We start from the raw sequence: 121,896 nt of genomic DNA on the forward strand, positions 1-121,896 counted from the left end.
ATCAGCGTTGAAGGGCGGGAGGTGGGTCAGTGAGCAGCAGCTGCTCTTGCAGAGGACTCAGGTTTGATTCCCAGTGCCCACACGGTGGCTCACAACCACCTCTACACCCAGTTCCAGAGAAACTGGCGCCCCCGTCTGACCCCCGAGGGTAGTGCACTCATGTGTGTGCACACATAATTAAAACCAGTATTTCCTAAACCAGGACTACCCAGGTGCATTATGTGTTGTCACACACGTCAGACACAGTTCTGTAGCTGAAGTTTGTCCCTGCAAGGCTTCTGTACCTCATACTTGTATCAGACTCCAAGGAGGCTTCGGAAACCTTTTTTTTAAGCTGTGTTAGTGCACACCTGTGATTTCGGCACTGAGAGACAGTGGCCAAAAAATGGCTGTGTCTTTAGGGCTAGCCTGGGCTAGAATCAAGTCTATTTCTAGTCATCAAGAGAACAAACAATAAAACAAGTAAACAGATACATGCTGTCCTAGAGTTAGGAAAGGGTCAGCAATATGGCTCGGGGGTAAGGATGCTTGCTGACAAGCCTAAAGGCTACGTTCAATACCCCAGGCCCACATCGGGAAGAAGAGGACTGGATTGTGCAGGTCATCCTCTGACAGATTTGGGCCCTGAGGCGGCTTTCCCTCGCTCTTCTTCTCGAAGTCCACTCCCACACTTGCACAGGCGTTTCTTTCCTAAGCGTGTCCTAAGCTAAGGAGGGCCTCAAACTCACAATCCCATCAACACGAAGATATTTATCTCATTTCATTTGCCAGTGTGGTGGTGCATACCTTCAATCCCAGCACTCAGAGACAGGGGTGGGAGAGTACCTGGATAGCAAGGGTTCCATTGAGGGACATTGCCTCAAAAAAATAAAAAATAATAAAAAAAAAGAAAGAGAGAAAAGAAAAGAAAGAAAGAAAGAAGGAAAGAAAGAAAGAAAGAAAGAAAGAAAGAAAGAAAGAAAGAAAGGGTAACCATTTCACTTCATTGGTCTCATGTAGCCTAGGCTAGCCTTGGACTCCTGATCCTCTGGACTCCACCTCCAGAGTACAGGGGTCCCTGACACTTGTGGACACGAATTCACTCTTTGCTAATCCTGGTATCCCCAGGCTGAGGCCAAGCCAAAGTGTCCCATCCCAGAGAGGACCTGCCTCTGCCTGAAATGGCCACCCAGACCTTCACAGCCACCATTCACAGAGGGGACAGGGCAATGGCCCCACTGTGATGACACTTAGAGTCTTACACTTGAGTGACAGAGCTTCTGGGGGAGAAACAACCTTCTCCCTGAATCACTCACTGACGAGAGAGACAGAGGCCATGGAGAAGCTCTGAACAATGATTAGGTCTCAGCCTCGGACTGCAGGGGAGACCTTGACAGTCACACACACACATGCACATATACATACATACACAGATATATGCACAGGCAACCACACACATGTAAACAATCACACGAATTCATGCACACATGTGCAGATGTGTATGCACACATACATGCTCACATGCAAATGCACACACATACATATACATGCATGCACACATGTGGATATGTGTGTGCCTTACACACGCACACGTACAAGCACACATGAATGGGCACGCGCACACACACACACACACACACACACACACACACACACACACACACACACAGTGCTCGGTCCTCTCCCTGAGGACTTCTCTTATTGAGCACTAAACACAGAAGCACCATTCAGCACTTTCTCTCCACAGTAATTACTGCAGAGCCGCCCTGGCTGCAAACAGTGCAAAAAGGAACCGATTCAACTCTGTGAACCTCGGGACACCTGAGCTGGGGAGACCAGGCTACCAAGAGCTGCTTCACCAGAACCAGGCATGGTGGTCACCCCAGCATCCAGGAAGCTGAGGCAGGGGGATTTCTGTGCGTTCTAGGCAAGCCTGGGCTGCCAAGTGAGACAATGTAACCAAAACTGAGGAGGAGAGAGTCTCAAGGCAGGAATCGTGGACTACTTCTAGCTGACTCCGGTCCACCACAGGGGACCAGGACCCTGGCTGAGGCCAAGTCTTCCCTGACACTTGGTCTGTAAGCAGGGTTTGTTGCGGGTAAACATGGCATCCGGTCAGCAGTAGGCCACCTGAGCACTTCTGTGTATCGGTGACACAGGCTGTACAGCAGGGTCCTCTGAATAGAGGCCTCCTGGGGACTTCCTGAAACTCCCATGATTCATAAGTGCTAGGAACTGAGCCAGGCAGCTGGCCAAGTCTTGCAGGGAACCCCACTGCCTCTGAGTCACCCACATTCAGAAAGTCACCCAGTGATCTCACAGGCCACCTAAGCTCAGCCTATGGAATGGGTTCTGTGGTCCGTGCCCTGTCTTTAGTGAGGCCGGTGGCTGCTCGCATCCCCCCAGGAAATGCTGAGGAGCAGGTCAGGCGCTGAAGCTGCTGCCCAGCAGCTAAGAGTGTAAAATGGCAGCGGCTTTCTCTTCCTGATGGGGACACTGGCCGAGTGAGTTCTAAGCTTGCAAGGAACAAGGGCTTCTCGCAGACCGCTGAGCAAACATCCCCAAACAATGTGCATAGGTGCCACGTTTAAAAGTCAGTAGGGCTGGGCTGCCGGTGGCCCACGCCACACAGGCGGGTGGATCTCTGAGTTCAAGGCCAGCCTGGTCTACCTGACTGCAGAGATGGCCGAGCAGTTAGAACAATGGCTGCTCTTGCAGCTGATCTGGTTCAGTTCCCAGCAGCCCCCTGTGACTCTCCTTCTAAGGGATCTGATGTCCACCTCGGGCATCAGACACACACGTGGCACACAGACCTATAAGCAGGCAAAACGCTAGTACACATAAAAAATAAATAAAGCTTCAAATTGAAATAATTAAATTGAAAACTTAAAACCGAGCCTAGGTGACAGGAAGGCTCAGCAGGCAAGGGAGCTGGCGGTCACACCTGGCGACACGAGTTCCATCCTCCAGACCTCCAGGAGGTCTCCACACGCCAGGAGGTCCAAGCTGGCCTCTGCCCACACAGCCTCAGTGGTACACTCCCACACAAGTACACATGAGTAAGTAAACACGGAACCAAAGAAAATAAAAATGTGAAAGCCAGGCATGGCGCCATACACCCTTAATCCTGGCCCTTCTGAAGTGGAGGCAGGAGGATTGGGAGTTCTAAGCCATACTCAGCTACAAATTAAGTTTGAAGCTAGCCTGGGCTCCATGAGACCCCATCTCAAAATACAAAGCAATTTTAGAAAGGAAGAGAGGGAGGGAGGGAGGGAGGGAGGGAGGGGAGGAGGGAGGCAGGGGAGGAGGGAGGCAGGGGAGGAGGGAGGCAGGGGAGGAGGGAGGCAGGGGAGGAGGGAGGCAGGGAGGGGGCCAGGGTTGGACTCGCAGGCACCAGAGGCTGAACTAGGAAGAGGTAACAGAAGGTAACCCGAGGTCCAGAAGTCGTGCAGCCAAGAGCCACCCCACTGTGGGATGCACCTAGATGGTTTCCATCCAGAAAAACCCTGTGTGCACAGGGCCAGGAGTGGGTATCCATGGCCAAGCAGGGAAGGTCCAGAGCAGTGCGCTGGAGCGGCCGCCCACCCGAGGTGACTCTGGGCCTCAGGTTCTCAGTGAGGCCCTGACAGACACACAGCAGCATGTGGCTGCCCTGGCCAAAGCTACCTGGGGCTCTCAGAGGGGGCGAAGATGGCATCCCAGAAGCCAGGAGGCCTGGCAGAGGGACAAACCCTAGGCAGCCTCATCTCTCTCTGAATGACGAGGGTTTGAGAGGCCAGAAGCCTGCGCCAGCCTCTCCTCATGTGGGCCCTTGAATGGCATTTTTGTAGGGTTCTTGGGGGTGGGGGGACAACCATGGCCTCTGAATCTGGCTGCACCCAAGTCCCCAGAGTCTGGGATCATCACATCTCATGGTCCTAGGCTGACGACTCTGGGGTGGAAGCCACCCTGGTCCCTCAGGGTCCCTCTTTCACCAGAGCGAGGCAGGAGAGTGAAACTTTGACGAGGGACGAGGGGGCCAAAGCCAAGGCCTTGGAGGCCTTCGCCTACAGAGATAGGGGATTTGGTACTCCCTGAGGCTGCGAGGGAGCAGCCCTGCCCCAACTGAAAATGTAGCCAAGAAGGGTCTGGTTCACGTGGGAGGGATTTTATTTATTTATTTATTTTTTTTTTTTTTTTTTTTTTTTTGTTGTTGTTGTTGTTTTTTGTTTTTTACAGACTGTAGTTCTAGCCTAAAGCAGCCTGGGATTTGTGATTCTCCTGCCTCAGTCTCTGGACTTCTGTGAGCACAGGTGTATGCTACCACACTTGGTTTGATTTTGTTGTTGTTGACACAGGGCATCTCTGTGAGGCCCTTGATTGCCTTCTGAACTTGATCTGTAGGCCGGGCTAGCCTCAAACCCAGGAATCCACCTGCCTCTGCCTCTGGAGTGCTGGGATTAAAGGTGTGCATCATGCTGTCACAAGGCTGAGGGACCCCGGTCTTAAAAATCAAAGTCAAGGGGTGGAAGCCAGGAGTCAAGAGCTATTTGACATTTGAAGTGCTCTGCCTGCCGTACACCTACCTGAGTGCCAGACGAGGGCATCGGATCCCATTTCAGATGGTCATGAGCCACCTTGTGTACTGCTGGGAATTGAACTCAGGACCTCTGGAAGAGCAGGCAGCACTCTAACCACTGAGCCATCCCTCCAGCCCCCCCCCCGCCCCCCAATGGCTGCTCTGGCAAAGAACTTTCTTTTAGTTTTTGCGCATCCAAGTTGGGCAACTCACAACTGCCATAGAGGCCCGCTCCGCTCTGCTGTGGCCTCCACAGGCACGACCCTCCCTCCCCACCCCCAAAATAGACGCTCGACTTAAGATAAAACTTTTCATAACAAAACAAGCCGGGGAGCAACTGTGGAATACACTTGAGGTCGGCTCACACTGACCCTGAGCTGCACACACACATGCTTATAGGACACATGTGTACACATGGAATAAATGGGTTTGACAGAGCTGAGGGCTGCCAGCGCCCCACGCCTGTGCCAGACCATCGCTTTGTGTCTCTGGTCGTTTGAAGACAGTTCTTCTCTGACGAGAACGGTGCCAGATAGAAGGTTCTGGAAGATTCTCCAAGGGGTAATGTCAGGCTACAAAAGCATTCCCTAGAATGGGTTTTAGTCTCATTGCTTCTCAAGGGACCGGAGGCGGCAGCAAGTGAGTGAGTGGGCAGGGAGGTAGTTGACGAAGAGAGATGAAGAGGGGGCCTTGAGCCAGAGCGTCCCTGGCACACGTTCACAAAGCCACAGAAAGGCTAAGGCGTCAGCTGCTTGAGGGAGATGTGAGAACAGCGCAGACACACTGACCCACAGATCAGGAGCTGGGAAATCTGCTCTGCAACAGCCCAAGAGTGGCCACAGAGAGCTTCCAGAAGGTTCCCCAGATGTCCAGACCAGAGCTAACCAGAGCTAAGTGGTCAGACTGGTGTCTGAGCAGTGACGCATTCCCCTGTGTCCCAGCATCCTCTGGGAAGCAGAAGAGGCTCAGGGACTGAGGCACGGGTGCCATGAGTTTGGGAGCAGCAGGACTGTCTAAAACCTTAGGGCTCAGCGCCATGCTAGCCTAGCACGCAGGAAGCCCTTGGTTCCGTTCCCAGCCCCACACAGACCACGTGGTGGCACAGGCCTGTCTTCCCAGCACTCGGGAGGCAGAGAGGCAGAGGCTAAATGAATGGCCCATCCTCAGCCAGCCACGGGAAGCCAGCCTGGGCTCATGTCTGAGACCTTTTTCTCAAAAAAGAATTAAACAAAAGACTCAGCTCAAGTCCTTTCAGCTAGGGCCAGCAAGGCGACACAGTATCCATTGACAGGGCCACCCAAGTCATCTCAGCCTGAGCTTCTAAGCCAGGATATCAGCGCCTTTTCTTCACCTAACTGTACTGGTGACCAGGGCTCAGGAATGAATCTGGGCTTCCTGGAATGCGTGAAGCTGGAGGGCCGTGGACAGCGGTGAATACAGCACAGTGACTTCTGTTTCCAGCCTCTCGGGCATTCCAGGAGAGTCTCTGTTTCTGGCCAGCTTGTTCCCCATGCTTACCATAGTCACCGCTGGCAGCATCAGCTCTGCACAGAGCAGAGCAAACGCCAGGCAAGGAGGCCGAGATGAGATGTTAGGCCATCGCTTAGCCATTAAGACACTAGACACTGCTAGGCGTGAGGACTCTGCATCCTCATGCTGCAGTCTGGGGTCATGGCGGCTGTGCATGTCTGGCCCAATTCATGCTCCCAGCCCCTCACTGGGGGATTCTAGGCAGGTTCTTTGTACACACTTCCTGCCCTGTCGTAAATTTTTACTTTGAGATAAATTCCCATGCTAGCCCAGGTGGGCCTTGAACTCCCAGTTTCTCTCACCTCAGCTCCTTGAGTGGCTGGGATGACAGGCCAGGCCTCCAGCCCTCCTATCCCGCCCTGTCCTTTCTCCTCAGCTCCCCACCGCCCCCGCCCCACTGCCCCATCCTGGCCCCAATCATGAAGTAAATCACTCAGCGAGCGCCGAAGAAACTCAATAAGCTTGCTCCTTTTCTATCTCTCTTTTTGTCTCCGGCGTTTTTTGTTAGCAAGGGGAAGAGATGTTTGGAAGAAAACCAGGGATGCGACCTCTGGAGCTCTGTCAGGACTATAATGTGCCTGGCAGAAAGAGAAGCCAATGATGGCGTGGGAGACACGGGCAGCTGAGAAACACAGTGGGGGAGGGTGTGTCAAAGCTCAGCTCAGAAATGGAAGATGCCCACAGCTCAGGAAAGGTGCTCACGGGGGCCTAAACACAGAGGACTCAATGACTGTCACCCCTGTAGCTGCTCTATCAGTCTCCCTGATACACACAGCAGCCCCACCTGGCCTCAGAACCTCGGTGATGGGACACCGAAGTCCCCTGCTCTGGCTCCTGAGAGAAACGGGTAGGGCAGGTGTAGATGGAACCTGGCAGCCCAGAGCCATTTTCCCCACATTGGAAAATCCACACAGTCCCCTCCCCAGCCAGCATGCTATGGCTGGAGACACAAGCGTGTCCTCCGTGGGACAGGTAGCCCTATATCCTGCTCAGCTCAGCGGGGACACCATGGGAGACCAGGATGTGGCAATCCCTGGACACTGCCTCTCACCAACCTTAACACAATCACCCTTCACCATTGTAGGTACCAGGACACTCAGCCACTAATGACACACACAACTGTGTCCTGCTGTCCCTGGCTGCAGATGCAGTCCTCATGGACACATGAGAAACACCACACGTCAACACAAACACCCAGATCTCACATGGTCGTGGGTGCAGCCACAGACGCGCAGGAACATGCACACAGTCACCCAGCCCCTGGTAGACACTCAGCCAGTCTGGGCCACATGACAGGAAGGAGGGTGGGCTCCAGCCTGGGGGGGTTGTGTGGCACCTGGAGGGTAGCAAGGGGGTGGCCAGCACTTGTCAAACACCCAGCCTGGGGACAGAGTTGCTGGCCCGAGTCCTCTCAGCCACCCTTCCTTGGAGTCTGGCAAGGCTAGGCCAGCCATGAAGCATGGATCTGTCCAGATGCGGTCCAGGAGCCCCAGCGTAGGGGATGGAGGGGAACGGAGAGGCGGTCCAACCATTTGTCAGGAGTCACCCATGAGTGCCACTAGTGAGTTCTGATCAGATCCAGTGTAAACCTCTGACCCCAAACAGCCACTGTCCATGTACAGTCCCCTGTCACACATCAAAAAAACCCACAAGAGCCCCCTCTGAGAGCACATAGGACCCCCTTAATGTCACACCCTGTGACCGTAACCTCCTCAAACTCCCACCCCCACCCCGCCGCTGCCCTCCTCACACACTGGTCCCCTTCTCTCTTGAGACAAGAACTCACTCTGTCACCCCGGCTGGCCTGAAACTCAGAGATCCTCCTGCCTCTGCCTCCAGAGCGCTGGGATGAAAGGTGTGCGCTGGGGTTGGGGATTTAGCTCAGTGGTAGAGCACTTGCCCTAGCAAGCACAAGGCCCTGGGTTCGGTCCCCAGCTCTGAAAAAAAAGAAAAAAAAAAAAAAGAAAAAAGAAAGGTGTGCTGCTACATCCGGTGCCCCACTGGCCAGAAGGTCTCGGTGTTCCTGCACCCACTGGGAAGCCTCTGAGCCTCTATTGTGGGGAAAGAGACTGGAGAGCTGAGGTGGGGTGGGGAAGGTGTGGGTGGGTGGGCGGTGTCCCCGATCCTCTACTGAGCTGTATCTGTACACCCCAATTGAGACTCGAGCCCTTTACTTAGCCCTGGCCGTTCTGACTCTGCCCTGGGTGGCAGTTCACAGGCTTGTCTGTCCACTAAGGGGAGTCTTCCCAGGGTACCCCAGCCTTCCAGTCTGATCCCCACGACGGTGCACCCTCACACCCCAGAGCTTTTCGAACTGCATATTCCATCTTCCTAAGGGAAATCTGAGCCCTGAGGGGATCCCCGGCTCACCGAGTTCCAGCCTTCCAGCGGAGCAGAGCTTCACAGAGATTCAAGAACCGCCGGCCGGGCCGGGAGCCAGAGCTGAGCTGGGCCTGGAGCGAGGGGCGGGGCTTCCCACAGGTGGGAGTAACCTGGACAGGGTACCACCCTCTCAGGTGGCCACACCACAAAACCCTTGTCTTGAGGTCAGGGACCTGCTCCATTGACTGGAGCCAGGGTTGGGGTTGGGAGTGGGCCGTGTCCACACCCCTAGGAAGAGAATCTGGGATCAAGTCAGGGTCTGCCCACCACGCAGATCCTGATCAGCTGGGTGGGCTTCCTGGGCTTCCTGTGAGGGCGGTTCTGCTGGCAGCTGAGGCTCCTGGGCAAAGGAGGTGGGACAGAGGACAAAGCTGGAGGACTCCAGTGTCCTCCTTAGGTAACAGGATTGAGCTGAGTGTGTGTGATTTAGCACCTCCCCTAGCTGTATCGCTCTCCCTCCCTCCATCTGTGTCTCTGTCTCTCTCTGCCTTTCTTCTAGGTCTTTGTAGCCAAGGGTGACCTTGAACTCCTGATCTTCCAAGAGCTGTCATTGGTGACGGGCATTGGACACGTGCAGTACTGAGGACAGACCCAGAGTTCATGCATGCCATGTGAGACCTCTGCCAACAGAACACACTAAATTGTTTTTGTTTGTTTGAGGCAGGACCTCATTGTGTAGTCCTGGCTGTCCTGGAGCTCTGTATGTGGACCAGGCTGGCCTGGAAATCACGAGATTCTCCCTGCCTCTGCCTCCTGAATGCTAAAGGCATGTTCCAGGATAGCCCTTTGGGTTTCTTGTTTTGTTTTGTTTTTAGATTTAAAAAAAGTGTGTGTGTGTGTGTGGGGGGGGTTATGTGTCTGTCAGTGCCCACAGTGGGCCAGAGGTATCTAATTCCCCTGAAGTCTGGGCTACATGCAGTTGTGAGCTACCAACATGGGTGCTGGGAACTGAACTTAGGTCCTCTGCAAGAGCAGCAAAATGCTTCAACCCTGAACTGTGTCTATCTCCAGCCTGTTTGCCCTTGGATTCCCTTCCAGGCTGGAATTACAGGAGCGTGCCATGTCCACTCAGCTTTGGCACAGGGTCTGGGATGTGAACTCTGCTCTTTGGACCAATGGAGTGCATGCACTTTTGCCTGGAACATTCCCCCATCCAGGGCCGTGGTTGGCAGAAGCATGTTTCTGCCTTATTTGTGGAGAATGGCTGGAGCAGGGGCATTCCTGAAGCCTCACCTGGGTAGGTGTCCTCTGGCCTCCTCTCCACTTGACCCTCAGTCAAGCCCCAAACACTGCACCCATGTCCCCTGCTGCCTGCAGAGGTCCAGCTGACAGGCGAGGTGCTCTGTGCACCGGACAAGGCTCCCCAATGACTCTATGGCATGGTAGCTGAGACGTGACAGGTGGAACCTTCCAGAGCCCTGGATTTAAGCTGGGCTCCCCCCACCATCTCCAATGCTGTGGCTCCATTCACAGGAACACCGTGTGCCACCTCGATCTTCACTGTAGAAGCCAATGCTTCCTAGAGCCCACTAGACCCTGCCAATAGGCGTTCCCATGTCCTGCAGACACCCAGCCCTCTCCAGCAGGGATCTACCCAGCCTTTAAAGACTCTCCTCCTCCAAGTGGCTTGCCCCAACAGCAGCCCCTCAAGTCAGAACTGGGGACCTCCCGTGTGGGTGTCAAATCTCCCCGTGTGTAGATCAAGTCTCCAGAGCAGACTTGGGTCTCATTCCATTTAACCAGACTGAGCCACCTGGGACAGAGGTGGTTGTGGGATTTACCGAGGGATCATCTGCAGCCCTGGAGGAGTGTCTGAGGTGCAGGTACTCATGGGGGGGCTCAGTAGGGATGGATGAATGCTTGAGTGGGTGGATGGATGGGTGAATGGATGGATAGGTGGGTGGGTGGATGGATGGGTAGATGAGTGAGTCCACAGTGAAACAGGACCCTAGAGCCACAGGTCCGGCAGGGAGGGGACATTGTGAAGTTGGTCATGTGGAAACACTCTTCTGTCAATAAATTAACAGACACAGTGCAGGGCTGGAGAGATGGCTCAGCGGTTAAGAGCACTGACTGCTCTTCCAGAGGTCCTGAGTTCAATTCCCAGCAACCACATGGTGGCTCACAGCCATCTGTAAAGAGATCCGATGCCCTCTTCTGGTGTGTCTGAAGACAGCTACAGTGTACTTATATATAATAAATGAATAAATCTTTAAAAAAAAAAAAAACCAGACACAGTGCAGTCGAGGCACGTGATGGAATATTACTCAGCTGTCCACCATACCCAGGTATGAATAAAAATCTTTCAGGCAAAACAAAGAAACAAGCAAAAAAAACCAGGCCAAGTTTCAGTCTGAGGCTTGGGACATGTGGGGTTTGAGAGGGTTGAGCTGGGCCTCACTGTTAGGTGTTCTCTCCCAGGCACAAAGCCCTGGGCTCCCTGCTCTGTACTGAATGGGCTGCGGTAGACAAAACTCATTCCAGCACCAGACAGTGGAAAACAGGGGGCCTGGGAGTTTACCGTCATCTCCAGCTACAAGTTCCTGTGATTCCAAGGTCAGCCTGGGCTACAGAAATCTGCCTCAAAAAACAGAGACAGAGACAGGTGGTGGCCCCGCCTTCATCCCAGCACTTGGGAGGCAAAAGCAGGGGGATCTCAGTGAGGTGAGAGCTAGCCTGGTCTACATGTGGTCTAGGATGGCCAGGGCTGCACAGAGAGACTGTGTCAGAGCTCCACCTGCCCCCGCCTCCGGAGTGCGGGGATTATAGGGGTGCTGCTACCAGTCTGGCTTTTGGTTTTGATAACAGGGCCTTAAGGACACAGCCCTGCCTGGCCTGGACCCTGCCACACAGAGCTCGCTGGCCAGGAGCTCCGAGATGTGCCTGCCTCTAAGTGTGCATCGCCCTGGTATGGCTGCATGAGGTCGGCTCAGCAGTGGCTTGGGGCCCACACAGCTCAGAGATCCCTTTTTGCAAGGGAAAGCAGCGTATCATGGGACCAGTAGGAGGCTGGCAAGGACCTGCCCACCTCAGGCCTCAGAATATCCCAAGGGCACTGGGAAACTGACAGTTATGCTTTCGGGTGTCCAGGCCAGACCAGCCCTCCCCACCCCCGCCACCCTCACAGGACAGGAGGCCACTGTGAGTATGAAAAGGTATTTAATCCCCTGACAACCTAAAGCCAGGGCCCTCGGGCACCCCGCAGAGCACCTCCACCACTCAGAGGAGCAGGACTGCTTGGACACCCAGTACAAAATGGCTCAGTCCAGTGGCAGAAGCAGGTGGCTGGGCCTGCACTCCTCTGCCCCTCAGTTCTGGTTAGACTGGGTGCCTAGGGAGTCCTCCCCTACCACCCCCAGAGCTCTAGGGGGACCACCCAGCTGTCACTGCCTGTCAGCCTGTAACAGACACCCTTTTCCATGCAAGTGTGGGTGGCCATGGCTCCCCATCCGTCACAGCCTGTGGGGACCTTGGCTTCGGCCTCAGTGACATGCAGCATATGTGGAGGGCTCCTGCAGGCAGGTCTGTCGTGGAGTCCAGAGCCTGGTTGGTGAGGTAGAGGACAGACACCAGTCCAGAAGCCACTGCTGGGGCAGAGGGCAGTGGCCCCTGCATGGAAGACTCACACACCTGGGCTGATCGATTTGCTGGGGACGTGGCCATCTACACCTGGCCAACTCCTACTCTGCTGCAGAACCTGGAGCTGGAGCTGTTTGCTCCAGCTGTTTGGAGCAGTGACCAGCAACCTCAACTCCATCTTGGCGTGGACTCTCCTCAAGGGTCAGGTCTGGTCCCCTTGCATAAGCCCAGGCCCTTGGGCAGGGTGCCCCTATCTAGGCCCCTCAAGGCTGCTCCCAGCACAGGAGCCTGCTCCATGGGGTTGTTGCTCTGGCCCCAGAGAGCCCCATCCTATGGAGGGAGGAGCGGTCATGGGTCACCCGCAGGGCGAGCATCAGCAAAGCACCAACGGCAGCCATGGCCTTGCATGGAGTGGGCAGCAGGCGAAGCTCACGGCCCGGTGCGAAGCAGAGCTGGTCGCTGGGGTGCAGCTGGAGGGAGTACGGACTTGAGGCCTCAGAGGGCTGAGCACCATGTTGGAGGGACATAGCGCAGGTCTGTCACTCTGGTGGGTGGCAGCTGTCCCTGTCCCCTGCAGGTCCCAGGTGGCCGGCATCTGTGTGGCATGGAAGGCTGCGAGGGCCCAGCTCTCGCATCTCCTCTTCCTAGGCCGAGGTCCCTGGCGTCACCACAGGTATAGGCTGGACTTGGTCCCCATTTGAGGGGCTGAGGGGACCGGCCACAGGGCTGGCAGGATCCTTGGCAGGGTCTGTGGCTCCTGCCTCCTCAGGCAGGGCTGCCTCCTCAGTGGCCAGGGGGCTCTTGGCCAGCTCTTCACCCCGAGGCTGCTCCGAGAGAGTGGCATCCACATCCTTTGGAGGCACAGGTCCCTGGGGTGCAGCCCACGGGGACTGAGGTGCATCCTTCTGGAGAAAGGAGGGGGCTGTGAGACCGGGACCAGTAGGGAGCAGGCCCTACGGGGCAGATTCCACACAGGGGCAGGATACTTAGAGCAAGGGGCATGCAGCCTCCACCCAGAGCCAGAAACATCGAGCCCCTGCCATCCAGTGCCATCCAGTGCCATCCAGGGCCATCCAGCTCCATCCAGTCCCAGTACCATTCAGCACCCAGGGCAGCAAGTCCTGGGCAGATGTATGGGACCCACTGCTCTCCCCCTCTCATGCCTGCCCTCGTCTCCTCCAGAGCAATCCCATTCACTCCTATGGTGAAATTCACCCTGTGGGGAGCAGTAACCCTCAAGTCTAAGAGGTCTGTGAGCACAGGCTAGCCCTGAGCAACCCCTGCCTACCCAGCAGCCGCCTCTGTGACACCAAGGAAGTCCCAGAGCACAGAACCCCCAAGAAGACGCACCTAAGAAACAAGGCCCATCTCAGCGAGCCATGTGGCACCCATTGCCTGAGGTGGGCATCTTCCCCATCTCCTTACACCCCTCCACCGTACCCTCCAGCCTCTCTGGCTGGTATAGGGCCTGGGGGGAGGGAGGGCTTGGCAATGTGGCAGGAGTATTCACAGCCTTGGGTCACAACCAGAGTCTTCCACAGGGGACCAGAGAGCCCAACGCATGACCGACCTTCCAGAAATGAGGGACCCAGTGGGAGCACAGGAGGTTGGACTCAACTTGACCTGGCGGCCTTAGGGGGCTATCGCCGCAGTCATAGCAAACTGGTATTCACCGCAAAACCGCTGCCCGTCCAGAAGGCGCCCAGCTCCCGGCGCCACAGAGCCACGGTGCAGCTGGTCAGCAGTGTGCAGGGGACCAGGTAGAGGAGTGCAGGCTGGCCATGTCGCATGAGGACGAGAGCCACGAAGGTCACCAGGAGGCCCAGGCCATAGGCTGCAGGGGAGAGAGAGCATCAGAGGAGCTGCACCTGGGGGAGTGACGCCTAGTCAGGGGCTATGGTGAACGAGAGGGAGCAAGGGTTGGGGAGAGCACCAGCCACAAGCCGGGCATCCCAGAACTGTGGAAGCTGAGGCCGAAGGACGGGAAGGTTCATGCATAGGGCTGTGCAGGTTAGCAAGCACTGCAGGTGGCCCTGGAACCCTGAACGGGAAGCACACCAGGCACCCTGGGCCACCAGATGACACTTAAAACCAGCCTGGGACAAGGGCAACTTGGGACTTAGGGATCAGAAGGTGACAGACTTGGGGTAGAGAAGAGCAGGACAGCAGTGTGCCCACCTACCAATGGTGCAGGCCACAAAGTAAATCCTGGAGGACTGCACCTGGATATCAAACCTGTGGCAGTAGGCCACCAGCAGCCCTGTGGGACGATGCAGAGTCACCATGACTACAGCATGGCCATGGTAATCAGTGAGACACCATGTCCCGTAATCAGTGTCCCATGGGGTGAGTCAGGACCTGGAGGGTCCTGCCACGCAGATGGTGACAGTGAGCATGTACATCACCTACACAGTGTGTGGCACCTGGCAGGTGTGGCCAGACAACCATGCACCACCTGGGTGGGAGGCCATCTTGCCCCAGACCCTTCCTGCACCCCCTGCATGGCTGTCGTGCCCCGAAGCCCACCTCTCACCCGCCCCCCACGCAGCCCACACCTGGCACCAAGATGTCTCCAAAGCCCAGAAGGGAGAAGGGCCGGTCACACAGGGAGAGAGGCGAGGTGTTCAGCCTGGGCACCTTCAGCACCATGGGCAGCTGTGGGGAGAGCAGGGCTCAGCCTGGACGCGCACATCCACCAGCTGCTGGGGCCACAGCCCAGGCCCATGTGGTGGGGCGGCATACCTTCTCATGGGTGGATGAGTTCGAGGGCCCAGTGGCCACCTCCACCATGATGCTGTTGCCGCTCTGCACAAGACAGGTTGTCAGCCAGGGCAGGGGAGGGGCGGGCAGCTGGGAGGGTAGAGGGGACCTACCTTGGTCAGGTAGGGGGTGATGAAGACGAAGAAGATGTCGTAGACGAAGAGCACCAGCAGCAGCAGTGTGCAGGCCTGTGGGAGCCAGCACTGCCCTCGAGACCTGTGCACCCAGGCCCTCAGCCCCCCACCAGGAATTGACCTGCCCTGCCATGGCGGCCCTCACCTTGAAGGTGGGCAGGCGGATGGTCCTCAGCATGTACAGGCAGAAGGCAATGCCCAAGGTGTCCTGCAGGACCCATGCCCACCTGGGAGGAGGAGAAAGCACCATCAGTGATTTGGAGCTTTATCCCTGCCTCGTCCTACACCAAGCCACCACCACGGACCTGCCACCAAGCTACAAGGTCCGCCCGCCCTGCCCACACAAGGCCTCAGACCCCAGAAACAGGAGCACCACCGAGGAAGCCGACTGCAGGACAGCTTCAAGCAGATGTGGAGCAGCTCCGTGTGGGGTATATTCCAGTGTGATGGTTCCTGTCATACCTCAACTTCCCCAGAACACACCACTGTGGAATTCAGGAGTTGGGACTGCCCAGGGCCTGGGCCAGGGCCTTGCAGCCCAGCATGAAGAGCAGGAGCAGGCTTCTGTGGGAGCGTGACTCTCCTGTCTGACTACCATTGCAGGCAGCCATAGGACATGTGGGGACAGCAGAGACAAGGGAAGTCTGGGTGGGAGCTTGGCTCTGTCCCATCCCTTCTCCCAGCATGTCCGTTAGCATGGAAGCCAGGAGTGCCCAGGCCGTGCCAGCCAGTGTCAGTGACAACCAGGAGCCAGGTGGGGACAGGCAGGCTGTCCTCAGGGCCACGGCGCCAGCCCTCTGCCTTCAAGGGGGCTGTGTAGGCATAAGAACCCCGTGGGAATTCACTGCAGGAGAAAATGGACTTTCCTATCTCCATGGGGGCGGATGGCAAGTGGCACCCGGGCATCAGGTGCTGCCTGAGCCCACGCCAAGACTTGAGTGACAAACAGTGGCTCTGGGCCAGCATGTCCCCTTGCCCTGCCCAGGATCTGGGCAAAGGATGGATAGAGCCTTATCTAGATTCCTATCGGGGTACAGGCTCCTGGCCAGGCCTAAATGAAATGGGACACGGGCAGGCGGCAGTCGTGGGTGGTGTGCAGTCCTACGGCTGGGAAGTCTAGGCCTTGCTGGGCATGGGGGCACCCAAGGACAGCAATGAAAGCCGACAGGGTGGCTGTCAGCAGGGTCTGGGATGTGGCAGCACTTACTGGTCCTCATTACGGAAGACACCCCACACCACGGAGACAGTGACACAGAAGAGGGCCAGCAGCAGCATGCGGGCCTGTGGACGCTTGTGGAAGTACGGCAGGTTGTTGTCGGGGACCCTGGAGGGGACCACCTGTCAATGTCTCTCTTCCCACACCACGTCCAGCTCACCTCCCTGTCGCCCTGAGCCTAGCCTCCTGGCTTGTGCCTGCTGCCCCCTCTCATCCCCGAGTAGGAGCCCTGACTATGGGCTATGTCTCCTCCCAACTGGCCAGGTGCCTTTGGTTCTGGAATAGCAGCCCCAAAGGCCACAACCCTGTGGCTGCTGGCCTCACAGTGACTGGGGCTCCCTTCACCTAGCTGCAGGTGGCTCTGAGAAGCAGTGCCGTCAAGGAGCAGGTAGAGCCTTGGAGGCCTATGATGTTGCCACTCCCCTCCCAGCCTACCATCCTTGGCCTCATTCCTTGGGACCCCCACATCATGCCCTGTGGCTCAGTTAGACAGGAAGGGGTACAGTGCATAGGTGACGCGAGCCCCAAAGCCTACAACCCACAACCAGCACTTAGTAAGCACCTCCTGGCTCTCTGAAATGCCAGGCGGGCAGGAGACGGCAGGAGACGGCAAGAAGAGGAGGAGGAGGAGGAGGAGGAGGAGGAGGAGGAGGAGGAGGAGGAGGAGGAGAGGAGGAGGAGGAGGAGGAGGAGGAAGAGGAGAAGAGGAGGAAGAAGAGGAGGAGGAAGAGGAGGAGGAGGAAGAGACCCTAACCCTGGGAGGAGACCCCAGCCTAGGGAGGAGGAGACCCCAGTCTTGGGGGGGAGGAAGAGGAGGAGGAGGAGTGGGAGGAGGAGGAAGAGGAGGGGTCTGGTGAGGCCTGGGGCTCACCTGCACGTGCAGAAGGGCAGCTTGCGCACACAGGGTGCCAGGCAGCTGTAGAGGCCTGTAGAGGAGGCCAGGCAGAAGATCCCAATGATCACGTAGACTGTGGGGCCAGGCAGCGGGGCCCAGGAACAGTGGGGGCAGGAAACATAAGAAATCAAGAAGGGAGCTATGGCCCCTTGGCTCTTGGGCAGGGCTCTGCGGGTGGCAGGGGCTCTGCAGGGTGGCGGGTGGCATACCCAAGCGGTCATAGAAGTAGTAGAGGAGCACAAGCATGAAGCAGCACATGACGACAAACACGCAGATCATGACCGGCGTCACGTCCACCGCCTCATCCTCCTGCTTCTCAGGGACGTCGTCTCGCTTATGCTTCATGTACCTTCTTGGAAAACATTGGGGTCACCCAGGGCTGTGGCTTGCGGCTCGGCCCCTCCCATGGTGCCCGGAGTCAAGCTGTACTCACTTCTTCACATCATGACTGCCAGCCCAGTAGCCACCAAGGGCGACGGTGCCCACGGCCATGATGAAGATGATGACCATGTTGTAGTCCATCACCGGCTCGCTCGGAGCATACAGGGCTACCATTACCTGGTGGCCAAAGCGCTGACCCGAGAGAAGAGTGGGCTCAGACAGTGGGCACTGATGTGCCCCAGCCTCACCCAGGACCCAACCTTGAGTCAACTGGAAGTACCAAGACCAACTGGACCTGCACCCAGGACCCAGACTGTGAGCCCCACCTACCCACCCTGTCATGTCCTGGGGCCTACCCTGAAGATGTCTTGAAGGTCCCTGTGGCTTAGCAGGGCCACAGGGATGCTTATCTCCTCATACTGTGTCTTGTTGCCTCTTGGAGGGACCTGCAGTGGACAGGAGGTGTAGTGTCACCCCAGCCCTCTGGCTGGACAACTCCAGGCCTTGTCCAGGCATCAGTAAGGCTTGGGGCTCAGGCTGGAAGCCCTGAGCCTCCTCAGCACTGGCCCTGCACAAGGGCTGCTCTGCAAGTCTCCAGCCCCAGTGACACCAACCCCAGCTCAGGGGGCCATGGCCCCACAGACCTGTGCCTCCACTGCTCACTTCAGTCTTTCTCAGCATGCGGAGACAGGGCTCCCTGAGCTTCCCCACACCCCAGAGGTACCGAAGAGCCGAGCACCCTACCAGTCTCTCCTTGCTGACTATCAGCAGCCCATGTGCCCCACTGCCCTGGGCCAGCCGCACTTTCTCATAGAAGGTACAGTTGCCCCGAGCCACCAGTGCGATTTGGTTGGTGAAGTCTTCTACAGGAACATCAAGGTAGGAACAGAGCTGGGTCGTGCTCAAGTCTCGAAGCTTCAGGAGAGACTGCGGAGGGGGATGGGGTCAGGGCCACCAAGACCCACAGAAAAGCCAGGGGGCAGCCCATGCTGACCATCCGTCCCAGTGTCCACACCGAGACAGCCAGCTGCAGTGGGGACCTAAGGACTGCTCGGAGGATCCTATGAGCAGATGCGAATGTCCACACAACATGCCATGCTACCAAGAGGTGCCCCCAGGACTCAGAAAGCCCTCCCCAACCGCACTGCACGTCTTTAAATGCCTAGCAAGTGTCTGGGGCTCAGTAAAGGTAACAGTGGTGTGAGCAGCACTTAAGGCTAAAAAGGCATGCTCTCCTACTATGAGCTTGCTGTCCCACTGTGAGACCTTGGGCGTGGGGGCTAGGGCCACTCAACACACAGCCCACACGCGCTCACACAGAGCACACAGAAGCTGGTGCATACATCATTAAATGTCGGTGGGAAGGGGGGAGAGGCCCACTCAAAGGACAGGCACCTCCCTGGGAACAGCACGGGGGGGTGGGGGGGGCAGACACGGAGACTCAGAGGAGTGCGATGAATAGTCAGCAACACGCTGAGTGCTGGGACCACATCAGAGGATGTGTAAGTGCAATGCCAGGCCCTAGGCACCATCCTGCCCTAGGCTGTCACTCCTGAGGTGCCCCTAACCTGGTCTCTCTGTCACAGACCAGTAGTGGTGACAAGCCTTGTCTGACCGGGGTCCCCAGCAGACCTCAGCTGCTAATCCTGAGCATGAGAACCCAGGCCCAGAGGGACGGCGGCCACCCACAGACCCCCAGGGAGTGTGCCTAGTATGACACTCACCACTTTGTTGAGGTCATGAGGCAAGTGGGCCCACTGTGGGTTGTAAAGGATGCAGTAGTCCCTGCCCCGCGTCCCACCGCTTCGGGGCACAACTCGCAGTATACCGAACTCACAGGCCGCCTGGAACAACAAGACAGCAGTAAGGACTCTAGGTGCCAGAGGCACCATCGATGCCTGGCCTTGGTAAGGAGGACAGACAAAGCCATGGGCGCCCTCCTGAACAAGGCACAGTGGCACAGACCAGCCATCCCTGCACTCTGGAGATTGAGGCAGGAATTGCTATGAATTTGAGACCAGCCTGGGCTGCAGAGACCTTGTCCTTTTGGGACACGAGGCTGCCATACCCACGGGCAGCAGCAAACCACAGCCTGGTTATGAGGAGAGCCACAGGGCCGTGGCTAGTTCCTAGACCGCTGTGTGGGACTTCCCAGGAAGCGTCCATCTGTCCAGCCAGCCGGCAGCAGCCCTTTCCTGACCGGGCCCTGTTAGCTTCCTGGGCTCCTAAGACTCATATGTGTAAGGACTACCTTGGCCTCTCCAGTGGCTTGCTGTGGCCTTCAGCTGGGGACTCCCCCAAAACCACACATGGAGCTAAGGAAGGACATAGGCAATCCCCAAGAGCAGCACATGGGGTGGGGGTTAGAACAGGCTAGAGTGGTTGTGTGGCTTCTACAGAAATATCCAGACACAGCCGAGGCCCAGCTGTGCCCTGGAGCTTAGTGCCAGAGCAGAGTAGGACATTAGCCTTCTTGGAGGCTCTGATCTGGCACGAGCTGGGAGAGAGGGAGGCAGATCCGGAGGTGCAGGCTAGCTGTACCAGCTGAGAGAGAGTGAGCTAGACCAGTGCTAATGAGTGCTTTCTGGGCTCCAAGACTTCAAGCTCTGAGAGGAACCAGACAGCAGGGAAGCAGTGGCTAGGAAAAGGCCACCGACAACCCCAGATCCACCCTCAATGAAGAGTAAGGAGCAGGCATGGTGGCTTTAATGCCAGCACTCAGGCAGAGGCTTGTCTACATAGGGAGTTCCACCACAAGGCTGAGCTTGGATTTGGGCAGTGTTCTCTCTGATATTCTTGGTAGCCACTTAAGGCCAGCAGATCCTTACTGCCCAGCCCCAACAAGAGGGTTTTCAGTACAGGACCTCAAGGTGGCCCAGCAGAAAGGTCACCTGAGGAATTCCACAGGGTGGGAAGAGAGGCCCCACATTGTCCTCCGACCTCCTTATGCACTGTAGCATACGCATGCAAATACACAGTCTCAGACACAGAACGACTCTTTACAATCGTGCTTCCATGGCTGACCCTTGAGTCTTACATAGTCCCACAGGTTTGTAAAAAACGCTGTAGAGTGTCACAGCACAGCAGGGCCCTGATGCTGATGACCCCACAAACTGGCTGCAGCAGACACAGATCAGGCTGGGACTGAGCAGGCAGCCTGCTCCCTGCAAGCTGGCAAAGTTGTGCAGGCTACTGAGGACAACAGCCTGCTAGGGTAAGGGACCACATGCTGTGGGGACCACACTACCACACGCTGTGGGGGATGTGCCTGCCGGGCACGGCTGGCATGACTGTTGTGACTGTAACCAACTGTTTGCTTCATGTAGCCCAGGCTGGCATCTGACTCTCTGTAGCTGAGGATGCCCCTGAGCTGATCTTGCCACATCCACCTCTTGAGTACTGGGATGACAGACTTGTGCTCACCTCTGTGATAGCAGGGGTGGGATCTAATACAGACCCTCAGCCATGCTAGGTAAACCTTGCACCAACACGTGAAAGCCCTGCCCACACTGTACGCTGCAGTTCTGACGAATGTCTGGGATGCCTGTCAAGAGGCCTTCTACACAGCTGTGTTTTCTACATCACGGCTACTGCCAGCCTGGCCAGTCACAAAGAAAATGAGCCAAGCTCCCAAGGCTCAGGGCATGGCCCAGAGGAGGGAAAACAGGAGAGGCTGGAGGAATCTAAGGCTCAGGACTCCAGAAAGGCTGTTGCTGCCGTTACAGAAGCAGCCTGCCCACCCTGTCAGGAGCCTTAGAGATGCACGCCCAGGAGAGCCACCCATGCTCCTGTAAGGACATCCCATGAGCTCACTGCTCTTCTGAGCTCCACCTGGGTGGAGTCATTTCTGTTATGTGGGTGACCTATCTGGGGCAAACAGATTTTGTTTATGTCTCCCCAGAAGTCACTCGAAACCAGGGCTCTCAAAGCTCACTCCTCCTGGCTGCAAATTCCTTAGGGAGAGACTGAGTGTCACCTGAGGACCTGCTGTACAAACAGGCAGGGGGCACAGGATCACTGGCCTGAGATGGACACCAACCTGCTAGTCGGTACCAGGGTTCCCACCAGAACGCCTGGGTTCCCACACAGACCTGACCTGCCAGCTTCCCCGGGTAGGGATCCCAGTTCAGCCTGAACCACTGCGGGAAGCCCTGATCTCAAGGCGGCGGCAGGAGGAAGGTCCAGGCAACTCAGTGGAGACCCTGACCACACACAGTGCAAGCAGCTGGGAACTTTATTTTCAAGATTCCTCTGCAGGGACCCAGCGCTGGCTCTACACCTCTCCAAAGAGAGCTGAGCACCTGGCACCAGTCACCCCCATAACATTATCCCTGTCTGCCTCTCTAGGCAGCTGGGGGTGCCCCAGGAAGACCCTGGGCTGAAGCCATCACCAGGTCAGGGGAGGGAAGGGGCAGAGGACAACTGAGACCACAGGGCTCAGAGCAGTTGGTCTAAGAGCTATCCTTCCACTCTGGGAGGAATCAGAACCCATCCGCAAACACCCTTAGTGTGGCCCTAGACATCCACCAGCCATGTGCCCTCCCAGAAAAGTTCCTTCCATGAAAGATTTGGGGGCCATAGAGGGGTCAGAGTCCACATCCCAAACTTGCCTGCCTTCTGTATTTATAAAGTTTTATTGGCACATGAATAAGCTCATTCCCGTGGCCATGGCTCCTCCCTCCCACTCAGCAGCTGTGACAAGGCCTGCAGAGCAGAGAGCATTCCTTGTCAGAACACAGCAGCACTGCTGTGGCCTCAGGACAGCTCTCTGTGAAAAGTGGCTTTTGTGTAAAACGGAAATGGGTAGAACTGCCTCTCCTCACTGTGGTCACTGAACGCACAAAGGCGCATTCATGGTCACCCACCCCACCATGCACATGGCAGTCTTTCTACTCTGTCACCAAGGGGACAGCACAATGACACTTTTAACAGGTCACGGTCTTCCAAGAACCAGTTCTAAGGCACTGTGTCCTAGTCACACCTGGAAGACCTAGAGATCAGAAGTCCCAACAGAAGCAGGATGACAGCTGCCTGGGAAGGAAGGTGGGGGGCCCTCAGGAACAGAGACCTGCATAGTGCCACTTGGACCCACGCACACTCCTTTCCTGGTTTACAGGGAGAGAGAGAGAGAGAGAGAGAGAGAGAGAGAGAGAGAGAGAGAGAGAGAGAGAGAAGAACAACTTGGGTTCAAGTCTTTAAGCCAGGATCACAAAAAATCTACAGGGTCCAGAACTGCCACCAAGCAGACTCTCAATCAGTTAGTTTCCCTCCTGGGCTCCGGGACCAAGAACAGCCCCCTGCCTGTTCCCCACCAGATATGGGAAAAGTAGGTACAGCTACACCCATGCAGAATACAGTCCAGGCAACACCCATCACCTGCCCAGTAAAGTCCCCAAGCACACAGCCTCTCTGTCCAGCCAGGCCCACCCTTTACTCCCAGTGCCTCTGTAGCCCTAAGTAAGGACTGGAGTCTCATCAATTTGTGGAAACAGCATCCCCAAAGAGAAAACACCATCTCTCACACCTTGGGTCAGCGCTGATGCCCACAGCGCCTTTCCTCTCCCACCCTCTGCAAACTCCTTTTTATCCTTCAGAACCTGCCATTGTCCCTATCTGATCAGGGAAAAAAAAAAAAAAAAAAAAAAAAGGAGACCCACAAAAAGGGCATGGACTGGCCCCAGGCAGGTCCAGTCAGGAGAGACTGTGTGGCCAGGGGAATTCCTCCAGCAAAAGGAAAAAAAAAAAAAAAAAAAGACCAGGAGAAACCAGAATAGCCTCAGTGGACATCACCAGCACAAAGAGGGCAGTTTCCAGAGACAGGTCGGTGGCCTGCTACCATGGGTGCAGCAAGTCTTGACACACTTCCAAAAGCTCATGTCCAGCCAAGGGCAGGATGTGGGGGTAAAATCAGCCAAAGGGAGATGTTGGCCACATGGTGGAGAGCCCAGGAACCACATGTGAGGAATGCCTTAATGCTTAGCCAATCAAGGAGGCACATGCCAGCCAGCTGTGCCAGCAGTGGGGAGGCTGAGCCTGAGCTGCAAGCCCACCACCAGCCTGAGCTATACAGGGAGACCCTGTCACAAAAGTCTGTAATCTCAAAAAGGAAAAGAAAAAGCATTGACAGAGTCCCTGAGACAGCATACACAGTAACAAACACCACAGGGCGCACAGGCCACCCTTCACACCGTCCCGGAAGCCCAAAGCTGCAGCACTCCACTGGGACTGGAGGCTGCTGCCACAAAAACAAAACAGAAAAGGAACCTAATAACTAAGCCAGGAGTTGCGGCGATGCAGCCCGTGAGATACCGAGGCAGGTGTTTTGGGCTGAGTTCCAGGCTAGCCAAGCCCCACAGGGTGTTCATGGCCAGCCAGGGCAAGTCTGAGACCAGCCTGGACTGCAGAGTGAGCTGGAGGCCCGCCTGAGCTGCGGAGCAAGTTGGAGACCAGCCTAGACTGCAGAATGAATGTGAAGCCAGCATGGGTTACATAGTGAGTTCAAGTCTAGCCTGGACTACACAGTGAGTTCGAGACCAGCATGCCACCTGTCCCAGAAAGCAAAGCACACCAAAGCCAGCCTTCTGCCAGGGCGCATCCCATGCACTCCTGAGGCGTCCTCAGCAGAAGCTCACCCCCACCGTTTTGCATCGACCCTGAGATGGGGACCCCCTTCCGCCCAAGGTCACAGAGCAGAAGCCGAGGAGCAGGGCTGCAAACACCTCGGGGGCCGCGCTGGACGCCCCAGGGATGGAACCCGGAGACTCGCTCCATTCTGCAGAAAGGGAAACTGAGGCTGGCAGGGGCGGCGGCGGCGGCGGTTGGGGCCCTGGGGCGCAGGGCGGGCTAAACCCGGCCGGAAGTCTGCGGTGGAGAGAGCAAGTGAACCGCAAGGTCACGGCCACACTCAGGAGTGGCCGGGCCGAGCCGAGCCGACCCGCCGTGGCGCTCACCTGGGCCGCGAGTAGCAGCAGGGATGCGGCCAGCCGCGCCGCCGCCATGTCCGCCGGTCCCACCGCAGTTCTAGGCGGAAGGTTTCCTGGCAACGCCTTCAGGACCCCACGACGCGCATGCGCCGAGTCTGCGTGTGCGCGAAGGCCCCCCGCGTTAGGAAGGGGCGGGGCGGCGCCTGCGCAGAACGACGCGCGGCGACAAGATGGCGGTGAGCACTGCTAGATCGCGGGAAGAGCAGGGCTACGGGCACGAGGAACAGTGGAACCGAGAACAGAAAGACTAAAAGAAAAGTGACGGACCCCCGAAGATAGGGATACAGGGTGCTGAGGATGGGAGCCACGTGGGACTGCAGACGGGGGACATGTGGAAACAGACCAGGTGACATGGGATGCAGACGACAGGCATGAAGACGCAGACATTGGACGTAGGAATGCTGACAGGCCCATGGAATGCAGAGAGGACAAGAGGATGTAGACACAGGACATGAGGGTTGCAGACCCGGCAACATTGGGGTGCACCCAGGAGACAGTGTAGATGGGGGGTATAGGGATGCAGATGACACGTGCATGCAGACTCAGGGGCATAGGATTCAATTAGGGAGACACTGGAGATGAGGATGCACACAGAGTTATGGGCGGTTGAGGTGGAAAGGAGTTCCGGGGTTCCAGGCCCAGGCAACAGGGATGTGGGAAGGCTGAAACTCTCTCCTCAGCGTCCCACCTTCCAGCAGGACAAAGAGAAAAAGAAGAAAGAAAGCATCTTGGACCTGTCCAAGTACATTGATAAGACCATTCGAGTCAAGTTCCAGGGTGGCCGGGAAGGTGAGTGGGTACCACAGGGCTCCCTAACACAGAGCTTGGCCAAGGTCAGAGCAAGCAAGGGAAGCACAGCCTAAGCTTGGGCTATCGTGTACCATTGAAAGGTATACCCCAATTGTGGGTGGGGGAACAGAGTCCCAGGAAAGGGAGCCAAGTGGGGTTAGTATGGATGGATCCTGAAGGAAGCAGCCAGGATCTATGGGGAGGTGGAAGGAGGCAACAGGAAGAAGTGCCCTTAAGCCCCTGGACATAACAGGAACCCGGAAGGTTTCCCAATAAAAGGAGGATTGAAAGTTCCAGACCAGTTTGACTTATATAGCAAGACCCGAACTCCAAAAACCAACCAGGGGTAGGGCTGTATCTCTGTGGGTAGATTTCTGGTTTAGCATACGTGGAGCCTGGGTTCTATTCCCGGCACCATGTAAACCTAGCATGGTTGTTTTAAGCCAAGTGTTCCGACACTAGACACTAGGGAGGTAAAGACAAGAGGATCAGGCTGCCTAGTGAGTCTGAGGAAACGAGACCCTCAAAAAAAAAAAAACAAAAAAAAAAAAAACAGAGAAAGAAAGAGGCTGTTTTGTATTGCATGGAAGCTATGTAGAATTCAGTTGGGGTGACCATAAAGTTTTATTGACACTCATACTGGAAAGAGGAGGGTTGGAGTCACAAGGACTAAGCTACCACACTTCCCCATGAGTTCTGTGGTGGCAACTGTTCCTGGAGCCCCCATACCAGGCTCTGTGTGTTGGGGGGTAGACTGACATCCTTCTCCATCTCTCCCCTGTGTTCCTCAAGCCAGCGGCATCCTGAAAGGGTTTGACCCACTGCTCAACCTGGTGCTGGATGGGACCATTGAATACATGCGAGGTGAGCTGGCAGAGGTTGTTGGAGAGATGACACTGGGCCTGTGGGGTCAGACTATGCCAGGTGGTGACTTAGGGTGCAGGCCACTGGCTAGTTGCTGCAGTGTCTGATCGCCACGGGGATGACAACCTTACCAAGAGGGCCCCAGGCTTGAGACTTCCAGCTTATTCTCCTCAGTCCTCAGGGGACAGCAGGAGTGGTGGCCACTGTCCTCTGCCAGCAATGTCTGCCTGCATCAGGGACTCCAGAGCTCATGGGATCTCGGCTCTGTGTAATGCCACCCAGTAATGCCCTAAGCAAATCCCCCACCAACAGGTTACCCCTCTGCAGCCCAGAAGACAATTATGTCTAATTGCTTACCATCTCCACCTGCTGTCCTCTCTCTTCAGTGCCTCTGCGCCCGACAGATACCCCTTAGTGTTCATGGGGTCAGCATGGGCCCTTTAGGGTTCTCGAAGCATCCTGGAAATGGCTTCAGCTACCCTCACGGTGGTGTGGTGTAAGCTCTGCTGGTCCGGGTGTTCAGAGCATCCCGGAAAGAACTGTGAATGAGAACTGCTAGGGCCCCTCTGAGGTACTGGCTGTGGCATGCTCATGGAAGGATACACCCTTAATTCCTCCTGCTTGTCACCCCCCCAGACCCTGATGACCAGTACAAGCTGACGGAGGACACGCGGCAGCTGGGGCTCGTAGTGTGCCGTGGCACCTCGGTGGTGCTCATCTGCCCGCAGGATGGCATGGAGGCCATCCCTAACCCCTTTGTGCAGCAGCAGGACACTTAGCAGCGGTGGAGGGTGGCCCAGCCCCAGGGGCCTTCCTTCTGTGGGGTGAACTTCTGTTTGATGTCTTGGTCTTTTTTTCTTGTTTTGTTTTGTTTTTTAATAAAATTGCCCATGTGAGCATCCCTGTCCCTCCCCCACTCCTTCTGCTTGGTCACTTTGGTCTTTGGAGAAGCCGGGACCGGGTGGAGACATTGCTCTGGGGATAGTGAGGTCTAGAGCAGAGCACAGTACAGCAGGGGACTAGCACAGGGATGGGAGAAACCTGGGCACCTGAGGTCCCACGGCCCAGCTAGCTTCACCTGATACGCTGTGGCAAGAAGACCACACCTCCTAGAAGCGGCCATGACCTGGTCTTTCTCCATATGGTGCCCTCTCAGGACTGACTTGCAGGGAGTCTGGGCCCTGATGTTCCTCAGGCTGGGGTGACTCCCTAAAGCTTCTGCCACAAAAAAAGCAGCCAAGGCTGGGACAGGGCTCTGTGTTCCTGTGACACAACTGGGAACTAGGAAATTACTTGTCTCTCATGATCCGGCCTGGCCTGCAGCCTCTGGCTCATGGAGCACAGATACAGAAGCTTTCGGCTGGTTGGACTCCATGGCCACAGCCCTCAGGACAGTCAGCCCACTCTAAGTTTAGGGAGCCCAGCAGGGAGCATGACTCCCTGAGGTTGTGACTGAAGGCTCTCTGCTCCTCAGAAGACTTGCAGCCAGCCCAGCCCAGCGCTCCCAGAAGCCACTGAGGAAATTAAGTCAGTTCAGCCAACCCTCCCCTCAGCTTCCCCTAAGTTAGCAAGGCTTGTCCACAGCCCTCCAGAAAACAGCTACCTTCCCTGCAGGTAACAGACTGTGAGAGGTAAAGTCTGTGCTCCCCCCTTCCGCATGCCGTGTCACTTTGGGGAAGTGTCCCACCCTTGCTGAGTACAGTCTTGGAGTGTGGACACCCCAGTCCTGCCACAGAGTGGTAATGGCACAGGTCCTGGAGGCTCAGAAACTTGCATGAAATCACTTCACCCAGGAGTGACCAACCCAGTTCCTAACAGCTAACAGCAGCCTGCCCATCATGGGGGGATGGTCTGCACAAAATAGGGTGTCCCCTGCTGTGTTCCAAGCTACTCTTCCTGTAGAGCTCATGCTGTGAGCAGGCCCTGCATATACCACATCCTGACAGGATTGGAGCCCTGCCAGCTACCTGGAGACACGGGAAAGTGCAGACCCTTTCTCCTTGGGGCCAGCAAATATCTGTTGCCCGCCACTTGGGAGGCCGAAGCAGAAAGGTGGCAGGTTCCAGGACAGCCTGGGCTACAGAGGAAGACCTCACTCGGCCATACAAAAAGCAGGCCAGTGAGTGGGCTCTGCAGGTAAAGGTGTGTTTGCCCTCAGGCCTGATGACCTCCTTTCAGTCCCCAGAACCTACAGAGGCAAAAACACCAGCAAGTTCTCTGAACGCATGCACGGTGCTTGCACCTACAGAAACAAACACAGAAACACAATGAAAACCGCAGTGGACAGCCTAGGTGAGGGCCCAGACACTCACACCACAACGGAGGCCTCTCTACACTGTGGATGTTGTCACACAGTGTCACACTACAGAAACTTACTGACACAGCCCTGGATAATATTGCAGAGTGAAGAACACGACATGTATAGAAGAATCCCGTTTGTGGTGAGCAGTTTTGCTTTTCTTTTTTTTTTTTTTTTTTAATTTATTCATTTATTATATATAAGTACACTGTAGCTGTCTTCAGACACACCAGAAGAGGGCTTCGGATCTCTTTACAGATGGTTGTGAGCCACCATGTGGTTGCTGGGAATTGAACTTAGGACCTCTGGAAGAGTAGTCAGGTGCTCTTAACTGCTGAGCCATCTCTCCAGCCCCGCAGTTTTGCTTTTCAACAGGGTTTTCCTGTGTAGCCCTGGCTGTCCTGGAATTATGTCTGTAGACCAGGCTGGCCTTGAATTTGTAGAGACCTGCCTGCCTCTCTGCCTTCTGTGTGCTGGGATTAAAGACCCATTAAAGACTAGCCCCTAATTTTTTTTTTTTTCCGGAGCTGGGGACCGAACCCAGGGCCTTGCGCTCGCTAGGCAAGCGCTCTACCGCTGAGGTAAATCCCCAACCCCTAGCCCCTAATTTTTAAGCTTGAGGTTTCACGGGTGTGTGACTGAGTTTTGTAGGCAATGATGTCCTGCCAAAAGGCCAAAAGTTTAATGTGTCCGGGGAGCCCCATGTCACCTTGGGATGGGAGAAAGTGGTCTAAGACTGTGGAGAGCTGGATCCAGCTGAGTGTTTCAATAGTTTTACAAGGAAACATTTAATATTTTCCCTTAACATTATATGAAAGTTTTAATATTTTACTAGGAGTCAGAAGGGAGAAAGGCAGATAAAGGGAGGACTGTGGAGACTTAGTTGAGAGGCAGAGGAGGCGGAGCTGCGGGAAGGAACCAGGGCAGCTGCTCACCAACACAGGATAGGGCCTCCAACAAGCTCACCTTGAGACTGACCACCCCGAGACCACCCCGAGCTCCTGCCCGGATCTCACCCTTCCAGTTCCCCAGCGGCCAGTGCAGGCCTCAGGGCTGCATCAGGGGGCTTTTGTCATAAGCCCACGTGCTTGTTCCCAGGCCCTTGACTTGCAGATCTTTGCAGAGAGGCCCTACTTTGGGAGACCCTGCCCCAAGGCCCTCCCTACAGACTGGGACCAACAGCCAGGCCGTCGCAGATGGCAGGACAGCCCTGAGCCACCACCGTCACAGCAGCTTTATACTTCCGGAAGTGGGCCAGAACCTATGGGTCCTGACAGCAGCTCTACCTCTCCTCACCCCCAACCTCCCCCTGACACCCCCTTGTCTGGCTCACCTAGCCTTCCTCCAAACCTTTGTATGGTCCCTGTTCCGAATTTTGATGGTGCGGCTGAGGCCCGGAGATGGTAAGAAACTCCCACCTAATACAGGCTGCTCTCACAGTGCCTCCCTCTCCTCTGTGGCATTTTTTTTTTTTAATTCATGTATTTATTTATAGATAAGAACACTGTAGCTGTCTTCAGACACACCAGAAGAGGGCATCAGATCTCATCACAGATGGTTGTGAGCCACCATGTGGTTGCTGGGATTTGAACTCAGGACCTCTGGAAGAACAGAACAGTCAATGTTCTTAGCCACTGAGCCATCTCTCCAGTCCCCTCTGTGGCATTTTGATGCCTTCTCTAACTCCACAGGACTTGGGGATAGAGATTAGGTGACATTGGATGCTGATGGGGGACATGGGGATGCAGGTGCCACAAGGGGGATCCAAATCTAGAGGGCCCTCTCTGTAGCTTGAAGACAGTGCTTGCCAGCGTGCATCAGGCTGGACTGGAAGGCAGGAGGATTACAAGTTTAATTACAAGGGAATGAGGAATCCGGGGAGGGGGAGAGGAAGCAAACGGACAGAGCCAAGCCAGGACAGTGGAAAAGGGACATCTCTCTCTCACACCACAGGGACATCCCAGACAGGCAAAGGGAGCCCCGGCACAGCTCCAGAAGGACCCAGATGGCTCTTCATAGAACAGGGCTTGCTGCCACCTACACTCTAGCCCACCTGCACCGGAGACTTGTCAGTCACTCCCAATACTCGGGAGGCAGAGGCAGACAGATCTCATGAGTTCGAGGATAGCCTGGTTTACTCCACGTAGCCTCCCCACAGCGCTGCGGAGTGGGGGTGGAGATGAGGTAGCTGGTAAGTTCCAGACAGCCAGAGCTACACAGAGAGACCCTGTCAGTTTATGTGTGGCCCAGCTTTTGAATTCCGGAGATCCAAAGTCAGGTTCCTATGCCTGAGAGCAAGCGTCTTTCTCCACCAGCCGTGCTGTGTCTCTGGAGTCAGTTTCCATGTTTTCCTCCTTATAGATGTGTGTGTGTGTGTGTGTGTGTGTGTGTGTGTGTGTGTGTGTTATCTGCACGCCTGTCTGTGCACAGGTGCCATTTCCGAGCAGGCCTGATGGAGGCGCCGGTTCCCTGGAGCTGGAGTCACAGTTGTAAGCGGCCCTGTGTGTGCCTGGAATTGAACTCAGGTGCTCTAACCACTGAGGAGTCCCCACTTCATAACCCTTCCCTTCTTCCCTTTCTTTGGCATTTTGAGACAGAGCCTATATAGTCCTGGCTGGCCTGGGACAAGAGGCCATTTTTATATGTTCCCTCTGGGAGTGGGTGCAGGTCTTGAGGAGCCCAAAGGATCCTCCCATATCATCAGGCAAACCCGGCTGTAATCCTGCCTACAACTCCCTGAGTCTCTACCAGGTTCCCTGCAGGTAAAATGTTGGCACCTTTTCCAATAACATCACCCCTGCAACTGTCTAAACATTTATTGTTGACCACAGACAGCCTGCTCAAAGCCATGGGGGTTGCTAACCTTATTCATAGTTTACAGATGGAGCTATTAGGGCCCAGAGAGGTTTGTCACTGACCTGAAGATGCACAGCAATGAACCTGCCTACCTGGGGCTAGACTGAAGACACGTGGAACCTGTCGTTTCACACCTTGATATCTGACCACTACCCTCTAGGTACATAGGGAAGGCCACTGGTCAGGAACTGGGGCAGCACAGCTGTCCTCTGCTGCTGGAAGGTTCCGCAGGACTACAGCAATCAGGATCTCAAAGGGGAGAGACGTAGGGCCTTCCATTTCAAAACCCACTTCTGGGTTGGGGATTTAGCTCAGTGGTAGAGCGCTTACCTAGCAAGCGCAAGGCCCTGGGTTCGGTCCCCAGCTCCTGGAAAAAAAAAAAAAAAAAAGAATCAAAACCCACTTCTGCCTATCAGGGCAGCTACTGAAGTTCCACATAAGGACCCCCACGCTGTCCCCGACCATAATGAGCGTGTCTTCCCCCAGGCAGTCATTGCCTCCCCCCCCCAGCCACACCCATGCTTCCCCCATCAGCCGAGCCACCCTTTTCACCTAGGTGGTCCATCTCCATAGCAACGTCACCTCCGCAGGTGGTCGTAACCTTGGCAACCAGGTGCTAACCGCTCCACTGCCTGCCAGGCTGTGACCCTCCTGCAGCTCTCCCACGCAGCCTCCCCACAGCGCTGCGGAGTGGGGGTGGGGATGGGGGAACCTGCCAGGAACGCTGAGCTCAGAGAGGGCAAGAGACATCCCATGGTCACACAGCAGCTGGGCCTGTGGGCTTCACACCCACCACCCTCATCCGAGCCTTACACACACGTTTAGAGTCTATTAAGTGCCAGCTGTATTCATGGCTTGAGCATATCTCTGTCCTCAGCTGGCTCCCACGGGTGACACACTAGCTGAAGAGAGAAGGCGGGGGATGCCTTGGTCTTCAGAAACTCACCCTCTCCTGCTCAGACCACCCCTATCCAGTTTGCCATCACTTATGTGGCAAGTTCAAACCGGAGTCTATTGGATGCCAAGCCTGTGCAGGGAGGCCGTGCTTAGGAGAGAGGGGGAAGGGCTGACATAAATAGGATGAATGAGTAAATTATAGGATATCTTAGGAAATTGCAGGGAGGCTGGGAACGGGGGACAGAAGGCGGCCGGGTGGGGATGTGAGTCAGGAGGAAGCAGGGGCGGGCAGGGCAGACGCTAGGGAAGGCATTCTGCTCTACAGTCTGAACAGCATGTGCAAAGGTCCTGCGGTGGGAGCCAAGCCCCTCGGCTGTGGTCCCGCCTGCTGTTGCTCTCTCATCTGCCAGAGTCATGAGAGGAAGTGGACAGAGTCCCCTCGGACCCTGGCACCCCCCCCAGCCATTAAAGCTGTAGTCTGCCGCGCTAGGCATGGGAGCTCCTTGCTCCTTGCGGGTGGACTCAGCCTAGATGGGCAGGACCTGGAATGGGGCCCAAGCAGGCAGCCAGAGTCCCTGAGGCTCCCTGGGTCCACCTCTGGCTTTGGTTGTCTCCTCAACCATGGAAAGTCGGATTTACCACGTACCGTGGTGTGCAGCAGGAATCCAGTGCTCACAACCTCAGAGACTCAGAGAAGGGAGGCAGTCTGCCTGGGGTCACACAGCACAGCAGTGCACAGACAGGGCCGGCCTGGTGTGGAGTTGGGGGTCTACCTCCAAGGATATTGGTGGAGGGCACTGGCTCCCTGGCCTCTTGGCTTGGGGAGGGGGACCTGGTCTGTGGCCTCACAGGATGCAGTTTCTGGGCCTCAGGCCAATGTGACAGTCTGGGAAGGGAGCCTGCTTGAGTCACAGGTGGCAGAGCTGCCTGCCACTAAACCTTACTGGAGGACAGAGAGGGCACACGAGGGGGGTGTGCAAACATGCCGGGGCTCCCTGCAGCTAGACCTACAGGTCACCCCCTCTCCAGGGACAAAGGCCTCCAGCACACTCAGTTTGCTACAGCGAAGAGGAGGACAAAGCAAGATGCAGCCAGCTCCTCAGAATGGCTGCTTACTGAGACTCTGCCCTGGGGGACTGTCACCTCCTCCCTCTCATATCTCCCAACCTGGACCCCAAGGTCTGAGCCTCTGACTTGGGAGACGCTGGTTTGGTTGCTCCACACTCAACCCCTGTTTCCTTTCTGCTAGGCTGGAGCATTGGGTTCCCAGCCTCAGAAGAGGGGTGGGGTGGGGCTGACCTCAGTGCAGTGTGACCTCTCTCCAGGCAGGGCCAGGCGCGGCACACACACCCCCCCTTTGTAAAGTTACTTTATTTTGAGTCATGGCTTCTCAATGTATCCCTGGCTGTCCTGGAACTCGCTCTGTAGACCAGGCTGGCCTCAAACTCAGAGATCCCCCTGCCTCTGCCTTCTGAGTGCGGAGACTTGAGCTAAGATTTATCTTATTTTTAACTCTGTACAGGAGCCCACAAACCCGAAGGTGACCTCAGGTCCCCTGGAACGGGAGTCATGGATGGTTGTGAACTGCCATATGGGTGCTGGGGCCTGAACGGCAGTCCTCAGTAAAAGCAGCGGCTGCTCCCCCTCTTATCTCGGGGTTCTCACCATATTCTCCTATGTAATGTATGCACCCTTCTACCTACTACCCACACTAGTAGGCTGTATGTGCCAGCGCAGTCCCAGGCACAGGGAAAGGCACATGGAGGGGGGGCGGCTGGCGGCAGCCATAACCCGGATGGCAGGGGGAGTAGGGCCGGCAGCAGAGCAGTGGGAGCCAAAGCAGGGTTTGGAACTCACTGAGGAGCAAGGCCACAGGGGATGAGACTTGGCAGGGCAGGAAGGTGTGCGGTACAGTGCAGATGGTGGAGGCCTGTCCTGGGAGGGAGGGGACAGAGGAGAGTTGGCAATTTCCAGAAGGTTCCAACGGGACAACCTGTCGTATCTGGGGAGCCCCCAAGCATTTCTCGGTACTCAGTGTCTGCGGAGGCCCCGAGGACAGGGATGTGCTAGGCACGCGGGGTACCGGGGTGCTGCGTCCCCGTCTGCCCCGGACCTGCTCCAACACGTGTTGTCGCGCGCGCCCCTTGCAGCTCGCGCGCACCCTGGCCATGCGCACGGGGATGCGCGGCGGGGACGCGTACGGCAGAGCCCGGGAGGTGGCGGTGGCGGCGGCTGGTGGCGGCTGGTGGCGGCTCCGAGCGGCCCCCCGCGCCGTCCAAGGAGGAGCCGCCCAGGTGAGTGACAGCGCTGCAGTCCAGGGACCCCTCCAGGCCCCCCACGCGCGCTCTTCTCCAGCTTTTCTGCACCCCCGGGGAAACTTCGGGGTCCACCCCGCCTCCAGAGATGCAGAACCTAGGGGATCGAGGGGCGCATGTGGGGCAGCACCTTGGGGGACGCGGAATGGTGATGCGCACTGCGGCAGGGGGACACCCGGGATGGAGCCGCGACTGGGCGACCTGAGATTCCCCCGCCAGCCAGTGCAGGGAGATGCGCGCGAGGTGAATTGAGGGGGGTCTACACACGGGACCCACACATTTTGGGGGTCTCGATCCAGTGGGGAGGGAATGGGGTGTTGGGCGGAGACCCCCACTGGGCAGGCCTGTGTCCCAGTAGCAGCCGCGGTGGTGAGGGCGTCTGTCTAACCCTTCTCACAGGCCAGGCCTGGTGTCCCCTGGGTACTGGGCCTGACCAGGGAGGCCACTGGGCCCCATTCAACAAGTTGAGAGGCTCAGAGCTTGGGTTCCAGTTGAACACGGTGTGTGTTCTCACCTCACCTAACGATCAAGAGCTCCCAATGCCAGAGTCCCCAAGACACAGGTGTCCCTCCTCCCAGTGGGGAGTGCTCAGAACTTGGGGGTCTGATGCATTTGGGAAGCTGTACCGGTGCCGGGAGGCTTCTTAAGTGTGTGTGGAGGGGAACCCAGAGCCCAGGTAGAGGGCTTTGAGACCCTGTGCTCCAGGTGGTTTGGTGGGTGGGTGGGGCATCTGGTACCTGTTTTTGGTGACCAGGAGGGGCTATTAGGGCTTGGAATTTGGGGACTTTTAGCAAGCACAAAACTGTCAGGCTGATGGTAACCCTGGAGGTCTCCCTGGAGGAGGCACCAGGCTACAAAGCTTGTAAGAAGAGTGTTAAGAGGTGAATGACGGTGAGACAGAAGGGCTCAGGCTGGAAACAACAGCCCTGGGGACCCTAAGGGTTAAAAAAAAAAAGCTCAGCCCTGGTCCCTTCCCCTCTGAACTGCAGGGGAGGCTTAGAATGGTGTCAGTTCACCCCCGTGGAGATCCCTTCCACACAGACACCCAGAGGAGGTGGGGCAGGAGGAAGAAGACACCCACCTAGGACAGGGGTGAGAGGCCCAGTAGGGGTCCCCTCAGCTTCCTAATTGCTCTTCTGTCCCTGGTTCCTTCCTATAATTGACACCCCATCTCGGCAACCACCTCCCTCCAGGATCAGGGTATCAAGTCCTGATCCACCCAGGCCTTGATACTGCTCCGGGGCAGCTAGGATGTTGAAGACTCCCTTTGTCAGCTCCTACCCTAGCAGCACAGCACGCATGCGCGTCCGGCCTCAGTGTTTCCATCTGTAGAGTGGGGGTGGCCGCTGCCATCCACCCCCAGTTGCAGCCAGACACGTGATTGTGCCTGAAGGGTGAGAGCATACAAGGTCCCAAAGCCAAGGTTTTTGTGCTTCTCCCCCGGGCACTCCTGACTCACTCTCAGCTCACCAGGTAGAAAGCCTTTTAGAACTCTTTCCCAGTTACTGCGTGGGCAGCCCGGGTGAGCGCGCGGGTGAGCCGCCCACCGCCTCCCGTGTCAATCTTGAGCTTCAGAACAATGAGGAGTTAGGATTTTGTAAAAAACAGAGCTGGCATGAGACTCGATTTCCAATGCTCACAGGTGGGTGAGCTGGGGTCCCCAACACACAGACACCCAGATGAGGTGCGGTGGGAGGAAGAAGACACCCAGGACCCCAGGACAGGGTGGGAGGCTCAGTGGGGGTCCCCTCAGCTTCCTAATTGCTCTTTTGTCCCTGGTTCCTTCCTACAATTGACACCCTGTCCTGGCAACCACCTCCCCCAGGACCATAGTGTCCATCCCCCATCCCCCAGTCTCCTCCCCAGCCCATGAGTGCCGCCTTTCCCCTTCTCCGGGCTAGTGAATGAGTGGGCACGTCTATTGGGGGTTAAGTATTTGCCAGTCTAGAACCTTCCTCTCCTTCACTGCTGTGGTGGGCGGTGGGGAGCCCACTACACCCCTCGGGCACAGGCTATTAAGGAAATTGGGTCAGGAGCCTCCCCACCCCCCAAAAACAGTGTCCAGGGCCCCACGGCAGATGGGAGGCTAATTAGGCCTTAATGAATTGTTATGGATTAAAGGCCCAGGAGGGCCGAGATCTAGGACGGGAGAATGGACCAGCCCTGGAGGTGGAGGCTGGGAGAGTGTCCCCAAAATTATACCTCAGAGAGGGGGTACTGTGTGGGGGTATGCCAGGTCCATCCTCTCCCCACTTTATCCCTACACTTCTTATCCCAGGGCTGAAGGACCCGTTGCCACTGAAGCCTGTCACCCCCCAGCCTACGGGTTCATCTTTCTCAGGTTAGGGCCTCAGTGTCTTGTGGCCCAGAGGGACCCAGGATTCCACAGCTGTACTCTGTCTCCCCTGGAGCCAAATGCTTCTTTGTCTGTAGCCAGAGAGAGAGGGTTAGAAGGCTTGGAGGAGAGGCCTCTGTTTTCCAGACTGTTCCATGGGTGTAGGCCTTGGGGACCTCTAGCAGACCCCCATAGTGTGGCTTCGGCAGGTGTCAGACTTCTGAGCAGGGAGCAAACCATTCTCCTGCCAACAAGCAGCAGGCCCTAGCCACCAGAGGCCACACTGCACGCCTCTCTCCTCCAAACCACGGTGGCCCTGGGTGTGAGCGAGTTCCCCTGGCTGCTGGAAGAAGCCACCACCTGCCACACACACTAACATACTCCCTCCTGAGACCCAGGCTGTCCCAGAAACATCCCCACAGCGTCATGGCGTGGAGGCCCCACGTGCCTTGGCTCACGGCCCCACTCCTTGGATCCAGGGTCACAAAATCTTGAGTCTTTCTACCTCACCTTTCTGCCTGCTTCCTTCCCACAACCCCAAGGTGACACTGGGCCCCAGAGGACCCAGGACAGTCATCAGCTTGGGTTCATTGGCAGTGTCCTGTCTACCCAGGAGGTCACCAGTCCCCACCATAAAGACTGAGAACAGCAGCAGGCATACAGCAGGTGTCTACTGAATGCCTCTTGAATGATGAATGAGAGTGAGTGAGTTGGAGACCTACTCCTAACCAAGGCAGCACCTGGTAGAAGCATCTAGAAGCAGGCCAGTCAGAGGACAACGCCCCAGCCCTGGGCTCCTGTTGGCCTTCTGCAAATTGGAAGCTGAGGCTGGAAAGAGATGAATGCCTTTCTGCCCACAGAGACAGGATCCTAACCCTGGGCGTCTGGACTGTGTGTGTGCACATGTGAACACGTCTGTGGGGGTCAGAGGACAACTGGTGGGAATCAGATCTCCTCTAACACCATGTGGATCCGGGGACGGAACTCAGGCAGGCAAGGGGCAAGCACTTCATAAAGCGCATTGACTAGCTGTTCCCTCTCAGTTGTCCCAGGCTGAGTGGGAATTACCTTTGCCCCAGCGTGCAGCTGGGTGGTCCCTCGGTGCCGCCCTGTAGCCCTGAACTCACTCTCCTCTGGAAGGTTTTCCAAACATTCAGTTCATTTATTTGCCGGTATTTATGTTTGCTCACTGTCAGCCAACTACAGGGACACAGCAGGCCCCTGGGTGGGACTCCATGATAGGAAGTGTCCGGAATGGGAGAATCAGATGTGGATTTGTGCATAGCTGGGGGCTGGAGAGGGGGCAGCGAGCGAGGTGATGGGGGTCTGAGTTAGAGGCGTTTGTTATATGAGAATGTACTTAGAGGCCCTGGGGATAGGCTTGAAATCGTGGGACCCCATCCTAGGGTGACATGAGCCAAGGGTTGGAGGACAGTGACTGGGCAGGCTGGACCCTGCAATGAGGCCCTGCCAAGGCCGCTGCGGTGGCTTCTCATGCATATTAATGAGTCATGTCCTTGAAGCCTTAGGCTTGGATCTTCCTTCCACAGAGTGCATACTGGGCTTGGCCAGACCCCTGAAGCCCACCGAGAGCGATCTCGGTGGCTGAATGAGCAAGCCCAGGCAGCCCAGCCTCAAGGGTTCCACCGTGGGGTGGAGTGAGAAAGAAGCCAGAAGGTTCTAGATTCTCTACATAAGGCAACTATTTCTGTGGTCAGGTACACAGCCTCAGACGGCCCTTTGAATCAGAAGAGTCCCTTTTAGACTTTTTTTTTTTTTTTTTTTTTTTTGCAGTGTCAGGAATGGAAATCTTGGTCTCTGGCAGGCTAGACCAGTGTTCCACCCCCTGACCACCCCCCCAGCCCCTCATGGGGGATTCCAAGGGGGCTCCACCCCTGACCACACCCCCAGACCCTCACTGGGCGATTCCAAGGGGGCTCCACCCCCACCACGCCCCCGGACCCTTACTGGGGGATTCCAAGGGGGCTCCACTCCTAAGCCACACTTCAGTTTTTTCCTGTTTTTCTTTTATTTTTAATTTTAATTTTTTAAAACTCATTTGGGTTTGGGAAGTATGGGGTTTTTTTTTTGCTTTTTTTTTTTTTTTTACTTTTCTTTTTTTTTTTGGAGCTGGGGACCGAACCCAGGGCCTTGCGCTTGCTAGGCAAGTGCTCTACCACTGAGCTAAATCCCCAACCCCTTGTTTTGCTTTTTTTATGTGTTTGTTTGAAACAGGTTTTTCTCTGTGTAGCCCTGGCTGTCCTAGAACTCACTCTGTAGACCAGTCTCACAGAGAAGGTGTGAGCCATCATGGCTGGCTAATTATCCCATATATATATATATATATATATATATATATATATATATATATATATATATATAATATTAGTATACAGTATATATATAATATATATATATTAGTATACAGTATGCTGCCTGCATGTCTGACTGTGCACCGCGTGTGTGCAGTGTCCCAGGAAACCAGAAGAAGGCGTCAGATCCTGGAAATAGTTTCAGGAGCTGTGAGCTGCCACGTGGGTACAGGAACCAAACCCAGTAGAGTTGGCAAAGCTCTGATCACACAGCTGCCTCTCCAGACTCTTTCCTGTTTTTTTTATTTTGAGAGAGGGCCTCAGTAAATTAGAGGTTGTCCTGAAATTCATAATCCTCCTGCCTGAGCTTCTGGGACAATGGAGTTACAGGTGCTGCCGCTCCCAACACGTTTGGGATGTCCCTTAATATTTGTTTGACAGAGTTGCCAGCACCTGGTGGGGTGTCGGTGGGAGTAGAGAAAAGCACCCCCTTTTCTTGGCTTCCCGTCCCTGGAGGTGGATTGAGAGGAGCCCAGGGCAACTCATGTGACACAAGGCCAACAAGAGATGACTAGCCAGTTCTATTGCCTGTCCTTTGTCAGCCCTTGGGAGGCTGAGGCAAGAGGATTGCTGAAGTTTGAGACTTGCCTGAGCTTAGTGTGGCAAAGTCTACAGCAAGAACAAAAAAGCCACACAGTAGGTCCAGTCCTCAGCAGAGATGAGGGATGGCATTGTTAGTAATCCTCCCCTAGGCCACAGGGCAAGAGAGGGGACAGAGAAACCAGCCTATTTCCCTGTGCCACCCCAATTCCCTGTGCCCTGGACACCCTCTCCCTGCCTGCCTTCTTCAGCATGAGGGCCTTCTAGTACCCCTACTGTTTCTCTCACTGAGGGGAAGCACATGGGGAGGGTGATTCCATGCTCCTGCTCTCACGTGCCACGCTCAGCAAATACCTCAAAAGGGCCGTGTAAGGTCCTGTGGGCACACAGCAAGAAGGGTCAGGGTCCAAGCTGAGAGCTGGCAGTTGTTTTAGACAGCTGTCCACCCCTCCCCACCTCACCACACCCCTGCAGCTTCTCTACCACCCTGCAGTGGAGATGACAGGGCCAGGCCTGCCAGGAGAGGTTAGAGTTGAAAAAACTAGGTCACCCTTTCAGTGGCCCCTGCTGAGCTGGCTCAAGAGATCTGCTGCCCTGCCTGGTGGAGTAATTAGAGAGAGAGCACTTGCCGGTGGCGCCCTGGAGGGATCTGATGGCTGAGGTTTGACAAGCCGGGGCCAGAGAGGGTGCAGGGACCATCAGCATCAGGGATCGCACAGGGACTGGTGCTTCAGTGGCAGCGACCTAGAGACACTTGACCTGTCAGTACTAGGCGCTCTCTGCCACAGCCTAGCGACTCCGGAGGCAGAAACAAAGATCAGGTGTTTAAGACCACCAATATAGACAGTTCCAGGCCAATCTGGGCCTGAAGTCCCACTTCAAAAACCACACATGCAGCAGAGTCTGTGACTCAGATTCAAGAACTGTGTAGCTCGTAGGAGGCTGGGAAGAAAAGGTGTGATGGTGATGGCTCAGTCCTGAGGTGCTGTTGCACAAGCCAGAAGACCTGAGTTCAAATCCCGACACGAGAAGTTGGCACGAGGGCACACTTCTGCATCTGAACGCTGAAGAAGTGGTAGGACCCCTGGGGCTCGTGACCGAACAGCCTCGCCCATCAGATTTCGGGTCCCACTGAGAGACCTTGTCTCAAAAGACAAGGTTGAGGATGACTGCAGAGGACTCCACCTCTGGGCTCCACACAGGTGAACACAGCACAGAAAGAGAAAGGGAAGACAGGATTCAAGGTAGGAACTCCACCCCTTATTGGGAATTCTAGGCAGAAGCTCCACCCTCGACCACACCCCTAACCGCCTCACTGGGGGAATCCTAGACAGGGATTCAGCCTTGACCACGCCCCCAGCCCCTCACTGGGGGATTCTAGGCGGTGCTCCACCCCTGACCACGCCCCCAGCCCCTCACTGGGGGATTCCTGGCATGGGCTCTCCTTCACACCTGTGCCTTCTGTCTCCTTACAAGCCCCGCATACTCAGTCACCAGGGCTGCCAGTCTACTCAGTGCCCGTAGTCTTGCCTGGGGGCTTCAGCTGCTAACATGCCATAAATAGCTGCCTGGCAGATGGGAATCCGTGTTGCAAAAGAGGCCAGGCAGCTCAGTCCAGCTGTCCCTGCCACCGTCAGGTCGCCTGAGAGAAACCCCGGTCCAGCCTAGTCAGACCGGCACTGCAAGATGTCTCAGCATCTTAGCCCCCTGCCCACTCTGGTCCCCAGTCCCCATCAGTCACTCCATTAGCCTTCAATCCAGTCTTAGGGCATTTCCTGGCTGTTCCTCCATCCTCGCTAGCGTTTCTCCCTCACAGCCACTGAGGGTCATCACGACTCACCAATTGGGTCTCTGCAGAAAGGGAGTTATTCCCTGTCACAGTCCCAGACTCCAGACAGCCAAACTTAACAGTGTTTACTAGAACTGCCCCTCCGAGGCGCAGGGCAAGAATCTTCCTGTTTCTTCCAAGTTCTCAGGTGCAGGAGTCTCTGAGCAGTTTGTTTTCTCACCCAGCTCTACCTCCATCTTCAAGGGTAGCCTCAGCTACTTATCACACTGGTTTCAAGCCAGCCTGAGCTACAAAAGAATTTGTTTTAAACCTCCTCCACCTGTTCTAGGTGTTTCATGGAGTCCCATTAAGTGGTCTTTGGGACATGGTCTCTCACTGAGCAGTGTCCTCATGGGTCCTGTAGGTGTGTGTCGGAACCTCGCTCCTTTTCATGGCTGAGTAATATTCCAACGTGGGTGGCCCACGCTGTTTCTGCCATCTGTCCATGGATCCTTGGTTTCTATCATACTGTCATAGTGGGCATCTGTGTTGAGATTTGCTGGGTGTGCTGTCCTGGGTCGGCATCCCTGTGTCTAGCTGGGTGCCATGGATATTGATGTAGTCTACCTGTCTTCCCATTCCAGCTGTCCTGGACTATGCTGGCGTGGCCCTAGGCCCAGACCTTACACCATGACCTGCTGGCTGCACATGCTGGGCCTGCACTTGCTGCTGCTGCCCACAGCGCCCCTGGCCACAGGCTGCCCTGCACGCTGCGAGTGCTCCGCGTCCACTCGTACTGTGGCCTGCGGGCGCCGCCGGCTGACCGCCGTCCCCGAAGGCATCCCGGCGGAGACGCGGATGCTGGAGCTGAGCCGCAACCGCATCCGCTGCCTGAACCCCGGGGACCTGGCCTCGCTGCCCACCCTGGAGGAGTTGGACCTCAACCATAACGTGATCGCCCACGTGGAACCTGGGGCCTTCGCCAACCTGCCCCGCCTGCGCGTCCTGCGTCTCCGTGGCAACCAGCTGAAGCTCATCCCGCCAGGCGTGTTCACACATCTGGACAGCCTCACGCTGCTGGACCTGAGCGAGAACAAACTGGTCATCCTGCTGGATTTCAGCTTCCAGGACCTGCGCAGCCTGCAGCGGCTGGAGGTGGGCGATAACGACCTGGTGTTCATCTCCCGCAGGGCCTTCGCGGGGCTGCTGGGGCTGGCTGAGCTCACGCTGGAGCGCTGCAATCTCACGTCGCTGTCCCCGGAGTCGCTGGGTCACCTGCGGGGCTTGGGCGCTCTGCGCCTGCGCCACCTGGCCATCGCCGCCCTGGAGGATCAGAATTTCCAGAAGCTTCCGGGACTCTCACATCTGGAGATTGACAACTGGCCGCTGCTGGAGGAGGTAGCCCCGGGCAGCCTGCGTGGGCTGAACCTCACCTCGCTGTCCATCACGCACACCAACATCACGGCTGTGCCGGCCGCCGCGCTGCGACAGCAGGCCCACCTCACGTGCCTCAACCTGTCGCACAACCCCATCAGCATGGTGCCACGCGGCTCCTTCAGAGACTTGGTGCGCCTGCGCGAGCTTCACCTAGCAGGAGCCCTGCTGGCGGTCATCGAGCCGCAGGCCTTCGTGGGGCTGCGACAGATCCGCCTGCTCAACCTCTCGGACAACCTGCTGTCCACGCTGGAGGAGAACACGTTCCACTCCGTGAACACGCTCGAGACGCTGCGCGTGGACGGCAACCCTCTGGCCTGCGACTGTCGCCTGCTGTGGATCGTGCAGAGGCGGAAGACCCTGAACTTTGACGGCAGGCTCCCCGCCTGCGCCACCCCCGCCGAGGTGCGCGGCGACGCCTTGCACAACCTCCCTGACTCAGTGCTCTTCGAGTACTTCGTGTGTCGCAAGCCCAAGATCCGGGAGAGACGGCTGCAGCATGTGACCGCCACCGAGGGTGACGACGTGCGCTTTCTGTGCCGCGCTGAGGGCGAGCCTGCGCCCACGGTGGCTTGGGTGACGCCCCAGCACCACTCGGTTACAGCTGCCAGCCGGGGCCGGGCACGCGTGCTGCCTGGGGGCACCCTGGCCATCACAGACACGCGGCCTCAGGACAGTGGCACCTACACGTGTGTGGCCAGCAACGCCGGGGGTAACGACACTTATTTCGCCACCTTGACCATCCATCCGGCTGCCAACCGGACCCAGAGCGATGGGCACAACGAGACGCAGGTGGGCGTTCGGTTCCCTCTGGACCTCACCACCATTCTTGTGTCCACCGCCATGGGGTGCATCACCTTCCTGGGCGTGGTCCTCTTCTGCTTTCTGCTGCTCTTTGTGTGGAGCCGCGGCCGTGGACAGCACAAGAATAACTTCTCCGTGGAATATTCCTTCCGCAAGGTGGACGGTCCAGCGGCTGCGGCTGGCCAGGGTGGCGCACGCAAGTTCAACATGAAGATGATCTGAGCCGGTCCCATGGTGAGCTGTGAGAACGGGACCGCTCGAACCTCTGTCCAGTCCCAGATAATTTCCACCTATGCATATTTTCCCAGGGGGTAGCCGTGGAGGCAGCTGCAAGTCAGCTCACAAGCAGAACTTCCTTATTTTTGTAGACATATGTGGGATTGTTTTTGAGCAAATCACACCTTTTGCAGTTCCTGAAGTGTTTTCTAAGGTTTCAATCTGTCTTTCCCACCCTCTGCTGTGGCTGCTGTGCTGGGACCCAAAGTGACTGGGGACACGCAGGGTCCAAGATTTCTTATGCAGATGCAGGCTGTGGCCCTAAAGTCCTGCATCCTCCCTCTGCCCCTACTCAGCAGTCACGTCCCCAGATGCCTACAGTGAGAGCCCTGGGGACACAGGGCACACAGTGCTTGCAGTGGGTTTCTCCTCAGCTCATTGTGACACAACCTGTGTCTCACACATACTTCTGAGTCACACAGGGCCCAAGACTGCAGTAGGGACCCTGGAATGCACTGGTCCAGCTCCTGTCCACTGCTACTCGGGTACCCAGGGCTACCCCAGACCCTGCTGAGAAGCTCAGTCACCTCGGGAGCCCTCTCCCCACTTTCCATCCCACCAGGAACTTCAGGCCCAGGGGGCCACCTGCCAGGAGAAGCCATGTTCCCCAGAGGTCCCTCCACCCTGCTTGCCATGCCGGACATCTGCTTGCAGGAGTGCCAGCTGCCCTGGGTCCTAGGAGTGCCTCTCAGGCCATCCACACCCACCTTGCTGCTCTGCAGAAGTCCCCTGCTGAGGGAGTGGGAGGGGGTGAGCAGGCAGGGGCAGTTCATGGGAAATGCTCAGATGTTAGACAGGGCCAGGTCATGACCCACTAGCCTATCCCAACTAAGTTTATCCCCAGCGTAACCTCTGCCTGGTCACAGGACGCTGTTGAAAGAGGGGACAGAGGGCACTTTGTAGGACTTGGTCAGAAACCAGGCAAGTACAGTTGCCCGTTGGACATGTGGTAAGACAGACAGACACTCATCCCACCTGCCCCGCTTAATGCCTGTGGCCATCAGGACCGTCTGTCTGTCTTTACAGAGCAGGTCTGAGCTTGTAGCCTTTGCCTGTATACCGAGAGGCCCTCATGACTGTGTCCAGACACAAAGGCATAATGCAATCAAAGACCCAGATCAAGCTCTGCAAGTCGGAACTGGGCTGGGAACGTGGGGACCCTTTGGTTCTGACCTCCCCAACCTCTCCATCGCATACAAACTGATCAACAGGACACGTAATGGAATGGACTGGCATTTCCAGACTCTTATCCCTGAGCCTGACAAAATTGACCTCTTTGGTCGTAGAGTGTCTATCCTCTTAGCCCCCATTGCCATGGCAACCCCAGGGCCCTCAAAACAACCAACGAAATCCAAGTGCCTTTAGAGTTATTAAAAGACAGGAGGGGTGCACTCCCGGCAGGGTTAGAGTTCACAGTGTCAGTACATTACATTGGAGTTCCCCAGTCCCAACAACCTCCATCCTCACGTGCTGTGTTTGACTGAAATCCAATTAAACAAGTTGATTTAATACAAAAGTCAGACTTTTAGATATAATTATTCCCATAGGAGGGATTGCGGTGGGTGTTGGGGTGGCTGGGTCCCTCCTTTGAGGTTGGGAAGCTGTGTGACTCTGATTGCAAGGGTGACCTGGGAGAGAAGCTGCTGGAGGCAGGGCCTTTCATGGTGATAGACACCTCAACCCAGCCCTGGAGCAGGGGCAGGCCAGCCTCAGCTATGTAACAAATTAGAAGGTGAGATGTTTATAGACTTGGGACTGAGGCTGGGGCTCACCTTGCTTTCAGGAAGCCGATTCTATCCCCAGCACCTCAGACACTTGGCGTCACCAGCAGGTGTGTGAGTGATTTTTCCCTGTCAGGGTAGGACAGGGCTGGAAAAGTTAAGAGGGCAGTCCATGCACTCTGTAGTAGACCAGCACCAGGGACTTCCTAGGTGTCCTATCAACAAGAACCCAGGGAAATGAAGTCCCCAGACTGTGCTGCCCTAGCCTCCCTAAATCAAAGTCACTGGATCAGCGCCTGCCTTCTAATAATTTATTATTCGAGCCGTTATTCTTTAATAGAATTTCATGTAACCCAGGCTGGTCTCAAACTCACTATCTTCAGCTTCGGATTCTTCAGCTTCCCCATGCAGGGTGCCGGATGAGAAGTGTAAGTCTCATCGCCCCTGCCCCTGCCCTAGGCCTGCTCACTTCAGGGTCTTAGCTCCTCCAGGGTGCTGGAGGTGAGGGGCAGCCCTGAGAAGGTCCCAGCTCCACTCTGGACCTACCTTGTCTGACTGAGCCTGACACCTCCTCTTTCAAGGGGGCCTGGGTGGAGGGGGCCAGGCTGCTGCTAAGGCACCTGCCTAGCTTTGGGGGCTGAGAGCTCTGGGACTAGAACCTGTGTATACAGTGGTTCATCTACCTCTAAGTGTGTCCTCCTGCTGCCCTCGGGACTGGACGTTCTGCCCCAATTCCAGCCTGTGATGAGTGCTTCCCAGTGTCCTGAGATGCCCGGCGTCCTGTTTCACAGGTGAGAAAGTGAGTCAGAGAAGGCAAGCAGTCCCCGTGATCACATACCACCTCCAAGGTTCTGCGGAGATCTCGAGGCCAGGAGTCACCTCCATCTCGGAGGGTCCTGGGAGCAAATAACTTCAGTCTCCTCAAAAGGTGACACCTGTGTCCATGCACTGTGTACATGTGCCCCCCAAATCCCCAGGAGAGCAAGAGCAACTCTAGTCACCCACAGCCAGCTACTGAAATAACAGTTCCTTCCTGGCCAGCCAGTTCATCCCACCCTCCAGAGGCAGCACGCACTCAGGAGTCTGGCTGGAGCAGCTCCCTGGGCCCAGGAAGAAGCCTGGTACTCAGTGTTCTAGTGCCCTGTATAGGGGCACTTTATGGTCCAAACAAGACAATGTGATCCAAGCCAGTTAGCCTAGCTGTTTGGGAGACTGAGGCAGTCCCACCCAGAATCCCCCAGCATGGGGGGTGGGGGCGTGGTCAGAGGTGGAGTTCCCACTTAGGATCCCCAGTGAGGGACTGGGGGCGTGGTCAGGGGTGGAGCCCTGCCTAGAATCCTTCAATGAGGGGCTGGGGGTGTGGTCAGTAGTTGCCTAGCATATGAAACCCTGAGTTTATCTGGAGCACCACAAGACCTAGGAGCTGAAAAAAAAAAAAAAAAGACCTAGGAGCTGGAGAAAGCTCAAAGGTTAAGTGCATGCTTGAGCTTCTTTGCCAGCTGGAGAGATGGATCAGTGGTTAAGCACGTATAGCAGCAGGCTTTGCAGTATCCGACTCTGGCCCAACACAAGTTGGCTGGCTTACTATGGTCTGTTAACACCAGCTCCAGTTGATCGAATGCCCGTGGTCTTCTCAGGCAAGTCCACACACGCTGCACACACGTACTCGCATACAGAATTAAAGACAATAAAAGTAGCCAGGCGAGGTGGTGTTTGCATGAAACCCCAGTACTGGAGGGAGGGTCAGAGGCAAGTGGATCTTTGTGGCCATGCTGACCTATACAGCCAGTTCCACAATGAGACCGCCTCAAGACGAAAGTGAAGGACGGAAGGAAGAAACAAAGTGAGCGGGTCTTCTTGGTTCTGCTGAGGAGGCTGCAGTCAGGCTGGTCACTTGGCAGCCTCTTGGCTCCTGCTAGGAACCTCTCCACGAGTGAACTGTCTACCCGGGGCATGACTGCTATTCCTTTTTGGGAGTGCAGTCCCCTAAAACGTGAGTTTGGGAAGTGACCGTCTCCTACCTGGGGTTCCTGAATGAGAACAGGGTTGTACCATGGCGTGCTCGTTCCTGAGGCTGTCCTCAAGTCTTTTTGCTTTTCATAGTCTGTGCAAACCAGGGTAGCTTGGAACCCCAGATCCTCCTGTCCCAGCCTCTAACTGGGATGACAGGCATGTTGCTATTTCTGAGGGAGGCCATGGTCAGAGAGAGCTGCCCACTGAGGAACAGCTATCCCATAAGGGGTCAACTATCAGGTCCTTGATTGGTAACGTCCCAACCCACGTGCGATACAACACCCACAATCTCTACGATTGCTGGATCTCACACAACTGAGTTCCTGACACCCTGCTAGCTCAAGAAACTGCTTTTGGTGTTACAGTGGGACCACGTGGCCCCTAAGACCCCTGTGAGAGCACCTCACTGTCACTGGCTAAGATCTATCAGGATCCCTAGACCACCACACATTACTTAACTTAAACATGAGTTGAGGGTCACCCCAGCACTCAGGAGCAGGAAGATCATGAATTCTAGGTCATCCTTGGCTACAAGGAAACTTTTTTCTTTTTTTTTTTCTGGAGCTGAGGACCGAACCCAGGGCCTTGTGCTTGCAAGGCAAGCGCTCTACCATTGAGCTAAATCCCCAACCCCAGCTACAAGGAAACTTAAGGCTAGCCAGGGCTATCTGAAAACAAAGGAACAAACAAAAAAGAAAACAAAACAAAAAACAGAACAGAGGGGTTGTGTCACTGGCCAATGGCCCAGGTCTCCATGAAGGCAGCCATTTCTGTGATTGGTCAGCAGGCTGTGTGACCCCACAGCACCCCAATGAGCACGGGAGAGGAATTCTCAGAACTATATGGCCATTGCCAAGGTCTAACCTCACCCTTCCCACCACCCCAACACTCTCTACCTGGCTACTTCCACATGCTTCTTGTGACAAAGCTCTCCTGGTCTATCCACTGGTCCCCAAGGTTGTGGGCTCCATGAGACACTGGAGGCCTCCACACAGGATCTCATAGCCTAAAATGACACTAGTTTCAGCTTAGGCCCCTTACTGGACAGAGCTTATTCTGTGTACTAGTTTCCCAACCATAACACAGCCACAGCCTTAGTCTTGTTCAGACACCCACTGTTCCTGAGCGCCCTCAGGGGTACAAGACTCCCCCAAGCCTGCCAGGTTACTGGCCCACGCCTTGGTTCATCCATGCTGGCTCTAATCTACTGCAAACACTAATGCTGCACCTTAACTTCTGCCCTGTCTACAATTCAGCTCCACCCTGCCCCGCTCCAGTGTAGCCGAGCACACACAGCTCCTGCCCAGCCTCTCCCCAACCAACCCAAAGGTGCTGCTGCTCCACCTCAGCCATGTTTAGCCAGTCACCTGAGGAACAGTCATAGACCCCACAACTTCCCATGTCCAAGAGGTCCCAACCCTATCATCCACTGAAGCAGAGGCTCAGTAGTGACTGGAAGCCCCAGAACCCTCCCTGGTGGGGACCGTGGGCCACAGCTAACAGGAGCCTGAGCTAGCCCCAGCAGCAGACACAGACACAGGGGATGAACGAGATCACTTTATTTATTAGGTTTGAGCCAGGGGAGGTGACACCATTTTTCCAGACTTCAAAGGAGGCTGCTCTAAAACAGGTCACCTGACCATCTTAAACAGCAATAAAAAAGTAAAATAGAAACCTTTATTTAGAATTAAAGCCACCACTTGAGTGTGACAAACACAGCATTCAGCTCGAAGAAGCACCCCGCTAATGGAGTGAGCGTTTATTCTGCACAATCATGACATGTGGACAAACCCGGGAGAGGGTGCAGGGACACTGGGCAGGGCTGGCACCTAGTCCTCCTCACCCGGGTCCTCTCTCTCCAGCGTGTAGACCATGAAGCAAGCGTCGGGTCTCTTGGGGACGAGGGGATGCCCGGGTCTCACAATCTCAAAGCCAAGAAAGCTGAAGGTTCGGAGTAGGGCGGCTGTGGGGGACATAGGGTCAGAGCTCAGGGTGCCAGAGCTTCCCTCCCCAGGACCCTACAGCAATACCCACCTCTGTCCTCACGGTTCTTGGGGAAGCAGATGAAAACGTGGTCGGCCCGGAGCTGCTCCTCTGCGAACTCTAGTAGAGCTGCAAAACTGAAGGAGGAGTCATTCATTAGCATCACCTGTGCTCAGGCCCCAGATCCCAACAGCCCCAAGGGGAAGTGGCCTACCTGTCCTTGCTGCCTTCGGGCAGAGGCCCAGCTGGGAGCTCGATGTAGAGGCCACCACCATTCCACACCGCCCTCCAGGTGACCTGCTTGGCCTCCGTGAGCGTGGACTGGATGCTCAGGACCCTGGTCTTGTCGTTAGACGTCGGCTCCTCTGTCACATTCAGCCGCTCGTCCTGGGGGAGCAGGGCTGTCAGGATGGCCAGCTCACTGTATCAGTGACAGGCACCCCCGGGCTCTCCACAGGTACTCACGGAGTACAGGATGCTAGCTGAAAGACTGTGATCCCGCTGACTGTTCCCTCGCCCACCTGGGATCTTCAGGGGTGGGTGAGGGACATCAGGAGCACCACCGAGGCCCCGGACCCAGGTTACTACAGCAATGAAGGGCAACCCTAGAACTGCAGGAGACAATGCTCAGGGGGCAGCAGGAAGTGCCTGGGCTTCCCAGGGCTTTCTACTAAAGAGCCATTGGGGACAACGGACCCAGGTCACTGTCCCTCACCCCTTTTGTAGCAAGGCACCACACCAACAGGGCCTCAAGCTGTGTCATCTCAGCACTGTGGTCCATGATAGGGAGCGGGGCCACCCCACTCTCCATGCTGCCAACCCCTCCTCCTCTCACACTAGTTCACTTGCTCCTTCCCACCCTCCAGTCAGCAGCTACCAGTGGCCCCCAAAACTCTACCTCACTCATCTCTACTCATGCTCTGGAGTCAGACAACCCCAAGTCCCCTCCTGTTCCTACTGCCACTCTATAGGACTTTGCATAGCCCAAGATACCATCGTGAGCCCCCCCCAAACCTGACCACTTTCAAGACCCATTCCAGTTCTGACCCAAGTCCCTCCAAAGTATTAGAGCCCTCAACATGCAGTCATCAAATCCAACTTAAACCCTAAATTTAACCCCAGCCTCTTAACCTGTGACTTCCTCCTAAACCAAACCAAGCTTCTCAACACCCCAAATCTGATCCGATACTCTCCCACCATGAAATGTCCTCAAAATGGACCCAAATATATAATAGGGTCCCTCCCCAACAGCACCCAAATCCGACTATTCTGCAAAGAACTCCAAAATCCGAGACGAGCCCTTCCTCTACAGAACATATGGTTTATTACCCGAGACCCCCTCCATGTGATCCCAGACACTTCGCCATCTGACATTAGAACTGGCTCACAGATCCGAGACGCAGACCCCAAATTGGAGTCTCCAATCTCTTTCCAGATTTCTCCCCAACCTTAGGCTCAAATCGGAACCCCCAAATCCTAATCGAACCCCAAATCGGAGCCTACGATTTCGCGAAATGTTTCCCATCCTCAACCAAATCAACCCTTATTCCTCAACCAGCGATTCCCTAATTCCACTCCAATCCCAAATCCGAGTCCGAGACCCGCGCCACAGGCCCCGCCCCGCCCCGCCCCCGGCGCGATTGTGGCCGCCACAAAGGGGAGGATCTCGCGCTACCGAGACTTATCTGGCGCCCCGAGGCCGACCCCGCTCCAGGCCTGCGCATGTTGCGCTTCCCTCTAGGGCCTACGCGGACGCTGTTTCTGAAAGCTTCGCGGCGGCGGGGGAAGGGCTCTCACCTCTCGCTGCTGCAGCCGCCGCGGCTGTGCTGACTAAGAAGCGGCATGGTGCGGCTGGCGTGAAGCGTGGCGCTGCGTTTGTCCCCTTCCTTCTCTCTGGCGAAGCAGTGGCTGTTGAGGATCCGCTGCAGGGAGGATTTCACCATCCGGCCGCTGGGGTCCGAAACCAGCAAAAACCTCCGCTGCACTTCCCGCGCCGCCGCCGCTGCTCGCCGTTCGCAAAATGGCGCCGGCGCCGACGCCCACTTTTATATGCGTCGTCACTGCAGGCCACGCCCCCACACGCAGGCGTAAACGCAGGAGCGTGAGGCGACGGAGGAATGGGGTGGGGCCACAGTGGCAGCCCAGAAAAACCAAATGCGTCCACCTACTACGGCTTCTGATTGGAGAAAGTAAAAAAACAGACGGAAGGTTTACGTTGATGATTAGTTGGCGATAGGAGAGTCCCGCCCCCACGTGTTTGCGTCACTCTGTGGGCGGAAAGACTGGAAAAGCGGATGCGTCCCGCCTCTACAAAATTCTGATTGGTCAGTGCAGAAAAACGGACGGATTTTTGTCCCTTTGAGGATTGGTTGGAGTTCTGACGAGCCCGCCCTCGAGGTTTTATGACGTTGGGGGCGGGACTTTTGTGAAGTAGCCGTACAGGACGTAAAGCCTGGTTTACCCCCCTCCCCCAGTCCCCAAGGCTAGGACTCTGCGCCGCGGATTGTACCTGTGGCCCTTCAGTTTTGTCGTCTGTCACCTTCTCCATCTTACACTATTATGGTACCACCCACGGGACGCCCCGCCCCAGGAAGCCTGATTGTCAGGACATAACTGTCAAGGGTATTTGAGGCTGAACTAGGCCGCGTTAGCTTGGTGCCCATCCCCCACGCGGCAAAATTATTCTAATCACCTTGTAATAATGGGTAATTACGTTCTAGATTGGGACTCTGTTTTGAAAATAACTTACGATTTAAAAGAAAAATCTTTCACAAGTTAAGATCATCCAAGCTAGAGAAATTTGTGTCAAACTGGGATTTAAACAATTTTTCTCATAGACCCAATTTGAAGGTGTTTCTCCATCTCTTTTTATTTATTTTTTTTCTTTTTTTCGGAGCTGGGGACCGAAACCAGGACTTTGCGGTTGCTAGGCAAGCGCTCTACCACTGAGCTAAATCCCCAACCCCTCCATCTCTTTTTCTTATTCATAGAATTTCGTCTTAAAGAGTTTCTTATTCTCTCTTCTTTTTGGTTTTTTGAGACAGAGTTTCTCTGTGTAGCCCTGGCTATCCTGGAACTTACTCTATAAACTAGGCTACCCTCGAACTCAGAGATGCTCGCCTGCCTCTGCCTCCCAAAGGTGTGCACCACACCCTGCCCTTAATCTCCTTTTTGTGAGCAAACTACGGTGTGATACAAAGATCAGAATTCAGTAAAAGTCTATGGTTGTGGTGAAAGCCACTCAAACTGAGGCAGGAGGATTGCTGGGAGTTCCAAGTAATCATGGACTGCCAAAAAATCCCCAGTCTTGATAAACAGATGGCCCTGTGGTGGTGGCACAAGCCTTTAATCCCAGCACTCAGAAGGCAGGGCAGACAGGTGCTCTCAAGAATTTCAAGCAAGCCTGGTCTGTGACAGGATCAGTCTAGGGCAGCCAGGGCTCTGTTATACAGAGAAACCCTGTCTCAAAAAACAAACCAACAACCAACAACCAAAACAAAACTGGCTGCTTTTCTAAATGACCTGTATTCTATTCCCATCTACATGATGATTCATAACCACCAGGAACTCCAGATCTGGGGGGTCGGAAGCCCCTTCCGACTTCTGTGGGACCTGTTGTTTTGTCTTTGAGACAAGATTTCTCTGTGTAGCTCTGGCTGTCCTGGAACTCACTCTGTAGACCAGGTTGGCCTGAAACTCACAGAGATCTGCCTTCCTCTGTCTTCCAAGGGCTGGGATTAAAGGGATGAGCCACCACCACCCAGGTTAATACTGTGTCTTTTGAGACTAAACTTGGTCAAATATTGCCTATTTGAACAGCAGTTTGACTTAAGCACCATCCTTCACTTCCAGGTTAAAATCAGAAACAGTTTCACCTTTGGAATAGAATTTGAGTGTGAGAAGCAGAGTGAGAGCTCTCGCTGTCCAGTGGGGACAGATCCTGAGTGGGGACTAAACCTCTGCTCTTGAGGGCTCACGACCTCCTGTGACTCCAACTCCAGGGATCCAACCCACTCTCTGGCTCTGTAGGCACCAGGCAGGTTCATGATTGGCCTGAGCTGGCTAGAAGCCAATCTAGGTGTGTCAGAGTAGACCCTGTCTCGGGACAGACAGTGGGAAACAAGGTTAGGTCTTTCCACTTTGTGGCTGCTGGGATGGCTGAGTGGGTCGAGGCGCTTTCAGGCAAAGGTGAAAAGCTCACCCTGATTGCCGAGACCCACAGAGTGGGAGGAGAGAACTGACCCCTGACTGCTGCCCTCTGACCTCCACACCTGCGCACACAAACAACAAAGACATAAAACGGAATACACCGAGAAACCCAAATGAGAATCCTAGCAGTTAGTTTAAGGTTTCTGGGTTGGCGTTGGGGGCAGGAGCCTCTGCTAAAATTGGCAACAGAAAGTTGAGAAAAGAGGAAGCATTTACGGGAAATAGGGTTGCTTTTTCCCCCGGGGTTTGTTTTTTGTAATCACAGAGCCCCTGTTTGCAAGCACTCAAGCGCTCCTGCATCAGGGAGCACTCAAGACCACCCCCAAGCTGTTGCTTTGCTCTTCTGTGGGGCTGGGCATGGAGCCCAGGGTCTTGAGGACTTAAGGAGTTTCATCCCTGAACGACTCCCCCAGCCCCTCACTGGGTGGAAGCCCCACCCCTGACCACGCCCCCAACACCCACTGGAGATTCTAGGTGGAAGCTCCACCCTGACCACGCCCCCAACACCCACTTGGAGATTCTAGGTGGAGGCTCCACTGTCGTCTTAGATTTTTTTTTTTTTTTTTTTTTTTTTTTTTCGGAGCTGGGGACCGAACCCAGGGCCTTGCGCTTCCCTAGGCAAGCGCTCTACCACTGAGCTAAATCCCCAACCCCGTCTTAGATTTTTTTAAAGATTATTTTATTTATATGAATACACTGTAGCTATGTCAGACACAGCAGAAGAAGGCATCGGATCCCATTACAGATGGTTGTGAGCCATCATGTGGTTGCTGGGAATTGAACTCAGGACCTCTGGAAGAGCAGTCAGTGCTCTCAACTGCTGAGCCATCTCTCCAGCCCCGTCAGGGAAGTGGACCTGTTTAGAAATATTTCTTTGGAGCAAATCCCATCCGCGTTGTCAGGATATATATCGGCACTCTAGTTCAGCAGTGTCAGGGTAGCAACAGGAATCAGTGGCGGCGGCGGCAGCAGGACCCAGCAGAAAGAGTCAGGCCTCTACAAATTGGGATGAGTACGGGAGCCACCAGGACCAGCAAGGACACCAGGAGAAGTTCTCTGCTGTGCTTCTCTCAACAAAGATCAGCGCAGATGAAGACGAGAGACCAGCAGAGTGCCGCAAAGCTAGCCGTGCAAGCCTGCTGTCACCGGTGAGTCCTGGCTACACTCCCTCCTTCCATCTGTGTCTTCCCAAGGGTGTTGTCTGAGAAGTCCACACGGGTCTGTAGCAGCTGACGTCACTCTGCCAATTGGCCTGAGTCTGCAGAAGTGGTAAGAAACCTCTAGAACGCCATCGGAAGTTTTTGGTGCGTTTCCTGTTGTGAAGTCTTCACAGACGATAACCACCAAGGTTATCGTACCAATACCATCCAGCGCCGTCTACCATCTGCTGGGCCTTTTTTAATATCCTGTGGCCTTTTACGTGTTTGCTTTAGCTAAACATCTCCTTACCTGTGCCTGCATCCGATAAACGATCTTTTACATGTCCGCCCCAGCAAATACTGACACAGCTGACTTTTTAGTAAAAGGTGAAAGATGTATATGATCTGAAGAGAAACCAGAGTATACACCTGACTTTTTAAAGCAACTCTTAAGTTTTTGTTTTATATCTCCCTTTCTTTTTCTTTTTTTTTTTTTAAGATTTATTTTATGCATAGCTGTCTTCAGACACACCAGAAGAGGGCATCAGATCTCATTACAGATGGTTGTGAGCCACCATGTGGTTGCTGGGAATTGAACTCAGGACCTCTGGAAGAGCAGTCGGTGCTCTTAACCCCTGAGCCATCTCTGCAGCCCCGATAATAGTTTTTTCTTGGTCTGTATTACTTTGTATAAGTTTTGTTATTAACTATATTTTTATTCGTAAATACATAAGCATGTCTCTATCTTAGAACTTGTAGGTTTCTATTTTAATCAACAGTAAGAAAGTGTAGTCTATCCCTGGGGGTTTCACAGGACACAGCACTTCACTGGGGATTCTAGGCAGGGGCCTCGTGGTTTATCACAGAGTCTTCAGATGTTTTCCTATCTGGCTAAGCTCCTAAGGAGAACAGTTGGCTTTGCCTTTTAGATTAGCGCGTAAGTCACCTGTGCCACACCGTCTGTGTGGAGGTCAGGGCGCTTGGGTGAGTAGGTTCTGGTCTTTCTGCAGATGGATCTTGGGGATTGAACTCTGGTCTGCAGACTTAGTAGATGGCATCTCTACCCATTGAACCGTCTTTCCGGCCCGTATTTGGGGTTTTAAAATATGGTCTCGGGGTTGGGGATTTAGCTCAGTGGTAGAGCGCTTGCCTAGCAGTCCCCAGCTCCGAAAAAAAGAAAAGAAAAAAAAAATATGGTCTCGCTCTAGAGCCCACTATGGCTCGACACTAACAGTCCTTCTGCCTCAGCATTTTCCAAAGGCTAAGACTGACGCAGAATCCCCCGGTCTCCTGGAAGTCAGTCCGCAGACCTGCAGAAATGGGTCACTGTGTCAGTGTGTCCACGGCCTGGAACCAGAAAGGGCAGGGGACAAACGCAAGGGCTTGCTGCCAAGCTTGCTGATTTGGGACTCACAGGGTAGAAGAAAAAAAACTGACTCGGGAGTTGTCCTTTGACCCCCTCTCTGCCACCCCGATGTCTACCAACAAGCACACACGAAACAGACAAATGTCATTTAAACACACTTAAGTAGACTAAGGTTAAGTAAGCACGGAAGCACAAGCTGAGACAGGAGGATTGCTGTAAGTTGGGAGTCCAGCCTGAGCTACAGTGTGGGACTCTGTGTGAAAAGAAAAGGAGGTACACAAAGCCAAAAGGCAGGTTGCACGCCCTTCTTCTCGCACAGCAGGGGATGCGGAGAGATCTCTGAGTTCCAGGCCAGTGCATTCTACATAGTGAGTTCAGGCTTCAAAAACCAATCAAAAGAATCAGTAACAATTCTTAAGAGGCTGCAGAGACGGTAAAAGCTCAGCTCACGCTGGGACTAGTGAGGGGACACCTCAGCACGGAGCAGATCTGGCTCAGCAGGGTGCAGGCAGTGGAAACACTTGTAGCAGCTGTCCCCACCCACCCCAGACTGCACAGGGATAAAGCCCAGCCCAGGCCCTCACCGGGAGAAGCCGAGCATCTCCACACAGGACAGAGGGTAAGTCCGAGGGACCCAAAGCGAGCTGGCAGACCTTAGGGCTGGAGGTATTTTCCAGTAAATGCTACTATCTCTACATTTACAATATTTTATTTCCCATTGCTTTTCTCTATATAAGGAGACAAAAAGAGAGAAGCAGGGTGGAGACAGAGAAGCAGGAGCTGTCCCTCCCCCACTAAATCCAACAGCGGAATCCCATCTCTCCAGTCTCCTTATTTTTTTGGTCAGCTTTTTATACTTATTTACTTATTTGTACCAGGCTGACCTTGAACTTAGGCCCTCCTCTGGGTCTGGGCAAGGAGCCCAGAGTTTTCTATGTGCCTGGCCAGGCCCCTCATCTGAGTCCCAGCCACACTCATTCATTTATTTCTATCCTCGAGGGCGGTGGGGGCATGCACCTGACACAGGCAACAGCGGGGGTCAGAGGACAACAGGACCGCTGGCTCTGTTCTCTGTTACCAAACCCTCGCAGAGGACTCAAGTTTGGTTCTCAGCATCCATGTCAGCTGGTTCACAAGCACACACAACACCAGCTGTAGGGAATCCAATGGCTTCCAAAGCACCACCATCATCGCCACTGTTGTCCCCTCTCTCCCTCTCTCTGTCTCTCTGTCTCGGTCTCCCCCCACCCTCTCTCACACACACACTTTAAAAAGTTTTAACTTGGGGTTGGGGATTTAGCTCAGTGGTAGAGCGCTTGCCTAGCAAGCGCAAGGCCCTGGGTTCGGTCCCTAGCTCCGAAAAAAAAAAGAAAAGAAAAAAAAAAGTTTTAACTTAAAATATAAAAGCATCTAGGTGTGGTAGCAAATACTTTTAATCTCAGCAATCAGAGGCAGAGGCAGGCGGATCTCTGAGTTTGAGGCCAGCCTGGTCTACAGACCCAGTTCCAGGACAGCCAGGGCTACACACAGATACTCTGTCTCAAAACCAAACCAAACCAAACCAAACCAAACCAAAACAGAAATCAAATCGTGTGGGTGCCATGTAACATCCAGGTATTCTCTTCAAAGGACATGTGGCCCAAGGATGCTGTCCCTGTGGACAAGCACCAAAAACTTAAAAGGGCCCAGGGCTGGTTGTGGTCAGGTACACCGGTTGTCATTTTTTCTCTTTGGAGGTGGAAACAGAAGAATTAGGTATTCAAGGCTATCCTCAGTTACATAGTAGGTTCCAGGCCAGCTGGTGCTACCTGAGACCCTGTCTCAAAACAAATGCTGGCTATGAGATGAATGCCTGTCAATGTTTGAAAGGCAAACATTGCAGGTTCCAGGCTAGACAGAGTATGGAGCTAGACTGTGTCATCTGGCTTGTTGGTGGCCCATATCTGTACCCAGTGAGCTCAGGGACCTGAGGCAGATCCATGGAATTCACATGCTGGAAGGCTAAAACCAGAGAACTGAATCCTACAAGCCATCCTTTGACCTCCACAGAAGCTCCATAGCATGAAGTTTTACTAAGTAAATGGAAAAAAAAAAACTGTCTGGCAACAGCAGGTGGTCACTTCAGTCTTTATGTCCCCTCTGGTAGGAATCTCAGTTAGGGTGGCTCCTATAGACTCCCTGTAGCCTCCAGCTGGTCCCAGAGATGCCCGGCCCACACCGATTTCCATTCTCATTCCCAGCCCTCTTCCCTTCCCCCACCCCTTCTCGCCCCTCTCCCACCACCCAATTCCTTTCCTCCATCCACCACTAAGGTCTATTTTATTTCTCCTTCTGAGTGAAATTCATGCATTCTCCCTTGGGCCCTCCTCATTAACGTCTTTGGGTCTGTAGACTGTAACGTGGTTCTGTAGGCTGATGTCACTGTGCAGGTGAAGGCAGGTACCGGATAGAACGAGGCCTGTCATTGGATAAGAAGAAAGGATGGGTGGGAGGGAAGTTTCAGAGAGGCAAGGGAGGCCAGAGAAGGAGGAGGAGGAGGAAGAAGAGGAGGAGGAGGGGGAAGGGGAGGGGGGGGGAGGAGGAGGAGTGGGGGGTAGGGGAGCTGAGAGAACATGGTGGCGGATGTTAAGACTCCTCTCTGCACAGGTTATGATTATTCTTAAGGGACGGGTGTGTACAGGATATTGTGTTGTCTGGATGGGCAAATTATATCTTATCAATTGGATCAGAAGATATTGTGTGATGTGTTCTTTCATGGGGTGACTTAATTGAGTTCAAGAGGGTGTATGATGGCTGGATGCATAGGGCCCACCACAGAATTGGGATGTGCATTTGTGGCGTGGCGGCAACCAGCCAAGCGGGCTGTGACTGAGGGTGGGGCGGCCTGACAGGGTGCACGTTGGAATGGCTTGTGGACAGCAGGTCGGAAAGTGCATGGGGGCAGCCTGGGGCTGCTGAGATAAACTAGCACGAGTTGCAATGGCCCGCCAGAGCCAGAACTAGCGAGAGGGCGAGACCGCCAGGGTGTGCGGGAAGCAGGGTTCCTGTACTTCATGGCTCATGTTCACCATGAATGTCAGTGAGTACTCACCATGCATGTCCTTTAGGGTCTGGGTCACCTCACTCAGGATGACATTCCCTAGTTCCATCCACTTGTCTGCAGATTTCATGATGTCTTTCTGTTTAATAGCCGAGTGTGCTCTACTGTGTAAGCGCACCACATTGTCTGTATCCAGTCTTCAGCTGAGGAACATCTGTGTTGTTTCCAGTTCCTAGGTATCATGAGTAAGGCTGCTATGAACACAGTGGAGCGTGTGTCCTTGTTGTATGTTGGGGCATCTTTTGGGTATATGCCCAGGAGTGGTATAGCTGGGGCTTCAGGTAGAACTATTCCCAATTTTCTGAGGAACCGCCAGACTGATTTCCCGAGTGGTTGTAACAGCCTGCAACCCCACCAACAATGGAGGAGTGTTCCTCTTTCTCCACATCCTCGACAGCATCTGCTGTTGCCTGAGTTTTTTTTTTTTCTTTTCTTTTCTTTTTTTCGGAGCTGGGGACCGAACCCGGGGCCTTGCGGTTGCTAGGCAAGCGCTCTCCCACTGAGCTAAATCCCCAACCCCCCTGAGTTTTTTATCTTAGCCATTCTGACTGGGGTGAGGTGGAAACTCAGGGTTGTTTTGATTTGCATTTCCCTTATGACTAAAGATATTGAACTTTTCTTTTTTTTTTGGAGGGGAGGGTCCAGCGAACTTTATTTTTTTTTTCCTTTTTTTCGGAGCTGGGGACCGAACCCAGGGCCTTGCGGTTGCTAGGCAAGCGCTCTACCACTGAGCCAAATCCCCAACCCCTCCAGCGGATTTTATTGATGGTATTCAAGAGAGTAGGGAGAGCTCCCTAAGCCCCTCGTCATTATGGGAGTCTGGAATGGAATTGTGAGGGAGATGCTCAGTGTTGGGGCCTGAGTTGGGATGGGGACTCCTCAGCAACTGAGGGCCTCTCTCTCTTGCTCTCAGTGTCCTTGCTGGGCTGGGTGGTCCAGGGTTCTTACCCCTTGGAGGCCATGTAGGCCATGAGGTCCACCACCCTGTTGCTGTAGCCGTATTCATTGTCATACCAGGAAATGAGCTTCACAAAGTTGTTACTGAGCGCAATGCCAGCCCCAGCATCAAAGGTGGAAGAATGAGAGTGGCTGTTGAAGTCGCAGGAGACAACCTGGTCCTCAGTGTAGCCCAGGATGCCCTGTAGTGGGCCCTCAAATGCCTGCTTCACCACCTTCTTGACAACATCATACGTGGCAGGTTTCTCCAGGCGGCATGTCAGATCCACAACGGATACATTGGGGGTAGGAACACGGAAGGCCATGCCAGTGAGCTTCCCATTCAGCTCTGGGATGGCCTTGCCCACAGCCTTGGCAGCACCAGTGGATGCAGGGATGATGTTCTGGGCTGCCCCACGGCCATCACGCCACAGCTTTCCAGAGGGGCCATCCACAGTCTTCTGAGTGTCAGTGATAGCATGGACTGTGGTCATGAGCCCTTCCATGATGCTAAAGTTGTCATGGATGACCTTGGCCAGGGGGCTAAGCAGTTGGTAGCCAGGGGGCTAAGCAGTTGGTGGTACAGGATGCACTGCTGACAATCTTGAGTGAGTTGTATTTCTCGTGGTTCACACCCATCACAAACATGGGGGCAGTGGCTGAAGGGGCAGAGATGATGACCCTTTTGGCCCCACCCTTCAAGTGAGCCCCAGCCTTCTCCATGGTTGTGAAGACACCAATAGACTCCACGACATACTCAGCACCAGCGTCACCCTATTTGATGTTAGCGGGATCTCGCTCCTGGAAGATGGCGATGGGCTTCCCGTTGACGAACTTCCCATTCTCAGCCTTGACTGTGCCGTTGAACTTGCCATGGGTAGAGTCATACTGGAGCATGTAGACCATGTAGTTGAGGCCAATGAAGGGGACATTGATGGCAACCATCTCCACTTTGCCAACTGCAGAGAAGGCAACCCTGGTAACCAGGCGCCCAATGCAGCCAAATCCGTTCACACCGACCTTCACCATCTTGTCTACGGGATGAGGCTGACTCCGCATGAGAAGATGTGGCATGAGAAGCTGTCTCCTGGACAGGGAGGAGCACAGCTGAACATTTCTTTTTAAGTGCTTCTCAGCCATTCGAGATTCCAGTGTTGAGAATTTTCTGTTTATCTGTGCACCCCCGTTTTTCAGTTGGATTACTTGGTTTGTTGATGACTAACTTCTTGAGTTCTTTATATATTAGTCCTCGGTTGGATGTAGGGTTGGTGAAGACCTTTTCCCATTCAGTAGGCTGCTGTTTTGTCTCTCTCTCTTTTTTTAAAAAATTTATTTATTATATATGAGCACACTGTAGCTGTCTTCACACACACCAGAAGAGGGCATCAGATGCCATTACAGATGGTTGTGAGCCACCATGTGGTTGCTGGGATTTGAACTCAGGACCTCTGGAAGAGCAGTCAGTGCTCTTAACCTCTGAGCCATCTCTCCAGCCCCCCTGTTTTGTCCTCTTGACGATGTCCTTAGACTTGCGAAAGCTTTTCAATTTGACGAGTTTATTTGTCTGATGTTTTTATTTTGCAGTCCTTATCATTTGGATATCTGTTCATTTTGATCTTCGCGGCTGAGCTATTGGTGTTCTGTTTGGGGGTTTGTCTCACTGACTTCTAGTGGAGGAGGGGGGCATCAACCAACCCACGAAATCTTCAACCTAAAATCTGTCCTGCCTGCAAGTTGCGCAGGGATAAAGATGGAGAGGGGACTAAGGGAGCGACCAACCACTGGCCAAACTTGAGACCCATCCCATGGGCAAGAGCCAACCCCTGTCCATATTGATGATGCTCTGCTATGCTTGCAGACAGGAGCCTCGCATAACCGTCTCCTAAGAGGCTTCATCCAGCAGCAGATGCAGACACCCACAGCCGAGCATCAGGTGGAGCCTGGGGAGCGGGAGCGTTATGGAGGAGTGGGGACAGGAGCAGGCAGGGGTGCGCGTGTGATCCGCTGGGAATACAAGGCAGTGCGGCCGAAATCTCACCAATACCCTTGTTTATACTCTGTGATGGCTTGTGTCTGCTTGGCCCAGGGAGTGGCTCTATTTGGAGGTGTGGCCCTGTTGGAGGAGGTGTGGCCCTGTTGGAGGAGGTGTGGCCCTGTTGGAGGAGGTGTGGCCCTGATGGAGAAGGTGTGGCCCTGTTGGAGGAGGTGTGGCCCTGTTGGAGGAGGTGTGGCCCTGTTGGAGGAGGTGTGGCCCTGTTGGAGGAGGTGTGGCCCTGTTGGAGGAGGTGTGGCCCTGTTGGAGGAGGTGTGTCACTGTGGGCGTGGGCTTTAAGACCCTCACCCTAGCTGCCTGGAAGCCAGTCTTCCACTAGCAGCCTCAGGTGAAGATGTAGAACTCTCAGCTCCTCCTGCACCAGGCCTGCTTAGCTGCTGCCATGCTCCTGCCTTGATGACAATGGACAGAACCTCTGAACTGTAAGTCAGCCCCAATGAAATGTTGTCATTTGTAAGACGTGCCTTGGTCACAGTGTCTGCTCACAGCAGTAAAACCCTAAGACATACTCCCTCATCATGGGCCCTTTCCTGTGTTTGCTATAGCAAAACATCCTTTCACCTGCGTCTGCTTCAGAAAAATATTCTTTTCCGTGTCTGCTTTAGCAAGACACCTTTTCACCTGTGTGCCCCAGCAAAATATCATTTGATATAACTGACTTCCCAAAGAAACCAGAAGTTTCCATTCAACCCACAGAGTCAACTAACCTGGACCCTGGGGGCTCACAGAGACTGAACCACCAATCAAACAGCATGCATGGCGTCGGCCTAGGCCCCACACGTTGGTAGCAGATGTGCGGCTTGGCCTTCATGTGGGTCTCCAACAATTGGAATGGGCTATCGCTTTCTGACTCTGTTCACTGCCGTTGTATCCCCTTCTCCTACCTGGACTGCCTGGTTGGGCTTCAGCAGGAGAGGATGTGCCTAGTTCTGCTGGGATTAGATGCTTCAGGGTGGGGTGGTACTGGAGGAGAGCTCCCCCTTCTCAGAGAAGGGGAGGGAGTAATGGAGGGAAGGACATCATAGCTGTCTTCAGATACACCAAGAGGGCATCAGATCTCATCATAGATGGCTGTGAGCCACTATGTGGTTGCTGGGATTTGAACTCAAGACCTTTGGAAGGGCATTCAGTGCTCTTAACCACTGAGCCATCTCTCCAGCCCTCAAAGCCTACTTTTAATGATGATTCTTAAACAGTTTAAACCTCCCTTCTAGTCCACTACCCATCAGAGGCAATGGGAAAAAATGATACGGGAGGTGGGGGGAAGTGGACCTGTTGAAAGGGTTTTTTGGAGCGACTCCTGTCTGTGTTGTCTGAAAATCAGCAGTTCAGTTCACAGGATAGCAGCTCGAGCCACTCAAAAGCACTTCACAGATACACCAGCAGTCCAGTTCAGTAGAGTCAGAATAGCAAACGCCAGGTAGTGGCAGTGGCAGTGGCACAACCACCAGCCTCAGCCTCGGCTAGAGTGAGCAGATGGGACCAGAAGGAACACCAGCTGTGTCTCTCTCCGGGAAGCAAAGATCAGCAAAGACGTAAGACCAACAAGCATTGCACAGCTAGCTCTACCAGCCAGCCAAGCTCTGTCTTCATCACTGTCTGTGGAGTCCTATTTATACTCCTCCAAACGTCACGTGTTCCCTACGGGTCTTGCCCATATGTGACTCTGTCTCAGCTGACTTCACGCTGCCAGTCAGTCCGAGTCCGAGGAAGCAGCAGGAAGCTGCAGCACAAGCACCCCGCCTCAAGCTTCTTGGTGTGCTTCTCTCTGTGGAGTCTCAACAAATGCAGCTCAGCTACGCAATGGAAGGCGAACCAATACACGCGTGCTGTTAGCGAAGAATCCTTCACCACGTGTCTTTTCATGTGCTTGCTTTAGCAGAACATTCTCTCTTCTGTGTCTGCCTCAGTAAAACTTTCCTCCATGTGTTTACCCCAGCAAAACACTGTCCAACACTATCAACTTTCCAAAGAACCAGTAAGTTCCATCTCACTCAGGAGCGGGGCTTTTGATTGGGATATAAAGTGAATAAAAATTAAATTATTGAAAAACAATAATGAATCTGTCACCTGCGTACTTGTTTCTGCCTCAGTGGGAGAAGAGACACCCAGCCCTGCAGTGACTTGATGTGCCAGGGATGGGCCTGGGTTATAAGGATGTGTGGGGTGATACCTAGAGGAGGGCTCCCCCTTCTTAAGGAGAAGGGGAGGAAAAAAAGAAAAGAAAAAGAAAAAGAAAAAAAAAAATTTAGAAAAGGAAAACAGTAGAATAAGCTATATAAAAAAGTAACATTGGGGTTGGGGATTTAGCTCAGTGGTAGAGCGCTTGCCTAGGAAGCGCAAGGCCCTGGGTTCGGTCCCCAGCTCTGAAAAAAAGAAAAAGAAAAAAAAAAAAAGAAGAAAAAAGTAACACCATTGCTGTGCTGCTTTTTTTTTTTCATGTTGAAGCAACTTCATGGGCAGATGATACAGTCGTGTATGAACTGTGTCATCGTCAATCAGCTCCTTAGGCAGTGACCTGTGGCAGCGCAGAGCCCCGCACACAGCACTATGAGGCAAAGCGTTCTGTTAGAGGACATCCCCCAGGGAATGAGCCCTGGGCCACCTGAACTCCCACTTTGCACTCGAAGAGACAGAGGTTCTGAGAAGCCTTGTTCACTCAGACAGTGTGAGATGACTCCACAATTGTGACACTTTTCTGCTGCTACCTAAAATTCCCAGGCTGGGGATGTGGTCAGGGGTGGAGCCCCAACCAGAGTCCCTGGGGAGGGGCTGAGGTCTTGGATTCAGTCCTCCTTACATAAAATAACTCAAATAGTATAAAAAGAAACCCCAAGTGGGCTGGAGAGATGGCTCAGTGGTTAAGAGCACCAACTGCTCTTCCAGAGGTCCTGAGTTCAATTCCCAGAAACCGCATGGTGGCTCGTGACCATCATCTATTAAGGGATCTGATGCCCTCTTCTGGTGTGTAGGTGTATGTGTGAATATAGCATTCATTCCTACATTGTGTGTGTGTGTGTGTGTGTGTGTGTGTGTGTGTGTGTGTGTGTGTGTATTCCCAGCAACCACATGGTGGCTCACAACCATCTGTACCCATATACATAAGTACATCTTTTTTAAAAAATGGTTCAAGGGTTGGGGATTTAGCTCAGTGGTAGAGCGCTTGCCTAGCAAGCGCAAGGCCCTGGGTTCGGTCCTCAGCTCTGGAAAAAAAAAAAAACGGTTCAAAAGGTTTAGCCATTGTAAAATTCTACCTTGTTGCTGGGTGGTCATGGCTCACGCCTTTATTCTCAGAACTCAGGGGGCAGACACAAGGAAATCTCTGTGAGTTCGAGGCCAGCCTGGTCTACCTACAGATCAAGTTCCAGGACAGCAAGAAAAGAGGAGACAAGAAAGCAGGAATCATGGCAAACAGCCGTGAGTGACCTGGAGCGCAGGCAGGGAGGAGCCTGCATAAGCAGACGCTTCAGCCATGGCTGCTGGAGTTACTCCAGCCTTCTGACACCAGAGCAGCAAACAAGGACCCCCCCCCCTTATTGCTGGAGGGAGAGGCAGCGTACGGAAGTAGGGGTGGGTCACCCCTCAGTCAGCTCTCTGCTCTGTACCAGTGTTGGGATGGCGGCCACCCTGTCGGTGACTTCGTGGAAGTCCCTCCTCCTGGTTCCCTGGTTCCTTCCAATTGGTGTCTCCAGCTGTCCCTGGCCACCTGTTCCTGTCCGTCCCAGGCTACCCCTCTGTCCACTGTCCTGTCTCTCAAGCCCAGCTCGGAGGCTGTAGGGTAAGAGGGTCCGTGGGGGGACCTGGACAGAGGTGTGGGTCCCTAGAGCTTGGTGTGGGAATCTCTGACCTCCATAAGGGTCCCCAGTGCTTGTGACCATCACCCCCCTATTCACAGAGGTAGGGCCAAACTCTCTGTGTCTCCTGTGCTTTGGATCCCTTCCCCCACGTTGAAAACCCTCCAAGGTTTTATTTTCAGTTCATTTTTAAATTACATTTTAATTTTTTTTTTTAATTTTTTGGTGTACCTGTAGGCACTAGGTGCTAAGGTAAATGCTAAAATGCTAAGGCGGTCGTCAGAAGACAACTCAGGAGTCTAGTCTCACCTTCCAGCTATGGGTGTGGGTAAAGGGGACCGAAGGATTGAATTCAGACCATCACACTGGGCTGCAAGCTCCTTTACCTGCTGAGCCATCTTGCCAGCCCATCCTCTCCCTGATTTTAAAGTGTTTCTGTTTGGGCCTTGGGGCACATTAACCCTGACAACCAGAGGCCACGGGCACATCCCCTTTTCCCATAATAAGTTAGGTCAGGTGTCAGCCAGCACAGCCTCTGGTCTCAGTTTCCCCATGTCCCCTGTGGGAAAGCGGGCAGGAAGGCTAGTGTCGTGGAAAACCCTCAGGACCCTTGTCCTGCTCCTCAGTTGTCATGGTGAGGGTTCAGCCAGGTTGCTGGGGCTTCAGTGCCTCCCCTTAGGCCAGTGAGACAGTCAGTGTTGGGGGTGGATTGGGAGCAAAGGCCTGGGGAGGGACAGGGCTGCCAGACTCACCCATCCTGCTGGCTTTAGACACTGGATAAAAATAGTTGATGGTCTCAGAGAACATGAGCTGGCCTGGGAGCAGGGTTCCAGCGTGGGTCCTTGGATTTATTACTGTGTGACTGTGAGTGGGCCCTGAGGCTCTCTGAGCCACAGCTTGGGTTCTTGCTGTGTTGATGGATTCTGGAGTCCTCCAGTGGCTGGGTTGTGGGGGGGAGTTCTCGACACTGTGCTGAGATCATGTAAGGATATAACTTTCTCCAATAAGACCGAGACCCCATCCTGTCTCCCTCCCCATCTTCCAGTCTCTATGACAACCAGAGGCTTGGAGGATCTGGATGGGGGCCTGGGCAGCTGCATCCCCAGTGATGATCTCCCATTCCTGGAGGAGTCCCCCTCAGGCCGGCGGCCAGACAGCAAGACTCGAGGTACAGTGAATGAGGAGAACCCGGCGGTTCAGCTCTGGACTCCATGGTGAAACATACTGTATCATAGGACAGAGGTGTCCCTGAGCCCCATGCCCCTTGTCATCTGGAGTGGACACTGTGATCACTCTCCTGGCAGAGTGGGGGAGGAGATGGGACGGATCCGCTAGGGGCGGTGAATAGCCCACTGTTTTGTCCTACAGGGACGTCCAGGCTTTCGGACTCCAGCAGCTGGAGCCATGTGAGTACCTGTGGCCCTGGGAGGTGGGGACAGGCTGAGCAAAGAAATGGTTTTCTCTGGTTCTTCTCTCCTCTGATCCTCTCCCCTTTTATTCTCTTTTCCTTTTTTTCTTTTTTTTCCTCTTTTTTTCCTTTTTTTTTTTTTTTTTTTTTTTTTTTTTCGGAGCTGGGGACCGAACCCAGGGCCTTGCGCTTGCTAGGCAAGTGCTCTACCGCTGAGCTAAATCCTCAACCCCTTTTTTTTTTTCCTCTTGAGCTAGGTTCTCATGTAGCCCGGTGAGCCTGAGTTCTGAGCCTCCTGCCTCTTCCTCCTGAGGGCTGGGTCCTAGTCTTGTCACCAGGCCTGGTTTGTGTGATGCTGTGTGGGGCCCAGGCTTCCTGCAGGCTCTAACTCCACGTTCCTTTAAAAGGTTTTCTCCTCATTATTTAAAACATAAAAATCAACTGCTCTAAACCACAAACGGATACTTACTTTCATTGAACTTTTTATTTTGTGTGCTTAGCCTGCACACACATGTTCCTCATGCCCGAGGAGGTCATCTGCCCTGGAACTGGAGTCACAAGTGTTCGTGAGCCCCACGTGGGTGGTGGGAATCAGACCCAAGTCATCTGCAGGAACAACCGGTGCTGTAACCGCTGAGCTGTCTCTCCAGCCTCTATGAATTCAGGCATACACACACACACACACACACACACACACACACACACACACACACACACACAAATCATTATATATACATACATATACATAGGTACACATGTACTATACATATACACACAGAGTCTGTGTGTGTGTGTGTGTGTGTGCGTGTGTGTGTGTGTTTGTACACATGCACAGTGTGGGATCAGACTCCAAACCCCCAGATTCTGTTTTCTCCTTCCACTAGGTGTTGGGGAGAGGTCCTACTCAGGCTGTCAGGTTTGAAGGCAGTGCAGTCGGCCACTGAGCTGCTTGGCTGGGCCCCTCCATCTTGATTTTTAGAGACAGTCTCACTATGAAGCTCACGCTGGCAACCAACTCCAAGCAATCCTCCTGACTCATCCTCCTGGGGGTTAGGAGGTGGCAGGCCACAGGACATCTGGACTGACACTCCTACCATTTTTCTTTCTTTTTTTTTTTTTCTACCATTTTTTTTTTTTTTTTTTTTTTTTTTTTTTTTTTTTTTTTTCCCCCGGGGCTGGGGCCCAACCCCCGGGCCTTCCACTTCGCTAGGCAAGCGCTCTACCGCTGAGCTAAATCCCCAACCCCTGGACTGACACTCCTTGTGGGACTGTCTCCCGATGCCCTACAGGTCCTTCAGGACCCAGTTACCGCTACCGCTGGCGATGCCGGGCTCAAGAAGACGGAGAAAGAGCGCATGGGCAAGGAGAGCGCAGCAGCAGGCAAAGCTGGAGCAAGTGGGTTTGCTCACGAGAGGGGTGTGGAGGTGGGGGTGGTCTGCACCCCGGGACTGGGTAGGAACCACGGGCGACAGGCAGATGGATCCATGCTTGTCCCTCAGGTCCCCGGAGCATTCCTGCGCGTAGGAAGCCGCAGGCTGCGCCTCCCTTGCAGCCACCCCTGCCGCCAAGCGACGACGAGTTGCCCTGGGGAGATCTGACGCTCAACAAGTGCCTGGTGTTGGCCTCACTGCTGGCCCTGCTGGGCTCGGCTTTCCAGCTATGTCGGGGTGAGCTCCCCAGGGCGGGGACTCCACAGGGCGGGGGCATTCCCTCCGGCCCTGCTCATGCTGTGGCTCTACTGTTCCTAACCTCATGCTCATGTCTCTTCCCCTATTCTAGAATAGCCTGTCCACCAGCCTGTGAGGCCCATGGTCACATCTAGCTCCTAGCTTTATGGTGTCTACCTTAAGTTTTCACAACCAGGCCTGGTTTCTAGATGATCTGAACTTGTAATTCATTCATTCACTCACTCACTCACTCATTTTGAGACAGTCTTACTATGTAGCCCTAGCTGGCTGGAACTCAATATATATTCCAGGCTGGCCTCAAACTTGAGAGCTCTCTCTCCCTCTGAATGCTGGAATGTGTGCTTTTTTTTTTTTTTTTTTTTTTTTTTAAAGACGTAATTCACAAGGCTTCAACCTCTCTATGTAGCTCAGGCTGGTCTCCTGACACTCCCTGCTTTGACCTCCCAAGATGTAGGATGGCTTTTTGTTTTGAGTCAGCCTGGGTCTCACTGCAACCCTCAGTGTTCCTCCAGCCAGGATGATAGACATGACTGAGCCTGGTCCTCCCGCTCCTTCATCAGAGAAGGGCTCTCTACACCCCATCCTGGATCAGAGGATCGCCCCCACGTTATTGTTAGCCACCCTCATGCAGCTGGGGGCGGGGGAATGGCTACTCGCTCAGGACAAAAGAGAGAGGTCTCTAGGAGGAGGTTGGGTTATCCCAGCGGAGTTCTGGGGGTGAGGCGAAGAGGTGCGTGGCTGTGCCCATTCCTCCAACCCAGACTGCCTGCTTTTCAGACGCAGTGGCTGGGGAGGCCGTGGCGGCCCCTCAGCAGTGGGTCCCGCCCAGCTCTCCAACCAAGAAGCCAGCGTCGCCAGCGTCGCCAACGCCAGCGCCAGCGCCAGCCGTAAGCCTCTTTCCAGTGATTTCACCTGATGGGGCTGCTCACTAAGGCAGGAGGAGGCCGGCCTGTGCACGCGGACCCCAAGATCCCACTTTGTCTCTTTGCAGCCTAAACCTCCGGTTTTGGTGCCCCCATCCGGGCCTCCTCAGCCGAAGCCTGGGCCACCTGCACCCCAGGCAGAGATGTGGGATGAGCCTGAGCTTCCCGGGAGCCCTGAGGCTACAGAAACCCAGGCAGAACCTGGAGGGTCCATCTCGGAAGCCTCTGGGGAGGAGAGCGCACCCCTTGGTGACCGAGGTTCCCAGGAGAAGTCACAGAAAGAGAAGTCAAGGAAAGGGGAGAAACTGAAGAAGGAGAAGCCAAGAAGGGAGAAGCCGAGGAGGGAGGAGAAGCCTCAGGTCACTAGGGAGCCCCGCCAATCACTGCGACAGCGCTGGGAGGCGCGGGAAGGAGGCCATCGGCCATGGAGGCGGGACTCCAGGGACCTCGAGCATGGGAAGCTGAAGGCCTGGGCTCCTCGGCGACGGCATGACCAGCATGATCGTGACAACCGGCCCAGACAGAGGCCCCGTGTTGGGAAGAGGCATGACTGATCCTGCCTGTGTCTCCTGCGTGAATCCCGCATCCCCTCTCCCTGTAGCACCAGCAAATAAAGGTCGTGCTGTGACAGCCACATCATCTGCTCCTTTGTGCCTGGACCCTAAGGGTCGAAGAGATGGGGCCAGTGAGAGAGTAGAGTGGGTAAAGGCGCTTGCAACCAAGCCCAACCGCCTGAGTTCGATCCTGCGACCCACACCGTGGAGGGAGAGAAAGAACTCGGCTTAGTTCTGCCCAATGGCCTCATCTGTACACTTTGTGACTGCATTAGGACGTGCAACCAGGCTGGCTTTTAAGTCCTGACCGGTCTCCACCTCCAGAGCGCTGGGATGACAGGCGTGCGCCACTACACTTGGCCTTTTGGTTTTGCTTTTAAAGACCACGCACATGCATGTTAGGATGTGCAAGTGTGCTTTGCTGCTGAGCCACTTCTCCAGCTCCCTTGTTCTTGTTTTCTGAAAGAGTTTTGCTCTGTAGTTCAGGCTGACTCGAAGCATTTCTCCTGCTTCAACTTCTTTCTGGCCAGACACTTCTCTCCCCGCCACACATACAAATTAATTAATTTAAAAAGGTCCAGGAGTTTAGTCCCAGCACTGGGGAGGCAGAGGCAAGCAGATCTCTGAGTTCGAGGCCAGCCTGGTCTACAGAGAGAGTCCCAGAACAGCCAGGGCTACACAGAAAAGCGGTAGGGACCGAAAGCTCTCCCATAGGGGAGTAGGGGGTGTATGGGAAGGACTCACGCTTTGCATTCGCGAAGGGAGGTTGTCAGGAGTTCTCTCCGCCCACAGACACCCCAGCTGAGTGCTTGCTAATCTTTATTGGGGCGCTGACTGGGGACACGGGGGATGGGGTAGGGCGGACATCACCGGCAGCCGCATTCGGTGGCCACCATGTTGGGCACGTGGTGCGCGCTGATGTGCTCCTCCGACAGGCTGATGAGCAGCTTGCCGGCGTAGGCAGTGGGCACACAGCAGGGCAGGCGACCCAGGGCGGCCCCGCGTGCCTGCATTTTTAGCAGCAGCACCACGTGGTTCCCGTACCGTGGGTTACGGTCCGACTGCGGCCATGCACAGGCGCCTTGGCAGTTGTTGGCTTGGTAGGTCTCCGGGATGAGCACTGAGCGCTCTGCTCGAAGGTCCACGCTCAGCTCGCGCAGCGCGCACAGCCCATCTGTCCCTGTCCCCTTGCTGCGCCCCGCCCTCCCGCGCCCTTCCCGCCCTCGCCACTCTGCACGCAGGCCCTGCAGTGCCTTCAGCAGCAGCAGCGCTCGCAACGGGTCCCCAGCGCTGCGGGAGTCGTTGGGGCACAGCGCCAATAGGCGCGACAGCAATGGGGGGACTGTGGGTGGCAGGCCTGGGAGGTCCCGCAGCTCCGAGGCCGCCGCCTGCAGCTCTACCGCTACCCTGCGTGCCAGGCCCGCTGCCCAGGGAGCAGATGTGGGGCTGTGCAGCCGCATAGGTTCCCCCACAGTGGCCGCAGCGGGTGACAGCAGCAGTAATAGGGGTTCCTCCCCATCGAGCAGACGTCCCAGCGCCACAGGGTCTGAAAGGTTGACCAGGCCCTGTGGGAAGCTGGCCAGCGCACCAGGGTCCAGGGCCAGACGAGTGTTCGAGGCCCGGGTCAGAGGTCCCCGCAGAGCACGAACCAAGCGAGTGAGGGTCTCTAGGAAGGGGTCAGCACTGTGTGGCAGGTCCTCAGGCTCCAGGGACAGCCTGGAATAGAACGAAGTGGGCCAGCTGTGAGCACAAGAGGCTGTGGTGGACCCTCTACCCATTCCCACCTCCCCATTTCCTCCTCCGTCCTTGCGCGCACCCAGGCTGCGGGAAAGGCACGGTGTCCAGCTGGCCATGTGCTGGCTGCGGTGTCGGCCCGGCGGGTGGCAGCAGCACTAGGGTGGGAGTCATCCGCGTGAAACAGCGGGAATCAGAGCCAAACAGAAAGGCCTGCAGCTGAGCGATGGTCAGGGTGGCACCTGTAGAGGGTGGGCGCGTGCTGGCTGAGGGCAAGGGCTAAGGGCAGCCTCCTTCCACACTGTCCCCTCCTCTCTGCCAGGACCTACCTTCTCTGCTTGGTTGAAGGGTTAGGGCGAGCCCCGAGCCGCTCCAGGCCCCGGTTGGAAAGTGTACAGTCAGCACCAAATAGCGGGTGTCCCGAGTAGGGCAGAGGCTCTGTGGATACAGGAACTCACTGGACTGAACTGGGGAAGTGGTCAGGCACCACCCCTGCCAGACTGGGAATAGACTCCAAGGTGTACTCCTCACCCCAGGAATCCTCCCATCTGGCACAACTTCTCCCCCAACCCCCAACCAGAGGGCCCACGCCAGTCTCTGGTACCTGTGTGCCCTGCAGTCCAGCTCCTGTGACTGTGACCTGGGGCCCGGGTCCAGGGTATAGCACTAATAGGGCTTGCTCCCAGCGGCTGGCTCCCCCAGGTGGAGGCTCTTGGAACTTCAGCAAGAGCTGAGGCTCCCATATCACTGCAGGCAAATATTGGTGACAGCTGAGTCTCTGAGGCCATTAGCATCTGTCCCTCAAGTCCCTCAGTCAGACTCTAACTGGGGATCTTCTGGGGTCATGTATGAAGACCTTGCTTATAGATAGGGACGTGGCAGCTCTTCTGTCTGGGAAGGTGTGACCACGGGGTGTTCTGCCATCTTGCAGATTACAGCCCCCACAAGGTGTACAAGGTTCTGCTCAGCAACCAAGTTAGGGGTTCCCCCCACACCCCACAGGTCCTGCCCAAACCTTGGGAGGAGCTTCCATTAGTCCCAAGGCAACAAGGGTGTTGAGATGTTGTCCTTCACATACCTTCAGCCAGATGTAGGACTAGCAACTGCTGTTCCCCAGTCTCTCCGAGCCAGACCCCGAGGCGCTGAAGGGCAGGCAGGGTAGCCTGGGAGTCAGTATTGCAGACTCCGAAGGTGGCTAGGTCTTGAGGTCCCCAGCGAGACTCTTGGACAGCCTCCAGGAAGGCATGCTCATAGCTGTGCAGGCCCCCCACCACCGTCAGGGAAGCCTTGCTTGTGTCCCCTTCCCCTCTCACCGCAACCAGGCACAAAGGCTCGGGGGGACTGCTGGGAGGCCAGACCCCATCTTCAAGGAAGATGAGGCCCCTGGTATTGGTCAGTTCTTCAACTGTGTCAGCCTGTAACACAGCCCCCATAGTCGCTAGCAGCAGCAGGAGCGGAGAGAGGTGTGGCCCCTGCATGGTGGCATGGCAGGGTCTGGGTGGTCCTGCTTATATGCATGCGAGCCAGAGTGCTTGGGAGGGACACCTCTATCAACCCCTGAGGTGACCTTGGGGACAGTGCCTGGCTGCGCTTTGCATGCCCATCAGGTGGGAGGCGGCTGTCTCAAAGGGCTTTCTGTCCTCAGAGCCAGCCCCCAACTGCAGAGGCTGAGGTGTCCTTGGGTCGTCCCCATCTGCCTGGGGAGCCCACCTGGACGATCCCCCAGGTCACCACGCCTTCCATAGAGACAAGCAGTACCCACCCAACCCCACTACCAAAAACACACAATGCAGACAGGGAGACATGGGGGAGGCTGTTTAATTGACTTAGGACAGGACAAAATAGAAAACCTCCCAAGGACTGGCCATGGGAAAAGAGCACACAGAGCACAGAGGCTGGTGGCGGGCTACTCAGTTGCCTGGGGGAGGCGGGGGCATGTTCCCAGGGCCATCCGAGGGAAGGGGGGGCCTTAGCATGGGGGGCATAGGAGTAGGGTGAACCCCTGGAGGCTGAGGATGGACCCCTGGGGCAGCAGGGTGGACTCCAGGAGGAGGCTGGGGGTGCACCCCTGGTGCCTGAGGGTGGATCCCAGGAGCTGGGGGGTGTACACCAGGGGCTTGAGGGTGGACTGCAGGAGCAGGTGGATGCACCCCTGGAGCCTGAGGATGAACTCCAGCTGATGGAGGAGGGTGGACCCCTGGAGCTGGGGGGTGGACTCCTGGAGCTGGGGGGTGGACCCCTGGAGCTGGGGGGTGGACCCCTGGAGCTGGTGGGTGCACCCCAGGGGCTGGAGGGTGCACTCCAGGGGCTGGAGGATGGACCCCAGGAGCTGGGGGATGGACCCCAGATGTTGGTGGATGAACCACTGGGGCTGGGGGGTGCACCCCAGGGGCTGGAGGATGGACCCCAGGAGCTGGGGGATGGACCCCAGATGTTGGTGGGTGTACTACTGGGGCTGGGGGGTGCACCCCAGGAGCTGGTGGGGGCATCTGGGGAGGTCCAGGGGGCCCAGAGGGAGCAGGCCCAGTGGGGGGCATAGGAGGAAGAGGCAGGCCACCAGGTGGAGGTGGGGGCAAGGCATCAGGGAGTGGTGGGCGAGGAGGTAGTCCATTCATGAGTGGGGGCGGGGGCCGCTTGACGCCTGGGGGTCCTGCTGGGAGGCTGGGAGGGGCTGGGGGCTTCTCCATCTTAAAGTGGAACTGAAGAAAAAACTGCAGAGGAGGGTGTGTCAGTGACTGGGCAGGGTGTGGGGCCGGGGGATACCCATGCAGGGCCTGCGGAGCCTCACCTGCTTGGTCTCTCGGTTCCAGTGGGTCCAAAACTTGCCCTCAGCCTTGTCAATCTCACGGCTCGGCACCTAGGGAGGGAGGGAGGCAGAGGTTGCAGCACCCCAGGGAAGGGCTGGATCTAGCTGCCCTGCTCTCTGTCTCTCCTGCAGGGTCATTACCTTGAAGGCGATGGTCTCATAGGGCTCAGCAGCCATGAGCAGATACTGCCAGCGGCGGTCCGGGGGCTCGATCCTCTGCTCATAGGCAGACATGAAGCGGTGGCGGGGCATGACACCCTCTGCAATCTCAGGGTAGTCAATCTGTGGAACATGCATGGCAGTGTTGGCACAAACACAGCCCCCAACCCCTGTGTGTCCTGTCCACCCCTGACTGGTCCCACCTTACCTGGAACAGTAGGCTCTGCTGGCCCATCTCTGTGTCCCTCTGCTTGGTCACTGAAACAGAGAGGATGGGGCTGTCATGTGCATGGGTGCACACCAAAACAGGGTCCCTAAGTACAAGTTCTGGCCTCTCTGCCCTGAGGCCACATGGCTGGGACCTAAAGTAAGGGCAGCCCAACCCAGCATTCTATGTAGGGGCAGCAGCCGAAGTCTCGGAAGAGCATGGCGGGGCAGTCCTGTGTCAGCCTCACCAGGACCTTGCCTGCCAAAGAGGACTCTTAGGCACTTGGCTCCCAGGGTTCCTGCTGGTCATATAACTGGTTTTCTGGTCACAGGGGTTCCAGAGCAGTGACTGCAGCCACCTGCCTCCCCCTCCTTCTTCTGGAAGTTGCCAGTGGGGAATGGTGCTTATCAACACCTGGGGGCTCTTGGCAACACTAAGGGAATGACTGCTATGAGAACAGAGAAGGCGGCTGTGTGTCCCAGGGTCAAGGGTATGTCCGGTACCAGGGCCCAGGGTTCATTCATGCCACAGCCCACAGTTGTGGGCTGGCCATCACACACAGACACACACACACACCTTTGTAGCCAGGGCGGCCAATCTTCACAAACTTCTTCACCTCCACCTTGACCTTCTCTGGTGCAGGCTGGGCGGGGGCTTCTTTGGCCTCCTTGGCAGCTCGCCGGGCCCTGTAAACAGATGCAGGTGCTTGGCCCCTCCACCAGTCACCAAGGCCAAGCACCCAGGTGCCAGAGCCCCTGCTCTCTGAGTTCAAGAAGATTGGGTGGTTCGGCCCTGGGATACACCAAGCAGGGCAGGATAGGTGACAATGTGGCACCACCACTGTCCTTGCCCCTTGGCCATCTGCTCTGTACTGAGACAGTCAGGCTGAAACACAGGGTGGGGGTGGGGCTGAGAATGTAGATGCAGGCCACCTGTCCCCTTCCCTCCCCATCCACACAGCCCAAGTGAAGGGTCCCCCCCTCCTGAGTAGCAGCGTTGTGGTACTGGGGTACCAGGGCTGTGAGCGCTCACAAGTTAGTCTGATGTTTCTTCCCTTGGGTATGGGCCAGGTAGCTCCCCTGCAAAGAGAAAGAAGACAGGCAGCTGAAGGTGGGGCGGGCAGGACCGGCACCTCGCAGAGCAGCTGTAATGGTAGCCCTCGGGAGCCTGCGGGGCCTTACAGTAGCTGTGGCTGCACTTGGGAGACTTGTGACTTGTCACTGCACCCATCCCTGCCCAGAGATTCCTCTGCAGTAGGGGTAGAGCAACACCGTCAAAGTCTTCAGTGCTGAGCCCACCGCGGGGCTGGGCAGCGGTTTGAAGGAGCTCCCAACAGAGGCGTGGGGCCTAGGGCACTGCTCATCACCACCCCATTGTCAACACAGCCAGATGTGTTCCATCCACTGTTGATCTGGTCCTCCAGTGAGAGGGGTGGAGGCAACTCCCAGAGTCCTCTCCCCCCAGAAAGAGTCAGCAGCCACACCTCTCCCTGAGCCCTCAGAGTGCAGAGGCATCCATTACTATTTGTAAGGCATTCACAGAGCAAACAGTCAGAGGAAAAGGATAAGGAGTAGCTGGTGCCCAGCCATCCTGTGCTGTTATGTTAGAGGGCCGGCAGGGACAGAGGCAGGGGCATCAGGAGTACAGTGAGCCCCAGGCTAGTCAGTGCTGCCTCAAGGACTGACCAGGGATGAAGTTCACTTCTTACCCAGCATGGCTAAGCCCTAGGCTGAGCTCTGACCCCCAGGGATAAGAAAAAAAGGAATTCAAGGAAACCAGAGCAATACTAAGGGAGTGGTTGGCTCCGGGTGACAGGTCCAAGGCCGACCAGTGTCACCAGGCCAGTGCAGAATGGTGGAAGTCCGGTGGGCAGGTACCTCATTGTTATGCAGAGTCAAGCAGAGTTTGCACTCATAGGATCCCAGGTGGTTCTTCATGAAATACGGGTCCTGGGAGTGAAGAAATGTACCGTGAGACCGCACAGCCTGGCCCCGGGACCCAGGGACCAAGGTGGACACGGTGAGGGCTCTGCAGGCCTGGAGACTCTCCCTCCCCCACCTTATTGATGTCGATGGTTTCCAGGGCCAGTTGCCGCAGGCGCTCTCTTCGATCCCGGTTGCTCTCTGAGGAGGAGGCCACGCCCCCACTCCCAGTTTTGCCTCCAGGTCGGTGCTGAAAGTCCATGATGCAGGCCTGGGTGCTTTAGGGGACAGGAGAAACCTGGGGAGCAAGGAAGACTAAGGCTCAGAACACTGCTGATGATGCTAGGACTGCGGGATGGCCCAGCATGCAAGCCATCCCTTCTCTGACCTCCTGATCCTCCCAAGTGCTATGACTACCATTGAGCCGCCTCTCCCTGATGTAACATATGATTACTATTATTGTTGTTATTATTGAGGGAGGATTCTCTACGTAGTCATGGCTATCTTAGAACTCTCCTCACACATTAGGCTGGCCTCTGCCTGCCTCTGCTGGCATTAGAGGACACACCCTCCTCTGCCTGACACAAGGAATGCTCGATACCAAGGGTCTCACCTTGGAGGCTCAGCCAAAGCCTCCAGACAGTGTTACCTGAGGCAGAACACTTAAGACTACTCAGTCTACTGGTAAACCTACAGTAAACCCAGGGCCAGCGACCAGGAGACAAGTAGAGACAGCTCTTGTCATCATCACTGGTGCCTCCCATAGCACAAGGAGCTCTGCAAATGTGACCAAGAACCTTGAGGGCAGGTACCCAGTTACTACAATGTCACTAGAGTGTGCCCAAGGCTGACAGGGCACTGACATCACTGGCTGTCAAGGAGGAAGAGGCCAGAAGGCAAAGGATACAGGATGCTCTAGGTACTGAGAGGGACGGCTTGAGAGATGTACACTGAAGTAGAGATGTACACTGAGCAGCCTATTGGATGTTTTGTACTCAGCCAAAGATTGAAAAGGGCATCGTCTACATCATCCAGAGCTACCAACAGACACACTCCCAGAGATGAAGCTGGCCAGACACGAGAGTACAGCCAAAGGGTGGGAGAATCAATCGGCTTCTCAGAGTTAGGGGCACCGGCAAGCAGCAGCAGCAGGATGGAAAACCACTCCAGGCTCGGGCAAAGACAACTCTTGAGAACACAGGACTCTGTGCCTGGCCTCCCCAGGGAGGCTGGGTGTCCATCCACAGACTTGAGGGTGCAACTCAAGGACAACACTTGTCCAGCATGCACTGGGTCCCCTGGGGGGGCATGCTTGAAGTTGAGTGCATGGATATCCACTGCAGAAATGTAGTTCATCAGCTTTGGAAGGAAAGCAGAATAAAACTGGCCTGGGTGAGCATACTGCTTGGCTCAGTGGATGGAGCACAAAGTTCTGCAAACGCTCACCAATGAGCTACCGCCTCAGCCCACCAACAGTTCCCAACCTCAGTAAACAGAAAACATGGGGCATGGCGGTGTATACATTTCCTTCCAGCTCCCTTAGAGGCCAAGGTAGAAAGATGATGGGTATAATTAGAGACCAAACTACCAGCACCCTTTTGTCAAATAAAAGACAAAAGGGTGCTGGGTAGGCTGGCAAGATGACTTAGTGGTGGATCACAACCACCAGAAACTCCAGCTCCAGGGAACCTGACAGTCTCTCCTGGACTCCACGTTATCATACTCACACATGAAGGTCCACATGGACACACATTTGGAAAAAAAAATCTTTAAAAGGGATTCGAATTCCAGCTTTTATCTGCTTCCTGACTATAGCTGTAACACGACCACCATAGTGGACTGCACCTTCATACTATCAGTCAAAATAAACCTTCCTTAAAACAAAACAGTCAAGAGTAGTGGCACACGCTGTAAATCCCAGTATGCGGGAGGCAGAGGTATGGGAGTGTACGTGCGCTCGAAATCGGCCTAGTCCACACAGGGTTCCAGGTCAGCCTCAGTTATGCAGTGAGACGCTGTCTGAAATAAAGTAAAATTGTGCCGATGACTGGATGGGCTCACAAGTGAAGCCTGGGACAAGAGACCAGGATGAATGGTTGGGAGACGTGCGACCTCACGGACTACTCTAAGATTACCGATGAACGATCAATAGATACAGAAGAGTGGTATATGTTAAGGTCACGGTCTGGGAGAAGGCCTGCCTGGTCTAAAGGCAAATCACTTTTAAATGCATATACCGTTATCTTTTAATCCGAGCAACAGACCTACTACAGTGGACAGGAGCAGTAGTCGCCATGGCCCTGACTAACGGCGAGGGAAACTGAGACAAACAAACAGGTCAAATGACACTCCAAGACCCCGAACCACCCTAGAGGCCACGGACCCGCCACAAAAGTCCGCGATCACGCCACGACTCAATGGACCTCGCGAGACCGCGCTCTTAGGGCGAGGGTGCGCCACGCCTAAGGGGAAAGGGCGGCCGCTGCCCCGCCAGGCCCCACACTCTCGCTCCTACTTTCAAGACCCACAGACGGGGCAGCCGCCACCGACAAACCGCGTAGTTCCTTACCAACACCAAGGCCTCGCTACCCGGGCTTAACCTCCCCTAATGCCGCGATTTTGCTGTGCGCATGCGCACGACCGCCTGAGCAATCACTTCCGGGGGCAAGGAAGGCGGAGTTTCATGTGTGCGCATGCCCATCGGATGGACTTCCCCCCCCCCTACGGCAGGCGGGAGGGAAAAAAAAAAAGAGCGCCGGGACACTGAGTACGCGTGCGCACTGCATTGTCTACGAATTCTTGCTCCGCCCTAACTCTGTTGGCGCTGACTATCGCGACAGGACTTAAACCTCAGGGCTCACAGGCCCGGGAACGAGCTTCGCGTATCGTGAGGTGCTATGAGTCTAAATTTACACCCCACGTTTAGTGTGTCTGACGGTTATTTAAGGACGGGCGATTTCCTTCCCGTCCGACTCCTTGTTCTACTGCGTTGACCCACCAACTAGCGTCACGCAACACGCCCAACAACGCGCAGGCGCAGTAGCCCCGTTGGGACTTACGAGGTCGCTTCCTGAGACTTTTGTGGCGCTAGTAGCGGCTTCGGGCAGGACGGCGGCCGAGAGGCAGGGCGCGTTTTGGTTCGCGCGGATCCGGGAGGCGAGATGCGGTACAACGAGAAAGAGTTGCAAGCGCTATCCCGGCAGCCGGCAGAGATGGCGGCCGAGCTGGGCATGCGGGGCCCCAAGAAGGGCAGCGGTGAGCTGGTCCGGGCCGGGGCTGGGACACTTGGGCGGGCCGCGGGGTTCCCCGGTGGGCGGATGACAACAGTTGCGCGCTGACACCGCCCTCTGCCTGCAGTGGCCAAGAGGCGGCTGGTGAAGCTGGTGGTCAACTTCCTCTTTTACTTCCGCCCGGACGAGGCCGAGGTAGGGGTGTGGGGGGCGCGGGGGACCCGCGCGGCCCAGAGGCCGGCGCTCATGGCCGTGTCTCGCGCAGCCCCTCGGAGCCCTGTTGCTGGAGCGCTGCAGAGTGGCCCAGGAAGAGCCGGGAGGCTTCTCCATCAGTAAGTGTTCTGTTCCCCACTTTTCCACCCCGGACTCTGCTCCGCGCACGCGATCCTTTTTACTCCCTTAGGAATCTCCATTTGTCCTGGATCTCGCGTCCGCTGGTGGCCCATGACTGTCCCAGCTGTCACTCAGAGTGGCCACTGGGTCTGGTTCTCATCTTAGTTTCTTCCCCGATCCTCTGCCGGTTCACGGCAGAAAGAGGTGCAGTCTGCGAACTTGGTGTGTATAACTGAAACAGTCTCTGCCGTGGGAGTGTGCGGGCAGGGCTTTGAGGCCTTGAAGGACACCTGTCTCATCCTTCACCTCTGGAGAGGTCTTTCTGCTGCGTACCTTGTAGAGATTTGTCCATCGTGTCTACCTCTGTCATCCAGTGGGGTTCTCCATCTGTACCCCTATTTTCTGCTTCTTGCACATGTGCACGCATGGGTTTCTGGGTGTGAGTATGCCAGAAAGGCCAGCGGAAAACTTGTGTAGTTGGATCTCATCTTCCACTGTGTAGGCCTCCAACATAAAACACGGGTCATTAGGCTTGTCAGCAGGCTCCTACCTGCTTGGCCACCTCACTGTCCCAACCCGGACTTGTTTTTAAGCTATATTGACCGGCCAGCAAATGGGTCTCTTCAGCACGGAGTTGCACTCTGCTCTTTGACGTGGATGCTGGGGCTTGAACTCAGGGCCTCATGATTACATGAGGCACTTTAACCACTGAGCCATCTGCCCTGTCCTATTCCCATTTATTTTAGGAATGACCTTACTTAGCCAATTACATTCCCAATAATCCAACTTCCCAGTGGGTCCCCTATTTGTGAGTTCAGAGGTCAGGATTCTTCAGCCTGTGACAGGCAGAAGATGGCTTGGTGTTAGAACAAGTTTGAAACAAGTTCAGTTTGAAACCCTGTTGAGAGGAAGCTGGGACTTGGGGCCAGCAGGATATAGACCAACCTGACAGCGACGAGAGGTGGCGTCTTTCCTTTATCCCTTTCCAGGCTTCGTGGAAGACCTCAGCAGGAAATATCACTTTGAATGCTGTAGCCAAGAGCAGTGCCAGGAGTGGATGGAGGCTCTGCAGCGGGCCAGGTGGGGCTTTAGGGACTGCTGGGAGCTGGGTGGAAACATGGGGGAATGTGACCAGTGAGCCCAGCCCTTTCCTCCAGCTACGAATACATGAGACGGAGCCTCATCTTCTACAGGAATGAGATCAGGAAGATGACCGGCAAGGTGTGTGGGGCTGGAGGGACTGGGCAGTTTTCCCTGGCCCTGCTCACAACCACTGTGCATTCCACAGGACCCGCTGGAGCAGTTCGGCATCTCCGAGGAGGCCAGGTTCCAGCTGAGTAGCCTGCCTAAGGATGCTTCTTGCATTGGCTCCCAGCTACCTGTGTTGGACTGACCCCTCTGGCCCCCCCGCCCCCCCTGGCTACCCTGGGAAGTTTTGTTTTGTTTTTTAAATAGGTTTAAATACATCTGTTCAAAGGTCCAGAGGAGGTAGGCAGGGTCTGTGGTCCTCGCTCTCCCTGCCATCTCCCTGCTGGCACCCCTTGACTGTGCACATCCAGGGACAGCGCCCCTGTCCATGGCCAGATGAATGTATAATGCTAAAGCTGTGAACCCCACTCCTGCTGATAGAGCAGGCGTTGGTGCTGGCCTTCAGTGCTGAGCCCACTCTTTAATAAAGGTACCTCTTTTTGTGAATCACATTGGAGTGAGAAAAAGGAGGGGGACATTGCTGGTGGGCACTATTTAGGGGGCAGAGAGAAGAGGCTCTTTCCAAGACAGCCAGGACTAGAGAGAGAAACCCTGTCTGGAAAAACAAAACAACCAGGAAAGGTGGGCTGGTGGAACACGCAGAAGTGCAGGTGCAGCTACAGGCAGGATTTTGGGGCGAACAAGCCTTTGCTTTCCATGTGCCTGATCCTGGGCTGGATATGCTTAATGGGGAGATACGGGCTTTCCGGGTCCTACACATATAAGTGGGAGTCCTAGGTGCCCTGACTCGGAAAGGCAGTGTTCTGCCCAAGTGGCTTTCTAAACATTGTCTTAGTCAGGATTGGATTCTTTTTTTTTTTTTTCCGGAGCTGGGGACCAAACCCAGGGCCTTGCGCTTGCTAGGCAAGCACTCTACCACTGAGCTAAATCCCCAACCCTGGATTGGATTCTTAAGTGAGACTGTCCTCCCAAAGTGTCACTGTCAGCCTCACAGGAGATGGGCTTGCTGCTCTTCTAGTCCAGGTCAGACAACAGGCAAAGAAGACTGCACTGAAGGGTTCAAGTGGAAACGGCTTTATTTATCATAGTCTGGAGGCAGCAACAATGTGTGAGATGCCTTGGGGAGACCAAGGGAAGAGAACAACGCACCCGTTAAGTACAGAGGTCATTACAAGGCAGAGCGATGCTGCATCAAGTTACAAACAGGCCAGGCTGTCAAAAGAGCGGTGTAGGTTGAGGGTGGGAACTGGGAGATGTGTTCCTCTGGGCTAGCATGGGAGTAGGGCTTGCTATCAGTTCCTGAGCTCAAAGCCCTGCAGCAACCTTGGGTTGGCAAGGACGTCTGAGGCAGCCTTATCTTGTACTAGGACCATCAGCCCCAGAGTGCCTGGGGCCACCATGCAGCATGGTCAGTTTACTGTGGGTCCCTTTCTTATGGGCTCAGGAGAGGACTTGCAGCTGTGCCTGGAGCACCTGTGGCCACTGGGCCATGAACATGCAGTGTCTGTCCCCTAACTCTCAAGTAAGGTGGAGGCAGCGACTGCTGAAGCAGCTGCCAGGATAGCGGGCCGTGCGTACAGTGTTCACTCAAGGTTTTGTTCCAAGCCTGGGGTTTGCTAGCTTTTGTTTCGGCTCCCTGTTCTGCAGCACCTTAGTGAGCTGTGGTGCACAGAAACAGGCCTGCCAAACATGAGCACCATCGAGGGGAGGGGAGGGAGAAGGGAGGGGAAGGGACACCAGCACCGTCTTCACAACTGCTTTGGGAAGTAGGTTGGGGTGGGGGTGGAGCCACATGACCTTTCCCCTCATAGCCACCAACCCACAACTAGAAGTGAGCAGTCAGGACCTTCTCAGAAAGTCAAACCCGCCCTGACCCCTGCAGTCACTCCCAGTGCACCTATCCCCAGGACCAGGAAGCAGCTCCTAGACACAGGCAGGTGACGACCATAGTGACCAGAGGCCCTGGGCAGCCCAGCATATCTGGGCCGCACTCCTGCAGGGTCCCTGGCCAGCGCCATTTTTCTCTTTTTTTGTGCATCTGAATAAATAAAAGTATTTTTCCTCCTCACTTTTCTTTCCTTTAAAGTTCACTGTGCATTATACAATCTAAAAATAAATGCAGTCAAGTCTATGAAATTTATAAATCTCCATCAAATCTCTATAAAATACTGTCACTGATCGTGTGACTCTCTTATACACAGATGCCAGGGGACCCAAATTGGGCCAGCCCCACGTCACCTGACCAGCATGCCCGAGCCAGAAAAGCAAAGAATTACAAAGTAAATGCACTTGTCACAGGAGCCACTGAGCCCTGCAGTAGTGGCCCTCACCTGTCAGCACCACTCAGCCCAGCTGGGAACCCCCATTCCTGCCCCAGCCTAGTCCACACCCACTGCAAAGGCACGCCCGAAGCCACAGGATTAACAGTGGGGTATTCACAGTGACAGCAGGCAAGTTCCAAGGAGGGAGACTGGAGGTCAGCCCCCATCGAGCATGCCAGACGTGCCTTTGGCGTCAGAACAAGGTGTTGGGGGCACATCTGAGAACTGTTTGGCCACAGTCCACGTTTGGGGCAGCACCAGGGCAGAGGTGGGGATGGGCAGGCCTGGGCTTGCTGGTGAGATAGCACCGGGACGGAGTCAGACATCCTCATGGTGGCCAGCCCAGCAGGCCAAGTCTTCATATTATTCTCTCTCACAGACACTTAGACGTCTCAAGAGGTTGCCTTGGACGACTTTGATGGAATAAAGTAAGAATTGCTTATACTTTAAAAAAAAAAAAAAAAAACGATAAATACTTTATCTAAAACTATTGACAGTACAAACTGGACCAGTCCAGCACCTCCTGCGGTGCCGCCGATTCACAGTGGCTCCACGTCCGGCTCCGCCGGCCTGGCGCAGGCTGCAGGCTTGGTCCACACCGTCCTTGCATAGGTCGTGGCTGAGGTAGTAGAAGTCCTAATTACCTGCAGGGAGGAGGGGCACAGGTTAGGCGCATTCAACATGCCTGCCTCAGCTGAGCTGCCCAGCAGGACACAAGGGCGGGGATGGGGGCATTCCTGGCAGGTGCCAGTGGGCCCAGCCCCCTCCAGGTCTGCCTTGTGAGCACCCAGAATGGGTCAGCTGGAGAGGTCCTAGCCCTAGGACCTCCAGAGGGCGATGGCCAGGCTGCCGTCTCTGCCCAGGCTACTGTAGCACAGAGCCATAGCCAAGGGAGAAGCCAGAGGGCCGCCACTGGGCTCTTCGTCACTTACAGGGCTGATAGCCAGGCAGGGCTTCAGTCTCTGTTCAGGGAGAGGTAGGTGGGCCTCCCTGGACCTCAAGTGCCAACTCTATGCTCAAGGATACCAGGCTACCCCAGGCAGCTGCCTGCTCGTGGACAGCCTAGAACCTCACCCACTGATTACCCCTTAATCTCCTCTGCGCAGCTGGACTTGAGGGTGGAGGCTAAAGATAAAACTGCAGCCCCATCATTATGAACTGCTGTGGGCCAGGAGCCCCACAGTGGGTGGGGGCTAACCTTGGCTCCTCCGGTTTACCACACAGTGAATCTTATCACTTCGGCTGTCCTCTCAGCGCCTGGCTGAGGGCCAGGTACTCTTGCACAATGGCGGCCCTGCCTGCCTCCCTTTGCCTCCCATCTCTACTCCTCAGGACCCCAGGCATCTGCTGAGCCCTGCCAGCCGTCTTCTGGGAAAGGAGGACGGTTTGGCTCTAGCCTTACCTTACAGAACATGAACTGCTAGCTAAGCAAGGTCTTTATCGAGGCTTAACCCCTGAAAGGTGCGCGGCATAAGGAGGCGGCATGCCAAGGGAAACCCACACAGCAGATGGCCCCGAGGTGCTGGCCTGTGGGGCGGCGGGCGCGGCCTGCGCCAGGGCCAGCCGGGGCAGGGGCTGGTGGTGCACCGTGAAGGAGGGGCGGGAGACCTTGTGTGGGAGGGAGGCGAGCTTGACAGATAGAGAGGCATTAGCAGGCTGCAGAGAGGAGGCAGAGGAGGGGGGTAAGAAAGCGTTGTTAGCCGGGAGGGAGGCCAGGCTCTGCAGAAGCACTGGCTCAGGGTTAGAAGCCAGCAGCGCAGGCGGAGGAGGCAAGGCGACGTTAGGAGGAGGGGGTGCATGGAGGACAGGTGGCCCCGCAGGAGGCCGGCCCAGATGCTGAGGAGGAAGTAGGGGAGGTGGAGGGGGCGGCCGAGTCTCAACAGAAGCCGCGGCCTGAAAGGAAGAAGCCGAGGTGCTGGCCGCCGCCTGCAGCGGGCTCAGGCCCAGCGTGGCACTGCTACACACAGCCCCGCTGCCGACACCAGCTCCAAACGGGTGAGCAGAGGCGGAGGGCACCGCGTGGGTAAAGACACCTGTAAACAGGAGAGAAAAAGCAGCTTCAACAGGCGGCACACTCCAGGCAGGCGAAGCAAGAGGAGCACAGCCGCCAGCAGGGAGAAGCAGAGGACAGCGTGACTCCGGTCCAAGCGCAGGCACAAGGAGCAAGCAGTAGGCTCAGTGTGGGACACTTACCTGCCAGGCCGAGGCCCTGCCCCTCGGGCCCACTTGCCCGCCCCTGCCCAGCCAGCACAGCACCACGCCGGGCCTGTGGCCCAGGCTCCGCTCCGCCCTGCGTCTGAGCAGTCCGAGCAGGCCCTCCTGGACTCATTCGCACCAGGCCCACTTCCACGGACCAGCCATGAGGCATGTGGGTGGTCACCTCAAACAGGGGAGGCCCCAGAAGAAAGTACTGCCCTAGTTAAGTGCACCGTGGTCTTCTGAAAACAAGAGGCACGTGTTATGAGGCAGGCAGCCAGCAGTCTCCTCCTCACACACCTTGGGTCGGTGGCCTTGCATTGGCAGGAGGCTGCACTCCCCTTATGCCCTCTAGAGAGCTTGGAAGGAGCCTGAGTAGTTGGTGAGGGACTGAGCTCCTGGACTGGGGCCAGAAGTCCTCAGAAGTTGGCCCTTCCTTGCCTACCTCCAACGGTTCCGCCGGCCACCCCAGAGGAGAAGCTGCCCATGGTGTGTGAGTTGGTCAGTCGGGTCGCAGTGGATGACACATGCACCAGGCCTGCAGCAGCTGGCACAGTGCTGAACAAGGACTGCAGCACAGAGGAGCCGGCCACAGAGCCCAGGTTGGCCTGCAGGGACATGGGGCCCAGAGTAAACTGGGGCCCAGGGGCAAAGGTGCTCAGGAAAGGCCGGGGAGCCTGGGCAGAGGGTGTCGCACTGCCCGCAGAGGAAGCCACAGTTACAAGACCAGGGCCACCAAGGAGGCCACCTGGAGGCACGGCTGCAGCAGAGATGAAGAGGTTGTGGCCGCCCTTGAAGTCCAGCTCGCGGTCACGGCCTTTGCTGGCCCTGCTGCCGTGTGGCAGTGAGACCTTGTCCGAGGGTCCACACAGGGACAGGCTCTCTCCTGACTCCTTGCTTGCATTGCCCTCACCCTTCAGGCCACCCAGGCCCTCTGGCTGCCGCCTGCTGAGGAAGGGGTTGGCCTCTGTGGTACTGTCCTTGCCCCTCTGGGATGGGAAGCTCAGGGAGGCGCTCAGGCCCGCCACCTCCGGGCCCTTGTGGGAGAGGGAAGCACCGTCATTGAAGCTATGTAAACCGAGGTCTGCAGCAAGGCCCCCACTGAAGGCCAGGCTGTTGGGAGGGTTGGTGCCAGGGCTTGGCCCCTCAGCTGCAGCCAGAGAGCCCGCAAAACTTTTCCTTGGGTGGGTGGAGGGCTTGGCCTCAGCAGCAGGCTCCTCCAAGGACGGCCGGAAAGAGAAGAGGGGGCTGTGGCTCAGTGCAGAGCTGGCCTGTAGCGGACTGTCCATGGCCTTGGCCAAGCCGAGGTCGGAGATGGGTGAGAAGGTGGACTTCCATTTGCTGCTGTTGACAGGCTCGCCCGAGGGGACTGGCTTCCTTCCCACTAAGCCACCACCTGAGGGGAGAGGTCAGTGGCCATGAGCAGTGTCAGGGCACGGTGTCAGGCAGCGATGCTGAGAGCTGAAGAGGGCCAAGAGGCTGATGCAATGCTAAGTTACTATTGCTTAGGACAACAAGGCGTCTGGTCCTACCCTCCCGACCATTCATGTAACAGATGCAGTCCCGGGCAGGCCTGCCCTGAGCACAGGGCTCCCCCACCTTCAGGCTCCAGGCAGAGAGCAGAAAACTCACCATTTTCCAGTGTCTTCGGGGGAGATTTGCTTTCTAAAGAGATTGTTGCAATTTTTCTCTCAATTCTGTGCAAAGAAAATGGTCATTTAGGTGAGTCTATGTGCTGAGAGAGGACCTGAGACTCTCAGGAAATGGAGGGTCCACAGGCTGCCCTCAAGCCCCCTGGGGAAAAACTGAATAAAGCCCTGAATAAAGCCAGAGTGAATCTGGGCAACTGGCAGTACTAAGGCCTGTGCATGGGCTACTGTGCTGAGGACCCAGGAGGTCTGCCTGGGCTGTGGCATTAGACCAAGGAACATGGTGACAACTGTTATCTGAAGGAGGGCAACCTGGGAAGAGCTTGCTGTCCTGAGCCCTGCAACAGAGGCACAGCTCCAGGGCGGCAGCACATGTGCTCCTTCACAGTGGTGTACGTGGTCCACAGTGGTGTACTTGGTGGGTCAGTGGGAATGGTGGCACTCTCTCATGTTGGCAAAGCCAAAGCATGAGCAGATGTCATGTGTGCAGCCACCGGTGAGGCCACAGGACATCCGGAAGCTGTACAGCAGGACCTCATCAGTGCTTAACTGGTCTGCAGGGCAGCACAGTGTAGGTGTGCAGCGGGGATACATACACAGGCCCCACGCAGGCCCCGTCAGCATTCACCAAGAAAAGCAAAGGAAGCGCACAGTAAGAACACTACCCTGACCAGGGAGGTCAGAACGAAAAGTGACACCTAGAGGACTGGGTGACACAGTCAGAGCCTGGTCCAAGACTGTCACCCTGCAGAGCTGCCCACTCAGCACTCACCGGGCACTGCTGGGCTCGTCCTCCGAGCCTGGCTCCTCATCTGACGTCAGCGGAGAGTAGTGGGCCCCATTAGTTGGGCCCAGGGGCCGCTCCTTCCTGAGCACTGGAGGCTGGTCATGGTCCTGGTAGGGTGTGGGGGAGCTCTTCAGCGAGCTCTCCGGGGATGAGATGGCTGTGATCTCCAGGGGCTGGTTGATGTTGCTGACCTATGAAGTCAGGGCAGGGCAGATGAGTGAGCCACATGCCCAGGCTAGGGTCTTGGGGACCTTGTGGAAGTACAAGTAGAGAGGAGAGAGCCAGCACACCAGCCACTGTCCTTGCACCCCACGTCCTTAGCTGCCCTGGAGCCCCACAGGCCACCTGAGTGGCGCTTGCCCACTCTGCTCTACAGGGCCTGCACTTACCATGGAGGTGAGATTGAGAGGCGAGCCCGAAGACTGTGTAAAGAGGCCAGCAACGGTTGGCAGAGCTCGGCGCTTGGGGGACACACCCGTGGTGAGGCTAGGTGTTCCAGCTGATGCACGCTTCCTTCTGCTGCGCTTACGACTGTCCTGCCCATGGCTCTGAACACAATCCCCACGGGTGCCAGAGGTCAAGGGGCTGTGCCTGGTGGAAGGCGACTGCCTGGAGCTGGCACCAGCTGAAATGCTGAACACAATCCTCCTCTTAGCTTCGCTCTCTGGGTCTGAGAAGGCAGGATCAGCAGGCAGCTCCCCTTTGCCGGTGTCTGGCAGTGAGCCCTGGGCGGTCACACTCAGGCGGGGACTGGCTGCGAGCTGGTGGGCAGGAGAGGCAGGGCCCGAGTTGCGAGACTGCGGCAGGAGAGGTGGATGTTGTGGCGGTGTGCTGCGAGACCCCATGGTGCCAAAGAGGCTGCTGGGGCCAGAGGACTCCTCAAAGACAGCAGATTCCATTCCAGAGGCCAGAGGTGCCGGGCTGCTGGCCAGAGCCCCACTGATGGCCACCGAGCCAGCATAGAAACCTATCAATGAAGATAGCAATTTCTTAAGGAAAGCAAGGAAGCCAAGCATACTGGTAGGGGCGATGAGGACACCTCACCCTGGAAGGGACAAACTGAAGTCAGGAACAGCTTTCTAGAAGAGCTGGAGGCTACAGGACTCTGAGGTTGGCATTCTGAGCACCAGCAGATGTGGATACAGACTCAAAGAGGAAGAAGCCTCCTGACTTCAGTCACCCCCAAACACCAGGGCACAAAGGGTGCTACCCCTTCTGTGAGCTGTTGAAACCTTCAAGGCCCAGCTGACCCCAGCACAGGACAGCTTTCAGGAAATGGTCCAGACTTTAAGCATCCCTCAGGAAAAGGTGCCTGGCCTGACCTAGCTCAAAACAAGTCAGCAGAAAACTAGAGGTCCACCTTCCCCAAACAGGATCCTGGGCTCAGAACCTCAGGGCTACACGCTATGTAGCCTTGGTCCCTATTTCTGTCCCACAGTGGCATCTTCTCCCCAGGGATTCAGCCCCAATGGGGTGGGAGTGCAAAGGTCACCTGTGGGCGCCACAGTGAGGCTCCTGCTTCCTGCCGCAGCACCCCCTGCACCATGGGTGGAAGCACCAATCTGCTTCTCAAGTGTGGATGAGGAGTCTCGGGGCTGGGGCACAGGGCTGGGAGTGCTCCTCTGCAAGAGAAACCCCACCTAGTGAGAGCCGGGGCGACAGCAGCAGGCCCAACCAGGGGCAATGGGGCAGAAGGGCAGAGGGCAGAGCAGGGCAGACCACAGAGGACAGAGCTGTGCTAATAAGCTCAGAGTCCAAGCCGAAGACCAGGTCACATCCAGTTAACAAGGAGTGGGACAGGGATAAGATGGTCCCAAGCCAAGGCCACAACTACATGTGACCTGGGACACACTAGACACTGCCTCAAGTAAGGCAAGAGGAAGGCAGGCTTGCACTGTGGGCCCAGCCCACCCTCTGTGAACGACAGGCCACTCCTTCCTGACGGCCAGCTATCAGAAACAGCAGCACAGGGCCGGGCCTTCCCCTGCTGCTTGAGTGGCTAAAGCATCCTAAGAGGACTTTTCCATTTCTCCTCTGCTTCTGCATCTCACAAAATACACCCAGGGCCTAACTCCATGGCAGCAGAATTAGCTGTGGACATGGCCCTTGGCAGTTCTGGGCTCAATCGCAACAGCATTCAACAGTCATAAAGACCACGGTTGCTCCTGAAGCCAACCACAGCCACCATGATCACCACCACCTGGTCTGGCAACTCACCGCCCTCTCGGCACGGCTGGGCAGCACCACGCTGGCTAGCGGGATGCTGACAGGCAGCTTGTTGGGCTGTACTGTGCTGAGTGGAATGCTGACAGGCAGGCTGGTGATGGTCTCCCCATGGCTGCTGTAGGCACGCTCCTTTACACCCTGCCAATAGACAGCCGCGTGTCACCGAGGCCTGGGTGGCAGCTCAGCCGCAGACCCACCACAGATGCTATACCCTCAGGCCATGGGCTGACAGCTCCTTCAAGGTCCTTGTGTGGAGTTGAGGACAGTGCACACTCCTCTGTTTCTGAGACCTGTCACTGTGGACTGCCAGGCCTCACAAGGACCCTGCCCGTTCCTCCCAAACCTCATTCCATCTCTGTAAATGTAGTGGAGACTCCAACCCCTTGGTCCCACTCCAGATCCCCCAAGCAACTAACTCTAACCTGTAAGCATGAGTCCCCCAAGGACACCCGAGGAAGGCTCTGACACACTCGACTGTAACCACATCACAAAGTCTCGGAATGCCAGTCCCCATTTCCTCCCCAGGTCTTCAAACTAAGCTCCAGCATCCTACAGACGAGGATGCCCTTGGGCACCGTAGTTGCCCATCCACTCCTCACACCAGGCAGCTTCTTTAGAGCAGCCCTTACCTTCTCACTACCCCTCTCGGAAGTGAGGGGTGAGGTTGCCGGGGAGGCCAGCGGTGGATCCTGGGGGCTGAGCTTCATGCTGTTGGACAAGCCAGGGCTCTGGTAGGGAAGGCTGTTCTCCTTGGCATGCTCTGGCCTGCAACAAAAGGCCGGTCACTCTGCCCATGTCCAGCAGGCACAGGGCAGCAATGGTGGCAGAGCCACTATGTGCACTCGTCCTCACCGAGGGTGTGGCTCACTAGTAGCTGCTTTGCTGGCCCCGGTGTGGTCCTGGCTCAGGTGCCGCCTCAACACAATCTTGGCAGGTGACAACCGGGTGTAGTCAGGCAATGCCAGACCAGACAGCTTCTCCAGCCGAGGCCGGCCACTGTGGCTAGGGGTGCAGGGCACGACCTCCTGGTCCAAGGGGGAGGCCAGGTACTGGGGGGTGTTCTGCTTGGACGAGGGCCGACTAGCTGCACCACAGAGCTCATAGCTGGCGGCATGGCCATTCATGGACAGCTCAGGGCTCATGCTGCTGAGGTGTGGGAGGGAGAGCTTGGCACAGTCCAGCTCAAGGCGCAAGCGCCCAGCGTCAGACTCCAGCTCGCGGCCCAGGGCACCCTTGCCACGCAGGTGCAGGGACAGAGCGTCATCTGGTGGCACACAGGACTTCAACTGCAGGAGCTCCTGCTGGCGCTGGGTCTTCTCCAGCTCCACGATGCTGATCTACAGGGTAGGAGGGGTGTCACAGAGCAGCCCAGACTCTGCCCAGCAGGGTAGGTGGCACGTGGTGGCCCAAGGACATGCACACCCCTGTTGTCCATCCTCACAGGTGCCCTTCTGAGGGTGAAGATGGGGTCTGATGCATCATCCCAATAACCTACCTGCAGCTCTAGGCAGTGCCGCTGCTTCTCTGAGATCTGGCTCCGCAGGGCCTGCTTCTCTTTCCGCAGGTTCTCCAGGGACAAGGTGGACCAGTCAAGCCTCAGCTCTTCGCACCGGGCCCTGAGCTGTGAATACATGGACAGGAAATCTCAGCAGCTAAAGGGATCGAGGGCCAGGCTCTCTGGGCAGTGCAATAGATCCCTCTTACAGTAGTAACACAGAGCATCAGTACCCACCCCCCAACAAGCACTGTAATACAGGCCAGAGTGACATGGTACAGGACCCTGACAAGACGGAAAGAGTCCCTGGCCTGATCCTCGCAGAGTCCAGCAAGAGCACGGAGGGGAGGAAGCAAGCCCGGCACCAGAGCACACATCTGGGCCAGCCGAGTGGGCACTCCAGCCTCCACCCCATGCAGGCACACTCAGCAGCGGCAGCCCCTGCACGCACCAGCCGCAGGCTCTGGCTCCGAAGCTCGCTGTTGTCCTTCTCCAGCTGTTCCGACTGCTCCCGCAGCTGCTGGTTGTGGGCAGAGATTTCCTTCTGGGCCTGAATCAGGTCATTGTAGGTCAGCGCCTTCACGCCCAACTGGGGATGCAGAAGACAAAGCACCATGAGCAGAGTCCCAGGTCACAGGGACAACAGGGCTGACAGCCACCCTACAGCTCTGATCCGAGCACAGCTGAGGCCGTCCTGTGTCACTACTTCCACAAGGATGCGGGAAGCTATCTTTGATTGCCCCAAACCCTGGGTCAGGTATCTGCTGAAGTGGACAGGCAGCCTCCAGTCACCTCATCCAGCTTCTGCTGGAACAGCCTGCGGATCTCTTCCTTTTGTGCCTGGCAATGGCTGAAGAGCTGCTGGGCTGTACCCAGCAGCTGTGTGTTCTTCTCCTGCAGAGGAAGACAGGAGAAGGTGACCACAGAGCACCCCCAGGCAGCCCTAAGCTGAGCACTGACATTGAGGCAGAGCCTGCACACCTTCTCCTGGTCCAGAAGCTGCTGCAGGTTGGCCTTGTACTGCGGGGTCTTCGTGTAGGCCAGGAACTGCAGGTACTGGATCTTGAAGGACTCTGGAGGCCCAAGCACAGCATGTAAGGCAGAGCTGATGCAGGACGGTGGCCATCAGACAAGGGAGGCCATTGGGCCCGTCCTGCTGTGATTTCCCCTTGTCTCACAGTGCGGGAGGGTCCCTCTTGGCAGAATGGACAGCCCTACACCCCGGGAGCAGAGCTCTCCTGCCAGCCTTCCCCGTACAGCGCGTTTTCTCCACAGAACTCCCCAAATACTGAGAGGTCGGTCACACAGGCGCCCAGATGTGGTTCTAGGTGCCTGAGGTGAGTCAGTCTCCGCTACTCGACAGAGGCCAACATAAGCCACCCTAAGCCAGGCCATGCAGCATGGGCTTGACTGGGACCCCACCACTTGCATAGCCCCCAAGAAGGGTTTCAAGATCAGAACTAGGACCCACCTAACAGCTTCTGCAGCGCGGGTGGGGTGGGAGCCACTAGCAGTGGGTCGGGCGAGTGCAGCGGCGTGCTTGGAGGTAGCTGGTAGAATGGGCTGTGAGGGGCCCTGTATGCATCTGCAGGAGAGAGGCAGGGCCCCGTCAGCTACCAACATAACTACTGAGGGCAACAAATTTGTCAAATCTGAGGTTTGAAACAGCCATGGGATCCAAATGCACTGGGCTCCTCCTGGCTTGTAGCTGCAGGCCTGGCACACAGCAGAGGCTCACAGTCACGTGAACGGGGACTCGGGTAGGCAGGACGAACACCCACTCTGCCATGCAGAAGAGAAAGAGGCTCACCCTGGGGTGAGGCTGAGGGTGGGGCTGGGGGCGGAGAGTGCAGGAGATCCAGTGTGCTTTGGCTCTTCTTGGACTTGCGATCGGCACTGGCAGCACTCATTTTCTTGGGTCGCCCACGCTTCCGGCCAGCCATTTTTCTCCCTTTCTTGTTCAGTTTCTTCTTCCGGGCTTTGGAGGGAGATGGCTTTTTGACGGTGGCCACACCCGATTTTTCTTCCTCAGCACCAGAATCCTGGAGGACACAGCGCAGGCAGTGAAGGAACATAGCAGGAGTGCTCACAAGGCATAGCCTTGGGCACCCCATCCATCTAGCAGCCCCGTGCTGGACAAGGCTATCTCACCGCAGGGGCCTCGGTGGCAGCTGCCTTGCTCTCAGGGACTTTGGTGGGTGTGGTCGCGTTGCTCTTGTTCTCTCGCTGCTGCCTGCGCCTAGCTGCCTCCTGCTCCTCCTGAAGGGAAGTGGTGGGTAAGTGTCCACACCGCTGGAGGATCTAACTCTGCTCCAGCACGAATGAAACAGCCACATACAGAAGGTACTTGGGAGAGTCCCAGTGCCCGACTTGGGCCCCACAGCCCTTCTGTGGGGAAGACATGAGCCTGTCATGGAGTTGTGGCCCAGGATTGCTCTTGCACTGACAGCCACAGGACCACAAGGCAATGAAAGCTCATAGGACATGCCAGGCAACATAGAGAGACCCAACTCAGCAGGACAGATATGGTCCCCAAAGGACTAGGCAAAGCCAAACCACACATTCAAGACCTATGTCCTCTTGGCTGGCACAGCACGGCCACCGCTGACTTGAACTCAGCTGATCTGACCTTCATGAGGTGCACACCTGCATGAGCTTGTGGAATCAGACTGAGGCCAGACCCTCACTGAGGACATGCACTGTTTCTAAGCTCTGGACTCTGCTGGGTGGGATGCTCTCCGTGGTGGTGGTGTAACTGTCTGCAAGGTGCCTACACTCCCGGACAGTGCAGCACCTCACCCAGAAACAGCTGCTCGGCTGCTGGGCTCTGCTGAGTGCCCGAGTGCAGTGAACACATCTTTGTTTACATCTCCCCGGGGAGAGGCACAGAACAGCCACCTCTCTGTGTCCCTGGCACAGACAGGAAACGCGCAGCAGGGTTCTAGAGACAGGCAGCCTCAACTGTTAGTGCACACCCGTGTCTTGGGGACACATGACAGCATGTGACAAAGAATGCACCTGGCCTCTCTTCAGGACCATCACTCACAGAATCATGGACACCCAACCCATTAAAAGAGCTTAGGGCCTTCAGGGACTCTGGGTGGACCTGGGATCTCTGGCCACACACGCTCCAAGCGTACATAACTAGGCACCGTGACGCTTGTGTTGGATCAGTCAGGAAAGATGCAGACTTACCCTGAGTTTTGGATTTTTCAGACTAGAAAAATAGTTTTCAAGCTAAAGAGAAAAAGAAAAGGCTTTGTTAGAAGTGGGCCCTAGGCACGAACACAGGATGACCACAAAGAGATGCTGCGTCCCACAGAGCTGCCAGGCACAGCAGCGAACACAAAGGTGGCTGGCACAAGGCAGCTGACCTTGACTCCCCAGACTGTTAAGGACCAGTGGCCAAGGCCTCCTAGGGTGGACAGCAGCTACCACACTGGGACCTATGTGTGATGCCACAGGGAATCCGTGCCTCTGTGAGGAGCCCTGCACGGCTCTTCCCCTTCCCCCACAGTGAGACGAGCAGGTCAGAGCCAGTGGGGCTATTCGCTGCCAAGTCACGGCACTGACCCAGGGGGGACAGTGAACAAAGCGCAGGATTGTCAGCACGCTGCTTCTAGGAGCCCAGAGGCTACCAGGACACACAGAGAACAGAGCTCAGGCTTTCATACAAAGAGCTCTGGCCAGCAGGGGATGCTATGAGGAGAACGGTGGGGAACAGGTCAGCACACACCAGGGCTGGCCGGCTGGTGGGAACGAGGTGGGCACAGGTACAGAGCCCCAAGGCTGAGGCTACTATGGCATCTACTCATCAGGAAAACCAAGGACCAAGCCCCCGAGCTGCCAGGGCATGGCCTGTGCTTCCACCCTTCTCTTTAGGGTTTCAAGTGGGGACTCACTATGGTGCGGTCAATGGTGTGCAGGTAGTAGGAGACAGGCTTGCCAGTCCATGACACAGAGCCCTTCAGGGGCGACAGCTCCACCACACGCATGATGGTGCCAATGTCTATGGGAAGAGCATCAGGTCAGGACTGTAGCAGACTGCACTGCTCATGTCCCCAGGAGCAGTCTGCACAGCAGCATCCCCCAAAGCCTGCCCAGCCACTGAGACAGGGAATGGCCTAAGGCCCCTCAGGAACGAGGTAGGAAGCCCACACAAATGGAGTCGGGCTTCGAGACTAGCCAGAACCAAAACAAGATCACCCAGAGTCAAAGCAAGCATGCAGACCCTGAGCTGGGTAGTTAGTCGCCTAATGCAGGGAGGCCCACAGGAAGGCTGGCTACTGCTGCAGGCAGGACTCTGCATCCTAAGGCCTTTCTTGGACTACCATGTACAGTGGGCAGAGTCTGGGGAGCAGCCAGCTGAGCCCCATCTGAGTGGGCACAGGAAGCTGGCACCCTGTGCGCCACTGGACCCAGAGCTTACCACTCAAGTTCCTGCTGTTGATCCTGAAGTTCAGAGGGGCAAAGGGCTTTGAGGATACGATTCTGCCGCCTGCAACACAGAAGCATGTCACTGACACGTGTAAGAAAAACCCACACAGCACACACATAACTGCAGACCATAAACTCAGGCATGGGTTGGAGCAAAAGTGAGGAGTACCAGTCCAGAAGATGCTAGTTCTCACAAAACCACACTGAAGCTCATCCTATACTGCACCATGGTAACACTGAGTACCCGGGTCCTAGGGTCATGGTCGCACCCAGGCACCATAGGGTACAGGAGGGAGATTGCTGTGAGCCACGTTACCAGGACCAGAGGCTGAGCAAAGGCCTGTCTTGCAGCAGCTCCCTTAAAACCCATCGGGAGGAGACCTACAGGCACCACAGCTCACTGGTTTCCCCAGCATTCTGGCAGCTAAGAGTGGGGAACTGCAGAGTCTGAAGACAAAACTAGGCTAAGTAGCAATATTCCTGTTTTAAAAATAGGGTTGAGAATCTGACTGGCTACTGCGGTCCTTGAGGCTGGGGATGTGATAGCCAGGGCAGGGGACAGGATCAGAAATGAGTCCCAAGAGGCAAGGAGAGCCACACCAAACCACAGAGTTTAATTGCATTCAAACCTGTGACAGTCACACAGGAAGAACCTTAAACACAATAGTTTGGGTGTCTTGAAGGTGCGTGCCTATTTAGTCCTAGCATGAGGTGGGCAGATCTCTATGAGTTGCATAACCCGGTCTATAAAGAGTTCTCTCACCATCAGGGATATATAGAGAGACCCTATCTCAAAACAACAAAACCGAGCCCGACTTTTATGAATGAAGCAGATTCTTTTCCATATATAAGAAAACAATGTGGCGGATAGGGGAGATTGAGATGGAGCATCTCACGAAGCCCAAGCTAGCTCTGAATGTCTTTTGTAGTAAAGGCCAGCCCCAGAGTTCAAAGCCTCCTGCCTTGGCCTACCAGATGCTAGAAGAGGCCTAAGCTCCACCACCAGAGACATTCAAAAGACTCTAGCTGGCATGGTGGCACACATCTGTCACCCCACCACTGTCCCAGGAGGCTGAGGCAACACTGTTGTGGGATAGCCTAGACTCTTGACACAAACACACACAAGGTTGATTACAATAGTGCACTGGTTTCTAGCCACACTCAAAGAACGGCTTTCTGTGACTATCCCCCAGCAAAAGGGCCCAGCCAGGCCAGAGCAAGGTCAGGCTCCTGTCTCCACTCTGTGGGAAAACAGCAATGACTAACAGGTCAGGCAGGAAAGACACAGGCCAGCCTGGCCAGCACGCCATGGACTTCCCTAAGCAGGGACGGTGTAACCCAGGAACACCCACAACTAGGCATCTGTGCTGGGTAGTTTTTGTCAAGTTGACACAAACCAGGGCCATCAACTGAGAACACACCACCATCAGACTGGCCTGTAGGCAGTGCGAGGGGCCCTGTCTTGACTGGTGTGGGAGGCCCAGCAAGGGTCCTGAGCAGTGTCAGAAAGGTGGCTTGAGTTCATCGGCAGTCTTCCGCCATGGCCCCTGTTTTCAGTTCCTGCCCTGACTGCCTGTGGTGATGGACTGAGCAGCTGTGTAAACCAAAAGCCCTGTTCCTTTGTGGGCTGCTCTAGGTCACGGTATTTATACAGCACAGAGAGCACACAGGGACAACCCCACAGAAGTCAGCAGCAGGGAACGTGGCTCTCTGCAGACACAGAAGGGGTCAGAGCACTGCCACTGAAGGCTGGGGCTGGCTATGCACTCAGAGCATGGTTCCCTGGACAACTGGGCTTACTGGCCCTTGGGAGACTGACAGGTTAGACGGGGGCTGGATGACTCACAAAGTCACAGCAGTAAGACAGAAGCTACTGTGGTAGCGCACACTCTGATCGAGTTAAGGACTGGCCTGGGTCTCAGCTAGACCCTGCCTAGAGTGGGACCACTGACGGGATGAAGAAGGGAAATGAGGCGGAGTGAAGCTCAGTGCAGTGTTTGCAGAGCATAAAGGCCCTGGGCTCCTCCCCAGCACCAAGTAACGGATTCTAAAAGTATGGGGGAGGGTAAGGACAGACCCCATGGCACAAAGTTGGCACATCTGTGACAGCTAAGAGGCTGTAAAGTGTGGGTACTTCTGCACTGGGGCATGACAGGCGCATGAAGTGCAGATAGCCCTGGCTCTCCACAAGGGGCAGCAGCGTGTGTTATATGCAACCCCTCGTTCTGAAGCAGTCACAGGCAAGTCTCCACCATGGAAGAGTAATAGACACAAACATGTACAGGCGTATCACACGCTCACGAGCAAAGAGCCCTGGTGTAGATGGGGCCGCAGGAGACTGCTTCTGAGCTGGGTTAGCCTTTCAACTATCTGCTGGCTGGCTGGGATATGTTGGGGCAGAAGTGCCTTTGGCCACCAGGCCCCCATTTTTGCCATCTAGCCCAGGAGATGGGGAAGGGTTGCTGAGGACCTCTCAAGGAAGATGGATGTGCCTGCGTGTCCCCCTAGGGGTGGCGGTACGAGGCCTGTGGATGCGTTACCTTCCTTCATGTTTGCGAATCGTTCCTTCAGCTGGTGATCCACCTCAGGACCAAAGGCAAAGTTATTCACAAATATAACACTGCAAAACAATGTTCCAGTTCAGTAAGACGGAGGCTGTGCATGGGAAGTCCCAGCCTGGACACAGCCTGCCGCCGCCGGTCCTGCCAGGTGCTGTCCCGCCTGCCCACCCACCTGAGCCGAGCAGAGTAAGCAGGAAAGCAGGGGCAGGGGACAGGCACAATTTGCCCCTCAGAGGAGGCTGCAAGCCCTGGGTCAAAACTCCAGCCCAGCCTGTTTTGAACATTGGTGATTCTGAAATCAAGAGAGCTCCCGGAAGCACTCTCTACAACAGAATTCAGGGACAGAACTGTCCACAGAAGACAGGGCAGACACAGGATATAAGCAAAGAGGAACACTGACAAGCAGGCAGGTGCAATGGGACAGGCAGGCTACTCCCCAAAAGAAAACACAGGGGCGAGGCCCCAAATCACCTGGAACCCTGACAGACTGACCCCATGAAAGGACAGCACGGATGCTCAAGGGCACCAGCATGGGGGCTGCTGCGCACCACGTGTGACTAAACAGACAAGGGCAGGACAGGGGCCACAGCCAGGTCAACACCCAGGAGGGGCTGGCACCCTTAAAGCAGCAAACCCACCCCACCCTCCACAGCAGCCACCCACATCTGGAGAGCAAGTCAGAGGTCCCAGCACAGCCAGCAGCATAGGCCACAGCCGGCCGTACCTCGTGTTGGCGATCCGTTCCCTCCACTCCTCTGAGAGGAAGTCACCTCGCTCCAGCTAAGGAAAAAAGGAACACGTTTACTCACAGACTTGCTTGGTTCAAACCCAGTTCCCGCAACTGCTGTGAGAGACATGGAATGAGCTGGGTCTCAAGGTGGGAAGGCGACCCGATAGCCAGTGGACAGCTCTACAGAAAACAGGGACTGAACCCCAGCAGGAAGTAGAACCTACTCAGGGACGGTCAAGAGGTTGGCCTGGGTCCAGGTGAGAAGCCACAGTGCTGTGTGCTTGGCCAGCCAGTCCTCCTTGCACCCTAGACCATGTCCCCAGAAGAACAGCGTCACACAGGCCATTTGCTGACCCTACAGACATGACACCTATCTATGTGGTTAATAAGCCACTGGACTAATTAATCCTTGTCCCTTGTCACTGTCCATCAGCGCTGTTCCTGCAGATGAGGAGGTAGCCTTGGTATAACTTGGGTTAATAATACATGTTTGCTGCACAAATGACCCCAAAACTATGGCCTGTCCCCAGCAGTGGGCCTGCTGCCTGCACTCGTGTCCTTCAGCACTGATGTCATTCCGCCTCAGGGAAACAGCTTTTACCCCAACTGCCCAGAGCCATGATCTGGATTCTGTGTTCTAAGACCACTGCTGAGGTGCTGGGCATGAGCCCTAGGAAAAACCGCCTGCCCTGCACGGAGGTCACAGGAGTTACAGGGTTCATGATGCCCAAAAGGCAAGGGTATCCACGTGCTAGGAGGAGGACACTTGGCAATCCACAGGAGTAAGGCTCTGGTGTATTACAGGACAGTCTGGGACACCATGATAGGCAAATCTACTGACCTCAAGAGATTTATGACTATCAAGAGCTGAGGGGAGACAGGGATGTAAACCATACATGGGGTCATGGCCGAAGCCCACAGTGGAGGCACCACATGCCGTGAGTGATGGGGTATCCCATAGAGGTGCAGGTCCAGAGCACCTCCCACTCTGCTAGGACAAGGCTTAACCTGCCTAGGAGTAGCTGAGCAGAGGAACCATGTACAGCCCAAGCACATGTCCAGGCCAGGCCCACCTCTTTACCCCTCAGTGACCTTCTGACTCTTCTTTGCTCTGTTGTACACAACAGCCAGGCCAAGGGAAGGGGTTTAAGTCTCCAAAATGCAGGGCCGTCTCTGGGCCCTAGGGGATTTGGCCTCTGAGGCTCCCAACTCCCCAACAGGAGGTTTCTAATCTAAACCACCGGAGCCAAAAAACCAAGACCCTGCACCATCCCTGCAGAGCACGCAGCCTGAACCGATAGATAGCTAAGCGGTGTGTGCACTTACACCTTGGGTGCTGGGTTTCCGGATGAGGACACCCTACAGTGTGTTTTGGGACTTCCAGGGAGAGTTCTACATGCCCTGATGGTCCCCCTGGCTCCTCATGGGCCTTGCCTGTGGCGGACGGCTGGGTGCTGCAGCTGTAGGAACAGCATCAGGCTGACTCCCCTCCAGGAATCTGATACGTGCCTGCTATGGCCTCTGGAGCCCACTGTCCAGAACAGACCTCACCCTGCAGTCGTATCAGGTGTGAAACCAGCATTCCTCCCCCTGCAGATCCCAGTGCTGTCCTGGCAGGCCAGGCAAGGAAGCCTGGGGAGACAGCTAGATTGTGGCCAGGGATGGAAGCCCAGGCCTGAATAAATGCTGCTCTGTAGGAAATCTCCTTGTTGACACACGCAGTGTCCTGCAGGGAAGCCACTTCAGTCAAGAAACCCTTGAAATTAAGCACAGGTGCTGGGCCCTCCCTCTCCAAGCGTACGTATATAAGCAAGAAGGGTCGCTGCTAAGAGTCACTGTCACACCAGCCAAGCTGCTAAGCTGCCAGGGAGAGAGAGGCTCAGAACACTTTCCAGCCCGTCTGTTACACTGCCTGCAAGCGTGCAGTACGCTCCAGGGTCCCAGCTCCGGGAGACATCACTCATGCTGGGGAGAGCCTTGGGAATGCAACTGACATTTCTACTCCTCTAAGTGACCCCTCACCCATACTCCTGTAAGTAACCCCAATAACACAGAGTTGGTTTCCTATCTGGGAAACATATTTCCCCAAGAAGTATCATACACATAGCTCAGAAAAGGCAAGAGGGGAGGGGAAGGAGCATGCAGCAGGCTAGAATCTGTGAAATGAATGGGGAAGGCATGAGCCTCGCAAAAGCCTGGGAAAAGCCAGAAACAGGTACAGTGGGTGAGACCAGGTCGCCATGCCAGACATAGATTCAGCTGCTGCAAGAGCCCACCCACCTGCTCACCTGGGAGCACACGAGGAAGGTGCTGAGAGCCAGATACAGTCCCAGGCACACGCCCCATGGGAATGCCTCTGCAGGACTGGCTCCCCCGGGACACCTTGGCACACCCCACTCCTATGATAGGGATGCCTAGGCAAGCTGGGGCTAGCATCTCAGGAGTCACGGGTTACTCTATCCTCCAGGGTCAGTACTCGCAGCCCAGAAGCACCTCTGAGAGCAACTGCTTACACACTGCACAACTGTGGCCACCGGGATGACGGGGAGTCAGGTATACTCTGAACACCTGACATCACCAAGGCACGGCCAGCAGAGATGAGCATGGCCCAATGTCTACCCCAAACTGGTCTAGGGCCCTTGAAAGATGAGAGAGGGAAGCCTCAGAAGTCCTGCCTGCAAGCTGCTGTGGGTTGGGAAGAGCCAGGCTCAATTCAGCCAGCAGAGGGAGCAAGTGAGCTGGCGGCAGTACAAGGCACTCACTGCGTGGTGGGTGGCATGAGGCAGTTCTGAGCTATTTTTAGGCTCCCCTGGCTTTTCTCCTGCCTGCTTCTGAGTAGCAGAAGGCAGGGCTCACAGCTTTTGCCAAGCAGACACAACACCAAAGCCGTAGCACTGCATAGGCCAGGCTTCTGGAAAAGGCTGGCGGTCACTCGAGGTACCATGGGAAGCCAGAGTGGACACAAGCAGAGGCCCACAGTCACTCTATCCCTGCTGCCAGGCTGTGCCTTACAGTCTTCCAGGCCTCAGAAGCATCCTTTCCCTTAGTCCTACTCCCAGCCATAAGCCAAGGGCCACCAGCCTAAGCCTAAGACCATGAGGACCCGACGATGACAACAACCGACATGGCAAACAGTGCCAGCCACACCGTGGGCTTCAACCACCTGGGCCAGGTCACCCAGTAATGACATGTTGAGGAGGAGAAGGTGATGAGGAAGCCACTCAGGCCAGGCAGGGTCTTCCTGAAAGCTGTGGCGCTGACCAACAACTCCTCTGTGGCTGTGGAGCTAGCAGGCCCCGCCAGAAGGACAAGACTTCATCCCGATCAATGCACACAAGGAAGGCACAAAGTCCCTGGAACCTGGGCCCATTGGGGAACTTTACCTGGGTCCCAGGTACAGGTGTCAAGTGGGCCTCTCACCTAACAATACCTACAGAGGAGACTTTCACCAAGAAGTGTGGATGAGCTGGACTCATTGGGCAGCTCTTAAGTCCCATCCCAGGAAGGGTGACAAAAAGAGCAGAGGACAAAGAGAGAGGGGTGTCAGACACCCCACTGCACACAGGCACAACAGACAGTCACTGCAGGTTGCCCCTCCCAGCTGGCCCATAAGATGGCCTAACCAGATCTCTGCATCCCAATGGTCCTAACCCTTAACACCACAGGCTCCCCGGGTACAGTTGAACAGAGGTGTGCTTGCCCAGCCTGGCGGCTCTCAGCTCTACCAAGCTAGGCATCTGCTGCCACGGTGCCTGGCCAGCACGTACTGTCTAAGGATGGGCGCCTAGGCCAGGAGGACGGGACTCAGCTAAGGCTCTACTGCCAGCTCCAGAGACCACACTCGCTATCACAGAAGGCCACAGCCAAAGCCATATATGGTCACTAGGCAAAACTGTGGTTGAGAGAGGAAGGGGAAGGGGCTGGGCTGGGACAGAGGCCGAGGGCATGGAGCGATGGCACTCACTGTGTATTCTGCATGCTTTTTTCCATACCATTTCATCCACTTCCTGAACTCTCGATCCATGGTCTGAGGGGAAAAAGCATACAATGTGTTACGAGCAAAGGGAGGCCAAGGCAGTGGAAGGTCCACAGGCTCTGCAGGATGACACTGGACAAGATACTGGTACCCATCTACAGTGACCCTGTTGCGGAACACATGGCGTAGGGCAGACGGGTGGGCAGGGAAGGTTCCCAACCCTTCAACAGAGCCCCAAGGTCATCCTCTCCAGCCCCAGCAAGGCTGAACCCCATCCTAGGTGGAACAGGGGCTGGGGGCCACATGTACAGGAATGTGCCCTGAGAACTCATAGGAGCTCATCCACTCTCCATGAGGAGGCGGCCATTCCCACCAGGACTACATGGTGTGCTCATCCTGCAGCCTGCAGAGGCCACCAGAGACGCACGGGCACTCCAAGAGGTGATGGGTGTCACACACACAGAAGCTCTTGGCCTAGAAGATGTGCCCAGAAAGAGAAGCCCTGAGCAGCAAGCACATGTGACTGCTCACCTCCGCGTACTTGGCTGGGATGTCCGCTTTCTCCACTCCGTAGTGATGTTTGCAGTTGGTGGCCGCCGCAACCTGAAGGACAACCTGCCCCACACCTTCAGCCAGAGAGACACACGTCAGAGTCTGTGTGACCTCCACAAAGACCCAGTGGCCTCAGCCACATGACAATGTCCCTTGTGGGTCAGAAAAAAAGCCATTCAAAGGCACAGACCTCCCACCAGAGGATGCCTGTGCCGCTCCAGTACCCACAATGCTATGAGTGAGGCTGCAACCCTCTGCAGTTTGGCAGGTGCTAGCTATCCCCACATGGAGATGGCCCTCAGAAAGGCCCAAGCCATCTGCTAGACAGCTGTAACTACTGAAGTCGGCAGGCGCCCCGACCTAACATCTGCTCAGGGATGGGAAACCTCAGAGGTTGCAACAGCTGGTGACTTAGCACCTGATGGCCCTGAGCAGAGAAGCTAGGTCAAGGGTTGAGGCTCTGAGGAGGCTGCATGCTTGCGCTCTCGCGTGTGTGTGCACACACGCACACACACGCACGCGCGCGCACACACACACACACACACACACACACACACACACACACACACACACACACACACGCTTGTAGGCCAATCCCACATTTCAAGCATCACCCATGGGCGGCCACCTGACTGGCAGTCCTGGGCAGTGTTTTCAGTAATAAATAGCTGTTGCTAGAAACCATGGGGTAGCAAAGCCAGATGTGACACACAAGCCCTTGGGAGACACAGGGCCTGGCTGGAAGGCATCCCCTCCGCACAGTTAGTAGGGTCACAGCACCTCTCAAGAGGCTCTGAAAGGTTAGGGACCCAGGAGTCTCAGCCCTCTCAGCTGCATGAGTCTTCTCCAGCCTCTCTGTCCTGCTCCATCAGGTACAGGAGAGATGGCCTGTACTTTTCTGTCAACTTGACACAAGCTACAGTTATCTGGAAGGAAGGCACCTTCTCAACTGAGAAAATGCCTCCATAAGATCCAGTTGTTTCTCAATGAGTGATTGGCAGGGGAGGGCCCAGACCGTTGTGGTGGCCCTGGGTTCTGTAAGAAGGCTGACCACAGGCTGAGTGTGCTGCTGCACACCTTTAGTCCCAGCAGAGGCAGCCGGATCTCTGTGAGCCTGAAGCCAGCTCGGTCTATAGAGTTCCAAGACAGCCAAGGCTACACAGAAAAAAATCTGTCTTAAAAAACCAAGGGGAGGGGTTGGGGATTTAGCTCAGTGGTAGAGCGCTTGCCTAGGAAGCGCAAGGCCCTGGTTCGGTCCCCAGCTCGAAAAAAAAAAAAAAAAAAAAAAAAAAAAAAAAAAAAAAAAAAAAACAAAACAAAACAAAACAAAAAAAAAAAAACCAAGGGAGTGTGGGGGGGAGAAAGAAGGGAAGAAAGACAGAAAGCTGACTGAGCAAGCCACAGGAGCAAGCCAGGGAGAAGCACCCTCCACGGCCTCTGCATCAGCTCCTGCCTCTGGGTTCCTGCCCTGTGTGAGTCCCTGTCCTGACTTCCTTCAGAGATGGACTGTGATCGGGAAGTGTAAGCTGAATAAACCCTTTCCTCCCTGGCTTGCCTCTGGTCATGGGATTTCATCACAACAATAAACCCTCAGATATGCCCCAGGAAAAGTGAACATCATCAGAACCACAACCACGCAGGCAGTCCAGCAACACTGCTGTCTGTGCATCTGTCTGTCTGTCTGTATGTGTGCACATGTCAGTGTCTGACCCAAGTGTGAGGCCACACAGAGCCGTGACTAGGAGCCTCAGGAACATGATTCTGTCTAAGCAATCCACAACCCATGAACCACTAGGCCACTTCCGGATGCAAGGGTAAGAGGAGCCAGCAGGACAGAGGGCTCTGGGTAGGTGGCCTGAGCGGAAGCACTGATGGTGCCGGGCTCAGCTCAGCTGGCATCCTCCATGAAAAGACTTTCAGGACTCATGTGTGGCCTTGGGTGCCCTGAGAGCCAAGGACCACACTGTCAGACACTCACCACTGCCCAGGTCTACAAACAGGTCATCCTCGGTCATCTTGATCTCATCGATCATCTGGGCCACCAGGTCAAAGGAGGTCTCCCCGTACACCTCGGGGGAGAAGGGCTCGTAGTTGTTGAGCTTCTCTGGGTCGGTCACAGAGTGGTTGTACACCTGCTGCAGGATGTGCCGCAGGAGCCCATTGGACGGCCGAGTATTGAGCTTCATGGGCTGTGTAGTGCCCTTCCACTGGGGACAAAAGTAGACATGACCCATTACACTCAACAGTACCTACCCGGCATCCAAAACTTGGAAGGCTGAGGCAGGAGGAACACTGTCAGTTCAAGGCCAGCCTTGACTACATGATAAGACCCTGAATCAAAAACCCAAAAGGTTGCCAGGCACTGGTGTTTGCACGCCTTTAATTCAGCACTTGGGAAGCAGAGGCAGGTGGATCTCTGAATTGAGGCCAGCCTGGTCTACAGACTGAGTTCCAGCACAGCCAGGGCTACACAGAGAAACCATGTCTCAAAAAACCAAACAAGCATACACAGTTTAGTGTCTTAGTGGTGAAGAGCATGCTCACTGGGCTCATCCCAAAGACTACAGACAGAAACCGACTCGGCAGCACAGAGACAAATCCCTCCATCAACCCTGCACTTGGCTCAGGTAACCCACCATGAAGGCCCAATTCCGCCTGGACCTTATAAACGCCCTGGCCTAGGCCCACCCCTAGGTCCCAGAAGCCCCTCCTGACTCCAGGCTCCCTGGCAGGTCTGCCCTCTCCCAGTGCACTAGGAGGAGAAAGCAGTGAGAGCTGCAGCTCCAGGCACCCCTTAGGCTGGCCCCACAAGCGCGCCGACAGCCCTGGCTCTTATCTGAGCTAAGCACCAGGTCAGAGGTGGCTCCTGTGGTGGCTGTACATGCTTGGCCCAGGGGGCGGCACTATTTGGAGCCTTGTGTGGTCTTGTTGGAGTGGGTGTGTCACTGTGAGGGTGGGCTTGGAGACCCTCATCCTAGCTGCCTGGGAGATAGTCTGCTCCTGGCTTCCCTCAGATGAAGATACAGAACTCTCAGCTCCTCCTGTACAGGGCTGCCTGGATGCTGCCATGCTCCCACCTTGTTGATACTGGACTGAACCTCTGAATCTGTAAGCCAGCCCCAGTTAAGTGTTGTCCTTATAAGAGTTGCCTGACCGTGGTTTCTGTTCACAGCAATGAAGCCCCAAGATAGTTCGCCTCCCTGGTCTTGTGGATATGGACATTGACATTTGGACAAGGTGTGACAGTACAGGACAGCCCAGTTGGAGGAGCCAGATCCCAGCCCTCATGCTGCAGGAACCATAGTGCAGCTGATTCAGCGGGCAGGCGTGTCCTACAGTAAGATGGCAGTAGCAGTGGCAGGTTCAGTGTCCTGTGGGACACACAGAGCTGCTCACTCAGCTCAGGTGCTCACAAAGCCGCCCCGTTCCAGCCCCAGCTTCTCTACAGTCATGTTCGTCACAGGAGTATCCCCAATACCACAGAACTCACAATGGCCAGGTGCCTGCTCAGAGCCCCCTGGGCCTTCCAGAAAGCTCACGCCCTGCATGCTCAGTGGCCAAGCCCTGTGGCCGGCATCCAGCTTGTCAACTGAGGCGGGCGGGCGGGCGAACACAGCTTTCTGCAGCTCTGCTGTGAGCAGGATGCCCCCACAGCAGGCAGAGCAGGGGCTCCAGGTTATGAGCAGCTGCAGGGCAGAGGAAGGCAGCCTCAGTTCAGGAAGAGTGCTGACTGCCTACACCTTTGTGCCAGCACACAGGATAGGCACAGATGCCAGAGTCTGTCTGTGTAGCAGCAAGGACCCTAAGAAACTTCTTGAGAAAGTCAGCCGGTGCCAGCTGGGTCTTGATGTCCTGCCACCCGACTCCCCTGCCTCACCATGCCAACCACTCTCCCTACGACTCTTTCACAGACTGTAGGAGGTCCTAGCACTTGGCTGCCCTGGGAGGCCCAGGAGCCAGCACCACGCAAACCCAATTGGAGTGGATGGCCTCGAAAGTGGGGAGCCACTTACCAGCTGGTGGATGCTGTCAATGGCCCGGTTATATTTGTCACACAGCCTCTGCATGCTTTCAAAACTGAAAAAGGAGAGCGGGGAGGGAGGGAGGGAGGGTGTTAGTGGTGTTATTGGGCTGCAATATACCCAGCTTTCACAGACGTGTAGAGCTAGACAAATAAATGCCCCACCAGAAGCCTCCAGGGAAGCCACCAGGCTATAGAACACCAACATGGCAGGCCAGCCAGAGGCTACGTGCTCAGACAGTCCCTGGCCACAGGACTAAGCCCAAGGGCAGCTTTGGTAGCTCTACTTCACATGTCAATTCCACAGTCAGACTGTGTCACTTAGATGAGGAACTTTAAGAGCAAGTCATGACAAACACCTGGGCTAGGGCTAATGCGCTTGCTACTAAGTATGAGGTCCTGAGTGTGATGAGTCCTCAGAACCTTCCTAAAGCAGGGCAGGGTGAGGTTAAGCGTTCCCCATCCTTCTAAAGAGAAGGGGGCAGGGTTGGCATGTGCAGCACTGAAAACCAAGAGACCACCTCAAATGAGGTGGAAGGTGGAGAGCCAGGCTCTCCTCTCTGAGCTGTAAGGAGCATGTGAGACGACAGGATGGGGCACTGGTCCACACTGACAACCCCAGCTCTCAGGAGCTGGAAAGATGCAGAGACAGACAATGTTACAAGCTCAAGCCAGCCAGGGCTACACATGAGACCCGTCTCCAAAAGAGAGAAGAAAGCAGAGTTGGGGCATGTGAGCCTAGCAGAGACAGCACTGGCTACTCTAGCAAGAGGACCCAGGTTCTGTTCCCAGCACCCACATGGAGGCTCACAACAGCTGTGACTTCAGCTCCAGGGGATCCTATGTCCTCTTCTGGCACCTGTGGGTATTGCTTGTATGTGGTGCACAGACATACTAACAGGCAAGCCTTCGCACTCAAAGTAAACTAAATAAAGGCTTTTTATAACTGAAGCAAGCAGAAGAGTGCCTCCAACTACATGGGCAGTGGAGGCCCCGCCAGTCTCTGGACTCCAAGTCGCCCGCCATTAGCTGGGACCAGGGGTGGGTGAGGGTATCTGTACCTTCTAGACAGACCTGGGACAGGGCCCCTCAATTAGCTGATTTCTCTGAAAAGACCTCTGTATACTTTGAACACCAGTCAACAGAAGCACAGTTCCAGGGATGAGGGTGCCTCTCCACATCACCTATGTTCAGGGACATCCCAAATGCCCAACGAACCCAGGAGGAGCCTCATGTTGGGATTAGGATGCTCTGGAACACTAAGACACACACAGACAGTCTCCTCCCCATGCAAGGGAGTCACATAATGCCACCTGATGCCCCAGCACTCTGGTGTGTTATGGTATGATCCTGGACTGGGAAAAGCCAAAGCAGGGCGAGGTATTGCCACACAAAACTACAGTCCCAGCGACTTGGAGTTTGGATCATGTGGGTGCAGGACTTTGAGGGCACACTAGTCTACTATCAGAAGGTTCCACTGCAAGGGTCTGGGTGGGTTCCTCACATAGAAAGAGGAGTTTCCCAAGGTCCAGGAGCTTCACAAAGGTGGTGAGATGGAGGGCTGGGGTTATCTTTGGGGCAGGAGTGAGCTCCAGTCCACTTAACACCCAGACGCTAGTTATAGGGCAGGAGAACCAGCCAAGGGACTGTCCCATTGTCACTAAGGCTAGCTGGCTAGCATCAGGAGTCCTTTCTAATAATGAGGTCATAGGTCAAGCAAACCTTTTCAGGCAGAGTCAAGAATGGGCAGGCTTTGAGCATGAGGTAGAGCCTGGACTACCCCTTTTTTTTTTTTTAAGATTTATTTATTTATTATATGTAAGTACACTGTTGCTGTCTTCAGACACCAGAGGAGGGCATCAGATCTCATTACAGATGGTTGTGAGCCACCATGTGGTTGCTGGGATTTGAACTCAGGACCTCTGGAAGAACAGTCAGTGCTCTTAACCACTGAGCCATCTCTCCAGCCCCTGGGTAGGGATGCCTTTGCTTCTCCATCGCTCCACTCAGGAGGAGAGGTGCTAGGTGGGAGCAAGGACTGGCCTCACCCAGCACCTATGAGCCGGTGGAGGCCCACCAACAGAGTCTGGCAGTCTGCCGCTGTAAAAGGCCAGTCACTCCCTCACCTGCCCTGGAATGCCCCACACTTCAATTCAACTTGGACAGTGTAGGGCTCCCAGTGATTGTCTCACTCCTCCAGCCAAATCCACAATTCTACCAGAAGAGCTTCCCAGAAGCTTAGACAGACAGTGGGCCAGAGTGTAAGCAGCTGGGGAGACCTAGCCAGCAGCCCCCTCAACCCCTTCCAGTTCACCTTTTGGTGTCGTAGTCGATCAGGACATAGTTCTCCATGGCCAGCTTGAGATCTGGGATTTCCTCACAGACCCATCTGAAAAGGAACAGAGAGATGCTGCTGGCCTCAGCCCGTTCTCTGGAGGGAGGAGAGAGAGAGAGAAGAGAGAGAGAGAGAGAGAGAGAGAGAGAGAGAGAGAGAGAGAGAGAGAGAGAGAGAGAGAGAATATGTGTGTGTGTGTGTGTGTGTGTGTGTGTGTGTGTGTGTGTGTGTGTGTGTTATTGTGCAAGTTCATGAGAGGCTACTGAGAAATCTCACAGATTTTGAGGCCAAGGTCAGTGTTGGCACTTGGAAAAGAAATAAATTCATGTAATATGGTAAAAAGTAAAATACTGGGGTTGGGGATTTAGCTCAGTGGTAGAGCGCTTGCCTAGCAAGCACAAGGCCCTGGGTTCAGTCCTCAGCTCAAAAAAAAAAAAAAAGTAAAATATTAGCAGGCTCAGTGGTATAAGCCAGCCAATCCAGCACTGTTGGGTGGGGCTGAGGCAGAAAGGCTCCAATCTGAGGCCAGTCTGGGCCACATAATGGGACCTAACTCAAAAAAAAAAAAAAAAAAAAAAAGGTGTGGGGGGGGTGGTGGCAAGATGGTAAAAGCAACTGTAGCACAAACCAGCGACCCAAGTTTAATCCTGGAACCTACACGAGGAGAAGCAATTCCACAAAGCTGCCCTCTGCCCCCACAGTGTGCTGTGGTATGTGTGAACATAGACAAATCAACCAAACACAAACATGATAAAAAAAACTCTGAGGGAGGGATCAGCCTTGGCAGGAAGATCCGGAGTTCAATGCCATCCAAACCAGGCTGGGACACACACACACCCCAGACAGGGTTTCTCTACACAGCCTTGACTACCTGAACTATGTAGACCAAACTGCAAACCAGCCTGACCTCAAAATCCTAGAGATGCCTCTGCCTCTGCCTCCCGAGCTCTGCTGGCTGCCAGTGCCTGCGCCCAGCCAGCTCACTCCTCCAGCCAGATGCTCTTCTACCAAAAGAGCGTCCTGCATGCTTAGTCAGACAGCTGGCGGAGTGTGGGTGGCCTTCGTAGTTACACCTGTGCTTCTTCGTGCACAGGTGGAGGGTGGGTGCGTATGCACTTGTGGACGCACAAGATGCAGTGACATGTGTACCACAGAACATGTAGGGTCAGAGGATATCTGCTGCTGGTCCCCTCCTCCCATCTTCATGGCTTCAGAGATGACACTCAGGTCTCCAGGCTAGCGCTAGACCAACTCACTGGTCTCTCTAGCCCAGGCTGGCCTCCCACTTGAACACTTAATAGCAATCTACAGCTTGGGTCTCTACGATCTGCCAGGGCTTTCCCCAGTAATCCATGCTCACTATTACGAGCCTCAGAGGGCAGAAGCTTCGGAAGGAAGGCTGCAGATCCATGGCAACAGGCAGCTGCCATGGTACCATGTGTCTGCAGGTGTCACAGGAAGGAGGCTCTACTCAGTTACATTAAGCCTTAGTGGTCCTTACAAACTCCCATCTTTCTCCAATGATATGAAAACACAGAGATGTCCCAAGTTCCATCTCACGGGAGGCAGCAGCTCAGGGGCTTTACAAGTGAGAGCTGGCCCCATCCCCACCATGGCAGAGGAAACAAACTGAGGTTTTCCCAGACATACAGTGTACAACAAGGGCCATGGAGAGCTGCCCTGCAACTTGATGCCTCTGCCAGGGCTCCTCCTGCCACTTCCTGAGAAGTCCCAGTGAGGATAACAAACCAGAAGTGCTGGGAACCTCAGGAAGCAGTCCTGACCCAGTGCTCACCCCACACGATACTCAGATACTCACCGGATAGTCTCGATAATCTCATGAGCAGCATCATGGTGCTTGTCCTGAAAGAGAAAAGGCTACACCGTTGGTCCCATCAACCACACAGTGACATCCCAACTCCTCTTGTTCTACGATGCACACGACAGCACCTGGGCTCTACAGCGATGCTAACTCAACACATTCCCCAGAGCTGGCGCCTGACTCAGAGCTGTCTCCCTGCAAACCTAATGAGTGTAGGCAGATCCTACAGAGTCCCATAGAGCCAGCATTCCCACCTACAAAATGGGAAACCCAGCACATCCACTGGCCAGCGTGTACGCAACGCCTGAAATCAAGCCTTGCCCCAGCATGACCACTCAAGGCCAGCTCTCAAGTCCGCCATCATAAGATCAAACACACACTGACAGAAAGTGACAGAGGGAGGAGGAAGGACAAAGAAGCAGGAGGCGCAGTGCTCCTGCCTCCCTGGGCTGGTCAGTGGCCCTATGAGCTTCCTGTCCTTCATATCCACTGCACAGTGGCTTTGCATAGCCCCAGCTCTACCGACAAGTGCACTGTAGGGGAATGCAGGCAGCTAAAGAATGATGAAGGCTGTATCTGCCTCATGAGAACAGGACACACAAACGCCATGGCCAGGTCCCCCAGAGCCCAGGCTCTTCGCCGGAGTCCTGGCCATCACCTCTGCTGCACAGTGGACTCAGTGCTGTATCCAGCACAGCCACAGGCTACACACAGATGATAGGAAATAGTCAAGTAGGGGTTGGGGATTTAGCTCAGTGGTAGGGCGCTTGCCTAGCAGGCGCAAGGCCCTGGGTTCGGTCCCCAGCTCCAAAAAAAAAAAAAAGAAAAAAGAAAAAAAAGAAAAGAAAAGAAAGGAAATAGTCAAGTAGCCCTTGAACACTGATGTGGGCTCCCAGTGTGCCCCACAACCCTAAGTCTGCTTGTGTGTGTGTGTGTGTGTGTGTGTGTGTGTGTGTGTGTGTGTGTGTGTGTTTACATGCACATGCACACAGAAGGAGGAGGGGAAGGGGAAGGGAGACACTCAGTCTGTAACTTTCTGGAAGCTTTATAGTGGGGGCCTCATGATGCTATCCCAACTTTTGGGCTCAAGCAATCTCCAAGCCCCAGCCTGCTGAGCGGCTTGGGCTCTAGATACACCTAGCTTAGAGAACTTTCTTAGACTTAACCCTGAACTCAAAAGTGCACAGGGCCTGGCCCAACTCCAGGGCACTAATTCACAGCGCACAAGGGGACACCCAGCTTCTTGGCTGCTACCTTCCTGAAGGCAGGAGGTGGGTATGATGGGGACTCAAAGGTCTACGGAAGGACAAGTGTCCTTGCTTAGTTACAAGGACAGGCATGAGGCCAGTGCCAGACTATCTGTACCAGCTATCACCCTGTGGCCACAGGGGTTTCTGCTGTGCATCCCATGCCAGGCTGGCTGATATAGGTCAGTCAATAGATAAGACTGACTGAAGGTCCACCATCAGGACACTTTTGTGTCCTCCTTCTTGCAGGCCACAGGGTGTGAGGGCAAAGAACAGGGCCTTGGTTACCCTTGTCTTAGGAGAGCTGGGACAAGCCCTGAGGGAGGGGCAAGCAGCCCAGACAGCAGCAAACTGCACCCAGGCCTTGAAGCAGCTACAAGTAGCTGCACAGAGACCACAGACAGACCCAGAGTTTGCAGCACTTGTCCGGCAGTCAGAAGGGAAGGTCACAAGCCCACCAGGCAGTCGCAGTGCCTGTAACCCCTGCCGGGGTGTGCGGACTGGGGACTAGGGCCAGCTGGCTTCCAGTCTACCTGGAAAAGCAAATCATCAGGTCCAGCAAAGGACCCTGCTTCAAAGAGACAGATAGTGACATCAAAGGGCATAGCATCCTCTTCGGTCTTCCACCCTCACAGGTAGTGAATACCTGTGCACAGTAAATAAAAATTCAATCTTTAAAAAATCAACTCATTGCCTGGGGTATATGAACGCCCTTATCGGTCTTGGTGCCACCCCAGTCTATCCTGTCACTCCGTCCTAGGATGGAGGTGAAACAAGTTCATCTTTCAAGGCCTCAGACCTGGACGTCTCCACCCTCAAATACCACAAGCCAGGGGCAAAGGCAGAAGCACAGGGTCCTGACATTGGCGACAGGACCACTGTATGTAGCTCCACAATAGAAGATGCCCAGAACAGATAATCCTGAGACAGAAAGTTATACTCATGGGTGCTGGGGACAGATGACTGCTCATAGGGGTGATGGACTGTTCTAGAACTAGAGAGCTGGGGCTGGAGAGATGGCTCAGTGGGGTTGGGGATTTAGCTCAGTGGTAGAGCGCTTGCCTAGGAAGCGCAAGGCCCTGGGTTCGGTCCCCAGCTCCAAAAAAAAAAGAAAAAAGAAAAAAAAAAAATAGCACTGACTGCTCTTCCAGAGGTCCTGAGTTCAATTCCCAGCAACCACATGGTGGCTCATGACCATCTGTAATGAGGTCTGATGCCCTCTCCTGGTGTGTCTGCAGAGACAGTGTATTTACATATATATATGAACTAGAGGGCTGTCATAGCTGCCTGATCTCTGATGAGTAACCTGTCTGGGGTGCTGGTTTTGGACAAACCCCAGACCTCCCACAAGTGTGGGCAGATACTCCCTTTCTGAGTTGGAATACAGCTCAGTGGGCCCAGCACTCCCTAGAGTGCACAAAGCCCTGGGCTCCATTCCCAGCACCATGTAAACTAAGCCAGTACATCCCCATACTGTGGAGGTAAATGCAGAGTCAGGAGTCTAGAGGCACAGAGAGAGGGGAGGGAAGAAGTGTGTGTGTGTGTGGGGGGGGTTTAAGGGAAGAGGCAGGTGCTCCAGTAACTACATGGCACTCCCTCCCTGAGCAGCTCTATCCTGCCTGTGCCCCTGGCATACCCACACCACCAGCAGAGTAGCCAGAGGCAGTCCAGCCAGGGAAGGACCTCAGAAGCCAGCCACACTTTAGCCCTGGAGCTGGTGCCCACACACAATGGACAGCTGTGTTTCGGTTACTCTAGCAACAGGCGGATGCTCAGGTGGATGGGCACCTGTACTGAACACAGCCACCAGACAATGTTCTGAAAAGATAACCAACCTGGCTTGCATAACTCAGACCCTGGGAAAAGAGGACAGGTCTGCCCCAACAAACAGACCGCTTATCCAACCTGAGATATGGGGCGGCAGACCTGTGTCTCGGATTCTCAGAATCCAACTCTGCGGGGACCCAGTGCCCAAGTCTCCCCTCTTCCCAGTTATGGCAACCACAAATGTCACTAGATATCACCAAGTATCAACCAAGGACAGACCCTCCATCCCCATGAGAATGGCTGGCTAACCTTTCAACATGGCAGAAGCAATGACACCTGCTAGGGTGTGACACACCTGGCAAGGAATCCCAGCTGTGGGAGGTGGGTTTTCCTCACTGACTTAAATACTTCACAGGTAACTTGGAGCCAGCAGGACATCTCATATTCACAGCACTTGGGAGAACAAGACAGGATTGCTCTAAGTTTGAAACCAGCCTGGGCTACATGGTGAGTGCCAAACTGCCCTGGGTACAGAATCAGATCACTTCAGAAAAGTCTAACTTGAAATGGGGCAGTGCTTCCATGCAGAGGCCCAACTGGTGGTTCCCTGGCAATGCCCACTCTCATCATGAACACAGTTAAGTGGCTTGAAAGGCAAGCCCATGTTTCACACTGCCAAATATGGAAGCCCACCATTATCATCCCTTCCCTTCCCTGTAGCTCATTGGCCCACACGGGCAGGCCTGCCTCCTGCCCATGTGAGCACCGGATTAGCCTGGACACTTATCCAAAGAGGTCAGCAAGAGAAAATACCTTCTGAGTCACGCTGGTGCTGGTTCATTCTACCCTCAGCACGACTCACCCAGTCACCCACCCACGGGACTCCTCGACTCATCAGAAGGGACACACCACCACACATGGCCTACTGAGTCACCAACAGGAAGGTTGCCCTAGCCCTCCCTCCCTCTCAGGCTTGTCCCCCAAACTGCCTGCCAAGCAAACAGCCAAAATGACACCTGCACCCCTTCTGCCAAAGAGGTGGTTATTCTATGAGGTGCCAAAGACCTAAACTGATGCAAGGATGGTGTCCCCTCCCACCTGTCCCTGTCCAAACCTGGTCCCTAAACTGGGTATTTGAGTGTGAACAGCAAGGCTGTTCAACTCCTCTAAGAAGCTGGGCCACCAGCCCAGGTCCATGACTACCACACTCAGTTCCTAATCTGTCAAGTCCCAGGGCTTGAGTGACGAGTGTCTTTCTACCCTCTGTGCTCTGGGGACAGCAAAGGTAGCTTGCAGGTGCTTTCTACAAAGAATCATAAGGCCAGGCCTGGTGGCACACACTTGGCATCCCAGTTAGGTTATCCTGAGACCCCCATCTCAAAACAAACAATAGACTGGGAAGGCCTGCAGGTGGGTGAGCAGTGATACCTGAGCTCCAGTCCTCAGGGGCAGGAGCGCCCAGCCTTTTCCCAATGCCTCAGTAACAGGATAGCAGGGCAACAAGAGATTTTTCTGTGTTTGTTTGATTATGGGGGAGGGGCCCTGAAATGAGAGTGTGGGGCAGGCTGGCATGGAACTCACTTTATAGTCAAAGCTGGTTTTCAACTCCTTCCTGCCCCTCCTGTCTCCACTTCCTGGGAGCTAGCATGGCAGACCTGACACTGTTTGCTGTGTGTCAGGTCCTGGCTTCCTGAGAAGTAGAACTCTCCATGAAACATGGAACCAGAAGAGAGCACTGTGGAGCTGCTGTCTCCAACCCCCCCACCCTGCCACCTGCTGGCCCCTGGATAGAGAGCAGTGTGACAGCCACAGCTGGAAAGGGCGGCAGATGTAAGAGAAGGACTGGGCCAGCAGAGTCAACCTTGCCAAGTGAGATCTGGGCCAGCAAGGGAAAGGCGCTGGGCGGTCATTCCCAGCGCCACTGGAAAGCCAGTTCCCGCCAGGCGTGACTGAAGGCCTGACTCACATGGGAGGGTGACTGGGCCAGTGTCACTGGGTGAACTTTCAGCCTCATCACCAGGGACCGGGCAGAGGCAAACTAGCAGCACATTCTATTGGGCACCAACAAAGTTGTGTGGTTTTTAATAACCCTTCAAACTCATATATGACAACTTTAGGGATGCGGCCTGGTGACTGTCCACTCGGTGCCGGCCAAGCAGCCAGCCCATTTCTTGGTATTCTCAGGGACAGCTTCAGCTTGAGCAAGGTCACTTGCAGGTGTCTGGGCGCAGAGTCTCACCTCCCCCCCACACACACACACACACACACACACACACACACACACACACACACACACACACAGAGAGAGAGAGAGAGAGACAGAGAGACAGAGAGAGAGACAGAGACAGAGAGAGACAGAGAGAGAGACAGAGACAGAGAGAGAGACAGAGACAGAGAGAGAGACAGAGAGAGAGGTACAACCGTATCATCCCAACCAGCACTTGGGGCAGAAGCAGGATATCTCTGCAAGTTCAAGGCCAGCCTGAGATACAGAGTGAGTTCCAGGGCAGCCACTATATAACAAGACCAAAGAAACAATAGAAAAAGAAACACTGGACCAACACAGGTTGTGCTGCAGAATGAACATCACCAAATGTGGCTCACTGCCCAAAGGCTGCCTAGGTAAAGGACAAACTAGGGGTAGCCTCAAGCCCTCAGACAGTGTGAGTGGGCAAGCCATTCTCCCAGGTGAACACTGCAGTTGCTGATCATTCGTTTGACTTTCTGGAAAAGACTGCTAGCAGAGGACAGGATGTGACTGCCTGGGAGGTGGGAGGCAGATGACAGAGGGTCAATGAAGGGAGGCTGGGGTGGCTGAAATGTGCTGCACCTCAACCATGACTGCCCACAACTCACAGAACTACCCTGCAAAGGCTGGCTGGTCAGAATGAGCATGTCTGAAGAGGGAAGTCCTAAGGAATGCTCTTCCTCTCTTCCAGACAGTCTTCCCAGACAGCCTCCCAGACAGTCTCCCAGACAGCCTCCCAGACAGCCTCCCAGACAGCCTCCCAGACAGCCTCCCAGACTTCCCAAGGCCCTCCAGACTCCGCCAACACGAGGGGACAACTTTTCCTGTTTCCCACGGTCTTTCCAGTTGTGGTAAAAAAGGGGACAAGCCTCCCCAATTTCTCAGACTCTTTCTGGACAGGCTCCCAACCTGGAACCCACTGTGCAGACCAGGTTGGTCTGGAACTCAGAGATCCTTCTGCCTCTGCCTTGTGCCAGGATTAAAAGTGTGTGCCACTACGCCCAACATACACACAAACTGGGATTTTTAAATTCCTATGACATTTGTGAGTGGCTGTGTTTGTGCACAGTGGTCAGAAAACTTGTGGAAGTTGGTACTCTCCCTTCTGCCATGTCCCGAAAATGGAACTCAGATCATAGGACTCTGCTGCTGAGCCATCATGCTGACCTCAGAAGAGTTTCCAGTGGACACCTGTGGGAATTTTCAAGGACACACAGGGCAGGACAGGTGCAAGGGCACCCCAGGAAGCACATTTTCCACAGGACCCAGTGAGGATGTGGACTTGGAGCAGAGAAACCCAATGACTTATTTTCTGTTCAAAGCACACAAAGGGCCACCAGGGGCCAGGACACTGGCCTTGCAGGTCCTCCTGGACTTCAGAACCCGTTTGCCTCTGGCACTTCCACTTTGTCATTTTTCAAGGGTCATTAGGATTATAGGATAACACCCCCAACGTTCCAGTCTCACCAGCCCTGCCCGTGAGGGCTACCTTCAGACTTCCTATGTCCCCTCTAGCCATGCCACCAACATCAACTGCTCCAAATTTTCACTGTACCTACAGGCCAATCCACCAACATCAGACGACACATGAGGTACAAACGGAGATGACAACCTCTCTAACTTCTCAGGTCCTTCCAGCCAGGCCCCCTGACATGAAGGAACAAACTATTCAGAGCCCTCGCACCATGCCACGAACGTGGAGGACAACCTAACCTAAACCGACACGAAGGGCCAACCTCCCTGACTTCCTTGGGTTCCTTTTAGCACCTGCCCATCAACACCAGAAAGTGACAACATAAATGGGCCTAGGGGACAACAGGAGAGGCAGCACGCTAAGATACAGTACACAGTATGATGGGACGTGAGATGACAACTTGAAGTGACAACATGAGGGGTCGCCACGAATGCAAAGCGTCCCCGACTACTCAGTCCCTACACCTCTGCCCACAACGTCAGCCCAGACCCAAGTCCTCAAAGGCTGGAGACGCGGGGCTCCGGGCCAGCGGCGGCGACAGCGCGACGGGCCGCGTCCGGGCAACGGCAGGCGCGGGCGCGGGCCGGGAACGGCCAAGGACCGGCCGCCGCCGCGGAGCCGCGGAGCCCCACGACTCCCACCCCCAGGTTCTCCGCAAGTACACTCACGTAGACCGGCAGCGGCCACGGGTAGACGGCGGGCTCGGCGCCCACAGGCGACTTGAGCCTCAGCTCCAGCTTCTCGCCCATGTCGGCGCGCGCGGCCGCCGCACCATGCTAGGCGGGCGGTTGGGGGAGGGGCGGGGCCGCCGGCGGGAAGGCAGGCGGGCGGACTCGGGCGGACGCGGGGCGGACGGCTGAGGACAGACGGCCCGGCCTGTGCCTCGGCCACCGCTCCCGTGTGGCCCCAGCTCCCCTCTTTGTAGGAGTCACAGAGCCGGGGTGTCTAGCGCCGCCGCCATCTTGGGCCGGCGTGAGGAGAAGGCACAATGAGCCGGGGGGTCGGGCTGAACCACTGGGCGCGCGCGCGCGGGGGAGGCCGGGAGCCAAGAGGCGGTGCGCGCCCAAAGCCTCCGCCCGCCGCGCCGCGCGCACCACCCCTCGTACGCCACGCCCCCTTGGACTCGCCCACCTCCCGCCGACGCACGCACGTTCGCACGCAGGGTCTCACGCACGTCCTCGGTTGCCCTCCGACGCCACCGCCAGCCGGAAGCGGGGACCCGGGGAAACCCTGCAGAGGCAAGCGAGAGAGACCAGGTGGGGACAAGTTCAAGTCCCAGTTGCGCAGGCTCGCTTTGCTTTGCTTTTTTTTCCTTTTCTTTTCTTTTTCTTTTCTTTCCTTTCCTTTCCTTTTCCTTTTCTTTCTCTTCCGGTCCCTATTCTTTTTCTGTTTCTCTTTTCACTTTTTTTTTTATCTTATCCACTTATTTATTGTTTATTTACTTATTTGGTTTTTTTTTTTTTTTTTTTTTGAGACACGGTAGCCCTGGCTGTCCTGGAACTCCGTCTACTCTGTTGACCAGTCTGACCTCAAATTCACCAAGATTCCCCGCCTCTGCCTCCCTCCCTAGTGCTGGGATTAAAGGTGTACACCACCACGCCTAGCTTCTTTTCATTCT

At 55.3% G+C, this 121,896-nt stretch overlaps 9 protein-coding genes and 1 pseudogene across 18 annotated transcripts; 4 read left to right on the forward strand and 6 right to left on the reverse strand.

Annotated features, from left to right (window-relative positions):
* Positions 1-11,589: 11,589 nt before the first annotated feature.
* Sppl2b (signal peptide peptidase like 2B) lies at positions 11,590-24,412 on the reverse strand. The gene is made up of 15 exons (XM_032909367.1): positions 24,047-24,412; positions 19,139-19,258; positions 18,159-18,353; positions 17,771-17,860; positions 17,467-17,606; positions 17,243-17,382; positions 17,010-17,106; positions 16,130-16,246; positions 15,068-15,149; positions 14,902-14,976; positions 14,771-14,833; positions 14,584-14,683; positions 14,211-14,288; positions 13,702-13,862; positions 11,590-12,933 (listed from the first exon to the last, which is right to left on the reverse strand). Exons 1-15 carry the CDS (start codon positions 24,410-24,412, stop codon positions 12,673-12,675), a joined length of 2,085 nt encoding a protein of 694 aa, XP_032765258.1. The 3' UTR covers positions 11,590-12,672.
* Positions 24,413-24,544: 132 nt separating this feature from the next.
* Positions 24,545-26,966, forward strand: Lsm7 (LSM7 homolog, U6 small nuclear RNA and mRNA degradation associated). Of its 3 annotated transcripts, none has more exons than XM_032907447.1 (4): positions 24,545-24,573; positions 25,096-25,186; positions 25,979-26,050; positions 26,687-26,966. In XM_032907447.1, the coding sequence occupies exons 1-4, from the start codon at positions 24,568-24,570 to the stop codon at positions 26,827-26,829; spliced, it is 312 nt and encodes a 103-aa protein (XP_032763338.1). In that variant the 5' UTR covers positions 24,545-24,567; the 3' UTR covers positions 26,830-26,966. The 3 variants fall into 3 exon arrangements, with proteins under 3 accessions (XP_032763338.1, XP_032763336.1, XP_032763335.1); XM_032907445.1 differs by having other exon boundaries at positions 24,547-24,573; positions 25,093-25,186; XM_032907444.1 differs by having other exon boundaries at positions 24,553-24,573; positions 25,078-25,186.
* Positions 26,967-34,300: 7,334 nt separating this feature from the next.
* On the forward strand, positions 34,301-45,462 carry Lingo3 (leucine rich repeat and Ig domain containing 3). The gene is made up of 2 exons (XM_032907448.1): positions 34,301-34,396; positions 42,077-45,462. Exon 2 carries the CDS (start codon positions 42,123-42,125, stop codon positions 43,890-43,892), a length of 1,770 nt encoding a protein of 589 aa, XP_032763339.1. The 5' UTR covers positions 34,301-34,396; positions 42,077-42,122; the 3' UTR covers positions 43,893-45,462.
* A 3,761-nt stretch (positions 45,463-49,223) lies between these two features.
* Oaz1 (ornithine decarboxylase antizyme 1) lies at positions 49,224-51,695 on the reverse strand. The gene is given in 6 exon segments (XM_032907449.1): positions 49,224-49,643; positions 49,715-49,800; positions 49,878-50,050; positions 50,129-50,215; positions 50,217-50,274; positions 51,461-51,695. Coding segments are annotated over 6 exon segments (684 nt in total). The 5' UTR covers positions 51,607-51,695; the 3' UTR covers positions 49,224-49,509.
* An 8,738-nt stretch (positions 51,696-60,433) lies between these two features.
* LOC116889860 lies at positions 60,434-61,442 on the reverse strand (annotated as a pseudogene).
* A 4,748-nt stretch (positions 61,443-66,190) lies between these two features.
* Jsrp1 (junctional sarcoplasmic reticulum protein 1) lies at positions 66,191-70,915 on the forward strand. 2 transcript variants are annotated; one of them, XM_032907458.1, is made up of 7 exons: positions 66,191-66,244; positions 67,306-67,428; positions 67,629-67,666; positions 68,958-69,063; positions 69,168-69,335; positions 70,134-70,243; positions 70,348-70,915. In XM_032907458.1, exons 2-7 carry the CDS (start codon positions 67,311-67,313, stop codon positions 70,831-70,833), a joined length of 1,026 nt encoding a protein of 341 aa, XP_032763349.1. In that variant the 5' UTR covers positions 66,191-66,244; positions 67,306-67,310; the 3' UTR covers positions 70,834-70,915. The 2 variants fall into 2 exon arrangements, with proteins under 2 accessions (XP_032763349.1, XP_032763357.1); XM_032907466.1 differs by lacking the exon at positions 66,191-66,244 and having other exon boundaries at positions 67,311-67,428; positions 70,134-70,215; positions 70,326-70,915.
* Positions 70,916-71,639: 724 nt separating this feature from the next.
* On the reverse strand, positions 71,640-74,045 carry Amh (anti-Mullerian hormone). The gene is made up of 5 exons (XM_032907450.1): positions 73,646-74,045; positions 73,172-73,314; positions 72,897-73,005; positions 72,650-72,809; positions 71,640-72,549 (listed from the first exon to the last, which is right to left on the reverse strand). The coding sequence occupies exons 1-5, from the start codon at positions 74,043-74,045 to the stop codon at positions 71,700-71,702; spliced, it is 1,662 nt and encodes a 553-aa protein (XP_032763341.1). The 3' UTR covers positions 71,640-71,699.
* A 322-nt stretch (positions 74,046-74,367) lies between these two features.
* Sf3a2 (splicing factor 3a subunit 2) lies at positions 74,368-80,809 on the reverse strand. 2 transcript variants are annotated; one of them, XM_032907452.1, is made up of 9 exons: positions 80,722-80,809; positions 77,799-77,960; positions 77,618-77,689; positions 76,773-76,819; positions 76,317-76,426; positions 75,741-75,790; positions 75,515-75,655; positions 75,356-75,424; positions 74,368-75,278 (listed from the first exon to the last, which is right to left on the reverse strand). In XM_032907452.1, the coding sequence occupies exons 2-9, from the start codon at positions 77,922-77,924 to the stop codon at positions 74,478-74,480; spliced, it is 1,416 nt and encodes a 471-aa protein (XP_032763343.1). In that variant the 5' UTR covers positions 77,925-77,960; positions 80,722-80,809; the 3' UTR covers positions 74,368-74,477. The 2 variants fall into 2 exon arrangements, with proteins under 2 accessions (XP_032763343.1, XP_032763342.1); XM_032907451.1 differs by lacking the exon at positions 80,722-80,809 and adding an exon at positions 80,232-80,277.
* On the forward strand, positions 80,464-82,925 carry Plekhj1 (pleckstrin homology domain containing J1). 4 transcript variants are annotated; one of them, XM_032907486.1, is made up of 6 exons: positions 80,464-80,917; positions 81,020-81,087; positions 81,158-81,224; positions 82,215-82,305; positions 82,383-82,446; positions 82,514-82,925. In XM_032907486.1, the coding sequence occupies exons 1-6, from the start codon at positions 80,824-80,826 to the stop codon at positions 82,616-82,618; spliced, it is 489 nt and encodes a 162-aa protein (XP_032763377.1). In that variant the 5' UTR covers positions 80,464-80,823; the 3' UTR covers positions 82,619-82,925. The 4 variants fall into 4 exon arrangements, with proteins under 4 accessions (XP_032763377.1, XP_032763392.1, XP_032763369.1 ...); XM_032907501.1 differs by having other exon boundaries at positions 80,782-80,917; positions 82,419-82,446; XM_032907478.1 differs by having other exon boundaries at positions 80,801-80,917; positions 82,383-82,925.
* A 567-nt stretch (positions 82,926-83,492) lies between these two features.
* Positions 83,493-121,305, reverse strand: Dot1l (DOT1 like histone lysine methyltransferase). 3 transcript variants are annotated; one of them, XM_032907525.1, is made up of 28 exons: positions 120,947-121,305; positions 113,540-113,583; positions 111,700-111,774; positions 109,378-109,441; positions 107,343-107,571; positions 105,344-105,438; positions 104,801-104,863; positions 100,831-100,886; positions 100,086-100,165; positions 97,538-97,606; positions 97,011-97,117; positions 96,304-96,345; positions 95,260-95,367; positions 94,919-95,150; positions 94,580-94,693; positions 94,090-94,181; positions 93,901-94,002; positions 93,560-93,697; positions 93,109-93,234; positions 92,466-92,950; positions 92,243-92,378; positions 91,605-91,751; positions 90,880-91,009; positions 89,777-90,354; positions 89,373-89,578; positions 88,584-88,648; positions 87,397-88,347; positions 83,493-86,788 (listed from the first exon to the last, which is right to left on the reverse strand). In XM_032907525.1, exons 1-28 carry the CDS (start codon positions 121,025-121,027, stop codon positions 86,193-86,195), a joined length of 5,211 nt encoding a protein of 1,736 aa, XP_032763416.1. In that variant the 5' UTR covers positions 121,028-121,305; the 3' UTR covers positions 83,493-86,192. The 3 variants fall into 3 exon arrangements, with proteins under 3 accessions (XP_032763416.1, XP_032763411.1, XP_032763403.1); XM_032907520.1 differs by having other exon boundaries at positions 83,493-85,399; positions 120,947-121,303; XM_032907512.1 differs by lacking the exon at positions 83,493-86,788 and having other exon boundaries at positions 86,806-88,347; positions 120,947-121,304.
* Positions 121,306-121,896: the final 591 nt, after the last annotated feature.

The sequence above is a fragment of the Rattus rattus genome, chromosome 1, assembly GCF_011064425.1.
Source record: "Rattus rattus isolate New Zealand chromosome 1, Rrattus_CSIRO_v1, whole genome shotgun sequence".
Taxonomy (NCBI): Eukaryota; Metazoa; Chordata; class Mammalia; order Rodentia; family Muridae; genus Rattus; species Rattus rattus.

Coding starts and splice junctions, on each gene's coding strand:
- Sppl2b (XM_032909367.1), bottom strand. CDS start 24,412: ATGGCGGCGGCGCGGCTGGCCGCATCCCTGCTGCTACTCGCGGCCCAG. Junction 17,861..18,158: donor TAGTCAGCAAGGAGAGACTG/GTAGGGTGCTCG, acceptor TGTCCACTGCAG/GTCCCTCCAAGAGGCAACAA. Junction 12,934..13,701: donor GGACGGGCAGCGGTTTTGCG/GTGAATACCAGT, acceptor TCCTTTCTCCAG/AAGGATGCACCTCAGTCCCC.
- Lsm7 (XM_032907444.1), top strand. Junction 25,187..25,978: donor GTTCCAGGGTGGCCGGGAAG/GTGAGTGGGTAC, acceptor GTGTTCCTCAAG/CCAGCGGCATCCTGAAAGGG. Junction 26,051..26,686: donor GACCATTGAATACATGCGAG/GTGAGCTGGCAG, acceptor TCACCCCCCCAG/ACCCTGATGACCAGTACAAG.
- Lingo3 (XM_032907448.1), top strand. CDS start 42,123: ATGACCTGCTGGCTGCACATGCTGGGCCTGCACTTGCTGCTGCTGCCC.
- Jsrp1 (XM_032907458.1), top strand. CDS start 67,311: ATGACAACCAGAGGCTTGGAGGATCTGGATGGGGGCCTGGGCAGCTGC. Junction 67,667..68,957: donor ACTCCAGCAGCTGGAGCCAT/GTGAGTACCTGT, acceptor GATGCCCTACAG/GTCCTTCAGGACCCAGTTAC. Junction 70,244..70,347: donor CGCCAGCGCCAGCGCCAGCC/GTAAGCCTCTTT, acceptor GTCTCTTTGCAG/CCTAAACCTCCGGTTTTGGT.
- Amh (XM_032907450.1), bottom strand. CDS start 74,045: ATGCAGGGGCCACACCTCTCTCCGCTCCTGCTGCTGCTAGCGACTATG. Junction 73,315..73,645: donor AGTCCTACATCTGGCTGAAG/GTATGTGAAGGA, acceptor ATTTGCCTGCAG/TGATATGGGAGCCTCAGCTC. Junction 73,006..73,171: donor CTGGACTGCAGGGCACACAG/GTACCAGAGACT, acceptor CTGTATCCACAG/AGCCTCTGCCCTACTCGGGA.
- Sf3a2 (XM_032907452.1), bottom strand. CDS start 77,924: ATGGACTTTCAGCACCGACCTGGAGGCAAAACTGGGAGTGGGGGCGTG. Junction 76,820..77,617: donor TGACTCTGCATAACAATGAG/GTACCTGCCCAC, acceptor TTCTCTTTGCAG/GGGAGCTACCTGGCCCATAC. Junction 75,425..75,514: donor ATGAGACCATCGCCTTCAAG/GTAATGACCCTG, acceptor CTCCCTCCCTAG/GTGCCGAGCCGTGAGATTGA.
- Plekhj1 (XM_032907478.1), top strand. CDS start 80,824: ATGCGGTACAACGAGAAAGAGTTGCAAGCGCTATCCCGGCAGCCGGCA. Junction 80,918..81,019: donor GGGCCCCAAGAAGGGCAGCG/GTGAGCTGGTCC, acceptor CTCTGCCTGCAG/TGGCCAAGAGGCGGCTGGTG. Junction 81,225..82,214: donor GCCGGGAGGCTTCTCCATCA/GTAAGTGTTCTG, acceptor ATCCCTTTCCAG/GCTTCGTGGAAGACCTCAGC.
- Dot1l (XM_032907525.1), bottom strand. CDS start 121,027: ATGGGCGAGAAGCTGGAGCTGAGGCTCAAGTCGCCTGTGGGCGCCGAG. Junction 95,368..96,303: donor TGAAAAATCCAAAACTCAGG/GTAAGTCTGCAT, acceptor ACTTCCCTTCAG/GAGGAGCAGGAGGCAGCTAG. Junction 94,182..94,579: donor CGCGCTGCAGAAGCTGTTAG/GTGGGTCCTAGT, acceptor TTGGGCCTCCAG/AGTCCTTCAAGATCCAGTAC.